This window comes from Falco peregrinus, chromosome 5, assembly GCF_023634155.1.
Source record: "Falco peregrinus isolate bFalPer1 chromosome 5, bFalPer1.pri, whole genome shotgun sequence".
NCBI lineage: Eukaryota > Metazoa > Chordata > Aves > Falconiformes > Falconidae > Falco > Falco peregrinus.
Genome location: NC_073725.1, coordinates 112,747,181 through 112,891,359, shown reverse-complemented (window position 1 = coordinate 112,891,359; position 144,179 = coordinate 112,747,181). Strand labels below are relative to the sequence as shown.

Below are 144,179 nucleotides of genomic sequence, written 5' to 3'. Positions count from 1 at the left end.
GATATTGCACAAAAAGGGACTGAAACCCCTCAAATTAAATTACAGGGGACAAGGAGGATACGTCTCCTCCAAGTGTCATGGAACTTAACACTGTGTGGCTCCTCTGAGCAGCGAGTGCTGGTGCAGGCAAGGAGTAGGGCAGGAATGAGCTGTTTGTGCTGCAGGCAAGCTGCCTTAGGAAAGCTCCTTGCTCTGCTCCATTGTTCATTGAAAATCTTCCTTCTTTTTTGATCTGTGCCTAAGCTTTTTTTGCAGCTCATGCTGCAAAACACACCTCTCCATATGTATGTGGCTTTCATAGTGCTCTGAGACAGGTAGCCAGAAGTGCTTTAGGAGCGCAGACTCAGCTGCTTGAATACCTTTTCCGTTCTTGAGTCATCATGTCATTGAAAATTAGCCCATTCTAGACTGTTGCATACTTCAGTGCTTTTAAAATCTTCATTACGCACACTTTTTAAAAAGCGTGTTGCTGTAGGTCTTAGCTGTGCCTGTGAGGAGAATGAGACAAAAGAAAACGGACCCATGAGTCTCCAGCCTTCAATAAGAAACTCATCAAGGACAGAAACAGTCTTTTGTGCTGTATGATCTCATGTGGGTACCATATGCACTTCAGCTAACACATGCTTCTCACAGCCACTGACACAAAGCAATGTTTCATTAACCTGCACAACTATAGTTAAGCAGTAAATCTATAAACATCTTTGAAAAGAATCCTTCAATTATGATAATTTAGTCTAGCATTTTGTGTTCTGTGCATGCCTCAAACACCAGTGCCCTTTTAAAGAAATGGCTACACTATCTTTTTAACGTATTAAATGCTTTTGCAACAAGACTGAAACCTTCTTGCAGTCAGTGGAGCTTTAGGTTAGACCTAGCTTTTGACCTCATGTGGAGAAGGCAGGAAGAGGTTTATTCTGCTGTGGTAATAAAAGCAAAAGCAGGAAAGAGGAAAATAGTGTTGCTCTTGCTCAAGGCATCCAGCAAAAGTCCAGTGCAGATCATGCAGCAGTTTGTTGCTGAGGTCTCCGACATCTCCTGAAGCGACACTTGACAGAAAGCAATGCCTGGGTTCTGCTCTTGTTCTGCGCACTAACATCCATTTCTAATAATTGCCCGTAACAAGGTGATATATATACAAATTAAGGGAACTAATTTGCAGCTACAGGCTGCTGTGTCAGGAAGAAAAGGTAAAGGTATAAAACCGAATGCAGATGCACAAAGCTACTACTCAGTGAAATGCTGGGCTACAAGGAAGCAGGCTTTCTGGAAGGATTTTAAAGTTTAAAACACTCCCAGATTTCTTGAGGGTGAGAGTATGGGAGAGACACAAGAGCTTCTGCCAAGAAGTGATTTGCTGAAGATTGGATTACGAGGAGCTGAGCAGCTAGCAGTTGTAGGGACAGTGGAGAGGCTTTGTTTTCAGAGAGGCATGGGGTCCAAAAGGTCTGGTGACACAGGCCCATTTTGCTAGCAAGATGGTTAATTCATAAATCCTACTGTCTTGAGGATTTTAATTTACAAGCTGAATTAATTTCAGTCCTTAAGCAGATAATGAGCTGAGACACTGATATGGCTTATTTTAAAGCTATTGCTTGTAGATGCTGTTGAAAAACTATGGGGACATGAAAGGTCTTCAACATAGCATTTGTCATTTTTGTCACCATATGTTGCCATGTTTGTTATTAAGACTGAAACTATAGAATAAACTTCTTCAGTCCAATAATCACTGTGGAATACCCTGTGGAAGTACATGGTGGGGTTTCACTGAACTCTGCTAGCAGCAGCAGAAATGCACCAACGATGAATCATATGACGCTGCTTCCTCATGCAATATTTTGGCTCTAATGGCATCTAATGGAAACATGAGGGACTGTTAGCAAGCAGGTCTTCAAGTTCTTACACTCTTGCCCTCACTGTTCAAGGTCTACTTAGGTTTTGTGGCTTAATCTGATTCTCACTGCACGTACTTTACCAGCTTGAGCTAAGAAGTGAGTTAAAAATGAGGCTTGTTTGCCCATGGAAGTCAAGACGAAACTCATGCTATTAATGTAGCCAACAACAGCTAACAAGAAGGGCGATGATGGTGAAAGATATGGTTTGGCTTCCATGCGAGAACAAGTCATAAACTAGGATTGGGAAAGTCTTGGAAAAAAAGGGAAAAAAGAAGTGTGACATATCAGTAAAATTACAGGTGGTGTGGAGATCAAGTGAGACAAAAAATAAGCATTCCCATAACGTAATCAGGGGGCAACCAAGGCAAATAGCAGAAAGCAGATTTAAAAGCTACCAGAAAGAATACCTTTTTGTTACAGTCCGTAATTAGACGTTGAAACGCCTTGTTAGTGCAAGTTCAAAAAACATAGATAGTTTAAAAAACCAGTAGGACACCTACTTCCTTCTCTGTTCCTAGAGGGTGCTTGTAGCCGGGGTAGGAAAGCAAGGCTTGAAGCGGCTGTGTCTCCCAGGAACCGCTACTTCCCTCTTGGCTGGCTGGGCAACCCGTGCCTCTAGGCTAGGTATAGCACCTGGGTCCTCCTAGCCAACTGCCAGCCCCCTCCTGTCCCCTCTGTCCTCCACCCCATTTCAGGCACAGCTGTTCAGGGGTAGAAAGAGCACTATACCCTGTTAAGAATCAATGGATGGACACATTATTATTCTGTGAAAGTGTTAACTTTCCATTTTCATTTACATATTTTGGAGGTCACATTGGCTTGCAGTCTTACCACTTACACAGTAAAGGAAGCTTCAGTTGCATCTATAAAGAAACCAGCCACCAGGATTCTGTTTTTAAGGTCATATAAGCTTCATTCCTATGGTGGACTTGGATAAATTTGCAATCCAAATGAAAATGAGTCTTACTTAACTTTTAGGCCCTTCTGAAACACACTTAAAAGAGTTGAACATAGCATTACGTAAACAGTTAGCATTATATCTACTCTTCATAGTTCAGCAACAGTTAATGCTATTTATATTTAAGCACATGATACATTTTAAGTAGCTGTTTGCAATATTCTTCCTGTCTTGCTGCAATATTCTTCCAATTCTCTAGACAGTTTCACATCATCTCCTGTAATAATAATGGAAAGAAACGAAAGCAGGTAGATGAGGGGACTTGTTGAATACTCCAGTGACAAGTCAATGTCAGTGCCCTGCTTGGTTCATTTTTAGGAGGGAAAGTCTTCCGCTTCAAACAGAGACAGTGAGCTGGACAAGAAATGCAGGTCCTAGGTACAAAATAAATCAATGGACATCCAGTGTCCACGTAAAGTTGTGAACAGGATTTTACCGACCCTGCATACAGAAATGTTTACCTGTAAGTAACAATTTCTCAGACAGTTTCTGATTAAACAGAGTAGAGAGCTCATCTTGCTGTAACTTGACACAGTTTCCTTAAAATCAGTGGATTTAACTAGGGGAGAATCTAAATCACAGTAGTACGTACTGCTTTGATATTCACAAATTATGCTCTTGAAATAGATATAAAAATCACAGTTATCCCTCAGGAGAATAAACAAGGGCTCTCAAAACTCAGCAGGCATTATGCAGTGCGTTGAGTGGTTTCAAGCACACTGTTGAACCTAGCAGTAAACTGACTCCGAGTCATTCTTCACAGGAGCTCTAGAAAAAAATTACAGCAGAGGTTTGCCTCAGAGATGACTGGGGCAGGCTGTTCAGCATGTTGTTTTGCACCGGTATAGCAACCTGACACTGTTAGTGGAGCTGACTCTAGAAGACGGTCATATTAATCCCCCCTTAACCAGAATTAATACTTTGTAGCACACCTTACATCTTAAAGCACTCCTGGAAATGGAAGAATCCGCTAACTTCCCTGTAAGGCACATGAACAAGTATTAAATCTCAGTTTCACAGCCCTGAAAACTGGGTCACAAACCATCCTGACTGGTTTGTCGAAGCCTCTCAGTTGACGAATGGCAGAACCCGTGCAGAACTGAGAGCGGTTGCCGGCCACTGGTCCCACATGCAACACATGGCCATGAATCCTCACCCGTGGGAACTGTATTCCTCACTCCTTTGAGCTCCGTAGTGGGAATGAACCTTCCATTAGTACCCAAGCATACAGCCTCTATCATCCCAATTTTATTTATTCTTTACTAAAACATTATCCTGCAGACAGAAAGGGTATATTCTGTTCATTTATTTATCTACAAATTAGACATTTTATAGGAAGCCTAAAGATAAGACTTTGCCTTAATAGTCAATGTGGGAAAGACTTGGCCCTAGGGAGTTCTCTGTCCTCATAAAGACAATACAGCTGTGTCCTTCACCAGCTGCTGTGTGGGAAACAGCATCAGGGGGAGTAAGGACAAAGGTAAAATAAGAAAAAGATATAAACAATCATTTGAGACAGCCTTAAACTAGTGAAAAACACACTCAGGAGCTGGAAGTCTGACACCCTTCACTAGTCCTGGGATTAAGGAAGGCGTGCATGTAAATCGCTGTCTCTTTTTAGGGACAATCATGTATGAGGCTGTAGGTCTGGTCTCGGGTTCTCAGATGTGGGCTCTTACCTTTCCTTGGCAAATTATTAACTCCGCTGAAATTATTCTCATCAGTAACTGTTGCAGCAACACTAAGGAGAGCCTGGCAGTCACACAGACCTTCAAAAATTTCCAAGTATGATGAAAACATGTATGTAAGATACCTAAATGAAGGTACAGCCATGTCAAAAACATGCTATTAAGAATATCACTTTTATATCTATATATATAATGCTGACTGATCGTGTGATGCTAATGGTAAAATCTTAGTTATTAAGCCAATTAAAAATTTACATTTCAAAAGCTAAAAGAATTGGCCCTGAAGAACTTTGCAGGTTTATAATTTAATGTAGATACAATATTTCTAACAGAGGTGTTTGAGCTGATATTTATTAATTTTTACTTTTCTGTACAAAATATGACAATATAAAAAGCAACACCTTGGACACTGTGCAAGTATCTCCCACAGTAAATCTGAAATGTAAACACACTACCAAGTCCAACCTAATTAAAACAAATCACAAATCAGGTATTAGAACCACCTTTTTTATGCTAAGTGCTAGTGGATTTTGGAGTTCTGCTAGCGGATAATCCTAAATGGGTTTTAGTCCACTATGCTTACTGTTTGCTAGTTCAATATAGAAACATCTGGCTAAGCCAGACATTAGCAAGACGTGCTCTGTGCATGAATCTCACTGTGCATGTGTGCATGTTAAATACAGTGTACTGTTTTGGTTTTTTTTTCCAGTCAGTCAGTCCTGATGGCAGCATATAGCTTAGGGAATGCTGCCAGTGTTATGAAAAAAAAAAAACAACAAACCCATAACCTAGAAGGAAGAGTCTGAACCTACTGTGTTACCAAAAGAAAAGTACTGCACATAAGAAATACAATTTTGATATATAAATAAGTGTTTAAAAGTTTGAAATCTACAGAAACAAAGCCCTGGGTACTAGTACTAATAATGAGAGGCTGTCAGATGATAATACTTTGAATCACTGTATCTATAAATGCTTTGCATTTCCATTAAAAATGGTATTTTTAGGGGTTTTTGCATGTTACCATTGGTATAATCCAGAATCACTCAGCAGTTGATGTGTTGAGTATTTGTTTATGATTTCCATGAAGCCATTTGGAGCTCATACATATGTCAATATACATGTTGATTAGATTAGCATAGAGGATAATGGATTTATGAGAAAAGTTACCAGGATCTGTGTTATTTTAAAGTGTGTCTAAATTGCTTACAGTAAAGGAAAAAGGAATAGTAAGTCATGGAATTTCAGGGACTGCAGGAACGAGAATGTGATATCAGTATCAGGGCTGATAGCTTTCAGGAAACAGCCATTAAGCAGTGTGCTTTGCAGCTTTCTGTAATAATATTGTCTAAAAGCCCCAAGCAATGAGCACCCTGTGAGGGTATGTAATTGCTACCTTCTGTGGTCCCTGAGGTTTTGGTATCAGTTGAGCAATCATGTGTGCTCCTCAAGCCTATTGCCAGGGACTCAAAATTACATTACAGGCTCAGAAATGTGCAACACTGAGTAAATCCACACCCAAACCCTGGAAGACTATTTGAGTGTAAAGGCATTCCAGATGGGAATTTAAATGCTAAATTTCATGTCATATTATTTAGCAGGTTAGTTTATCCCTCATTTGCTTGCCATCTGTCATTATTTCAGAAAAAAATGCTTGTAACTCACCAGCCTACAAAACCAGAAAAGATTGCTACCTCAAACCAAGGTGATAGCCACAAGATGCAATTTCAGAATAATTACAAATTATAATGACACAATTAGGGAAAATGTGCTTTGCAGTTGTTGTTTTAGTTAGAAAGCCAGGACCACTACTCCAGCCTTGGGGTTTTTTTTTATTTTGTTAGGGATTTTCTGTTTGTTTCTGCACACACAACTGATTAGATGTGAGAGTGGGTACATCTGTCTGGCAAGTCTGTGTTACGATCATAACCAACAGGCACCAAAATAGACCAAGACTACAATATATTCACTCCGTTGGCAAAGAGTGCTTTCAGCTGCATTTATGGTTTAGTTTCTGTTACTACCAATTTGGGAGTGAAATTCTGTAATAAAACCTTACCATATTTGAAAAAAAGGGCAGCTATTTATCTGCCAAAGAGTAATTAACTGCTCTTTGCTCACCTGAATTTCATTAGGGAGGGAAAATATGGTGACTATTGCAAACAGAAAAAGAATGGCAAAAGCCCCAAACCCAGTATAAAATAAATGCAATGAAATCTAATACAGTTTCTATTTATGGGTATTCCTCTATTAACAAAATCAAAATATGTTAAACCTCAAAAGTTATTACCTATTTTGAAAATTTAGTTAAATAAAATCATCATGCTTTTATTTCCCCTGTTTTCCTATGGAATAGGCATGGAGGAGCATAGTTTCTTAGACACTGAGGTCTTTTTACATCTTTCATTCCACCAATCTTATGTTCTTGTGATTGGTCAGAAAATTCTATTAAATTTATAGGACCAGAGGGACTATTATGATAAACTCATATGCAATTTTAAATTGCATGAGTTAATTTTTATTTCCTAGTCTGCTAGATTAAAAATAATTCTTCTCAAATAGGCTATGGTCAAACAGCCAGCATCACTGTTGCAGTTGCATGGTAACACTTATGCTTCCTGACACAATACATGAAAATGGTTTTGGGGTTTTGGGTTTTGTTTTTTTCTTGACTCACCTCTGCCTGTTCACAGTGAGTCAATATCAAAGCCACCAGGAGTATTATTTGATAGCAGTATAGGAAAGGATGAATTTACCATAAAATGAAGCTGCCTCATTTTATGTGAGACCTTTGCAGTACACGTGCTTTAGTTAAGCATGTGACACCATTTCCTGCAGCATTCTCCTGGAGAAATTGGCTGTTCAGGCCTTGGACAGGCATATGCTTCACTGGGTAAAAGCTGGCTGGCTGTCCAGGCCCAAAGCGTGGTGGTGAATGGTGATAAAGCCAGTTGGTGGCTGGTCACAAGCGGTGTTCCCCAGGGCTCAGGGCTGGGGCCAGTCCTGGTTAGTATCGTTATCAGTGACCTGGATGAGGGGATCGAGTGCACCCTCAGTCAGTTTGCAGGGACACCAAGTTGGGTGGGAGTGTTGATCTGCTTGGGGGTAAGAAGGCTCTGCAGAGGGATCTGGACAGGCTGGATTGATGGGCCAAAGCCAATTGTATGAGCTTCAATATAGCTCAGTGCCAGGCCCTGCACTTGGGTCTCAAAACTACCCCAGCAGTGCTACAGCCCCGGGGCAGAGCGGCTGGGAACTGCCTGGGGGGAAAGGGCCTGGGGGGTTGGTCAACAGCCACCTGAACATGAGCCAGCAGTGTGCCGGGTGGCCAGGGAGGCCAACAGCATCCTGGCGGGTATCTGAAACAGTGTGGCCAGCAGGACCAGGGCAGTGACCGTCCCCCTGCGCTCGGCGCTGGTGCGGCCGCCCCTCGAATCCTGTGCTCGGTTTTGGGCCCCTCACTGCAAGACAGACACTGAGGGGCTGGAGCGTGTCCAGAGACGGGCAGCGGAGCTGGGGAAGGGGCTAAGGAACAAGTCTTATGAGAGCAGCTGAGGGAACTAGGGGGATTTGGCCTGAGGAAAAGGAGGCTGTGGGGAGACTTTATCGCTCTCTACAACTGCCTGACAGGGGCTGTAGGCAGGCGGGGGTCTGTCTCTTCTCCCAGGTAACAAGCCATAGGACAAGTGCAAATGGCCTCAAGTTGTGACGGGGGAGGTTTAGACTGGATATGAGGAAACATTTCTTCACCAAAAGTGTTTTCAATCATTGGAACAGGCTGCCTGGGGGAGTGGTTGAGTTACCATCCCTGGGGGAATTTAAACAACCTGTAGGCGTGGCGCTTAGGGACATGGTTTTGAGGTGAAGTTGGTAGTGTTAGGTTTAAGGGTCTTTCCAATCTAAATGATTGTGTTATTCTAATTGGGAGAACATATTGCAAGTAGCAAAAATGAATTCAGAACTATTCACAAAATGCAGCTGTAGGGGAAAAAAAGAAACAGAAGAAGAAAGAAACAGTGAGGTTTCATTAGCTGTATTTGTGGGAGAACATAAGTAGTGGTTTATCCTTTAAAGAGATCTGTGTCTTCAGTGCTACTTGCTAGATACAAGAGATACGTGCTGAGTGCATTACTCTGAGGTACACTTGATCTTTGCTCTCATCTGCCCTGGATCACTCTGACTGACTGTCTCCAGTTCCAACCTGGGAGAACTATGTTGTCTAACCTCCACATTTCTGACCTGTATTTAGAATAGATGTAATTTACCTTGGGTTGTAAAGCCTGTGTGCATTCACCAGTCCCACAGAGCTCCTGCTGTTAAAATTGAGGGAAGTCAAAATGCTGGATATATAATTAAAATCTGAATCTGACCTAGCTGACTTAGTGTTAGCTATCTACAAGGGATGAAGACGTCATGCACCAGTTTATGCCAATGTCAAGGGTGACAGAGGCTTATTGCTTCCAGGGAAATTAATGGGTAGGACTAATTCAGGCCCTTCAAACTAATGGCCAAATCCTTCTCTGTATCATGTCGTTTCAGGGAAGATGAGAACACAACCCCAAGAACCAGAATTTCACATTTCTTCATCTGACAAAGTGGCTTTACTCTATTTCTTCTTTGAATCATCTATTTTGACACACTGAGAGTCCAAAAGGGAATGAAGACTTCTGTTTAATGCATGAAATCAGTCTTTTTCTGAGGCTTTGGATATCAGATCCACAGATATGCGTGGGGCTATGTGTTCAAGCAGAGCACGCGTACACCCAGGGGATCTGGCCTTCCTGGCCACTATGGCACACACAGTAGTCCCTGCACTGTACCATCCTGGCAGCCACTGGCTGTTGTCATTTCCTTCACAGCTTGGCAGCCAGCAGGGTTAATGGAGAGCTGACCCTGTATAGAATATGCTACATAGCATGGCCTTGTGCTTGGTGACAGACAGCTCCTTCTCCTGCCTTCCTAGCTGTGCCCAAAACACAGCTTCTCCTCCATGAAAATGCCTGAACTTCTACAAGTCTGACCTCCTCAGCAAATTTCTTTCCAGGATCCTGGTCTTTAGGTTTACAATGACTTAACTAGTTTACCCTATGCAAATTCATAGGTTGCTGACTCCTTAAGCCTAATTTTTGTGCTAATTAAAAATCCCAAGTCATAGATCTAAAATTCAGAGCTTATTTTAAAACAGTAAGTCAAAGTTATTAGAGTTTTATATTATTTAAAAATTATTTTAAAAAAACATAACAAGAAATCGTTGATATTACATTTGCTGGAGAACTCATGTAAGGATATGCTGATTCTGCCATTCCTATCAAAGCAGAACTCAAATGTGACCAGATGTCCCTGGGAAAGGAAAACTGGCTGTAAGGACAAGAATCTGAACAAGAACTAAGGGACAGGGACTCTGCTGTACACTTTTCCACGTCTTCCTAATACCTCAGTGCCTCAGTTTCCCAAACTGTACAACACAGGGATACCAAATTTAGCTGGATCAGGTCCAAGGAATGGGACATGACTGCACCAAAATGGGCAAAATAGAAATCTCTTTCTTGGGGGTTCCATCTATCCTGTCATATACATTACAGTATTTTCTAAATTCAGTTCTTGAAAAGACAGAAGCTGGCTGAAAGTAAGGCATTGTCAATCCATTATGCAAATGGAAAAATAAATTAAAGGACCAGAGGACTGGGGAGAACATAAAGTGATTGTGGTTTCACACGACTAAGCTATTGCACAGAGGGATGCAGAATTAGGGTGTTGTATTATTGTGCAAATAAAAAGGCAAAGAGGGGGGTCTAAGTTGTAATGGAAACAGTGCTTCAGGGCCAAGGACTGCTGTGACTCCAGATGTCAGTAGTTTGTTAAACATAATACAAAACAACATAAAATGTAAAAAATGCAACTGGAACAAAAGGTTAGGCTGTCTCTCTCCATGTGTCAGTGAAAAGAATGAGAAGAACAACAAAGTCACTTGGCAGCTGGGATTCCTCAAATCTTGCCAGTGCTTCTCAAACCTTGTCGGCACTCTGCAATCTCCTCCATTGCCAAAGCAGTTGTATCACTACACAAACAGCACCCTACCATTAAGCAAATAGGGTGTTTCTCATCCCACCACTGCACAAACAGTCCCCTACCACAGCAAAAGCATCCTTTCATTACAGTGCTGCAACTCGCTATTTCAAACACAGCATCCCACTACTGCATTACAACTCCATTATACAACAACATGTCAGCAAACTCTCATTAAGCGGCAAGTTTAAGAAAGCATTACTGAATTAAACAAACAAGCCTGCTAGGTGTTCTTTTTCTAAAGCTTCTCCAGCTTTCTTTCATCTTAATACTCTCCATAAAAGGGTGAGACTGACTTTGTATAGCACCACTGATAGGAGAACATTATGGATGAACTTGGGTCACTATGTTCAAAGGTCTTACCTGGTGCCTTAGGAGAAAACAGACTGCATGGCCTAACTGCCCACTATGCATTTCCTGACACTCATCTGGTGTCGCTCTGATCAACCTGAGTAAGAACATTCCTTCCAGGAGATTGAGCGTTATCCCATCTCCATGCTGTTGGACTCTGCACTTCTAACAGAGCTAACACCATTATCTATAGCCTGGACCATTAGCGTGGACCTAGTTTCCAGTAAAGATACATCAAAGACAGTATTAGAGATTCTTCCACTATGAAATCAGGTAATGAGGTGAAAGGAGCAGGACTTAAGATCTGCTTTGAAGGATAACAAGATTTCAAAACTTCAGCTATATTTCTAAATGGAACAAAATTGTCAAATTTTGAAAATCATATTCTGAATTTTTTAAATGCCTATTGTCTCCTAATTCAACTAAAAAAACAGGAAAAATTCAAAGCAGCAAGCCTTTGCAAACTATGAAATAAAAATCCATGCAAGCTTTGGAGGAAATGTCAATATTTTTTATTATACCAGCTGCTATTATTGGTAAACAAGTCAGGTTTTGGAATGTGCAGCTCCTGCTTCAGGTCTGAAACAGAAACAATCTTTGACTCCTTTCCAGATGCATCATCTGGTCTAATAAAAGAAGATATTAAGTCTCCCAGCATGCCTTGCCTTATTCATATGTTTAGGCCTATTCTGCCATAATAAATAGTAATAGTAGGATATTTCTGTAAGAAAATGACATTTCAACAGTGTTAGTACTTCTTTCATCAAAACATCATTCAAGAAAAGTGGGCTGGATTTGCCAAACTATCTTTTTCAGCAGGCACAGACTTTCATATTCTGTATAACAATTCAATTTAGTAAAAATTATCAGTGTTCCAAAATAATACGTAAACATTGGTAAAATGTAATGATAACTTTCATTTGGGAAAAGCTTAAACAGGCTGGAAATGGATCAGAAAGGAGAATAAAAACAGATACATCAGAGGCTATGCATAGAGCCTAAGATCCTGTAGTAGTCACAGCCACAGGACATGGCTGAGACAAATGGTTTTATAAGTCAACTGGCAATTTTTAATTTGTCAACAATGGAACGATCTATAGCTGAGTTAAAACAGTCACATATCTTTGAGCAGAGTCAAGTCACCAGGTGTAATCAGAGGATGATTGTGCTGCCATATATTACAAAATCTTTTCAGTTTTCCTTAGAAGTATCCTGCACGAGTGACTTGGTACTTCTAGTACAAGGCTATTTTATTGGGATATGTTGCTATGTACTCCATGCAAATAGACATTGGCTTTCCTCACCCACCATTTGTGTGGTCCTAAAGGTGAATGGCATCCTTTTTGAACCGTTCTTCTAGTATTTAAGATTTTGTGACTAAACGTTAAAAATATATATATATATGTGGGGCACTTCCCAGTTTCTGTTGGGGCCCTCTATACTTTGACAAGGTCTACGTTCATTTTTCCTGGGATTGCACATAGACGTGGCAGGGGATCTCTGTTAAGATCTGTTTGTTTTTCCTGACTGTTTTTTACTCCTGTGCTAGCAGCAGTCACCTCTCATGCCCAGACATCAAACCCTTCCACACTGCTGCTCTCCACCCCAGCTAGAGACAAGCCTCTTTGGTGAAACTGAGTCCTACATGAAATGTTGCAGGACTGGATCAAAGCTAAGTATTCTGTTAAATTTTAATACTGCTTATAACCAAATTCCAAGGAGCTGCTGTACTTAGTTGTCCTGGTAGCTACAGCCTGTTGTGAGAGGCAGAGCTGCCCAGAAGCAGCTAAAGAGACTCCCAGCTAAGAGTAGATACTAGTTGCACAGAATAAATCATCATATCCCTGCCTATATTATATATATTCCTCTTTTCTCCAAGCCACCTGGTCTGGGTGAGCAGGGAGAGCTATAATCCAACTGTCTTCTTGCTATTACCCCACTCAACTCGCCATAATATAAGGTGGAAGGAGAGCCGGAGCTGACAGCAGCCGTGTGACTCACCCAGACAGCCAGAGGTTGTGTGGAAATATTAAATGCAAAGCAGCCTGGACTGCTCAAAGAAGGGACCTCACAGCCAGGCTCATGCTCTCACTGAAGTTTTTGGTCATAAGTTTTGTTCTGTTTCCCTCTGTGGACCCTCAGTTAGGGTGTCTTAGGCATTCCAAAGAAGTCATCAGAGACAATATCAACAGATAAGTAACTCTAGTTCAGTCACCTCCTCCTGCTCATTCCATACAGCATCAAATAATTCTAATATTAACCTTATGTAGGCAGCAAGTTATTCATCATCTGTGAATGCTGACAGTCTAAGGAAATTGCAAGATAATCAGGTTTTTTCATATAAAAATATGAGTGTACGTTTTCCTGAAGAACCACAGGACAATACTGACAACAAGAGGCTAGATTTGGAAAAGAAAATGTTGAAAAATGCTGTTGAAAAAGCATCACTAATCTACTACTAGTAACAGAGTTTTCTTTCATATAAAGGGCCACAGACTAGTTCTTTTTCACCTGATAGTGGGTATTAAAACCATGTCTATGTCCCAAAACATTTCATAGTAAAACTATCTCCTAGTAAAACTGTGAGTCCTGTGACTGGAGTGTCGGGATGGAAGGATACAGGCTCTTTAGGAAGGACAGGCAGGGGAGGTGAGGAGGGGGTGTCACCCACTGTGTCAATGGCCAGCTGGAACGCTTGGAGCTCTGCCTGGGGATGCATGAGGAGCGACCCAGAGCTTACGGGGCAGGATTAAAGGGAGGACAGGGAGAGGTGACGTTATACTGGGGGTGTGCTGCAGGCCACCCAGCTGGGAAGACCAAGCAGATGAGCCCCTCTACAGACAGACAGGAGCAGCCTCGTGTTCACAAGCCCTGGTCCTCATGGGGGGTTTCAACCACCCCAGTATCCGTTGGAGGGACAACACAGCAGGGCACAGGTAATCCAGGACGTTCCTGGAATGCGTTGACAATAACTGCCTTCTCCAAGTGATAGAGGAGCCAACGAGGAGAGGTGCTATGCTGGACCTTGTTCTCACCAGTGAGGGGCTGGTGGGGACGTGAAGGTCAAGGGCAGCCTTGGATGCAGTGACCATGAAGTGGCGGAGTTCAGGACCCTTAGGGCAGTGAGGAGGGTGCACATTACCCTGGAACTGAGGAGAGTAGACTTCAGCCTCTTCAGGGATCTGCTTGGTAGAGTACCAAGGGATAAAGCCCTGGAGGGAAGAGGGGCCCAAGAGAGCTGAGGAATATTAAAGGATCGCCTCCTCCAGTCTCAGGAACCACCCATCCCAACAAAGAGGAAGTCAAGCAAAACCACCAGGAGGCCTGCATGGATAAACAAGGAGCTCCTGGACCATCTCAAACACAAAAAGGAAGCCTACAGAGGGTGGAAGCAAGGACAGGTGGCCTGGGAGCAACACAGAGAAACAGACCAAGCAGCCAGGGACTAGGCTAGGAAAGCTAAAGCCCTGATGGAATTACATCTGGCCAAGGACATCAAGGGCAACAAGAAAAGCTTCTATAGGTATGTTGGTGATTAAAGGAAAACTAGCCAAAACATAGGCCCTCTCTGGAAGGAAATGGGAGACCTGGTCGCCCAGGACATGGAGAAGGCTGAGGTACTCGATGAGTCCCTCAGTTTTTTGCCTAGGTCTCCACCAGCAAGTGCTCCTGTAACACTGCCCGTATCACAGAAGCCAAAGGCTAGGAGAATGAAGAACTGCCCGCTGTAGGAGAAGATCAGGTTCAAGACCATCTAAGAAGGTGTGCAAGTCCACAGGACCTGATGAAATACATCTGTGGGTCCTGAGGGAACTGGTGGATGAAGTGGCTAAGACACTAGCCATCATATTTGAGAAGTCATGGCAGTCTGGGGAAGTTCCCACTCACTGAAAAAAGGGAACCATAATCCCCGTGTTTAAAAAAGGGAAATAAGGAAGACCCAGGGAAATACAGGCCAGTCAGTCTCACCTCTGCCTGGCAAGATCATAGAGCAGATCCTCCTGCAAACTATGCTAAGGCACATGGAAAATAAGGTGATTGGTGACAGCCAACATGACTTCATTAAGGGCAAATCATACCTGACAAATCTGGTGGCCTTCTATGACACAGTTACAGCGCTGATGGATGAGGGAAGAGCAACTGACATCATCTACCTGGACTGTGCATGTCATCTACCTGGACTATGCATGTCATCTACCTGGAGTGCAAATTATTTGACACTGGCTCACATGACATCCTTGCCTCTTAATTGGAGAGATGTGGATCTAATGGATGGACCACTTGGTGGATAAGGAATTGGCTGGATGGCTGCACTCAAAAAGTTGCAGTCAACTGCTCAATGTCCAAGTGGAGACCAATGACAAACAGCACTCCTCAGGGGTCGGTACTGGGGCTGGCGCTGTTTAACATCTTCATCAGCGACATGGACAGTGGGTTTGAGTGCACCCTCAGCAAGTGTGCTGACAACATCAAGCTGTATGGTGCAGTAGACACGCTGGAGGGAACGGATGCTACCCAGAGACACCTTGACAGGTAGGCCCATGCTAACATCATGAGGTTCGACAAGGCCAAGTGCAAGGTCCTGCATGTCTGTTGGGGCACCCCCAAGCAGAAATACAGGCTGGGTGGGGAATGGATTGCAAGCAGCCCTGATGAGAAGGACTTGGGGGTGCTGGTGGACAAAAAGCTCAGCATGGCCTGACTGTGTGCTCGCAGCCCAGAAAGCCAACCATATCCTGGGCTGCACTGAAAGAAGTGCAGCCAGCAAGTTGAGGGAGGTGATTCTCCCCTTCTGCTCCACTCTCATGGGACCCCATCTGGAGCAGTGCTTCCAGCTCTGGGGCCCCCAACATAAGAAGAACGTGGAACTGTTGGAGCGAATCCAGAAGAGGGCCATGAAGATGATGACAGGGCTGGAGCACCTCCAAGAAAGCTGGGGAAGGACTTTTTACAGGGGCATGTAGTTATAGGACAAGGGGGAATGGTTTTAAGCTGAAAGAGGATAGATTTAGATTAGATATGAGGAAGAAATTCCTCACAATGAGGATGGTGAGGCACTGGCACAGGTTGCTCAGAGAAGCTGTGGATGCCCCATCCCTGGCAGTGTTCAAGGCCAGTCTGGATGGGGCTTGGAGCAACCTGGTCTAGTAGATGGTGTCCATTCGCACGGCAAGGGGTTGGAACTAGATGTTCTTTAAGATCCCTTCCAGCCTAAACCATTCTATGAGTATGCTTGGCTGCTTCGATGTTGGAAAATTGGGGTGGAGCGGTATCTTGTGTATCTGACTAAAGAAAATGCTATTATGTATGTTAGAAGGACACAGACTCAGAACCAATCTTCCTGCAGGAAAATTAGTTCCATCTCTAAGCAAATTTCTGCCAAATTTCTGCATCCATTTCCACTGGCAGAGGACCTCTGTTCTGCTTTTGTATATTCACATATATTCTGCATATATTTTGTATATTCACAAGAATAACATGAAAGTACCTTTTTCTTCTCTCTCTGATTAACATGCATCACCCTATGTCTGATAGGCTGTGAGGAATTCCACCTGCTTTTCCTTCAGATTGCAGAGCTTAAATTGTTTTAGCCCTCAAATTTGCTCCTGATTATTTCAGTTGCAAGTGAGCATGGAGACGGGTTAACCACTGCAGTTTTCTTAGTGACTGTATCAGCTGTCTGTTCAATGGTACCGTGGGATTTCTGTTTAATGATTAACCATAAGATTTCTAATATCTCACTCCCTACAGCTTAGAACTACATTTCCATTCATAGTAATGTACAGACAACCAATCCTCCTACTGTAAGTCTTATATTAAAGGGCTCCAGTCAGTACCTAGAGTGAAAGGTACCCTTTCATCAGTAATAACCTTGAGAGAATTTTTTCAGTAAACTTCCCTTTCTTTGAAACATCAAAAACAATGGTGATGAACACCCAATCAGAGCAGGTGGGGTTTTGACTAGTTCTGTATTATTCTATCTGCTGTTACTTGTTCTTTAATCTTACATCTTGGTCTAAGCCCCGTATAGATTCACACTCAGTACCCTCAGTGCCCATGATGAACCTTGACACCTTGCTGGTGTGTACAAAATCCACATTTTGCTTGCATGGACCTCTTGAGGCCAGAAAGAAACAGTTATTTAGATTGACAGCTCAAAAACAGTGTGCTTAGGGAGCGTGTCCTTTTGAAATCTAAATATTCCCAAACTTGCCTGGCTTGAAATAAAGCATAGATATTCGCCTTTTTCAAAGGGATTCAGCCCACATATTGAGGAGTACCTTGCTATTTAAATGTAAAATGGGATTTTGTAATGGGTTTGAAATGACAGGCAGACTATTAAGACTATTAAGATTGCACATTTAAAGAGATGGGTAGAAGCACCGCTAACTTTTTCTGTGTGATCTTTTCTAGTGAAAACTTCCAAGAGAGAAAGCTACATAATCTGCTTTAAATAATTCCATTAATTTGAATAGTAGATAGCTATCTGGCCTTCTAAGATAGCTTTGAAAAACTCCAATTTTGATTTCAGTATTTAGCATTTATTTTAGTGAAAAATGATTTCATGTATCTCACCAAATCTAAATCAGAATGTCTTCACCAGTTCTAAAAGATGCCACTGTTAGAAACTGTATTTCCCTAGCCTGTTTGTGTTATCTAATTGCATTGCTCTACGTTTTCCCAGGAGATGCTAACTAGGGAATGATCTCTTCAGTGAGGCCATGCCATGCTGAAGGATCGGAACAAGAAGCATCATTTCCAATACTCAGTGCAATCAGAAGTTTACCATCCTCCTGAATAGGTAAGTGCTTGCATGCTCTTCTCTTTTGCCTCAGGAATATTGTTGAAGTGCCATGGTCAGGACAGCTTCCAAAGCATCTTTACAAATGTGATACACAATGTATTTGTGTACCAATGTGACCTTTACATTAATAAAACATCTTCAGTTGTAAAGCTTATTTATGATTGGTAATGTCTCAAATGACAGTGCCTGTCAGGACTCTATAATTGCTCTTTACTATTATGTCTTGTGATTTTGCATCTCCTCCTCCATATGATATTTTCTTACTACATTAATGCTAAGTACTTTAATACTCCTGTACTTTTGCTTACAGCCCTCAGGTAAGCATTTCCTACTTGTTTTTTACTGGTACTGTCCTTGCAGTGTGCTGTTCCAGCCATTTATTTTATTTAAACCATTTCTTACCTGCCAGCTTATTTATATCATGACTCCAAGTGCCAAGACACCTGGAGAGGAATTCACAAACTTCTGACATCCAGTAAAAACACTATCAACCTTGACAATGTTTTTTTAAAACTACCACCTTCTCACATTTGTTTTTCCATCACACATGCATGTATGAGTGCATTTGTGTGTGCAGCTGCTGAGGTCAGAGAAGGGGAAATAGAGATTTTTTTAACAACTAAATATCTGCAGTTCCAAATTCCTGAAGTCAGACAATCTATATGATGGAAAAATAAAGGAAGATAAAGCAGTATCAACATTGCAACTGCACTGCTTAGTGGTAATGGAAGCAGCAGGACAATGTGAATTCCCCAGCTGACTTTGTAGGGACCACCATTCTGTATCACAGACAGAGGTCTTGGATGGACCCAGCCTCAGGACAGTTTTCCTAGGGAAGGGCATTCAGCAGCCTTAGCTAAAAGCGAGTGACTTCTTTCATCAAATGGTTTCTTTAATGAAACTTAGGGTTTCAGTCATCCAAAATGACTCCTTAATCCAGGGTGAACTCGGGATTTCTTTTATATATATATATATATATATATATGTGTGTGTGTGAGTGTGTAAAACTAAATTAAAACAGTACTTTGATTTTCCTATCATAAATCCTGTCTGACACTTGAAACAGTCTAGCACCAAGAAAAAGTCTAAACCACGAGCAGAAATACGGACTGCCTACCAGTATTCGCTGATATTTGCAAAGGTTTGCAAAGGTTTCCAGGGCACCTACATCTCTCACCTTCCTCACCTCCAGGTCCAGAGCTCACAGTTAGTGATATAAAAAACACTAACAGTTTAAGAGCTCCCTCCCTGACACCTCTTACAAATGAGATGATGACCTGCTACTACATCTGTTTAAGAAACTGCCATCACTTATGTCTTGACAGGCATTTTCCAGAGAATAATGCTGGCAGGTAGGAAGGTGTGCCCTTCTGTACAGAAGCTGGTATGTTATCTTAAATGACATCTTAGTAAGTCTAAGCCCAGAAGCAAAATTAAGACAGCTGCTAGCTACAGTTCATAAGAGTGACAAACCCACCTCAGGACCCTGAATTGTGTCTCTGAGCAGAACATGCACTCCCAACAGGGCTACAGGGCAGGAGCACCATAGCCACTCATGCACTCTGAACAGTATTTGTCTAATGCTGCCACCTCTGAAGTCAATGAACACTAAAGTGGAAATCTAGTTAGCACTTGTGCTCTGTGAAGAATCCATGTCCAAAGCATAAAGAAGTACAGTACGTCTTTAGTCTCCTTCTGATCCTAATTCCTACCAAAGTTAGGTTCCCAGGTTAGCCTCAGGAAAAGGGGAGGCTTGTTCACTTATTTGATTTTAGAGGAGGGCGAATATTATTTGTCATAATTATACTATGGGACTAGACTTCTTGACAGCTGGCGTTAGACATCATCCATCAGAAACACACTGAACAGTCTTTTTAGAAAGCAGTAATAAACTCCAGCAAAAAATAACCAAGTGGAGCAGGTCCTTAACAATATTTAATCTTATCAGAGATCACATACATTTGCCAAGTCTTACTTTTATGACTGATGAGGATCGCAACAAGTGGGAGAATGGAAGAAAGTCACTAAAAAATTAAGTTAACATCAAAACAAGATTTTTGAAGAGCCAAAATTATTCTGAACTCTAAATGTTACTAGATAGCAGAAGCTAGACACATAATGTGTAACATAATTTATGTCCACTTTGAATCTGTTCTATGCTCCACATGAAGCAAGAAGGCATTAGCAGAAAGAGTTATGTTGCCTTCATTCCCTTCACTCATCCTTCCAAAGAAGTAATTGCAGTTACAAGACCTTTTGGAGTTACAAGTTTGGGTTTACAAGACTTTTGTGTATTCCCGCCCACTGGTAAGGGTACAAAACAATTACAGTATAATATATAACATGTTTATATATATATGAGGGATAGGATCAACCCCAAACTATTTGACTTTCAAAACCAGAACCATATTGTTTATTTTTATTTTAGTTACCAATCTTCAAATAAACCAGTCTCATGAGAATTTTATGCCATCTCGACAAAACTTGAAAACGGTTTGCAATCTCAAACATATTTTCGTGTTCAAGTTCTGTGTTCTTTTTCTTTACATGGTTAGGTAACTAATGTTATCAGCTTGGGTTTCAAATTATCTCTTACCTACAGGACATTTATTTTAAATATTCTTATCAGAGCAAACCAGAAATGATCTTTACACTGGTGATCTCTTTAGTATGGCTGAAAACACTTCTATTTTTCTACTACAATTAACTTTTAATAAGGTGTGCTCTGGCTTCCTCATATTATTCCTAACAACTGCCTTAAATCTGAACTTTTGAAGGTCATCAAACAAATGTCCTTCTTCAAGAAAGACATAAAGGGATACTCTTTAGCTATGTGTCACAAAGACTGCAAGCCTTTTTTTCTCTTTTTCAAACAACACAGGAAACCTTTTCAAAAGAACATAGTAATTTTGGGTGCTCAACTTGAGAGACTGAATAGATTTTCGAAGCAATGCTGCTCAACATTTACCAGAAAGCAATCCTTTTCTGATTTGTTGCGGACAGACACTTGGAATCACAAATCCCTTTTAATAATCTTAACTTGGTTTATATCTTACTCATAAACCCAATTTGTATTACAGCTAGTGTCTCTCTGATGCTTCTCTAGCAAGAATTAGAATAAATGCCCATAACTGTTTGAAATTGGTTAGTGGTTTATAAAGAGGAGTAAGTATAGAGTTTTAAGGTAAAATTAGATTAAATGCAATGTAACCGAGTGGCCAAGCTGCCAAGCAGGACAGCAGTCCCAGTGTCCCATGTCACAGGGATTTCAAATGATCAGCAGCAGGGCTGCTGGCTGATCTGGCTGTTGGAGAAGTCGGCTAACACGGCATTGACTGGATTGCCTGAGACCCAGCCAGAGTCATGTGGTAACGGTGAAACTACTGGAAAACAATGCCACCTTTCACCTGTGACAACGCCCTGGAGTTTCCTTCCACATGATTCTTAAGGTATCAGGTATGCTGTGTGTGGCTGCTGCCCGTTTAAAGACTGTGCTGGATAACTCACGGGACCAGGAAAGCTGGCCAGCCTGCAGCATGGTAATTAATAAATATTCAGCCATTTCCTTGGTATTCCAGGAACATAGTTTGGAGTTATCAAACGAATGCAAGATTGTTAATAACAACAGAAGAGAATGTCAACCAGCACTGCCTCAGTAAAATAATAACCCACAGCATGACTGCTAGTACTAGATGATGTGTGTGTGATGAGAAAAAGATTAAATGGGTCTGGGAAAAGCTGGCTCTTCTTACGTTGTTTATGGTGACAGTCATGATTCAGTGTTTTAACCACCCTAGCTATCTTCATGGCTTGTTTATTCCTTAAGACAATTGGTTTCCCAATGCATTCCGCTGCTGTGATACCTGCATGAAATACGGAGTATTAGTGGTGTACAGTCTGGACTCTAACACAGGTGGCTTGGCCATTGTGGGTGAGGCTGATGTAGTTGCACTATGGGCATATAATCCAGGTCAGAGGATATCCTCAAAATGCTTATGGATAAGTTTGGAAGCATTTTAAGACTGCTTAAACAAGGTGGGGTTTACATCTTTATTTCCTTCCAAAAGCCTACTGGATTAAGGTGATGAGGCTTCTCAGTGGCTGCTGGGTGGCACTGACTGTCCTGGCAAAGGCAAGACAACTGAAGATTTGGTACACCTGCCTCCATGAAGGAGGGATTAAGAAAGGGAAGCCACTGTTTGTTTGTGAGGAAGCAGGTTAGAGACCCTTCTCCAGATCATGAGACTATACCTCTCCCCTAGGCAGTCTGCAGAAGAAACACAAAGGCTAGTGAGTGCTAAAGAAATACTTTCACTCACTAAAGGAAGGGCAAGAGGAAATGCATTAAGCTTTACTGCATCATTTTCCTCATAGACTGGCAAAGCCTGCAAAGTTCAGCGATGAGCACTGTACCAAAACAGACTGACAAATACTGGAGGCCCCTGGGTATGTTTGTCTGTTCTGCTCAAATAAGCTGCCTCGTCTGGGATTTGAGAACTCTCCCTTTTTGAAAGAGATTTCTGAATTATTGGAGAAAGTTGGTAAAATTCCCTTCACCCTGAGCTCCTCACACATCTGGAGGGTATGCAGAGATCCATGTGGGCATAGTCTGTTTCCTAGCACTAGCTATGTGTGTCAGAATTGCACTGCACCACTGCTACGTGTGCTCGGAAAACAACTGGTGCTTTCCAGAAGCACTGGACGGAATTACTATGTATGTGTAAGCCAGTTACACGGCTGTCAGAACAGTCCCTTTTCCACACAATTTGTTACAGGCACAGACCCACACATTTCTGTCTGCAAATTTCGTTCAAAAGTACCCTTGCCTGAGAATAGGTAAGAATTATTTACACTTCTGACTGGACACTTGCTTGCTCTTTTTCTTGAGTTAGGATGACAAAGTAGCAGAGGGATGAGAGATTTCCTTCAAATTGCTGCTGCTGCTGCTGCTTTTCCGGCCACTGCTATAGGACTGAAGTGTGTGGCAACCAGGAAACTATAGGATAAGGATTGAAGAGGCTTTAAAAATTTTATTTTCTTAGCACACTTAGAAAAGCAGAGCTGGTTTCCGATGTGCTTTTAACATTAACTCTCAGTGGGATATGTGTGTCTGAGTGTGTGCACATATGGTGTTTGTTTTGGTTTGGTGTTTTTTGACATAGGAAATTTTTTTTAATAACTTTATATAGACATTAATAAGCTAGCAAAATGTAAGACACTGTGCTAATAGGATCATACAACCAACACCACTAGTAGAAACCAAGTCAAAACAGGAATACATAATACCTGCTTATTCTCGCAGTGAAAATCAATTCTCTTATAGCTGCTTAATTGCTTCCCCCCCCCCCCTTCCTGTTCTGCCAGCTAAAATTGATTTTAGAACTGCTTTTGCAAGGGGTCTCCCATTTATCAGGCACCCATGGCCAACTGAAAAACAACATCAGTAGAACAGTCAGGCAGTTCATAAAATGTTTTGTTGGTGGGCTACAAATATCACAATTGGGGTTAGAGTTCGGTCCCCCCCCAAAAAACCTGACACTGAATTAATCATGGAGGACTTCAATGTCTTTGCAAGGATACAGCTTTGAAAACTTCAGAAGAGCACAAAAAATACTTTAGCACATTTTTGCAAAATGATAGTGTCTAACCCTCTCCCCAGGAAATTAATCAGAGTGTAATCAAAATATATTTCCAGCTGCTGAAGTTCACTTCCTCCCTTGTAGATTTTTTTCTCACATAAATCAAACCTCAAACTCAAAGTCATGTTAAGCTGGACAGCTGTTCTTGTAAACTGCATGAAGTGGCAGTACTTGCTCTTATCTCTGTGGTGCTTTCTGTAGCCCTGCTTGATGGGACTTCCTTATACAGAGATCACCCATATGGGAGAGAAAAAAAAACCCACGAACCCGAGATAAGAACCCCTGTAGCTAATATTTACTACAAATCAAGCAGAAACTTCATAAGTGACAGTGGAATACATACAGTCCTTACTTATTCAGAATTTTGGCTTTTACTGTGATATTCCCACCCCGCAAACTGCAATCAATGGAGCTTACCAATCTAAAGTGAGAAAATTTATGGATTGAGATAAAGACAGTTTCACAGGTAAAGCAACAGCTGTGTGCACAAGCAAAGTAAAATAAAGAATTAATTTATTATATCCCATTGGTAGGCAGATGTTTAGACATTTCCAGGGAAGCGGGTCTTCATCATGCAATAATAGTTACTTTGGAAGACAAATGCTGTAACTCCAATTTTTTTTTCCACGCCTCCTCCTCCTTTCCTCCAGCTTTTATTCCTGAGCATGATGTCATATAGTATGGAATATCCCTTTGGTCAGTTGAGGTCAGCTGTCCTGGCTTGTCCCCTCCCAACTTCTTCTGCAACCCCAGGCTGCTCGCTGGCAGGATAAGAAACAGAAAAGTGTGAGAAACAGAAAAGGCCTTGATGCTGTATAAGTGCTTTCACCAATAACTAAAACATCCCTACATTATCAAAACTGTTCTGGTCAAAAATCCAAAAAACAGCACCATGTCATGTCCTATGAAGAAAATTAACTCTACCTCAGCCAAAACCAGTACAGCAGGAAAAGAAGAACAATTACAGCTGCAAGGAAAATATAGGGCAGGCAGAATGTATTCCCAGGTTGGAATATGACCAGAACAGTGGGGCTTAATGTTCTGACTGTTGTGTAAGGAACAGCAAAAAATACTTGCACCGCAGCAGCCAGGGTCTCTAGTTTTGCTTTATCTGAACCACGGCATCTCCCATGGCACTGTTCCCAGCACTGTAGTAGCCATAGGCTGGTATTGCTCCTAAGGAACTGGTCCTCATTCTTTTGATGTTTATTGCCTTAGGTATGCAGACCGAGGAAAGAGCCAAATCAATTCAGAGACAAAAACCAAAACCATCTATGTAATTTAAAATGACATGCTGTCAAACTGCAAAGCACAGCACCATTGAAACAGGTGGCTGCTGGGAATCCAGATTCTTCAGGTGATTTTAAAAGTTATTTGAACATCCTACTGGATGAAAATGCACACTAGAGAAAGAGAAATAAAAATCAGCATCAAAATATTAAAAAATATTGCACTGTTGAGCTAGAACTAATTAATTTGCCTAACTATCCTGAACAGGCATTACTGAATATAGTAACAGTGCCAGGAGAAAATGCAAAATGCTGGTAGGCTCCTAAAATGGCACTAAGCTGATTAAATTGTGCTGCATACTAAAATCACAGTTAAGATATTAATATTGTATTTTTTGAGCTGATGTTGATGCCTGATACATGGATGAGGGTATCTCAACTCCAGAAATAGTATACCAAATTGCCAGAAGAAGATGGCAGAACTTCCACTGTGGAAGATTTTGTCCTGATAGTTCAAATTTAAAGCCTGAATTAAATCACTGCCAGTTTTTAATCTCTTTCAAAACAGATATATTTGTATGTTTGTTTTGTAACTGTGAATATTTATATCATTAATATTAATGTGTAGTATAGCTTAGAATGTTAGTTCTTCACCTCAACAAGTTCACACAGTGTGTTCTTCAGTGAAAAAAAGATTGCCCTTTCAAAGATCTGAGGACTACCTTTTCGAAGTTCTTTTTAAAACTCTCTGATACGAGTTATTAATTTAAGTTGGTAGCTTGTTAGGAGGTAGGTGGGAGATGGCATTATCTTGAAGCAGTCTTTCTTTGTAGAGGATTGAAGTTTTGTTTTCTGAATAACACAGATCTCAACAGAGACTCCATTTCTTGTTCTGCTTTGAGCTATCTTGTACTTTCTAGGATGTCCTCTTTGAGTGGGTAACAGAAATACTCTTTCTCACTTCTCTTATTCACACAGCTCCATCAAACAGTGCCATAGTAGTACATTCCCTTGAATGTAGTCCCAAGAAAATCCCCTTGGCTCAGAAAATCAGGTCCAGTGCACACACATGTACTTGGCGATGCTATCCTTCTTTCAGCAAACCAGTTTGAAACAGAAACTCTTACCTTTAGCTGCAAAGATTATAAGATTATAAGCTTTGGCATCACTTGCCTTACTGTATCTTAAAAGAAAAAAAGATGATGCATTGAGAGAACTTGATTTCTTTTCTGTAGTGATGTCTAACTTCTTGAGGTGTGAAATCTGGAGGCAGGTTTGTCAGGTAGCAGTCATACATTGGACAAACACTACGTTTGTCTTCAAAATGCACTATAAACTGCAAGCTTGGATATACAGAGGTGTTACAAGAATGAGAGAAGGTTTATTTTCTTCTCACAGGGAAGAACATACTTCTTGACAAAGGGAAGTATAATGTTGTTACCTGCACCCTTTAAACCTGTTCAAAAGCATGTGAAGGATGGATCTTGTGCTTATACAACCATCCTTCCAGTGTTTAATTCCCCTCTGTATAAACAAGAAACCAAACCTCATTCACATCAAGCAACAGACGTGTATATATGTATATATATATATCTATCTACACACACAAAGCTTAATATTCTGCTCAGCACGTCACACTGCCTCAACACAGCAAGGCATCAGTTGCACAAACAGGAGAAACATGCTGTTGAGATTCAATTAGAGCGGTATAAAAGAACTCACTCAATTGACCTAGTGCATTTCTAAGCACATTTCCGTAACCCCCAAGAGTGTGATGATCAATGAATTGAGTACAAAGTCCTTTGTATTTTTCAGGTTCTGAAAATCTGAAAGAATCAATTCCGAATTTTTTTTGGAAAAGAGAAAAATGTATTTGTTATAGACTAGAATGGTATGCACAAGCCCAATTCCTGGCACATGTGCCCTGCAATCAGAATGATATATTTCAGGCAATGTGTTTTGTGTGCACCTACAGAGAAGAAAGGTATAAGGTCTCACTAATTCCTTTGTGCTGTTCACTGATAACTTAAGAAGCAGTTTAAAGGTGAAAACAACCCTATGAGGCACTGCTTCCTTCTTCCCACGGCATACAGAAGTTCACCCTGTGCTCCATCCGTACAGCCTGTGAACTAGCTTCTCTCCCTAGGGTTTGTATTGTGGCAGCACAGTGGTACTGGGGCCATGGGAAATAGCGCTGTGTAGCAAGGCTATGTGAGTTAACATATTTCTGTGGGAGAAGTTGTCTTCCTAGACAGCAAGGTGCTGTTCTTTCCAGAAAAGCACCCAACACGCTGTTCTGGTAGAAGAAAAACTGTGGCTAATGCCAGATCAATTTGGCATGGTTTGCAGTACAAAAAGAATGTTAATCGCAATTTAAAAATAATCTCTTTAGTTAATATCCATAAATTGTAAAGATCAGTGTTAATGCTAGGATCCCTGTTGGTTTGAAGCACAGTATGTTGAAGAAGGAAATTTTGAAAACTTTTTTGGATGACAGGAAATGTTGGCACTGCCACCATCTTCACAGCTATTGTCCCTGATGAAACTGGCTTTTGCTACTTCCTCAGCCATACAAGGCCCTCTATAGCCTCATTTCTCCTTTAGTTGAATGCTCTGATGAGAAGCTTAAATCTTTTGTCCCTGCTATACTTAGTATTTGTAATAGTTTTCTTTCCCTTCCAGATGTTATTGAAGTCCAACAACTGCTCTTGAGAGCCAAGCCAGATGTAAGCTATTTTTTAAAATACAATTCAAGCCAACTTTCTTTCTTTGAGATGTAAAAATATAACGAAACATTATGAATGCCTTTTAATGCCACAGAAATGCAAAAAATGAGTGCTATAATAACCATTAGATTATTTATCATCATCTGTCAAGGCCAAATCCTAGTTCTAATAGCAATCACCATGGCTAGGCTCCAATGCAATTATTATCAGGGACCTGCTCCAAAGACCATTGTCAAAGTCAATGAGAAACTTTTTCCCACTGAGTTCAGGGTACTTTGAATCAGGCTGAAAACTGTCTAAGCTTGCAGAAGCTGCCTTTGGTCCTCCCTGAGCCAACACTCACAACACAGAGGTTGCTGTTGGTGGAGGTACTTCAGGATACTGATCTCCACAGCACTGCCTAGGGCAGTGTGGCCAACCAGCTTTAAAAAATAGCTAAGTCCTTCCCTTGTTACCTCTGGTTGCTGTATCACTTAAAGTTGAGGTGATGCTGATCAGTCTTAATATTGTCATTCATGCTTGAGGATCCTTCAGATTGACAGTGGCTAGTAATTGGCCTATATTGACTTGGCAGGTCAGAAACCCATTGCAGCTTGCACAGAAACTTACTGAAAAACGGCAGCAAGACCTTTTAGTTTCCCAGCTTCTGCACTTCATGCTTGAATAAGATAAGCACAAGGAGCGCAAGTTAAATTTTAACAGCTAAACACTTCCAAATCAAAACCAGGTTTGCCAAAGCAATATAAAGTTTTCATTGCTGCTGACCCTGTAAAAAGGGAGATATGGGTAGCTTTAGTAGTGACACACATTCCTGCTGGTTTTAATCAAAAGATAATTAATAGCAAATCATAACCATAATAGCGTATTTCATCCCAAAGGCTCCGAGAGCTCTTGATAAAATGTTGGCCAAATGCTGTGCTTAATTATACTCATGCAATTGAGTTCAAACGAGGGTGGATGCTCTTTAACCTCTGCAATGTGGCCACTTCCAAGAAGGAACAGCACCTGCTCATTAGAACACACTGCTCCATGCAATGGGAAAGGGCAAGAAATACAGATTCTGAAAAAGTCAACTGAAACACTGGGGAATACTTTGCAATTATTACACAGATAGGCACTGGGTGAGGCAAATGTTAGTTTTACTTTAGCTAGCACAGAGAGAATGCTACAGCATCTGGCATGAAAAATGCTAGTCAGAGTCTTAAGATTCAGCTGATCCATTTCCAACACTCCATAAAGCACCTTTCTGCTCAGTAAGTAATGTCACACTGTGCAGCACCTGTGTGATTACATTTCTTATCCAAGTCCTGGCTAGCCGTAACCTTGCTGAGCTCTTGAGGTCTGGTGACTTATAACCAAAAGGGTAATGACCACAAGCACTGACAATCTAGCAAATTATTGGCAACAAAGGCTAATTGCTACTGCACGATATGGTGCTTGAATACGGTACATTACTCAGTGCATGACCTTTATTTTCTGTAATTTAATTCCTATCTGGTATCTAACCATCAAAAGATGCAATATCAAAAGAACAAAAAGCAAAAAACAAAAATCAACCAACACTGACCATGGGGATATATTTTCATTTTGTCAAAAAGCAGTTACCTTTTGGAAAGATTACACTCTGGAATTGTTTAAGTGGTTGACAAATAGAATGATCAGAACAACAGTCAGTTTATTGTGTCATCTAGAACAGCATTAAAGATACAGCACTGTAGCTTGTAGTTTTTAAACCTGCCAAAACAAGTACTGAGTTGCTTTGTACTTACAAAGGCAGCTGTCTTCTTCCTTCACGCCCGCAGATAACCGCTTCCAGTTTACACACATTTTCAGTTTCCTCAGCTGAACTACCAGTTTCAGCCTTCAAACCCCTAGTATCACTCTTAATCTGTTAAAACCGTGCCTCAGTAACGTTTCTTGCCAAATGCACACTGCTAGACTCTCCAGATTAGCCAGGTTACACTAAATTCCTGGAAGTTACAGTTCAGTCCTATTGGCAAGTTTATCCCACGTGGAAATCTTAGTTCTCTTCACAGAACCAACTAGACAGTGGGACACTCCAGACTTACATCCTTCTTTCTCCCAGGGATGCCTGCATTAGCACATGCAGCTGAGCCCATGACCACGCAGTATGTCTTATATTTAGGGGTGTCAGCGCACAGTCACGCCCCTAGGGAGACAGGTCTGTGCATCCAGGAACCATACATTCAACAGATTCCCCTAGATACGTGCTTCTGAGTCATCATCTTGCCAATACAGCAGGCGAAGCCTAGCACATTTATAAATAATCTGTGGGAAACTTGTGGAAAACCGTAGTTTTCTTCCTTCACAGGAACTTCGTTAAACAGGAGCTCCCTTTTCTTAGTTGTTTTTAAGGAACTCTGCAGCATAAAACAGCACTACAAATTAGATACTCAGTAAGTTCAATGGACAGACATGGATCTTCATGTGTAGGTACCAAGAGCGGTAGAACTGTCAAGAGCACCACAAGCTTGGGCAGCCTGTGCTGAAATCCCTGCTGTATTCTCATGGCTTTTAGTTGAAAGTTAGCTTGGACGTGTCTGCATGCCTTGTAAGTCAATATAACCGCAGCCCCCCAAAATCTCTGAGTTATGATGGAACAGTAGAAGATCTTTTTCAAGTTAATGAACGATATGTAACATAACATCCAATTTTAAACAGGACTCTCCAGTGGACTATGTCACACCTCTCCTAGCAGTTAAAGCTTAAATAGTTAGAGATTATAACACTGCCTCCAAAACAAGACTTCTTCCTTTCAAGGGATGCAGTGAGGAAAAAGCTGTATGTAGGAAGGCTTGGAAGGCAGGAAGGCAGGGAGGCAGGAAGGAAGGAAGGAAGGGAAGAAGGAAGGAAGGATTAGCATTTTGGCTCTGTGATACTATAGCACCAATTCCCAAGCATATACAATCATAGAATCACTTAAGTTGGAAAAAACCCTTAAGATCATAGAGTCCAGCCATAAAACTAACACTGCCAAGTCCACCAATAAACTATATCCCTAAGTACCACATCTACACATCTTTTAAACACCTCCAGGGATGGTGACTCCACCACTTTCCTGGGCAGCCCGTTCCAATGCTTGATAACACTTTTGGTGAAGAATTTTTTCCTAAATCCAAGCTAAGCATCCCCTGTCACAACTTGAGGCCATTTGCTCTTCTCCTATTGCTTGTTACTTGGGAGAAGAGACAGACTCCCACCTTGTTACGACCTCCTTTCAGGTAGCTGCAGAAAGCCATAAGGTCTCCCCTCAGCCTCCTTTTTCATCAGACTAAATCACCCCAGTTCCCTCAGCTGCTCATTGTAGAACTTGTTCTCTAATATTGGACCAGTAGGGTAATTTTAAAGTTCCAAGTCTCTTGTGGATCATAATCAGACCAAATTGAATTGAGGTGATCTTGAAATCTAGTGTCTTAAAACAGGTGCACTGCTGAAATGCAGATCACACACACTGGCCAGCAGCTCATGAGCAGCAATTTGGGAACCACTGTGCTGGGGTTTTGTTCTGTATATTGCTGGCTGTTAATGTAATCTGCCACAGAATTTATTCCCTTAACATCAAGCTATTCTGCAAAATTGGAGCTTTCAAGTAAAAAAGAAACACATCTAGGCTAAAGCACCACAATTGACAGTGTGAGAAGTGGTACAAAATCTACCCAGAGCTGCAGATGGCTGTTTTACGTAGCTATGTTTTAGGTGGTAGTTTTGACCTTACCAATGCAAACTGCCACAGAGGCAAAAGGCAGCCAGCCCCACTGGGCTGTAACCAGTGCGGAGGAAATCCAGACAGTCACATGGCTACAACATGGCAGGTAACCCACAGATGTCTTACCAGACTATGCCAACAGCATGGGGAGGGCTGTGGTCTCTTCTGTACTATTGGTACATCCAAGCCCAGAGAAAGGCACCTCTCCTGTTTTAACATCCAACCTCAAGTGAACTGAATAGTCACTTGGTACTACTCAGGGAGCAGGTCTAAACAACTGAATATATGCTATATTTTAAAAAAGCTAAGCAATCAGAACCAAAATACTTAGACAAAACACAAGGACAATGGGACTATGATGAAGACAAGTGCTAATCAATAGCAAAATCTATAACCCTGAAGTAATAGTAGAGACACTAGTTATTTGTTGCCACTTGTATAAATCAGACAGCTAGAATATCATTAGCTATCACCTTTTCAAACCACACGGGCAAACAAAATTCCTGATTATTATGGTGGATTACAGGACAATCCAATTATTAGTCTCTGCATAAATACTTGTAATTAATGGACAGCAGTGTTAAACTGCTAACATTTTCTACATTAAAACTCACAAGCAACTCACTGAAGATTTTGAGCAATCTGGCAATCCCTGCACAAATAGTAGGGTTTCAAATTGGTAATTAGCCAATTTCATGAGATGTATCCTCTCTATCTGCATGTCCTAGCGATAACCATCAGTGTTTATACTTCCATTGCTGTATGACTATCATGTATTAAACGTTAGTTTACACATCATCCTTAAATTCACATAGAGCAATGTAGACATTAAGAAGATAGACAAACATTTAGGGTGGGTTCATAATCCACTGATGGGGTAAATTATAAGCAAACACACTTCCAGACTTGCTCAGGAGGAAAAGGAGGAGGCGAGGTCTTCCTGACTCAACAAGTGTGTCACAGTGCAATGTATGTTGCTGGTTTTGTTATCAGTTTTGTGTATTGTAAGACGGTTAGTAGAGATTGTAAATGTTACTTCATCTTCTAAACAACAGAGGCTGTTTAGCGCAGCGAAACATACAGGACAAGACATGGGATTGACTCTTATAGAACAGCCATGGCTACTTTAATCCTATCGCAAGAGAAACCAGTTTACCTCAAAAAACTCCCTAGGTGGTGTTCTTTTGGTTCAATCCTCTGCCCAATTGTCACCGCCATTCACTGCTTATAGAGAGTCATCTGGGAGTCAAAAGTACCCATGTTTTTGCTTCTAGCTGTTAACGTCCGTCAGGTACCTGGGGTGCAGCTGCCCTTGGTGGAACACCGTGTGACACCGAGGAGCGCCTGCTCTGCGGTCCCTGGGACAAGGCAGCCTTGCTCCTACATGCAGCCACAGAAGTAGTGTGACCACCTGCTGTGGCGAGCTCACCTGCTTTTGTCCCTGCTCGGAAGATGCCCAAGAGAGACGGCCAGGGGTTTCTGACTGGAAATCTTACACTGGGAAAACATCAGACTGGAAAAGATCCCAGGGCCGGGGCAATTCCACTTGTTTCTTTTCCTACACGTGGACATTTTTGAGGAAGTTTGAAAATGTATCAATGTTTCAGCACTTTCAAAACAGAGCTCTAAGCTTTCCTGTTGGAAATAACTTTCCACTTGGAAACACCCATCACCCAAACTCTGTCAGAGAACCACTGGTTTTCCTGGCAGCTCACCAGACGTGCCGTTCCTAAGTCCTTTGTTCAGCTTTTGTGAACTCGGGCCAAGGGGAGCCCAGCAATCCCCCAGCTGCCCAAGGGAACCTCTCTCGGGCCCGGCTCAGCACAGTACGGCCCTGGAGCCTCGCTGGAGCCGGTCGAGGTGAGGTGGTGACGGGTGTTGCCCCAGGCAGGGGATGGGGTCTGGGCCTGCGGCCGGGCGGGGCGGGCCGGGGGCTGCCGCGGGGCCGGGGCCGGGGTCGGGGCCGCATGGCCGGTGCCTCTCCTGAGGGGCGGGATGGGGCCGGGGCTGAGGCTGGGGCCGGGGCCGCACGGCTGGCACCTCTCCTCAGGGCCGAGCCGTGGCCGTGGCCGCACGGCCGGTCCCGCTCCTCAGGGGGTGGCCGGGGCCGGGGCCGCACGGCTGGTCTGTCCTCGGGGCCGGGGTCGGGGCCGATCCCGATCCCGATCCCGATGCCGAAGCCGAAGCCGATCCCGATCCCCGTCCCCCTCCTCAGGGGCGGGGCGGGGGCGGGGCGGGGCGGGGCGCGCCCGGCCCCGCTACTGCGCGGCCGCTGCTGCGTGGGGAGGGCGCGGCGGAGCGGCGGGCGCCGAGCTTTAAATGAACATTACTATCGCTCGGGGAGGGCAGCGCCGGTGGCTCGGGCCGATTGGCGGCGGCGGCGGCGGCGGCAACGGCAGCTCTTCCTCCGCCGCGGCGGCAGGTAGGGTGTGCGCGTTTGAACGCGAACTTCGGTCCTTCGCAGCTCCCGGTTCGCGGCCGCCGCGGCGCTCTGAGGCGAGGCGGGGCGGGTGGCGCTCCCCTGCCCTGCGGCCGGCACCGCAACGCCCCGCGCTCTTCCCCGGGCGGACGGCGGCTGCCGGCGGCGGGGGATGCGGCCGCCCTCGGGGGAAGGAGGCTGAGGCGGCGGCGTGCCCTCACAGGCGGCGGAGCGCTGCGGGCGGAGGAGCGTCCCCACCGAGGAGCCGCGGGCGCCGCTGAGGTAAATCGCCCGGGAGGCGGCGGCGGGCGGTCGCCTGTTGCCGCCGCGCCGGTGGCGGTGGCCGGGGACGGTGGCGGTGGCGCCGGCGCCGGGTTTCCCCCGAAGGCGCTGCCGAGCCTCGGCGTGAGGAGCGGGGCGGCGGGCCGGCCGGCCTGCCTGGCTGCCGCGGCGGGAATCCGAACTGGCCTCGTCCCAGCCACAGTGGCTCCCGGGAGGTGCAGGGGTTTGTTTCCTCTCGTTTAATGCTGAGCGGGTTCCAACTCCGTTAGTCGGTAGCAGAGCATGGGTTTGGAAATACGAGGTGTCAGTCCAGTGCTCCGTTTCGAGCGTGGTGATAACGGGTTTAAAGGTTTAGTTATAATCTCGGTCCATGCATTTTTTTTCTCCGTTGCTTTAGAACTCGTTTAAACTGTATTTTCAGCAGAGATGAGTGAACTTTAAAGAAAATCAGGTCAGGCATAGATTCCGGGCATCAAACCCTTTTCAGGTCCCAGAAATAGCCACAGAAGTAGCGTGACCAATTCTTCTTTCATGCACAGAGCTTCTTATTTCCGTTGGAATTTCTGACGGATACTGGAGCTCATCAACTGGATATTTTCGGCTTAGTTTATTGAAACCTACGCGCTTTCTGGGCTTGCGTTCCTATGCAATTGCATTCATCTCCCTTGACTGTACAAGGTTTGAGTTTCTGATCGGGTTGTTGAGCACAAGCTCTTTTCCTTTTTGCATTTTTAGGGTTTAGATCTGTGAGAAGATGAAAAGAACTGTGAGGAAACATGCGTATTAGCTATTACAGGGTTAAAAAAATAATTATTTGGATAATGATAAAAGAGGTTCAGAGAGAATGTTTTATTTCTAATACTCAGTACTTGAAACAACGGGGTTGTTAAGTTATTGCATGTCTTATGAAGTTTTGAAACACGAATCGACAAATACTTATCTTGCAGTAAATGGGTCAGATGATAACATCTTCCACTGAATCTCTTACTTCTGTATTGGACAGTTTTGGTTGCTAAGTAGCTATGAATTTCTAATCCCAAAGTAAATGATGTCATAATGACATCATCATGTCCTTTCACTTGATTGATTCTCATAAGAGAACAGTAATGAGATTTGATATACATGTCCCATCTCTTTAATATTCTTCCTCTGCTTCAGGGGATTTCCTGACCTGCCTGGCAAATTCCAGTGAATCACACTGAGCTCTAGTAAAAAGACATTGCTTTTGGAGACAAGGTGGAACATTAAAGGGACAGGGGCTGATCCTGGCCTCTTCAAAATCTGAGGAACTTGGCAGCTTATGTTTTAAGTGTGGAGATCTAGATATGAAGGGCAGTGACTTAAAACTTGGCGTTACTAAATTTGCATGCAGGTGTAAAAGCGTCTTGAATTTCAGAGCCGCTTCATCACTGTTGAGGATCAAGTCAATGTGTGTAAATCTAATGCTTTAGGTGAGGCAGGGGGAACAGAAAAACCATAAACTGGTGTCTTCCTTCAGCTGCCAAAAAAAATATTCGGTCCTAATTGTAAGTGGATGAAATCTGTCAGAAATTCCCATGTTAATAGTGTGTTAAGAATTGACAGCTCAATTTCTTTCTCCTTTTTACCACTGATTTTAGTATCAACACTGGCATCATAGGGGGCTTCCTGTAAGAGAGTTCTAAGTCTTTAGAGTTTGCAGAATTGTAAGAAATTGATGGTTTTTTGTTTCTTCTGAGGTTAAAGGTATAAGTGATGTCATTTGCTGATGATCAGTGTGGACTGCTAGTTTTTATCATGTGTGTGTTCGTATGAGCATGGGTTGACATAGATTTTAGGCAATTGTTTTCATGATAAACTGTTGGTTTGCAATCATGAATTTCTTCATACCCAGTGAGTTCGAGATACTCAGGACAGAGCCATGTGTATTTTGTGTGTGCAAATCCTACTATGTCATATGATGTGGAAAAGGGAGAAATGAAGCAATTTTCATGTCCGCTTTAATGGAACATGTAGTTTGGTAAAGTTAAAAGCTGTGTCTGTCTCATAAAATTCAGAGGCTGCTTACACCAATCTCACTTGATTCATGAATATCGCAGCTTGCTAAAATGCATTTCAAAAGTAAACAATGATTTGTTAGCACGAACGAGTTAGTGGTTAATGTATTTACTGAAGATACTGCCTGCTGATGTGATGCTTCTATTATCGCTAAAGTACTGCAGTGCTGATGGCACTATTAAGTATAACAGAGTAGTAATTGAACATGAGGACTGGGAACAAGTAGGGAGGTGGTGGGGGAAGATGGCTTTTGACTGCATATTTGAATCTATTCACCATGTAAGTGCAATGTAAGCTACAGAAGCAAAAAGGAAATTTCTAAATAATCTGTAAGAATTCTGCACTCATCATCCTATATGCAGTGACAAATTTCCGCAAGCTTTAGATGCTTTTTGGGATGACTCAACTACAAACAAATGATTCGTGAAAAAAAGGGGAAAAAAAATATCTCTGAAGAGAATCCTTGGTGACAATTTCTTTTCAAGTTATCTTAGGATTTTCTACTTACCATGATTTTTTCTAACTCATGCCTGCCTTTAATGTTGGAAACAAAAAATGAATTTGGACTTGGGGATATATCTGTGCCTTTCAACTGCATGTTAGATGGTCATCTGTGACATTTGCATGGTTGTGCTTTTAATATGGTGACACATTTGGTTACATAAAATGCAGAAAGCAGTGCACCTCAAAGCCTTTCTGAATGCTTGTAATGGAAGGTTGATGCTGCAGTCCTGACCCCTTTGAACAGGCGATGACAGCACAGACGTGGCCAAATAGAGAAAGACAGTGAATGCTTTCACAGTTGTGACAGATCTCACTTAAAAGACAAGGTCAGTTCTTGCAGTGGCTTAGTAAAACAACGGAGAAGGCAACAAAGTCTTTTGTTGTATGAATAGTAATAAGAAATGCTGTCTTTAGTTTTTTGTTATCTACTGTAAGTCTAACCTGCATGCAGATCACGGGTGAATTATCTGTTATCTGGCTTAAAAAACCCCACAAATGATATGCTTCAGAACTTCTAGCGATTGAGGTGCTTTGCTCCCCTGCTTCCGGAAGCATGCCCTTTGACTGTCAGTGTGAGGGTAGGCAGCGATTCAGTCCCAGTTTCTGCTTTTGTCATAAGCTCTGCATGAGAATAGAATAAAATGCCAGGTGGATTACTAGATTTACTTTTTTTTTCTTCCTTTAGTTTTAGATTTTTAAGGGGAAAATAGTGTCTATAAAATCTGAGACTTTCTCAGGCCACTTGTGTGAGCCTTTTATAAGGGCAACACTGGCAGTTGGTATTTGAAATGAGTTCCGTTCAGTCAGATTGCAAGGTAACCTGGCAAGTAAATTAATCTACACCTGGATCTTCTTTACTGATGGAAAAACAATCTGCCAGCTCCATAAAAAGCACTATTTACAGAATGCAGAAAGGATTTAGTCCCTTATATACAGGCAAATAAAATAATTTTAAAATATATTTTTGTATATGTACTCTATCCTCCTTTCTGTTAGAAGGAGTTTGAAGAAGGAATGTCATGCAGTGTAACATGAACAACAAATTGTTACTCTCCAAGAAACCCCTTGGCTGCTTTTTTTTTTTTTTTTCTTTTTCAAATGTATTTTGCAATAATTGTAATTGTTCAAGATCTGGCCAACATGCAAGCTTGTGAACGTAGAAGATGCTGACCACGTCCACAGTAGGGCTGATGTCATCTGCAAACCAAGGACTAAACGCTGCTGTCAGTTGCACTAGTGTAGCTGGAACATTAGCTTGAGAGGTCATGCTTTGGCTTTGCCCCAAGGAAATAGACCCAAACCGTTTACATTAACATTCTGATATTTCCATGCTGCTACTCTGATCAGACTCAAATGTGCAGAAAATGCCACTCTTTGAACAGTAATTGTGCTTTGTACTGGGTTAACGACAGCTCTGTTACAAAAGAACCCTGTGGGTTACAGAAAACCCACAAGGTATAACAACTACGAGTCCTCTGACTTCAATGGTAATTGATAGTGTTCTGTATCAATCAAAGTAATCACTTTGGTGTCTCAGAAGTCCCATGTTTGTCTTACTCTGCAGGAATTCTGATGTGCCACTGTTGTCTGTTTAAAAGAAGAATAAATATCACCAAACAACAACAAAACACAACCACAAAAAAAACCAACCCAACAACAACCAAAAAACCCTAAAAGAAATAAAATAAAATACAGGTGTGGGCCTTACATGCTGGTGGCTACCATTAGCTATTAGATATGAAAAGGCTTTCTGTTTAAGACTTAAATTAAACATATTTAGGTATCAATTGTTCCAAAATCACCTTTCCACTCAAAATAAGTTCCAAAAGAATTAATCATTTGGAAATGGAAGTTATTTCGGAAAACCAGAGAGATTTGTTAAGCTGGAAAATTTTGATTTTATTCCAGCTTTGATCCTTATATTTTAAAAGATGTGATATGTTGTTAGCAAACTTAATGCTGATTTTAGTTTCGAGCGCTGTCTTAGAATAATCTTTTTGTAAACTGAATCTTTACTGTGTAAGGTAACACTTATTTATTGTTTACTTATAATCATGTTATAATGAAATGCATACAATGAAAAATCAGTACTTTTGATAGCAATTGTATTCCTATGTGTATCAAGCAATACCTACACAGCTGAGGATCACACTGTAACTTTATAAAATCATTTAACAAGACTAAGCTACAGGGCAGAAGAAAGGAAGAAAAAAGTTATGTCAGTGGTGAATAAATACATCACAAAATCTTCAAAGATACATGCTTTCAGTTACCAAGTGATGTATTCCTTTCAATACAAACTAAAAATTCTTAAGTCACAGTCTGATCTTGAATTCTGCTTGTGCGAGAAATTCTGATGATTTTTTTTTTTCCTCCCTCTGAATTAAAATGGATAAAACTAAGCTCAAGGTGCAGACTGTTTTCCCAGAGAAGTTTCCTCAGTGTTTTCATCACTTCTGAGTCGTGGGTGTTGGAGGGGAGGGGGAGAGTTTGCACAGTCTGTGCAATCACATTTCTTCCAAGATGTGACTTGCAGCATGCCCTTGAAGGGAAAGGGCACGCACCACCAACTCTTCGCCAATCTGAACCCTAGAATTAGTTAATTTGGGGGTTCTGGGATATAGCTCAGGGGAGTCAATTTGCTTGTTGGTTAGTTTTTGTTTGGGTGTTTATTCTGGCTGGAATGTAGTGGAGACTCAGTCTGACAACTGACACAGTGCTCAAAGAGAAAATACTTTATCAAGGTGATGCTGCTGTTTAACATCTCTCTTTGTTTCAGGCGACGACAACTGTTTCCCCACTGTATGACTGTTTCCTCAGTGAAGCTGCGATGAAATGAGGCAGCTGTTTTAAAAACAAGTATCACAGGAATAAAACATGGCTTCCAGTTGTGGATAGAACAAGGAGGGCACTGTTTAGTATTCTTCTCTTCCTCAGTTGTTTTTAAAGGCTAATGAAAGCCTAAGGAGACACTCAGACAGTCACACTAGCACAAATCCCTATTATTGCTCTGATGATGAGCCTTGGTACTGGAAATTTTGCATGCTGCATCTTTGTTGCCTTCTGTAGATGCTACAGATAGCAGGAAGGGATTGATAAAATGACACAGATGCTTTAATTATGATTTGATTACAGAGCAGCCAGAGGAGTCTATTCTGAGGAATATGCAATTAGGAAAAATTATGAGGACTATCTAACCTTCCAAAATTAAAATTAACTGGGATTATTTGAACAGGGTCTTAATATTTCTGAAATAATATAATTCCTGAAGGATCTTGCTGATCTTATGTGTTAGATCCTCTCTAGTTTAGCAGGTGGGTTTCAGGGTAACACAATGTCATCTTACTCAGCTGCATCTACTGGTTTGCTTCACCGAGCAGTCCCATCCCTTGCTGGTCACGCACAGCAGGGTGACGCAGAGCCTGCGTTTCAACTGGAAGTAAGCAGCCATCCCTGGGTTGAAGCACAAAAAAAGGAAGAGCAGTTTAAGCATTCCTGGATCATCTCTCAGTGTGAAAACAGGGTTTCTTCCATCTCGGGAGCAAGAAAACTAGAGTTGTGCAACCTTGCCATGTGGGTTCCAAAGGGAAGGTGCAGCTGGAAAATTCCATGCCTTTTCCACTTGCAAACTATTTGATAGCAGAAAGCTATATGATTAAGTATGTTAAGCTTCTTTGTGGGTTTAAGTGGTACAAATGACTTGAATTTAATTCCATTGATTTCACTAGGTGTCAAACATGAGCAGAATTCAAAATCTGGCCCAGAGTTGAATAGCAGCGTACCTTCAGCCTCAATTATAAAGACACTTAAATCTTATGGAAGGTACATTCTCAGACAGTAATCGTGCATTCTTCGCTTTTCTGAAGTGAGTTCCTCTATGTGGACACGCAGCATCAGCCTGGAGACTGATGTCAGGCACCGAGCTGATAAAACGCCGGGTTGCCCCAGCTAGCTGCATGAACTAGCAGGTGAGGGCACAGGCAGGGCAGGAGGCTTTCAGGGTGCAAACAGCACCACATCCACAGCTGCTGTCATCACTATGCATACAAATAATGTTTTACTTACTTTTCCTCAACACTTAGCATGTTCATTTACCAGTAGTAGAAGTTGGGGTGTTTTTCTTATTTTCTGTAGAACCAAATATTTAAATATTAATGCTTGAAAATCATACCTCAAGTATAATGTCGGTTAGTCTCCCTGAACTACCGCTCTCCAGCCAGAAACAGCAGGACCTGCCGGGGCCCTCCGGGGCTCTGGTGTGGGCTGCTGGGTTTGCTCCAGGGCTGCAGGGTGGCAGCAGTGGAAGGGAGAAAGACCCCTGCCTCGGAAAGCTCCGGGAGACCCGCTCTTCCAGCGGCTCATCGAGGCCACGTGAACCCGGGCGTTGCTGACCTTGGTGCCTGGATGCCCCATGAATGGATATGGGGGTTGTGAGAAGCACCAGCTGGTTTCATTCACCTCCCTAGGGGGCTTGTGCTGAAGACTGACCTTGCTTTTGACCTTGCTTACCTTCAACAGCAACAGATACCCCTGAGCTGACAGCGAATGTGGCCTGCGCAGCTGAGGATAGATGGTGTTCAGGACACTTAAAGAACCACTGTTCTTCCTGAACAGGTGCTGAGCACGTTTAAGCTTAAGTGTAGCTAAAGATCAGCAGCTGCCAGTTTCCTTTGTCAATTATAAGGGCATTTTCTAGTGTAGTGCCTTCCTTATTTATTTTAACATTTCTTTTTAAAAGCCTTCAAACCCTCCAACTTCAAAGCATTTCTGTTCCTACTGACCCATGTGTATTTCACATGGATAAAACCTCTAGCTAGCAACTTGAGGATGATTTCTCAAGGGTCGCTTTAATAAATTAGGTTATTTATTTTCTGCCTGAAATTCCCTGGTTGGTGACTAAGAGAAACTTTGTATTAAGCTGTGCAAAGCATAATGGGGTTGTTGTAATGCTTTGATGTGGAAATGCTTAAATGTCAAAAAAAAAAAAAAAGTGGTGTTATTGATAGAGAAAGCTTACTTCAGGTATCTAGGGACAATTTATATAAACCAAATATAGATTATACTAGGAAGATTATAGATTTTGGCAATAGCCCTTTTGAACTTCTATATTGGACATCATAAAAAGGTCAAAATCAAATTGTTTTCTTCAAGTGTTCTGCAGATAGTTGCAAATTCAGTCCTTTTTAAAAAATAAAGATATATTTTATCTCAGTGATAGGGTAATTAATATTGCAGTAAATGTAAGTAAGATTTTCATTTTCTCATACCTATTACAAAGCCATTCTTGATCAACAGACTTACTGAGATGACTGTACTTAATTTTTCTGGAATTAAAAGGCTATAGTGAATTTGCACTATGTTCATCTTGCTTAGTGAAGGCAGTTATATAAGAGTTGCTTCCCCTTCACTGATTGAATTGTATTTCCCATGCCATTTCTTGCTTTCCATGTTGCTTATAGATTAGCAAAAGAGTTTGCTTATTTTCTTCTTTTCTTCTTGTCTCTATTTTTGAGGCTTATTAGCACAAAGTAGCTCTGAGCCATAGCTTGGACACCAGAGATTCTGAAAACCTCAAATAGCCATAATAATGGAGTTGGATGAAGGATGCTGGTTGCCATGGGAACAGTGCATGTGCCACACAAGATAATGTAACTGCTGTAGTGCAGAGATCTGTGCTGCATATTGATTGCAAGATTTCTTGGAATTCCTTATAAATCTTATGCTGTGTGTTCCACCTAGCAAGTGAGAGAAGCTTATCAGCTGGACTAAATTCAGAGAGATTTTGTTAATTTGAAAAAAGTTGACTTTTACATGTGAGGAGAGAAGGAACGGGTCAGAACCACTCGAGAGTATTGTTGGGTTCACAGCCTTTCCTTGTTGAGTTGACAGTGTCCTAACTGTTGTGTTAAATCAGAGTTAATGAAGTATTGGAACTAAGGCACTACGGGTGAGTGCCCTGAGTTAAAGGGGCAATAGAAGGCCGTAGGAAACTGAACTTTCCCCTAGATGTTTCATATGGTGGCTTGTCACCTGGACACCTGCACAGTATTACAGTTCCCCAGTGTACCTCTATGCTTTTGTTGGTATGCTGCTGAAAAGTTCATTTTTGTTCCAGTTTGTCAGGGATGAATATAATTAGTAGCATAGCTGTGCAAAATACTGTGATTAAGAAATATCACACTCATTGACAGCCAAGAGGATGAGTGCAGTATTGGTCATTTCAGCAAGCTGCGGGAAGACGAAACATGCAGGTTTTAATATGGAGGACTTCTGTGTGAGCAGGACCACACTTGGGTTTGTTTCTCAGTAAGGCTGGGCTTTGCTTGTCTTTAAATGTATGAAAATCACACCTTTCAGAGTGGCAGCATCTACCAGGTTAGTGTAGTACTAGTAGGCTGCTAAAGTTGTCCGCAATATTGCATAAACCCAAATGAAACAGGACTGGTTTCGCTATAATTCTGCAGCCTACGTTTTCTGTGTCCTGGAATAACAACATAGAAACTCTAGTTATTGTTTATTATTTGTTATCAGTAGCCCAGTTCCTCACTGGCATAAACCAGCAGAGGTCTATAAGTGGTCGTCTTGGTGAAGTGCTCCTTCACTGCAGGTAAGCCCTGGCGTGTGACCTCCCCAGGGGCTCGTATCCTGCTTCAGCATCCTGCTTCCTGGACTCGGATGGGATCTCTAGGCCACGTTCACTCCTCGGTGAAAGGCAGTCAGGTCCACTAGTGCTCAAGATGATTGTGCAGATGAGATAATGCAAATGAAAACTGTCCTTCTAATGTTACCCCTCTGGGAAGGGTGATGCCAGAAGCTTTTGCTTGCCTTCAGCAGGACTGCTGGCAATTGGCCACTTGTCCTCTCTCTAAAGGTAAACATTGTAACTGTCCCAGTGCCAGTGTTACTGAATCAAACCTGCCACTCCCCTCCTCCCAAGTTACATGTGGGGATACATAACCTTTACATTTTTCCTTAGATCTGCTTTCCCAATCTTTTTTTCCCTATGAGGAGTTTGTGTCAGTACATGAACTTCTGGCAACTATTAATAAAACCCAACAAGGCTGGTAACTGAGATTTATTGGAAGGTCTCTGCTTTTTTTATTTTGTCTCTTAATTCCTGGAAAACCTGCAGTTAGAGAAGATACTGTGTAATCATTGATCTTACAAGGTTTTTGGAGATGATGTAGATAGTTTCATACTTCACTGGTGCTATTTGAATCTCTGGGTGTTGTCTGACTCTACCTCAAAAGTATCAGACCTTGAAGAACTGCGTTAGTGAGGTTTTCTGTGTCTGCTCTAATAAGATACTTATCTTGAAGGAGAGATGGGTAACTTAAAATCTATCTGAGGTATTATTTGTCAGAAATGTGTCTAAGAGGACATTTTTAGAAATGTTAGGCTGTTGTGCCCTTGGGGCGTTATTTGCAGGATTGTGTGACTTTGTTCATCAGTACGGGTCATCTCAAATGTGGTGCTCAGATATCCATTCAGTTTATTCTTGACTACTATTTCTGCTTTTTCTTTACTACTATCCCTAGTTTTAGATGCTACCACCGCAGCCCATCAGAGTACCTAGTTTTATTGCCAGTTCAAAAAACTGATTATACAGGATCAGCTTCTCGGAGGAGTTCTGAGATTTTTTTTGTACAGCCAAACCAAACTGAGATATCATCCAAGATGTCTGTTTATAATAGAGGTGACTGCTTTGTAACGTATAGACAGCTAACGTTTTAGGCCACTTAAACATGGTAAGGGACTAGTGGCACTGCACTCTATGTTTAAAGCCATTGGATTTTCATTTCTTTTGTAACCCTTTGACACTTTCTGGGATTGTGTAATAATTCATGTGTAAAATCCTTAGCCTTTTTTTGAAACGAAGTGTATGTTCAATTTAGTAAATGAACCCATTGGTGAACTTGGATGTTCAACGTCACCTTGGATAGGAGCAAGGCTCTTGCCTGAGTGGTGTGAGGTGCCCACCTGCTTGGCTGAGCCCTCCTGCCACACCTGGTCTGAGCAGTGCCATTCGTGCCCTGAGGGCCTTTGTGTGCAGCTCTCACAGAAATGGAGCCTGGGACCTTCTGCCAGGTGTCCAGGGATTAGCCGGTTAGGTTTCTATACGTGTGTGTAAATATACACATAAATACACGCCCATTAACCGTGTGTTTTTCTGTATATCTCCCCCTCTCTCTGTATATACTCTGCAGTTCTTATCTTTTCCTGCTCTCAGCGATGCTCCTGCTGTCACTTAATGGTGTTTAAGATGATTGCTTGGATTAGAAAGCTCTTCAGTTAGGATAAAAGTGAACAGGCAGGAACTGAATGTCACCTGTAACTTTTGTTTTGGCCCAAGCTGTGCACCAGCTGGAAGTGGCTTGTCACCACAACAGGGCGGTCATATGGTTCTGAATGAACATGTAGCTGAGGCACAGTTATCGATAGTCACTCGTCTGTCCTTGGACTCTCTGGTACTGTCCTGGTACTATCGTGATTTTAAATAAATACTCAGCTCTCTTAAGTGTGGGAACAGGTATGAATGCCTGTAAATGCCTACAGCAGCCTGGCTCAAGGTGGCCATGAAGAATGCCAGGGAATGTGTGTCCTTTCTGTGGTGTTTCATGGTGTTGATGTCTATAAGTCTGTTGCTTTGTCCCCAGGAATTTTTAATGTCAAAATGGTGCTAAATTTGATAAAGGCAGGGACTGAGTTTATAGCAGGATATCTCTTCAACTGACACTTTTTTTACAACAAAGCAGAGTTTTAGGGGCTCGATAAAAAACCCATGTGAAAGACAGGGCATCTACTGCTGTCATTCGATGGAAAACTATGTAGGTTACCAAATGTGTCAACTTCCATGTTATCCCTTAAGTCACTTTCCTTGGTTGAACTCCACGGAGTCTGAAGCTGCTGCTGATTGTTAAGGTCTTGCATAGCACCTAGTGTACAACATTCTATAAATCTTCCCTGTTTACTGTACTAAAGCTGTAGGAATTGAGTGATTATAAAGTAATGATTAACACCTTATAGCTCAATAGATTTTAGGAGTGCAGGTCTGGTAAGAAATGCAGCTGCCGCCCCCTCCCCTATCCTGCCAAAAGCTCCAAAACCCACAAAAACTCTGGCATGTAAGATGGTTGCTGGATTGAATATAATAATGTTCCAATCATTGGCATGTGTAGTTGAGAAGACAATGAGTATTTCTGAAGAAAACAGTAGGGAAGTGAGCCAAATGCTTACCTTGGAAAGGTCAGTGACTTTAACGTATCAGCAGTAATTTGTACTAATTGTGAATCTGGCCCTGGCATCTAGGCCCCCTAAGGAGTAGAGCAAGGGTTATTCTGGTTTTGTGAATGCAAGCAAATCAAGACTGTCTATGGTTTATCACTCAGAACTCCCTTTCCAAGTGCTTAAAGCCACATTTAAGTCTTCAAGAAGAAGCAGCGATACCTGATGGTGCATAGTTACAAGTGGTAGAATTTTATCTTCGTGGCTCCTGGAAAAGGAGATTGATGGTTCTGCTTCACAGAGACGCTCAGAGGACTGTGAGGAAGATTGTTTTCTCAAATTTGCATTCAGCTATTCTAAGTTTATCCATTTCCACTGAGCACAAGGATGATTTTGATTTTACACAACAAGAATTTCTAAGGAGGCACTAGATTTACAAAAGCGGTTGCCAAGGGTCTCCTAGGGACTTGACAGATTTACAGACTGATGACATACTACTACTGTACTCCCAATGGAAATTGGGTTTGATATAAATAATAAAGAATTGGAGATGCTCAAGGACAATGTTCAAAAGCAATTTAGAGAGGCCATGGAACATTTTGATTTGTCTCAGTATAATTCCTCCCACAAAAGGGAGTTGAACTGTGGTGGAATTTATTTATTATAGCTTTACACTTTTTATATTGAAAATTGAGCTTCAGCATTATATTCCACTTCTGCCTTTCCTTTTGCAGATTACATAAAGATAAATGAGTATCTTACATAGGAAAAATCTTTGGGCTGGGGAAGGTTTAAATGAAAATTTTCAAAGATTTTTTTTTTTTTTTATTTCAAAAGAGTATGTATGTCTTAGCCAAAGTGGTTTAGTAATGGTCAAATATGGGCTTGGGAAATGCTTAGATGGACCTTTGAAAAATGTCGTAAACTTCCTAGCTAATATTTTCTAAGTATTAAAAAAAAAAGACACGCTATTATTTGCAGATCACGTCTGTGCCAACACTGACAGTCTTAGAAAGGCAACCCTATTTAGTTTGCTCTATTGTTCTTTATATGAGAACTTGCTGCCTTTTCTTCTGAGTAACACAAAAGCTATTTTATTTCTGAGGAACAAATGCTTTCTGAGTGAATCCTGTAAGATGCTGGGTTTCTTTCATGAGACCACTATATTTTCCTTTTGCTGCTATTTTTGAAGTTGTAGGAAATTGCAACAGAATTGCATTACAAGGGCAGAGCTGCTTATGTTGTGTTTTGCTTCAAGTAGTTAAAGAAAAGAATTGCTGAGAGGTGCCTAAGATACGGCAGCTAAATAGGCGAATGCCCATGTACCTGCTAGTTAAGACATGTGTATTGCAGCTAGAGATGAATTCTTTTCATTTATAGATGTACTGATGTTAGAGGTGAGATGGAGGGGCAGGGGAATAATGTTCCTTCTTTAAAGGTCATATAGATGTTGTCTTGAAATGCATTGTATTCAGGCTCTCTCTAAAGATATTGCAGCTTACTTTTTGCTACAGCATATTGGGGGAATTAATCACCTCCAGGTATTTACAGTCAAGATCAGCTTCTTCCTCGCTCCTTGCAGACAATCTAAAAATCACATTGATGATGGGTAACACTGATGAGTATATAGTAAATCAAACAAAAAAACTGTGCAGATTTATGGGCAGTTTTCTTCCTAAGGGGTGACAAAGGTGTACAGATTGAGGACAGCTTAGCTGTCCTCAAAGGTACTCCTATTGTTGAAGCACAGAATGAGGAAAACTAGCTGTAATTGCTCAAAGATGTATCAGTTGTACTTCCCCTGTGGATAGAAAGACATGGAAATAATTAACACTACAAAGGAATGGCCACAATGGAAAGAGTCTAGCATTATCCTCTGGTGTCCTTTTTGGAAGGCAGATGAAACCTGTCGGGGCCCAGCTCCCTGCCTGCCTTACTGCAGGTAGGAGACTTTTGGCAGCAGTGGCAGAAGCAGTGTTGAAATGATTGCTGCCTGGTACTGCGAGAGTTGTTGCTTCTGCTTGGACCCTTGGGGTTTAAGAATGGCCAAGGAACACAACTGTAGGCAGTTCTTGTCCTTCCATTTTATTCCACGTGGTCTGCTAGTTTTTTGAGCTGGATGTTAACAAGTGGGTCTGCTCTTAAGTAACCCAGCTTTCTGCAGCAGGTGTGGGATTTGGCACTGGGCCCCTTGAAGAAGTTAGGTCTGAGAGAAGAGCTTGCAGCTGAAGAGCTTTGAATAGCAGCAGGTAACATCCTCAAACTGCAGTATCTCAGACTTGTCACTGTTTCTTGCTTGCTTCTGGATTAGGAGCATAAACAAGCAAAAAATTCTGAGGAGTGCTGTATCCATTAAAAAACAACAACAGCAAAAGCCCCCAAACCAACAACAAAAGCCCAAAGAATTTTTGTTTAAGAACTAACATTGGGTCAGAATGGGGAACATAAGTGATTATTACACTTAGCATCTGGCATGTGTGTCAGCCTAAGTTGTGTCTGAAAGCAAAATGTATGGCTGTCTCCAGAAAGTTTTATTCATCAATGCTGCATTCAGGCACTTCAGGGAACAGCTGGTGTAGGGAGATTTACATGGGTACCATACGTTCTGCTATATTTATACTATCAATTATTATGCTGACATGGTTTCTGCGTGAAACATAGTGAACCTCTCTGTAGATTTATTCACTTTTTGGCTGGGCTAGTTAAGATCACACTACTTTGTTTATAATTCTTTTCTAAAGGCATTTGCAGTGTTTGTGTGTGAAGTAATTGTGTAGTTGTTTACCTTCTGCAAGTGTTTGTAACAAGATTTGTTCTGTAGTCTTGGCTATGAATATTAGTTGTACAGCAGTTTTTCTCCATGATGCTCCTACCTTCAAGACAGAGGATTTACAGGCAGCTGCTAGAAATGAGTGTTGCTTTTCCAGCAGGAGGCTCTTGTAGTGGAAATTAGGGAGCTGGAAGAGAGGTTGAAAGTGTAAATGGGAAAGCCCAGGGGCCTTTGCAGAAAGCCATCTCCACTGACCTTGATACGTTCACAGTAGTGGACAACGTGGTTCTCTGCATTTAGACATGGTTATGGGAAGTATAAAATGTTGACTGGATGACAGCTGGACTGCTGTGACATTTTGCAGGGGAGGGAAGGGATCACCAGGAAAGCTGGATCGGTTACTTTTCCGTCTGGAGGATGGGTATTGTAAAAGAATGCTGCTTCCGTTCATATATATATATTTATTTTTTTTTAATATAGGATTAATTCAGTGCCAGCTACCTAATGTCACTGTTGCTTCCACAAAATATTTAAAAGTTCTATAACAGCAAACTGAAATAATCTCCATTCAATTTAAAACAAAGCTCTATATTTTATTTGAATAATGATGACCTCCTCCTTAAAATCAGAGGTGAAATTCCATCACTGGTTGGATGTGCAGAGGAGTCTGAAATACATAGTATACCATTGAATGAGTTGTATTGGAGGATGTCTAAATTGTCTTGCAAATAAATGTCTCCAACATCATGGTTTATTTCTAGGGAACTTTATTTAGCAGGAGCATGAGTTATCTCTGCCATGTAGCAGTCAGGATTCACAGTTTTCATGAAATATCTCCTACTACAGGAATAAAGACTTCCTTTGTTTACTGGGGGGGAGGGGAAGCACCCTTCAGGCTGTTGTCTATAGCTGCTGACGTGATAGAACATGAATATGCCTTTGCTTGTGGAATCTCAGATTGGCATTTTAGTAGGGAGGGGGGTATGTTCAAGGGTAGCTTAAAGCTGACACTTTGTCATCTTGCAGTGATAAGCCCTAAAAAGAGCTGTTGTATGCACTGGAGAATATTATGCATAATAAAAATAGGAATACTGGAAGAGTTAGAAACCGTAGTTTGTATTCAATAGCTGAATTGTGCAAGGTATGGAGTGCTGTCTTGTGTGGAACGTTCTCAGTTAATGGGAATTTCTTTGCTAATAAAAGGCTTCAAGATTTGGTCCAATGGATCTTAAAAATGGTAGTGCTATTTGTGGATATGATTGGCAGATGTAATCCCTTTCCTGCTCTCATCTACATATTTCCTTTCCTGGTCTGTGCCTGCCATTAGACCAAAACATAATTAAATCTAGTATTTGAGAACCAAAGTAGACATTAATCATTCAGGGTGGTACTTTCTTTTTCTTCCTTTTTTTGGAAGTCTAAGAAAGATAGACACCTTAATCCCACTGAAATACACACATATGTATTTTTGGATCTTTGGAAAAATTCAGCCACATTGTTTAATATAATCCAGTGGTGATCTTTTATTCACGCCCTCTTACACATAAATCTTTGACATTCCTGTTGAAAATATTGTAAATGAATTGGAAATGTCATATTTTTTTAAAAAAATAACACTACCATAGTTTTTTTCTTATCTATTAGTTGTAAGAAATATGCAAGTTTTACTCTTTTCTGTCTTTAATTGCACCACTTGAATCCCACAAATGCTTCCATAGCATAACAGAAACAAACTTTCCTCAGTTTCCCCTTGTCTTCATTGAGGTAAGCGGTGACTTGCTGATAGCCATTGCACAAGCACTCTTTTTCTGATCAAACCTGAAAAAAACATAAACAGGCTATCACAATGTGCCAAGTAGCATTGGCCCCTCTAAAGCGTGACAAGCAAGTGAAAATTGTGCTGCCTTAAAAAATGTGCCCAGCTTGCCCTGAATGTAGTTATCCTGTGGGGTTATTACGGGGGTTTGATACGCAGTCGGTACGTCCCTTTTAACAGCTAGCCATGTGAAAGGTCATAAGGTTTCAAGGTAGGAATGATGGAAATCTAAAACTGGTGGTATCTTCACATAGCCTATCCTCCGTGGGTTGGAGGCACTTCAGTGAATGTTTGCACAAGTAGGAAACAATATTTGGAGTTTATTTGCTCTCCTGCATAGAACAAAAAGGGAAGTGGGGCAGGAGAATTTATTCTGCCTTCCTTGATGGAAAGCCTTATTCACAGCAGCTGTCTTGGTATAAACAATTAAGCAAATGAAGCTGCAGTCCGTGGGCCTGACATGCTTCTCCCATGATTTGCAAGCAGCGTGCCACCTTTAGGGATGTGGTGGGCGCTGTGAAAACTCATGGTACACAACTGTAAAAAATTTAAACTGGGAAGAACCTCTGGAAGTCATCACGTCCATGCATGTACGCTATGTGAGCTGACTTTGTTATTTGTCCACATTTGAACAGCTTATAGAAAAATGTTAACAAAACAAGAAATTATACGTACGTCACTCAGGTTCTCGTTTTCTCTGCTTCTTCCAAGTTGATCATTGAAAGGAAAATTTCATAGCTATAGGGGGATGAATATTTCTCTCCTTTCTGCAATAAATTTATAGCATGGTATGCTATTTGTTTGTTTAGGCTTGTTAAAATTTTCTCCTTTTAGCCAAATGCCCTTTTCCCTCAAAGTAACATGAGCTCCCAGTGGAAGATGAGGATATTCACTGCTTAACAGAACGAAACCCTCCGGTTCCACAATCCTTGCAGTCTGGCAGTATGTTTGGAGTAAGGCCATTATGACAGCCTTAGATTGGCTTAAAGCTAAATCACGGGAGAGAACGCTCAGTCTGTGCTATGCAGATAAGAACTAATATTTGTCTGTAAAGCAATCTGACTTTTTTGCCACTTGTTTTTTTATTATGCCCAAAGGGGTATACAATTAACTTCTGTGCATTATTCTTAGGAGTCCCCATTTTCTGGTTAATACCTGGAAGATGAGTCTTCAGAGGAGCCAGGATATGTTGCTCATATTCAGTATCGTGCAATACAGAAGATTTCTTTTTTTGTGGAGAGAAGATCCAAGGAATTGCTTCTTGTCTAATAGGCAGAAATGGATTATTTTTTTTCTCCTTAGGAAAATGAATGCATTTTAAGAGGGAGGTGATTAGTAAAGAATGACAAAATGTGTAGGAATATAAACATAGCTTTATTTCAATCTAAGTTTTATGGTATTGGGGTCTGGAAAAGAACTTGACTGTGTGTGTGTTGGTATGAGCAAGCAGGTGCAGCAATTGCTTTTGAAATGAGTCCAAGCAAGTAACATTAAGTCCTCATTTTACACCTCACTGAATGCTGTGCAAAGAGCAGAACTTCCCAGCAGCATAAGCAGATACAATTCCATTGATAGCTTTGGCGCTGAGCCTATTCACTTAAATCAGTGAAGTAGTATCTGCTAATGCCTCAGTAAACAAAACCTATTACATTATATAGGTCAGTATTTATTTTGGGACAGTTCTCTGTCTTTTGAATGCCTTCCCTTCCAAGGTTGACACTGTATTCCCAAAAAGAACTGTATTGTGACCAATACCGTCTTCCTTTGGTTTGGACTTTTGAGGCCAGTATAATGGGAGCAGTATTTTACTTCCAAACTTTGGGAGTTTCAGTCAAGCTCTTGGTATGAGGAGAAGGGCTCACAAGATGGATGGATGAATGCACTTGCATTGAAGCCCGAGGGACGGTTTTAGTTCCTTTAGAAATACTGCCGCTCTGTAGGACCACAGTGTTCCCAGCATGAAATCTGGAAACAAAGTGGTTACGGAACCTTCCTGAAGACAAATGCCACTACGGTGAAATGCAGACAGCTTTGTCTCTAAGCAGGTGAACAGGAGCCACTGGAAAATCGTCCATGTAGTTACCTTTTAATCAGTAAATAGAAAAGCAATTTAAAAAAAACACATCAATACTGAATTCTACAAAATCATTGTTCATGAGGTAGAGTGGTGGTTTCATCAGAAAGTTGTAACAGTCACTTGTGGATGACGAGCTGCCTTGGGATCCTCGGTGGCAGGTGAGGAGATGTCCCGCCTGTTGTCTGCTTCTCCCTGTCCTCCTCTGGCCGTCCAGGTACCAGGGATGGTGGAGGGATTTCTCTGCTCTATTCCCAGTGCCTGTAGCTATTATCTAGGAGCCCTGCAATGAGGGTGTGTTGCTGGTCTTGCATTAGGCTCTGTTTTAAAATTAACTGAAGTAAGATAATCTTTTGAGTATTTCTGTTAGTGTTTTAGTCACAGAAACCAGAACAGTTAAGTGCTTACTAGAGTTCTCTCACTTAATTGCTGTGAAGCCTTGAACCAGTGGTTAAGATCTGTGTTGTTTGTTTGCTGTTTTTTAATTGAAGTAGTTGTAGTGAGGCAAAAAAAGGACGTCTAGCCCTCCCCAACAAATGGAGACATCTCCTCCCTTGCCGATCTCTCTTGGAATCATGCCTCTTTGCTTTCGTGAACACTTTCCTTCTGGTATTGCCTCAGCATAGATAGACATTTGAGGGAAGAAGCGGAGCTATTTTTGGCTTGCCCATGAACAACAGAATGGTTAAGCAATTTGTCTGCAGACCCAAGTAAAACAAACAATACAGAACAGCCCCCAGCTAATATTATTTTCAGCTATATCATGTAAGTAAGATAGCTGTGAAGAGTAAAACTGTGGAGGAGGGTGAAGGCATGCTCACCTTTGTGTTTTTTGTGGTTTTTTTTTTTTTTTTCCCAGTGGGGTCTTGCTCAAGTACACAGCTGTTTGATTGCTGCGGCAAGACAGCAAATAACAAAACTGAAAAACTGAAGGGCATTTTGTCATCTCTAACCACAGCACACAGCAGAGATGACATCCAGCCCACATCTCCTGACACTCAGTCTTACTGGCCAGAGCAGCTTTGTCTCATATATGGCCCCAATTCAGCTACGTTAAACTTCTTGGGTCTCACCTGAATTTCAAGCATGTGTTTAAATCTTACTAGTTTAAAGCAAAATCTTATCCATTTTAGTAAGGAAAAAAACCCAAAAAACTGCAGAACAAGATTTAAAGAGGGAAAATATGCATTTCTCATGAAATACTGATTTAAGTTATGGAAAAATACTATATTCTGCTTGTGCCATCACTGCTGTATATGTTTAATAAAAGGAAAAGTAATGTTCTACTACAGAAAGCTGCATTCTCTTAGAGCTTGAGGAGGCAGCAGTTATTTGCTTCACATCTGGAAGGTGACATTCCCAGCTAGATGGTCTAGAAAATTGTTTTCAAAAAGTAAGAAAAATTAGCTCAGGAGGGCTATTGAACACCCAGCATTCTCCTTTGTAACAAATTGCTGACTACCTGGCAATACGTGACACTGTACCAAGTGTCCAGCCTGGGGGTGACAAGTGATGAGCTATCCAGAGCACCTCTTTCCTTTCCGATCTGCGGTGAGCTTGCAGAGCTGCCACTACAAAATTCGTGTTTGGGGCTTTTTTGGAAATTTATAATCTGAGTAGGGGTGTTCCATTGGTATACAAAAAGCATGGTACCTCATAATACTGCTGTCTTTGTTTTTCTGTTTTTAAAGACGTCCTTTTCATAGCATGTTGTGCTTCTTCCCAAATTGTTTGAAGTTAATGGACCCTGAGACATAACCCAAGGATAGAAAAATGTTTATGTCATTTGGGAGGCTTTTTGTAGCACTTCCATGTGTGTTGGGGTTTTTTTTCTTTTTCTTTTTCTTTTTTTTTCCTTCAAAGGAAGCTGTTCTGTAATTGGTTTTTGCAATTTTTTTATTTGTTTTACTTTTGCTCTTAAATATGACAATGGGCCTTATAGAAACAGTGCAAAGGGAAATCATGCCAAGTTCATTATTCCAAAATACTTAGGAGTTCTGCTTCCCTTTAGATTTGTTTGTCAGAAGATAGTATTTGGCATTATTACCCATGTGGCCGTGGGACTTTCTTCTCAGCTAAGGGGTTGAAACTTTCAAATGGGATGTAACTAAGCGCTACCAAGTTGCTGCTGTAGGCTGAAGAAACTGAGCTTTAATGTGTCATTGGTGTTCAATCTGGGTTTCTGACCATCATTTCAAAGAGAAAGTGTCCTCAGAGATTTACTCCTCTGATTTCTGTTGGGTCCAGCTATTGTGATGGGATTCTGGGAGCTGAAAAAGAGCAAAAAAAATACCTGTAGAGCAGATACATGAGAAATAAGGATTATAATTATGTTGCTCATTATTAATTTGTTCTTTGATTTAACAGCTTTCTGGAACCTCGGATACGGTACCAGTCACATCTGGGTTACACATCAGCTGTTTGTTAGAAAAGAGCAACAGACAGACAGAATGCAATTACCAAAGCTGAAGTTTTGCCAAGACTCTGGGTTTACTTTTTGAAAAGTGCCAAGGCATCTTTCACAGTCAAATTGTGACACTTACCTTTGGATGGGACAAGGATAGGCTTATTGTGAAGAAATGGTTGCAGAAATAATTTGCCTAGCATATAAATAGCATCTGCACCCAGTAGTATTCCTCAAGAGAAGAGAGAGAGACAGCTGAGCTGCCAAGCAGTACAGATAAACTGTATCTGAAAAGAAAAAGTATTGGTTAAAGGAGGATGTAGGTAATTGGTACCATATGTTGTTCCAAGTTTCTTTCTTCAACTGAGCAGTCATGTACTACAGCACAAATAACCGAAACTGCTTCAGACTAATCAGTAAGTTTATTTTGCATGCTCAGTGATAGCCTTGAGTTCTTTGGGACTGTGAAGGCCTTTGTCCAAAAATCTTGGTGGTTCACTTTCTCGGATAGAACCAGTGGCATTGACTAAGAGAAACGATAGACGAACTCCCCTTGTGAGGCTGTCGAGCATCATGAAGCAAGCAATACTTTGTATGTTGATATCAAATACCTATATATTATTTAGTAGGTGGTAACTTAGAGAAGATTGTGATGGAAAAAGCAGCTTCCTTCAGTTCTATAGGATATATGCTACTCCAAGGCCTCTGTAAAGAAAAAAGTATGAAATGGAACGAGAGGCAGAAAGGAGGAATGCTAGAAGCAGCACACAAGTGTGTGTAGTGCATAAGAGGTGAACTGTTGAGCTGTGCTGCAAAGAACAGATCTTTGCCAGCAAGTGTAGTAAGAATAAAGTGCTTTTTACCGGTAAGTAGGGATTACTCAAATATGAATGAGAATTCAGATTTTTGTATGTAAATTTGACCTCTGGCTTTCTGAAGGCCAATGGAACAGGACTTTGCAAACCCCAGAAGGCACATTAGCACTGAACAGTATCCAAATGACATTTCAAACACTACATACAGTAACTCACTCCTCTCTTGTATCCCATCTGTCATTGTCCTGTCTGTCTAGCTAATTTGCTGGAGTCTTGTCATATGACAGTGTATTTATCCTCATCACAGACTTATTTTGCTTATCTAAGATTTCTGCTTTGGATGAGCGAAGGAATATTGCTGCAGTGGGATGGATTCTTTTATTTTTATTTTTTTTTAATCTACTAAGAGAGGAGCTTTGAGAATCTCAATGTGCTCCACTAGAGCAGTTAGGGTAGTATCCACGACCTCACTTATAAATGAGTTCTTGACTCTGTGCCTTATCCTTAAAAGTCAAAAATCATCTGTCTTTAGGATTTGAAAACTGATAGTCTATGCTTATAGTAGAGGATCAATCTTGCTAATTCTGGCACCTGTATGCCTTTAATCCTGTTAAAGTATCATTCTTCTTTAATTGTTGTTGCACATAAACTCCTAAGTAACTTTTGTTGGCTTTCCATAATTTGTTGTTGTCTCATCACTGATTCTTGGTAACTTTTCCCACTTGGCATGGTACCATAAAATGAGCATGTTCTTGAGCATCATGGTGGCTGACATGATCCTTCCAGCCTGGGGAGAGCACAGCCAGTGTAAGCAGTCTGGAGATAGGTAGTTGTGTCTGTTGCGTTATTTACTACCACGCTCAGATGCTGCTCCTTTTGTCTGGAGATCTTCACAAATCCAACAAGAAACAGGGACAAGCTAGCACCTTTTGAACAGAATCAATAGGTGAATAGTGCAGGTGCTAGAAATTCAGAAAGTAAGGGATTTCCTACACCTCAAAATGCCAACTCTTATTGCAGCATATAGACATCTCTGGCTGCTGCCATGGTTGTCCTATCCAAACATGGAGAAGATGCCTGTATAGATAATATTCTGCCTCTTCGTATTGCTCTTGCTCGCTTTTTTCCATCACTTCAGGATTCTTGGATGGCAAGGGGGCTGAAGAATTGCAATCCCAGATATCCCAAGAAGCAATTGATCATCCCTTACTGTGATGCGCTTCAGAAGCGTGAAGAGGAAGGAGGGAGGAATAGCAGCTGAGCTGAGTTTCAGAAATGCTTGTTCTTTAGACTTTGATCAACAATGTAGGGGTTTTCTGTTGCGGTTTATTGGGGGTTTCCTTTGCCCCCTTTTCCTCTCCTAGTGCTGCAGGCTGTTGAAACATGACTGCCTGTGGGAGTGTTTTCATGCTTGGTACTGATGCTGGTCTCTGTGAACTGCTTTATGTTGTTACAATTACCATGATTTGTATGGGGCTGTAATCTCACAGATGGGTCAAGCTTGTAAATGGAAACTTTGCCTAGGAGTGATCAAAGTATGTCTGGCAGTAGCCTTTCCATCATAAATAATGAACATTGGCTACAGTAAACTTTAAAGAAAGTAGGTGGTGGTGAGTTTTTGGATTGAGGGGAGGAGGTGTCTGTGTTTGGTTTTTTCCTTTGCTGCTGCTACAGAGAGCTGTGCTCCCTAGCTGGAAGATATAATAGCTGTATGAATTGCTATTTAATCAGGGATGCTAATTAAGTCTTAGGTCTTTAATGCTTTCATGGGAGAGCTGTATATGATTTGCAGTGGCTGGAATTGCAATTGCAGGCAATTAAGCTGCTCTTGGCTTGGTGCAGGTTTTTGAGGGGTTTATGGGACTTGGTGAGATCCTGCCACCTTCAACATTTTCCTTGGTTTGAAGACAGTTGTCGTTTTTAAAAGGATATAATCTAAAGCAATGAGGCAGCAAGGAGATGCATTCATTTCAAATTTTAAGTAGCCTTTTCCTGTGTGCATAATTACAGTAGTACATCCACTTTTATGACACAGCTAATATAACTGTTGGTTAAATACAAAGCCCATTCTTAACAGAAATCTTACTCGGCTTTACAGCATTGCTTGTTTAATTTTATAATGCAATCGAAAAACTAAGGTTGTTAGCCATGGCTAGGTGCTATCTTGTCAGATGCCAACACAGGGTTCCTGCTTATGGGTCTTGGTAGAACTTTCCAATCAAGTGGGTCAGACTTAATACAGTGGGTGGTCTTAAATGAGAAATTTTGCAATGTCTGGCTTAAAGAACTGTAAGATCTATGACCTACAGTGAGAAAAATTGTGTGGCATACATGTCAGGGTTATGTAGTACTGACAAAACCAAACCAAGAACTAAGTACTGCAACAAAAATCATGCAGATCTGCTCAATGATTAAGAATAGGCTGGATTTTGGGTTTAGGTTTTTTTAAACCCCCCCAAACATTATATCTTAGTAGTTGATACCAGTGATACTTTGTGGTGGTCACTGTAATCTTTGGTCCTCTAGGAGCTGGCTCAGTAATCATGTCATAGCCTTGCATCCAGTAATATGGCATAAGGGATAGAAGGGAGAAGAAAATACTCTTTTTTTTTTTTTTAATTTTTTTTTTATTTTTTTTTACCTGAATACAGGGACTTTAGATAAAAAGCATGGTATGTAATCATAGCCTGTCAGACTACAGGAGGTTTTTTACTTTGTTTTCAGCAGTCAACCCTTCCCTGCCCCCTTTTTCCCTCACAACTGTGGCAGTCACTTCTCAGTAGGGCAGGAGCTAGTCAAAATGGAAATGCAGAAGTGATGAAATAAACTGGTAGTCAGGAATGTGTGAATGGGCACAATAATGTCATAATGCACAAGGTCAGAACTCTCTGAGCCAAGGTCAAATGCTGGGTCTTTACCTACTCCATGACTACAGGTTGGTAAGTTTACTTTTCCTCTAGCTCAGTGCATTAATGTAGTGCTCTGCACTGTTTTCAGCTGCTTACCACTCAATTGTGTTGCTAAAGTATGCTAAATTGTGGCACTGTGATGATAAACTGACAAATATTAATTGAGGTCAACAGAAGCCACATACTGCAGTGATGCAAATAGTGTTGAAATTACATGCCAACATAGTCAGGCAAAGAAACCTAACTCAGCAAATTAGCTTGGGTACTAGAAATGCTACAGTGGGTAAGTTGATGAGCTTATTCAACTGGGCTGCATGCAGTAGCTGAGCTAGCTTTTTCAGAGCCATTTTAACTATCTTGGTGCTGGGCTGCATTGCTTAGTGTAGATAAACACTTTCTGTAGCTTGTGCTGGTTTGTTATGTGATACGTGGAATCTTTATCACTAGCGCTCTGAATTTTCGTTGTCTGTGCTTAACGACAGTGGAGTAGCCTGGAGTGGTACCATCCTGACGTCGGTCTACTCTGAACTACTTTCAGTTAGCTACATTAAATAAATGTTAGAAAATGAGAAATAACGAGTAAATGGAGGCTCTTTCTGCTTTGCATTTGGAACCCATTCTGGAGCTGGGATAGGCTGACTTTGTCCTTCAGGATTCTTTCACATTTATTCTATGCAATGGTTTTACTATATGTAGTGTTTTGAGTTTTGGCTTTCTACTATCCTGCCCCTCTTGCAATCAAGCTCCACAAATGAAGAGGGAAGTCGTTTACAGCAGAGACAGTCAAACTTCAGATGCTAAAAGCTCCCCAAGGATCTGGATACCCAACTACTACTAAAGTGCCCATTCAAATATGTGGCTATTTGTGAGACAAGTCTTTTGGATACTGTAAATTGCACTCTGATTTTGAGAGAGAAAAGGGCAGGCGTTATGTAAGCTATGCTTTTTGAGTTCACAGTCAACAAAATTAGTGACCTTTGAAAACTTGAACGTTATCCATCATTGAATGCCATACTGACCTCTGTGTGGGAAGAGGTTGCACTTCGAAATGTTTACAGCCACTCAGCCATCCGATCCTCTGGTTCTAGAGAACGTGTGTTTTGAATGATGTGGGAATCCTTGTGCTATGGAGTGAGATGGCCTGCATGAAGAGGACTAGGTTCTAACTCCAGGTTAATCAGTTCCTGTTAAATGGTTGTGCCCATTTCACCCTTCTGGGTCTCAGTTTATTTTTGCTGTAAAATAGACAAGTTATCTTATATTGATTTTTAATGTCTAAAATCTGTTACACGTAATGTTCTAACAGCAAGGAATTATTGCTGATGAGAGAGCTCATAGGCATTGTGCAAAATCAATATTTCCCTAATTTATTCCATGTGAAAATACATATTTTTCTAAGATCCATTCTGTGTGTTTACCTAGAATTCTGCTCCTGCTTTGAAGGGTTCTCTGGGAAGTACTAAGATACTAATTGAAGTACAGTGTATTGATCCTGAAGAGCCCCTGCAGTAGGATTAAGTGAAATCTTTGAAGGGAAAAGCATGGAGTAAAACATATACTATGGTGTGGCAGCAGAGGAATAGATGCTAATCCAGCCTAAATAACACTGGGAGGCTGGAAGCCTGCTGATGAATAACATTGCTCATCTATTATCCATAAGCAGCTGAGAATACAGATTTTCTTGATTGGCAAGAAAATATGACTGTCCCAATTTCCAGGCTGTTTTCTCAAATAAATTAGGAGAGAGTATTATTGCATCTGTGATTGCCTGCAGACACTTTTCTCAGATCTCCACTTGAGAAATTCTGGCACAATAATCTAATTTGGACATGCTGAAAATAGGGGTCATTTGTTAATACTTGAATGCCAGAAATACACTCTGTAGTGTATGTATGTGTGACCTTTTCCAGTGAAGATCCTCTCTGCCAGCTAAGAACAGAGCCTGGTGACCAGACGTGTTTTACAGGTGGTTAGGAGCAGGATTTCCAGATGTTTTTAAGGATCACACTGGAAACTGAATTTTTGCTGATTTTGGAGGGTTATTGGCTTAAATATCAATTACAGAGCTGACCCAAAGCAATGTTAAAACACAGAACTGAATACTACAGAATGTTGGGTCGTATTGGGATTTTTTGATTATTTCCCTTACAAACACATGTCTTATCCACATATGTGCTTTTATCTCTGTTGGAATTCAGAGGGCTTGAGTAATTTTAAAGAGCACACTAAAAAATGTGGTTTCTTGTGTGAATGTGAAGCAGACTCACTGACTGAGAAGCAGATGGCTTGTTACTCCTCCTGTTGTAAAGTGGGGGGGGCTTGAGTCATTGCTGCCTTCAACCAAAAATGAGTCTTCAGCTAGAGTTCTTGGAGCAGTCCAGCTGGGGGCGAAGGGGTGAGCTGTGTTTTTATCACTGTTAATTTCATTAGTAATAGAGGTGTTGTCCAGGAAGAAACTAAATTTTCAAACCAGAAATATGCACAGGCTTTAAGTGCTTCATCTGAAAGGTGCTTTTATTTACTTTGAGAATGTATTCATCAACATAGCTTGCGTTTCAGATATTTTAATGTCGTTTTTATACATGCTTACAGTCATTAGTTTGCAAATGATGATTGAATTAGCAAATTGGATTCCTTCACCCTTGGCAAGTGCCATAAACCTTGCAATTGAAAGGCTGTAAAAGTCTGAGGGGGAGAAAAAGCAGTTTCCAAAGAGGGGAAAAAAACCATACCAAGTTATTTGCTGCAGCAAGTAAGGTTTAGTCTGATATAACTAAATACACATAACCCGGGTTTTTTTTTTTCTAGGCAGTCAAACCGGATTAAAGTGGTACTGGTATGAATGCTCAAATCCTAAAGTGTGGATCTGGAAAAATGTTTTCTGATGTGCTATTGTTTAGGTCAGTCAGATGGAAACAAAGCTGTCAGTCTTGCAGATTGGTGCAGGCTCATCCGTTTTGAAAGCGAGGTAAGCTACATGTGTGCTCTTACCTGATACAAACCCACATTTCTCCTTTCTAAACTTGTTGATGAATTGTGTACCTGTAGAAAATGGCAAGCTTGACTTGATCTTCTTTTAGGGAAAAAATCAGCAAAATAATATCTCCTATGTATGATACTTTTGCTTAGGTGGCTTGCTATTCAAACAAATTGGGGGGGGAAAAGATAACCTTCTCCTTTGCCTCCTTGAGAGAGGTGTTTGCCTTCTAGGACTTCAGCGTGGACTTTATGCTGAAAAATATGTCCCTTAAGATCAAGGAAGACAGTGTCTTATAGTGACTGATACTAAATCAGTTTCTATCAACAGCTGTTGTCCTAGAACATAGATGGCCAGTGGGTTGAAACTGAAGATGTAACACTCTCTTTTGACGAAGCCTGACGTACTACTAACGAGGTTTCTCAAGCACCTCCACTGTCTCTCTAAAGAGTCTGTTTGCCTGGCCCTTGTGAACAAGAAACCTGGCACTTAACTTACCCAGACGGCATTATTTTTTCTGGAACTTGCAGGTTTTCTCCTGCTTGTTGGTCTGGACTCCTGATCAACTTAATTATCCCAGTTAAGTACTAGGCCCATGTGGCATTAGCGTCACTGCTGGAGGTCTTCCAGAACTGGCAAGCACTAGTTCTGGGGCGTAGACTTTGAGGGGAAAATTGTCCCATATATTGACCGTGGTTTTCAGGTTGCAGCATGGACTTTGGTTCCATGTTGTCTTGTGTTCTCCTTGATGAGTTGATGTTCACCAGATGGTGTCTTATCTTTCTGTTTGATAAAACTAGGCAGGCTTTGACTCATGACAGAGACCAACATTTGATGTTGTCTGGCTTCATGGCCCTAGCAGCTGGCTTTCAGCTATGAGTAATCCAGTGTTGGTACATTGGTACATGGATATCTTCTGGTAAGTTTATTGTAAATAATAATAAAAAACCCCCAAAACACCAAAACCACCAAACAAAAAAAAAAAAAAAAAAAAAACAAACCAAAAAAACCCCCCAAAACAGAAATAAAATCCTTCATGAGGTAGAAAATTCTTAGTCTGTTTATACCGCAGTAAGTAAAGTGGATATTTTGTCTTATATTTAAAATTAATGATTTTGTGAGAGCTATCCATTCTTGATGGTCCCAAACAAAAAAAGTTATTAATGGGTGTACAGGGAATGCCTAAGGAAACTTTTAAATCTGTTTCTTTTAACCAAAGCAGCAAAGCTTTGAAGGTTCTTAGTAGCAAGAAAGCTAGAGACATGTGAAACCAAAATTAGGGTGATTGGTTTACAATATACATCCTCCATACTGGAAAACTTTGTACTATGTTTCAATCTATTCAAAATAATCCTAGTCTAAAAGCTGTCTAGAATCATCACTGTAGTCAAAAGGTAAAAAATGCCCAGGTACACTACTACCTTTATAAATAAACCACCACACCACGCAGATATGACTGCCCTAGACCAAGGGATCTCAGGTTCTCTCAGCTCAGGCCTGCAGCTGACATGCCAGCCAGATGCAGAAAAAGCATATATGAGTAAGGGCTGCACCCAGAGCCCATGGTCATGTGTAGGAGACTTGCTTGTAGAAAAGAATATAAGAGAAGATTTTCATGTCTTGAAGGATATTTAGTTACAGAAAGTTGAGTCTGAGGTGCTGCTGAATTGTTGTTAAGGGAACTAGGGCTTGGATACCTAGCTGCAAAATACACAAAGTGCACTTGTGTTTTGTTCAGAGCGTTGCCAACCTTCTATAGCAGAATCTGTCCCCAGTGCCTGTCTTGAGACAGGCTTTCAATGTAGGCTTAAAATAATGCTGGAGAGGAACAAAACCTTGCCCTGTTGGTATTGTAATGCAATTGAGCCACCAGTTAAAACTAACAATGACTGGTTTTCAGGCAGTGACCACTTGCAAAATTCTCAAATTTATCTTAAGCTTTTTTAAAAAAAGTGAAATGAAAGCAAATTGTTCTATTTATCTCCTACCTTCAGAGTGAGTTTCCTGATTGTTTGTCCTTATCGCTTCAAGCCAGAAAGTGTTATAGATTTGCCAGGCATCTCAATATTGTAGCTTCAAATTCATGATTTGGCAGGAGGGGAGAGGGTTGAGAATTTCTTGTTTCCATTTAAACTGCTTTTAGTTCAGAATGAAATCCCATTTAAACTTAAAGGTTTGGATTGAAGTTTGAGGATCAAAGAAAACAGAACAGAAAGAAAATATGGTTTTAGCTTGGAGCTGTATCTGAAAAGGGTAACCTCCAGATTCAGAGCTTTTCCTTCTCTCTCTTCTGCACCCCCCTCCAAAAGGATATGCTTCTTCTAGTTTCTCCTGCAACAATCTTAACTGCTTTAACACGTGCATGTGCCTGCAGCCTCTTTCTGTTTGGTTTGGTTTGCAGTATATGATAACTGCATAGAAGAGTCACAAATGTAAAGTGTTCTCTTATTCAGAAAATATGGCTATTTAAAATAAGCCATGATCTAAAATGTAGAGGCAGCACCAAAATTAGAATTGTTTGGAATTAGCAGTGTTGGCAGCTGCTATTGTCAGTCAATAGGCTTGTAAACTAGGAAACGGAGCATCTGCCATAGCTACCTCCTCTCCACCAGGCGTGGGGAATTTCAGGCCTGTTATGTATGGTTGTTTGTTTTTTTTTTTAAAAACAACCCTGTATTACCTGTTGGGTAAGGGGTCTTGTGGAAGTCGTGAGGCAGAAGAAATGAATTGCAATAAACTGATACAAACTGAAGGAAGCTTGACTTGCATGAGGACTGTATACCCAGCCTCTAAAAACGTGCACCATTAGCTCTCTGCTTGTCAAAACCTGTTTCTAGCCCTGAATCTGATGCAGGGAGCTTTTTGGATCCTGTCTGTTGGGTGGGTCTCTAAGCTTTAGACAACATTCCACCGTGGAAGACATCCAAAGCGACTTGCCCAGTCACACAGAGAAAATATCATCTCAGATATGCCAAGATATCATCCTGTGAAGAATAACTTGGCCATGGCACTTTTAGACAGTGTTTTCAGATTTAAGACAAACCCAAATATCCCCAAATTTAGAAGCTGGAGGTGGGAGAAGGAATACATTAAACCAAGGGAAACATCCAGCACAAACATGCTGAATTTTTGTTGCCCAAACTCTGTTGGTTTTATTAAACTACAGCTTTTGAAGCTTTTCTTCATCATCATTTTACAGAAATTGTCTTTGTGGTCCTTTTGGCTTCATAATGAAGCATGAAATTAAAACTTTTGCATTTTTATGGCTAATAAAAAAAAATATTGTAAACACTAGGGTTGGTTGTTTTTTTTTCCTCTCTCTTCCCTGCTCCCCCCACCAATGGTGAAGATATGTCTTTTCAACTGGTAAGAGTTAACAGCAGCCTTTGCAGAATAGAGATCTGCTTTAAGACAGTTTCTGGTCTAAATTTGGCCTGATTGGGTACTGGGTTACATGGGAAATTACAGGCTGAGGAACGCTGTGCATTTAATGAAATTTTGGGTGTTTGGATCAGATTCTGTGGTTGTTGGCTTTGAAGGCTTGGTTGGGGCATACAGCTCGCAGTGGATGGCTATGCCATTGCTGCACTTCCCCCTTCAACAGTGGGCTTCTTGTAGCAGCACTACACTGAGCATTGACATAAACCAGGAGATGTTCACAGGCTGGTGATCAATAGTCAGTGCCCGCGTTAAATCTGGGAAACTTCAAACTAGAATGATGCTCTTTCCGATGTGTCCTGGCATGTGGAGCGACATGTTTCTAACTACTCTTGCTCAAAACAATGACACCTCAAAAAACCCCCAAAAAAACCCCAAACAAAAAAAAAAAAAAAACCCAAACCAACCAAACAACGAAAACCTAAGATCTTTTACACAGGGACAGATGGCAGATGCTCAAACAAAGCAAAATCACAGGAGACCTGATCAGCACATACTGAGGGGTGGCAGAGTGTTTTATATCATGTTTTCACATCATGTTTTCAGCAAAGGAAATATGTAGGTCGTTGGGGACATCGCAGCTTCCAATGAATTAGGCAGTGTTTTCATAGGCTTCTAACAACATTAGTAACCCCAGTGTGACGGCGGCCCCAGGAATGGCTATGGCAGACTTGGCCTGAGCTAAGGGGCACGGGCCTGGCAGACCTGTTTCCTACAGGTAGTTCTTCTCTCCTGTGTCTACCAGTCTGTGCAAACTGCAGACCCTTAGTCATCTTTAAAGGAGCAGTTTGAGCAGCTCTCTAGCCTCACTAGGAGGGGTGCTGCCCTGTTCCACTGCAGCTCGCACAGTGACACCCTTCCAGCAACGCTGCAGGACCACCTCCCCATCTCTTTTTCCCTAGTGGAAAGCTACCTGCCGGCAAATGTGGCTATAGCATATCAGCACATCTTCTTTGGGAAGAGAAATAACCTGCAACTTACCAGATTGGTAAAAGTTAAATAAAAAATACCACTACCTCCAGTTGCTTACACTGAGACCTTTTTTTTTTATATTTTTTGTGTGCAGAGGGAGACTGATCTTTGCTGGAGCCTTTATGTGCCTTATTTTGCCTTCATAAGGCACACAGTCTTTCATACCTAATTGTTTGTATGTGCTGGAAATAAAAAGAGGCTATTAGAAAAGTGTAGCAATATTATTATTGAAGGTTAGGGGATTGCACTGGCACTCAAAGAAACTCTGCTCTAAATTCTGTGCCAGCCTACTGCTTGGGCAAATTGCTTTGCCTTTCTGTTGTACTTGCTGCTCCCTTTTTCTGTCCTGGCTTCCTGCATTGGTGTGTCTCCAAGGTCTCGCCTTTGTGCGCTCCCTGAGCCAGCTCAATGCCTTTAAGGCAGGAAGGCAGAACTGCCCAGCTCCTGCCTGCGGCTGCTCCTGGGGCTGCGCTGGCCAGGGCACAAACTGTGCGGGCAGCTGCATCACAAGGACCAAGTAAGGGTGCAAAATGGGGGCCAGTGGAGAAAAAACAGATGGGCAGGTAGTTTACCACCTTCCTGGCCTCCCAGGCAAAGGGGAGAGAGGTGGATGGGGGAAAGGTGTATGTAGGGAAGCAAACCAGGGGATTGCCAGTACCTGTAAGACAGAACTTTCTTTGATTTCTGAAGTTCAGAGCAGAAAGTAAATCCACTGCTCCGCTAAACTTGTATTTGGCTTGCTTCTGTGGCCAAGGAGGATCTGGTGTGTTGGGTTGATTCCTGGGTGTCGGCAAGGGGATACTGGAACTTGTCTTAGCATCAACTAGGATGCTGACTGTCACCAGTCATGACCTTTTTTCAACCTCTCCATGTTCCCTAGCAGTTGCATTTTCTACACTGTCAACCAGCGTGTGCTCTGAGGGAAGGCTTTTGGGTCTGCACAACACAGATGCTTATTAATACCAATTAGGGTTAAAGAATGATACCAAACTAACGGGAACAGCAACGAGCAAAACTGTTTTTATACAGCAGTAACTTAGATTATTACCCTGCTCTATAAAACTTCAGATGGTTGGGGGTACAACCAGAAGATAAGAGTCCAAGTAAGTATGGGAATGCTGTCTGTAGCTAGACAGCTTCTCTAGAGCAAGTCTTATTGAATAGTTGACTGTGGTGAAGCTAGAAGTGAACGTGTGGTTGCAGTAGATGGTAATTATTGTATTTTGTTGCAGTAGTCAGTCTAGAAGCTAATAAATTGTGATAAAGACTTTATTGCAAAGAAATACAACAACGAAACCACAAAGAAAACACCATTCAGTAAGGCAGGAAATAACCAAAGTCTGTAGGCAAGGAGGTACCCCACACTGTCAGAGCCATTTGCTTCTGTTGTAAATTGCTAGAATTCTATTTAAAGTTTAGCCCAGAATGTTTTTTGATGTGTAAATATAGAGTACTAGGGGCAGATTGCACTAATGTGAGCTGAGCAATAATATACTCAAATAATGTATAACTGCCCACAGCCTTGCTATAATTACCAGGATTGATTGGGAAATAATGTTAGTCAATATTAAAATCTTGTAAAAGACTGATTATCAGTTACTTGGTTCTGGTATAATTCTGTGATGAGTGGAAAAATCTTCTGTTTCCTTGCATATCCCTCCGTGATAAATTGTGTATTTTAAATAAAAATTATACAAGGTCCAGGTGGGAAAATCATTACTGGCTTATGAAAAAATATTGCAATTTTGTAACAGGGTTCAGACTGACTCCCAAGTTTGTCAGGATAATTTTGCACTTGTGGTGCAAGTGTGTTTTGCTGCATCTCTACTCTGAAGTTAACCAGAAGGACAAAATTCATTGCCTTTCAAAAATAACCTTGCTATGGGCTATATGGCCAGCACTTAGCACTTTTCATGACCTGGATCTTGCGCTTCTTGTTTGTTTCTCTTTTTTTGTATTTTACTGTGGATTTTTCTGGAATTACAGAATCCCTTATAATTGCAAAGCTATACCATTGCTAGTAAGATCTTTAAAAAGAAATATAAAATGTTATTGTGGAGGGTTAAGTGATAAGTATTTATTTAAGGGTCTGACCATAGTATGTCCTGAGAGCAATACTTTTTGCAGGAGAAGCTCTTTCTGCAGGTTAGACCTGCATTTCTTGTACTTCAACAGTGACTCTCACTCCTGGAGAGCTGTGCGTACTACAGAAGATGTATGTAAGCCTCATTGCTGAGCTGAAGCTGGGCTTCGGGAGTAAACGCTTGTGATTTGGGCTTAACGTCATGCAGGTATCTCAGCAGGAATCTGTGCCTCAGAAATGTGAGCAGTTCTGGTGATACTGTTTGGCTTTTGTTTTCCCTATTTCTTTCTAGAGTGCTGAATTAATTCTGCTTGTGAAGGTTGGAAAATTGAAAAGTTGGTGGTTTTCCTTCTTGGTGGTGGTGTGACTGTCTTCAAGCCATCCGTATCACTGCTTTGGATTCTTGTGACAACTTGTGCATTCCATCAGAGACAGATAAGTGCTATAGAAATGCTAGCACAACTTACAGAGAGGCAAGACAGAATTTTTTTAGGAGACTCTTTTATTTCTTTCCTTCACATGCAGGCTCTCCTGTGTAGCTAGAGAGAAAATGTGTTCCTTTAATGCTAGCTAGAACTGGGAGCAAGCAAATGAGTTTTCATGTCATATCTTAGAGCCTGAAAGAAAGCTGCCTGGTGGAAAGGAACCTGGGGGTTTTGGTCAACAGCCACCTGAACATGAGCCAGCAGTGTGCCGGGTGGCCAGGGAGGCCAACAGCATCCTGGCGGGTATCTGAAACAGTGTGGCCAGCAGGACCAGGGCAGTGACCGTCCCCCTGCGCTCGGCGCTGGTGCGGCCGCCCCTCGAATCCTGTGTTCGGTTTTGGGCCCCTCACTGCAAGACAGACACTGAGGGGCTGGAGCGTGTCCAGAGACGGGCAGCGGAGCTGGGGAAGGGGCTGGGGCACAAGTCCTGTGAGGAGCAGCTGAGGGAACGGGGGGTGTTCAGCCGGGAGAGGAGGGGGCTCAGGGGGGACCTTATCGCTCCCTGCAACGACCTGACAGGGGCTGTGGGCAGGGGGGGTCGGTCTCTTCTCCCAGGTGACAAGTGACAGGACAAGAGGAAATGGCCTCAGGTTGCGCCAGGGGAGGTTTAGATGGGATATTAGGAAGCATTTCTTCACTGAAGGGGTTGTCAAACATTGGAACAGGCTGCCCAGGGGAGTGGTTGAGTCACCATCCCTGGAGGTGTTTGATGTGGTACTAAGGGACATGGTTACTGGTGGACTTGGCAGTGCTAGGTTAACAGTTGGCCTTGATCTTAAAGGCTTTTTTCTAACCTAAACGATTCTATGATTGCCCAATGCAAATGTAATTGTAAGTGTAAATAACCTGTGGCCACAGTGGGCTCAAATGGAGTCCCACTCAGGTTAGAGGAATAATACCGTCAAAGTTTTATGAAGCCAACGTGGCATCCTATCTAACAGCATTTCTCCAGCATTTCTTGAATGGAGCTGCTATAGTCTTGCCTTGTGTAGAGCCCTTGGAGCTCCTGCAGTCTGGGGAGGGAGGAACACAGTGGATTGGAGGGGAGAGAGTAATGAACTTTGAACGTAACAGGTTTACCATTTAAAGGAGCTGGGGTTTCCTGCTGATTTTGCGTGCTTCTGAACTTTCTTTATTGCCTTTTGATATCACTTGTGAAAGATTATAGTAATATTGCTGTTCACTTTCATTTTATGCCGCCAGTTCTAAACTCTGCAAATCCACTTTTATGCAGACCAGGAGAGAGAAAAATGCTTTTATTAATGAAGTGGCACTCTTTTTGTTCCAGTTGCCCTGGTTGTGCTTATTACCTTGGCTGCTATGTGTGCTTGGCGCTCTCAGGTCATTCTTCTCTAATGTGGTGGTGATGCGGGACAACCAGATGGTATCCAAAACCCTGTTTTAGAGGGCTTTCTCCTCTTGGCTGAGCAACCCTAGTAACTGAAGTCAAGGAAGCTCTATTGTGCACTGAGGAATGTGGTGGGAAGCTGCTGTGCCCTTCCTAGCACACTCAGTGTTGGCATGAAGGAACCGGGGGAGCAAAGACCAGCTTATTTAAAAGATCTCTCCATCTTCTTCCCACAAAGCATAGCACTGCATAGTGAGTGTCGTACCTGCTCTTGCTGGCTGACAACTAAAATTTGTATTTCATTTTGCCCAAGCCAACCCACAGAGCTTACATAAGTGTCTTTGTGTCCCATCCCGTGTCAGACCAATTTTAAATTTAAATCCCAGTGCTGTGGGATATTGCCTAATCAGATTAGAGTGCATGTACCAAGTATCTTTACTGCTGTATCGCCAGTTCTTCTAGACTGTTGTACCTAAAACATAGTTTTTGAAGTATTACTGTATATGAGGAGTGTGGATTGGAGGTTAGTTACGCCTATTGTTATAATTTATTATTATTATTAGGCTTGGGGAAAAATTTTTTTTGTAGCATGGAAAAAAAACTCATTTCAAGCCTATGGAATGAAAGCATTTTTTCATTGTCTGATGCTCATGTGCTGTATCACCATATACGCACAAACGTGCATGCACTGAGACCGCTGTTGGTGAAATCTCCAGCGTGGTATCCAAATGGAGTAATGGCATCGGCGGTGGGAGGGCAGGACAGATGCAGACTGGCCAGTTCACACCTCCACCGTCTCAAAACAAGCTTCTGCTGAGTCCTTTGGGCTTGCCACTGCCTGAGGTTGCTGGGTACTTGAAGTGCGTGCAATGGGGTGTTTGCCAAAGGTTGTGCTGTACGACAGAGTTAAACACACCTCCATGTGTGATTGAGACTACTGCTTTCAGTCTCTTTTAGTATTAAAAAGCACCAGGCTGCCTGCCAAAATAGATGTGCACACTTGCTGGGGAGTCTTGTGAAGTTTCAGCCTTACATGCAGTATTACAGTAGTATTGAAACGGGTTTGGGCGCCTTCCTCCCGGAGAACTCACAAAGTCCCAGGTTCTTTGCTTTGTTCGTGAGGATTTTCTAACTAACCCTCTGGTTTGTCTTTGTTGTGGACTCTTACACTAGACTAAATTACTCACTTTATTCAACAGAGGCTTTAATTGTAGAATCATAGACTGGTTTGGGCTGGAAGGGACCTTAAAGATCACCCAGTTCCACCCCTCTGACATGGGCAGGGCCACCTCCCCCCTGCCCAGGCTGCTCCCAGCCCCGTCCAGCCTGGCCTTGGGCACTGCCAGGGATGGGGCACCCACAGCTGCTCTGGGCAGCCCGTGCTGGTGTCTCGCCGCCCTCACAGGGAAGAAATAAATGCGTACCCCAAACTCTGCGGGGTCAGGTAGGGCTGGAACAGCGAGGGCAGACTATGCCCTGCACTGGCCGGCACAGCCTGTCTGTGGATGTGAGGGGGTGAACCCATGGTCCTGTTGGCTTGGTGGTTCGGTTCTGAGATTCAGCATGGATCCTTTCCCGGAGTGCTGCCTGAGGATGAGTTTCTCCCTCATTATGAGCCAAACGAGAGATAGGCATACATGTATCTCTCCATGCAGTGTTGGTTTATTTGGTTTTTTTAATGTTGTTTTGGGTTGCCTTTTCCACTCGTTCTCAACACACTCAGCCTCTTTCAGTACGAGGATGCTCCTGCTGGTGATAAAGCACAGCCCAAATGTAAATTGCAACAACAAAAATCTAGTCTAGTACAGGACCCGTTTGTAAAAGTAGTGGAACAGTCTGATGATCCTGTACTTCGTACAGCCTGTGTTGGCTAAAAAAGAAACATTTCCAGTTCTGTATCTTCATCAGCAGGTGGTGCTGGCAAACTGCACATTTGTCAGTGCACTGGTGGAGCCTCTGCACCACGGAGTAACAGAGGTGCAGCTGCGGAGGGCAGGACTTCACCCCGAGCCCAGCCTCAGAGCAGGAGCTCCGCTTGGCCAGCAGTGCTCCGTATTTCCTCGTCCCTAAGGAGATGCCTTACCCGAGCTGCTCACGCCTCTGCCTACAGCCAGGAATGGTGCGCACTGGCGCACAAAGTTGGACAGGCTTGCACTGAAATACGGAAAACTAAGTGCACGGTTTTATGAAGGGGAGATGTCTGCACACGGAAGGACTCGTGGGGATGTGAAAGTGCGTAGGTGGTGTCCCCCTTTGAGTCCCACCTTGAATTAGGACTGAGAGGAAGATGACAGGCTTGGTCTTTGTTTCTCTCCTCACCCCAGCATATGTACAGCTGGTTTTTCTTCAGCTTCCAACTGGAAAACTTTTCTTTTTAAAATTGTTAGATGTGGCCTTATTGTAAACATTACAATCACACAGTGATCTGAAATTGGGAGAAAAGTACTGTTTGCAACAGAGTCTTTACATGATTTTTATGTTTCTTAACATAACTTACAATCGGAAGTGAATGACTAGTAATACCAATCTTCCTTTACACAAATCTGTAAATAAAATTATTGCTGATCATTGCATGACCTCGTGGCCAGTGTTGCCAACGTCGCCACAAGTTGTGGCTTCACATGGGCAGGTGTTCGTTTGTTGCAATCTCTGGTTTTGAGGAGTGGTGATGGCATGGGGTACTTAGTAAGAGGAACTAGACAATGTATAGATCATGAATATACATACAGTAGGCATGCCAAGGACACTAGCTCACTGTCCAGCTGAAGTGGAGCTGTGGAGCTGTTTGCAGGAGTCATGTGCGCTTCAGAGTTGACTGAAATATCCCAGGTCGCTTTTCATCACACATATTTGCTTTCTTGATTTTTCCTTTCTTTATTTAGATTTTTAAAATTGATACAGTACCAGTAATGGGTTTTGAAAAGGTGCAAGAATGTCACCCACGGTAGGAAGCAGAAACTGAGGAGTGATTATTGCAGCCTGTTGTTTAACAGTGCTAATAATTTAAGCTTAGTGAAATGTTTGTCTTATATTAGCAGCTAATTATAACAACATGCAAAACTTAACATCGTTACCCAGGATTAAGCCCTGTTGTTTGTTCTGGTTTATTGTTTAATTCCTTTGGGAGTATTTTAGAGAAAGGTGTTTTGGGTAAATGTGCGCTGTTCATAACTTTTAAAATTCACTGTTAAAGGTGGAAAGTGCTACTTCTTGATAACCACAACATCTTGTGAGTAAAGGAGCTTTGCAATCATGGGAATTCCTCTTTACTTTTTAAAACACGGAATGGTTAAATGGAATAGTAGCCCCAAGCCGGGCTGTTATATCTATACTGTGTACTGGACTATTCCATAGAAACCTCATTACTGACTCGTCTTACATGTACATATATGCCATCTGGGCTGTACGCTATGTACCATACAGTGCTGCGCTTTAGAATTGTTGTTTGCTGTATACTCCTAAGGGATCTATAGGGGGGAAAAAACAGATAACTGTGACTCGGAGTTTGTTTGGGGGGGACTGTGTTAGCTCTGCCCTGCCTTCTGCTGAGTCAATAAGAAACAATCCAACGGGCAGAGCCGAGCCCTTCGGTGGGACGCCCGCGTCACAGAGCTTTCTCTGGTGACTGCCCTCGCCATGGTGCCTGGCATGCTGCTGGAGCAGATCTGACTCCTGTGCTCTTGTCTGTTACAGAGGGATCCAGCAGCTGGTGCCGGGTCGTGGCCCACCCAGGGGGCTCCCGGCGGGGGCTGGGGGTGCTGCGCCTGTCCCGCCGCCGCGCCCGGGGGTGACCACCAGCCGCAAAGCTGCTGTCCACGTGGACCGGAGCCGAAATCGCCCGCCCGGCTGCTGCCAGAGCCTCGTCAGCCAAGGCCCGAGACATGGCAACGAACGGAACCAAAGTGGCGGATGGGCAGATCTCCACGGAGGTGGATGCTTCGATCACCAATGACAAGCCTAAAACCTTGGTAGTAAAAGTGCAGAAGAAGAAGACGGATCTTCCGGACAGAGATACATGGAAAGGAAAATTTGACTTTCTTATGTCCTGTGTAGGTTATGCCATTGGCTTAGGGAATGTGTGGCGATTTCCATACCTTTGTGGCAAGAATGGTGGAGGTACGTTTGCTGTTTCATTCTTACAACCTCTGATATATTCGTATATTAGAATTCACCATAAAAAATTATTACTGAAGTAGAACTTGCTTTTAATAGCTTTTTCATCTGTATTTCGGGTTTGTTGGCTTGTTTGTTTGTTTGCTTGGTTTTATGCTTTGCATATGGAAGGTCGGAGCCATTTTGCAGTGTGATGCTCTGCTGTCCGCTCTGGAGTTTATTCGAACTTCTGGTTGGCAGGTGCTCTTGAAAGCCCTTGAGGCATTAGAGCAGAACTAAAGCACATTGCCCTCCAACCCTTCGGAGCACTCTGTCTTTTGGACTGAGTTTTTGAGAGGATTGCATACAGCTTGTAATACTGTCTCCGAGCTTCCCACAAAAGGCTAACTCCAGCTGGAAAGCAGCCAGTTCTGGTTAAAGCCTTTATGCTCTCTGTGTGCTCCTGTGATAGATGAAAGCAACAAAATACACAGTCCTTCTGGATTTTAGCTTTTTACTTAAACAAAGTATTTAAATGATTAGTAGGTATATTTTTCCCCTTATTTGCACTTCTTGAGATACTAGTTCAGAAGTGTACTTTCCACTAACTTTTCAAAAAAGTTACACTTAGGAGGAAAAAAATGTGGGTTTGTTTTCATATACAATAGGGACGGAAACAGTGGAAACTCACCTCTGTTCCTCACCACTGTAACAAACTTTTTTTTTTATTCTTATTAGGTGCATTCCTGATTCCCTATTTCCTTACTTTAATTTTTGCTGGAGTGCCACTGTTTCTTTTGGAGTGTTCCCTTGGTCAGTATACATCTATAGGAGGCCTCGGAGTGTGGAAGCTTGCTCCAATGTTCAAAGGTACAGTACAAAATGAGATTACTTTCCATTTGTTTCCAAGTTGTAGAAGTTGCACAAAGTGACAGGGCAAGGGTGTTTCTTTATGCCTTCATATTTTTACTTAAACCATAATTTTCTACAAAACCCCCTCTTTTTCTGAGGTGTAACTGACAATTTCGAAACACGCTAGGGTATTATTCATTCCCCATTAAAAGTAGCGAGACTTGAGCATTAAAATCTCAACAAACTTATTTCTGAACTTAAAAAACTTTTATGTTTTGTTAGGAACATGTAAAGACAGTTCAAAATAGCATATTAAATCTAGCAATATTTGTCTGAGCAAGTATGGAACTCTGTTCACAGCAATTTGCTAAACATTGTTTCTAGTTGAGGGCACAGACGTTTGTATCTCCTGTTGTTCTTTATTGAAAATCAAAAGCCAGACACTTCAAATATGGCCATTTCATGCTGAATTCCTTAGGACAGGCTCATTCCACACTTAAATTTTTAGCTAGTGTGAAGTTTCTCGTTGCTAGAACCTAAAGGTTTTAATTTAGGTTCTGTGTAGACCTACAAACCTTACAAATGGTGCTTTTCACCCTCTAGTCCCAAATTCTGTGACACTTAAGAGCTCCTGAGCTGACTTCTGGAATAGCAGAGGACCAAGTTACGCACTGAGTTATAAATTACTTCACACAGTGGAACTGACAGCATAGGGTGAGCTAGAAGTGTGTTTAGAGTAATTTTGTTCTAGAAAATTTTGTGTGGGAAAACCCAGAGAGACAATAATATTTCTCACAAGTAAGTATTTTCACTTTGCTTGGGTCACTGCTGTTGGTAGGGGGCACAATGTGAAGTATAGGCTTTGCTTTGCATTATACTTATTATTTTGAGCACTTCCTCCCGTTTAACGTCATGTGGCAACTGCCACCAGCTTGAATATTTTAAAATACCCCTGACATCTCCATGTGGGGTAAAAGACAAGGCATCCTCATTGTGGAACCCCTGACATTCCTTTAGTCTGAGGTGATGTAATAGCATTATACTAAGCATCCAGCATTTTGATCAGTGTACTAAACAGCTAGCCGGTCTTAACGACCCATACTCAATTTGCATGCATCTGCCAGAAGTTTCTGTGGGACTCCTGTTTCAGAGAATAAGCTGATACAGCTCTTTTCTCTAGGAGTAAAAAATGCCTGTAAAATCTCAGCAGCGGCAAATGTCACTCCTTATTGCAACACACAGAGAACGGGACACTGAGATTAAATTTATGGATGACTGAACTATCACCCAAATTAATGACCTCTTTATAATGGTACTTCTAAAATTTTCACTTAGCTTCTACAAAATTTAGTAAATGGTATCTGCCCCCTATGTTGTATTTGTCCTTCTGAACTGCAGCTCTTCATTTGACACTTGTACAAATGTTACTAAAGGTTACCTTCTTTTGATTCTTTTTATTTTTTTTTTTTTACAGGTGTGGGACTAGCTGCTGCAGTCCTTTCCTTTTGGCTAAATATTTACTACATTGTGATTATTTCATGGGCCATATACTACCTGTATAATTCCTTTACCACTGTAAGTGTGTGTGTTGGGGGGGGGGTGGGGCAGGTTGGAATTGTTTGTTGGATGTAAAGCAAAGTGACATATAGATGGTTGATTAATCTGTCTCACTGTAAAGATGTGAGTTTGACACAAAATGCATAGAAATTAGTAGGGTAAGCCATTCCTTACTAAAGGAAAACTATTTGGTAAAAACGTGTTTTTAAAATTTTTTTCTCCACAAGAAATTTCTCTACATTCCTTAATGTACAATAGAAAACTGTGAGGAAAATATTCCGTTCCAGGAATGCCAGTGGCAAAATGGTCATAGGTTATTTTGCAGCCACAGGCTTCTCTTTGTTAACGATTTGTTTAAATTTCCTCATCTTAATCTTTAAAGCCACAGCTCTTTCATCTGCACCCTTTTAGTTTCACTTATTAATTGTCTCTGCCCTTTAATTGCAAGCATGCCTGCTTGCTTCTTTGCTTAGCAAGTCATGCTCAGGCTTCAGACTCCTCGCCCTGGCAATGCTAACAACAGTACTAGTACCCCTTTGCCTTTGAGCCTGCAGTCCCCTGAGAAAAATTCTAGTGTATAACTGATTATTTTTTTTCTTCTACAGCAGCCACACAAATGTTAGTTCTTGGGGAAATAGTATCATTGCAATATGTTTCAATAGTGGAGGGGTTTATTAAATAAATCTCCATGGAATGGAAGGTCCGTGACTTGATTAGCTCTGAACTTCCATTCATTGTTGCTATTTTTGTTTGTTTTCTTTCCTTCTAACTTTATTTTTAGCTGCATTTTCCCCCCCTCAAGGGTGATTCATCGGCTGAGTACGTCTGATGTCTGATTTGTGGGTTTTGGCCATCTGAGGAAGCATTCTTACATAAGTCTCAGTAATTAATGCATTATTGTTCAATTCTCTCTTCTAAAAATTTTGTTTATGCTTGCTTTTTCTGGGCTTTCAAGAATTGCCCCTTGAACAGCTTTGCATTAATTAATATCTGGGAGTGACATGACCATTTCTTTTTTTGTTATCGTGAGGTATGTTATTGATGTGAAAGGTCAGTCAGCCTGGAAGTGGTGCACTGGCCCATATTAGATGAATATTGACTTCCCTTGAAGCCTCTTATCCTTGTATGTAAAATATGCAGTATCCTGATCCAACATTTTCTGTGAGAGGATTTTCCAAGATTGGCCATCAGAAGAATATTTGAGTTGTATCTAAATGAGATTTGTTCTAATGGATATCATGTTGAAACAACCTCTGCTTCTCAGAACTTCTTGAAAGATAACTTAATGTAATGAACACATGTAGAAAACTCATGTAGAAAATAGAAGGTTTACACTTTTCTAATTGTCCCCTGATGTGAGGGGAAAATGGAAATCTCTGATCAATAACCATCACACCTTTATTACCTCTAGTGCAACAAGAAGTAACAAGACCTCCAGGAGGTCCTTTCTGCTGCCCTTGTTTCTTGTAGCGCTCAATATATTCTCACATGCTGAGAGGCGTATCAGATTCCAAAGCATTTGGGCTGATATATTAAAGAAAGGAAGAAATATTTTCACATCTGATTCACACAGTTGATATGAAGTTAAATAACTTATGTGGCAGACATGCACCCCAGGGATATCAGTGCAGTGCAGAACTCAAAGTCTATTAGTTCTCCACTCAACTGTCATTTCTAGTAGAGAGAGATATATCTAAGGTAATGCTTACTTTTAAAGTATTTTACTGTATAGGTTTCTCTCTCTTTCTTAAATAGACTCTTCCTTGGAAACACTGTGAGAACCCATGGAACACTGACCACTGCTTCTCCAATTATACCTTAGCAAACACCACCAACATGACAAGTGCTGTGGTCGAATTCTGGGAGTAAGCTGATAATTTTTCTCTATATCATTCCTATGAATATGCAAGGATCAACTTGTTATCATTCATATGCTATCTTCTGAATTAGTTGCCAAATACACCATTCTCTTGGCTTATTCTAGACGCAACATGCACCAGATGACTGATGGATTGGAAAAACCAGGGCAAATCCGATGGCCGCTAGCAATTACTCTAGCAATTGCCTGGATTCTGGTGTATTTTTGTATCTGGAAGGGGGTAGGCTGGACTGGAAAGGTAAGATTAAAAAGTACTGTGAATACTTTTCAATTAAAAATTCCCATTTTACTCAAATATTCTGAAAATTCTTGAGGTAAGAAGCATTGGGGATAGTTTTGCTGGAAAAGCTCTGTGAAGTACTTAATTTCTATCTTTCTTGAATTGATACAGCGCCGTGTTTTTCAAAGGGCTGACTGCTGTGTAGCTAGATCTGACCACAGTCTTAGATGATATGTTCACTTAATAGACTTCTTGGCTTTGCCAGGTATAAAGTGACCTAAAAATATGTCTGCTTGTCCCTGGGATGAATATTCTAGCTAGTCTGGATAGCGACAGAGAGAGGATGCAGTGTTTTGGCTTCGGTGAGAAGCATGCATTTATTGCACAGCTCTTGCTGGGCTCGGATATGTAAGTGTTGAAGCTGTACTTCATGGAAGAGCTACCCCCTCCTTTCCTTGTACTGAATGAAAGCCGCAGGTGGTTCTTTCCACAGTCACACTTGCATGCTGTACTTCTTGGAGTCTGGCTGGTTTCTGAGTGCAAAATGGAATTTACTAACAAACTAGCAGAAATTATATTATTGACAGACCTTTCTCCAGGAATGAGAGCAGCAGCATCCGACATTGGCATATACCTTTTCCTGCCACATTGGAGAGAGGGAGAAATCTTAGGGAAGCGAAAAGCTGCAGCCATCAGGCTTGGTGGCAACTGAAGGCTTGGGTTGTAAGACCTCAGGTCTGCTGTAGAGGACTAGGGTTTTTTTCACACTGAAAGAATGAATTGTTAACTTTTGACAAGAGGGTTGTAACTGTGACCCCCACTTCAAGCTGCATGTTGAACACAACCTAGCTGAGCTCAGACCAAACCATTTCAGTTCTCCTGTCTGCAGAGAAGGTGGCAAAAGGAGGGCTGGCTTTGTTTCTTTGGAATCTGACTTGATAGTGTCTTTTTTTCGAGGGCTTTTGAAAAGGCAAGAGAGTAGGACCCTGTATATCATTACACAGATGAGGAGAGAGTGTGAAAAATACATGACCAGGTGTCTGAGAGATGGAGAAATAAACTAACAGATGTTGTTCTACAAGCAGGGTACTGGTGCCATGAACCTTGTGCTTTTGGGAGCTCCCCTTGTTGAATACAAAAAAAGAAAAGCATGAGCCCCTTGTGCAAAAATATCCTAGTCCACTATATTCCACCTTCAGGAAAATCCCCAACAGCCACCTGCCTTGTAGACATGGTGTTTAGGGAACTCTGCAGTGGGCACTCCCGTTTCCACACCAAGCTTTTCCATTGATAACTGCTTCAGTTTTAAAAGTCAGCCTCAATTGCTGCTACAGGATTTTTAGGGAGCAAATATTTTCTGAAGTGTTAATAAGCACAGATCATTCTTCCTTCGACACTTACAATGTCTTGTTTCTTCACATCAGGTGGTATATTTCTCTGCTACTTATCCCTATGTTATGCTGCTTATCTTGTTCTTCCGTGGTGTAACACTGCCTGGAGCAAAGGAAGGCATTTTATTCTATATAACTCCCAACTTCAGTAAGCTTTCAGACTCTGAGGTAAATATTCCACCATTGTAAACAAAAGTTTCACTACTAACTGTTCACCTTTCAGACATATGACCTGCTCTTCAAGTGCAGAAACAGATTTTAAAAAAAATTATTTCCTGCAATCAGGTTTGGCTGGATGCTGCTACACAGATTTTCTTCTCCTATGGTTTGGGTCTTGGTTCACTGATTGCCCTTGGGAGTTACAACCCTTTCCACAATAATGTTTACAGGTAAGCAGATGACTGCACATATTACAATGGCACTTTCCTGTCTCAGCTGGAGCTGGATTCTTTCTGTCTACTGTATCATTGAAATAAAAGTGTAGTCTCTTATCTGAATATTGTTAAATCTAACTAGGAATGAGATGTATAACTGCATTTACACTAATAGGAGAGACAGTGTGACTTGTCCAGAGTGAAATGGAACCCAAACTGTGGAATCCTAACTCATGAAATCTTTTCACAGGAAAAAAGGTTAATATGCTGATGGATAGTAGCATTGCTTTACCTACTGCTTAAAGCACCTTACCTTTATTTCAGGGACTCCATCATAGTGTGCTGCATAAACTCATGCACAAGCATGTTTGCTGGCTTTGTCATCTTCTCCATTGTTGGATTCATGGCTAATGTCACAAAGAGGCCTATTGCAGATGTTGCAGCATCAGGTATCCAATATATTTTTCTCTGAGTTGTTCAGTGGCATCAGTTATTTTTCATTTGTACGTTGTATCCAGCTGCGTCATGTAATTGTACAAAATCCCTCCCTCAAAACATTCCTCACCTCCCTGTTACTGATTGCGAAAGGGCAAGCATTGTTTCCAACCTGTCAAGGCAGCAGCAGCGAAATCATTTCCTGTCGAGCAGAAGGTCTGCCTGCCTGCCTCGTGCTCTCAGACCTCTGGTGTGCGGAGTGGTCAGCCAGAGACTCACCTCAGGCTGACGCAGTGACTACTGATGAGCACAGCTTCCAGGGGATGCCTTTACAAGAGGTGGCAGCACAGTGTGGTGCTTCAGTGCTTAGCTGTGACATCAGATTATGAGCCTCTTGCTACTGAAATTCTTAAAAACAAACTGAAAGGAGCAATGGTGGTTATTATGGTTTTGGCACCACCATTTTCAAATTCAGTTAGGTTTTAAAATTCCCTTTACTGTTTCTTGAGGTTAAACCCTTTGAGGCAGCTCCATTTCTCACCTGTTCAGACCTACGGCTATCAGCCAGATTTAGGGGACCCTTTATTATCAAAGTCATTTTACTTAGGGCAGTAAGATGTCCATGGAAGAATTCTGCTATTGTTTGCAGTTGCTTGTCTTTCTTCCAGATGAAAAAGCTTAAAGTAGCAGAGCAGATGGTTTCCCTAACCCAGCTGGTGTACCAGACACTCATTTAGCAGTTCTGGCCACAGGGAGGGATCTGATAACTGAAGGCTTGGTTGGAAGTCACTGGTGGACAAAATACATCTTACTATACTAGTAAACATATCCCATTGATGAAATATTTCCTTCATTAGAGAAGTACAGAATTTAAGCCCTAAAAATAACCTTCAATAAACTACACATAGAAAGAAATTAAGAAAAAAATTATGATGGCATGCACGGTTATCCAAAAATGCTCTGGAAAGTCAGTGGTGTGTGAAATAAGCTCCTTGGATTTATGTCTTTGACATAGATATAACTATATAAAGATGACATCTGCAAACAGAACAATGTTTTTATATCGTAAGCTCCTAAATACGTTTTAAGGCACCTAAGATAATGGACTTCTGAAAGATGCACATGATCTCCTGTGGCCACTAATTGCAAAGGCTATTTGGAAATTTGACCTTTTAATTAAGGGCTTCCATTTCTCCTAGCAAGCTCAGAACCTGATGCTTTATTTTAGTACCATGGGACATGTTGTTTTGTGATCTTTTATGCAGCTTTAGAAAACAAACAATATTAAAAGTTGTAGCTGCATTTTGGTGGAATGTATAACAGAGTGAAATTAAAAACATGTTTATCTTAAGTTTATTTTGCTTTTACTGCTGCCATTTGGAAGGCATTCTGATCATATCTGGTATTGCTAGCAAGTAATTGTTTGAAAAGCTGCATTGCATTTACTTTGACGATTCAGGGGTCTAATGTTAAAACTTCACTGGTTTGAAAACTATGTATGTCCAACCAGTTGTCACAGACACACTTACTTTTAATGAAAACTGAAAATTCAGATACCCACCCACCCCCACCCCCTCTTAGGTTGGGCATACTCATTTTATTTCTGTGAGTACTTAGTTTGCTACAAGTTTCCCTCTTAACCTGACATCAGCTGACTTCCAGATATGCCATGACAACAAAATGAGCTCCTCTTCTTTTAGTAAAAATTTATAGTCTCCTTCTAGCACTCTGCCCCCATCAGCAGTTAGTAGGAGCACAGATGAAAAGGTTTCGCTGTTCACAACTACATAGTTTATTAAAATGTGTATTTTAAGATAATTAATGGAATGGAATAGCAAATAGGAATACTATAAATGCTGGGAAGTGCCTTCTCCATTTCTGAGCTGTCTTTGTTTCTCTTCTGAATGACTTGGTGCACAGCAGATTACAGCTATCGGTAACTACTTGAGAGGGAGAGAAAGCTGATGGGTACCTGGAGATGTAACCCTGGCCGAGGATAACGTTCCTTCTCTTTGCTACATAAAGGGGTCTCTCAGGAGCAGCTTCTGAACTGCATCTAGTATTTTGCTTGCTTGCTTGGTTTTGTTTGGGGGTTTTTTTGTCATCGTTTTGGTTGGTTCGTTTTAAAAGCAAGATAAATGCACTGAGCTCTTGGTCAGTGAACACCGATTAGGCTGAAATCCCTGGTCAGATGCTGCACCCATGGTTGAGTCATTCAAGTGAACCTAAAGCCTACACAGCAACAGGAGCAGATAACTACAACACCCAATCAATCACATTGACATTTTCTCTCCTGTTTCTCCTACCAGGCCCTGGACTGGCATTTCTAGCTTACCCAGAAGCAGTGACACAATTACCAATTTCTCCTTTGTGGGCAATACTGTTCTTCTCCATGTTGCTTATGCTCGGAATTGACAGTCAGGTAAAACGTGTAAAAATTAACGATGAAGGTAAATTTTCTGCAACTGCATGATACAAGGTTGGCCTCTCTCTGTGCATTCTGCACTGCCAGCTGTTAGTGGAGCGGAATGGTTTCTGGAATAATCAAATAAATAATAGGAGGTACTAAGGAGAGGAAAAAACAAGCAGTCTGGAATAGTAAAAAACTGATACTAAGACACTTTTGCTTTTTTACAAACTGTTGGAAGCATATACAAAATGTGCAGAAAATTTATTCTGCAGACAAAAGGAACTTTCTTTGAAATCTTAACTGATCACAATATTAAAAATACCTCTGCAATGTTCATCAATGTAGGAGACACTGGGATATGTTTTACAATATTTAGATGCCACAAATATTTTTGAAAGGCAACTTCAGAATACACCACATGGAGTAAAAAGTTGCAGCACACTTTCCATTCTAAACATACAAACGTCAGGAGCAAATTCAGGAGGCAGTAGGCTTGTTCATGAGGACATTCAGCATCTTACTGTGTTCTGAAATCACTCCCTAATGGTAAGGATCAAATCTTTATTAGTTCAGGCCTTAGTTAAGAGTTATAGATGGTATCTGGCAACTGGAAATTAATGGGAAGGCACAACCTAGAGGTTCTGCAAATCCAAGAAAGGTATTCTCCGGAGTTACCGTCTAGATTAAATAATTAAATAATCACATCATGCAATCACTTAAAAACTGTCTATTTCAAAATGAACAAGAAAACACACAGAACAAGAAAAAGCACTTTAGATGCTAGAAAGGACTGTATCCAACAAAAGCATTCATTGATCAATAATAATTTTAATACAGATAGCAACTATATTGTAAGCACTAAAGAAAGCACTCTGTCTTATTTTGCAAAGCATACCTTGAGGACTTCTTCAGGGACGTCCCTTCTGCCTGCTGAAATGTTTGGTCATTCATGTTTGACCAGTCATAGGCAGATGTGTTAATCTGCTTGCAAATAGTTACAGCTGTCAAGCCAGCACCTTACAGTTATTTGCACAGTCTTCATAGCACATAAAAAAATGTAAGAATTGCTAGCTTAATACTGTACTAGTCTTTCAGTAGCAAAGATCCATCATTTTTTACAAATACGAGTTGACTTCAGCTTGTGAACCAAAATACAAAAAGACCAAGAGGGCATTTTATCCTGCAACATGCAAGGAAGCTGGAAATGCATGTTTTCCATTTCTTTGGTTTCCAATAAGCTTCAGGCTTGACATTAAAACCTATTGCTTAGTCTGGGGGGAAACTACTGTGAAATTAATTGGGTCAAAAATATTCTTGAAAGAACTTGTCTCTAGGCAACTAACAGCTGAGGAAGGTAGTCTAATATTATTAAAAAGAATATACATCTACAGGCTGTCATGCTTTCTTAGTTTTCTGTCTATCAGTGAAACATTTCATACACTAGAATTTATAGGAACTGTAACTATTGGTTAAATTCTGATTGCACTGCTAGAAATTAGTACTTTACATACCTTCTGTTTTTCATTATTTCAGCCATCGTAACGATAAAATTTAATTTGAATATATAAATACAGAAAAAATCTGAAGTATAGCCATGCTTTCCATTTGGAGGACCACATAATCAGCAACAAACTTTTCTGGGGATACAAAAATTATTTGATTATTACATATGAGAATCTATCTTGTGTCTTTAACCTTCACCCCAAAGCATCAATCTGATTAGACTTCTGTGTCTATTGGCTTTCACGTACGTGAGTACATCACAGAAAGGAGAAGTGTAAGGTTTTGAAGGATCTAGGGGTCAGAGCCTTCAGCTGTATGTGTATCTTTTTCTATCACAAGAACGAGCACTTTATGTTCATAAAGCCCATGCTATAGTTCATAGTTTTGAATCTTGAGAGTTTTTCTAGCTGGAAGCCTTCATGCACAGATCTTTTTAGACAGAAACAAGTATATTCAGAAGCACTGCTTCCACTGAAGCCATGCGAATTTTCATTTATCATTTAACGGATGCAGTGTAGGCCAGTGATGGGTGCTACTGAAAACTCCTCCTCTAAATGTAATCCTGCTGTTGTATTGCATTGCGTTGTATTTTATTTCTAACTTGACTTGCAGTTCTGCACTGTGGAAGGATTCATAACAGCTTTGGTGGATGAATTTCCGAAGTTATTGCGCAATCGAAGAGAACTCTTCATTGCTGCTGTATGCATTGTTTCCTATCTGATAGGGCTGTCCAACATTACTCAGGTATGTTCTGTAGAGGAACGGCTGACATACAGCATCCGTTTTATTTCTCCCTTCCCCTGCTCCAACCAGGAATCACTGCCAGCCATTGAAGTGGCAGGGATCTGTTGTCAACACTATCTGCAGACTTCAGGAAGCAGACTTTAACTTACAAGAGTAAAATGCCTGTTCGCCGTGTGTGCAGTTTGTCCTGCTTCATGGTTCGGGTGGCAGTAACCTACGCATGGCTACAGTCTGTCTTACAGGCCAAGAAGTGGTGTCCAGGGGTGTTCTCCAGGGCTTCCTGTGGTCTCCTAGCTGGGGAACGATTTTAGGGAAATGGTTAAAGTATTGAACAAAAAGGAATAAAGTGAAATTAAACTGGTTAATTGAAATCTAGCAGTAATCTAATTTTTGTCAGTATTGACCTCAAGCGTTGTAAGACTACTTAACTTTAATTGATTTACATTAATATGTCCCTAACCTATTCACCACTGTTACTTTCTAGCTTGGATTTTAATCTGTCTTGAAATTCGAGTCCTTACTATTTATTTTAACACTTCTTTTATGTTTTAGGGTGGAATCTATGTGTTTAAGCTTTTTGACTACTACTCTGCCAGTGGAATGAGTCTTTTGTTCCTTGTATTCTTTGAGTGCATCTCAATATCCTGGTGCTACGGTAAACAATATGTTTCTATTTTTCCTGTAAGTTTTGCACATCGTAAGGATACTTCATTTACTGATTTTTTTTTCTTTTGTGTTTGCACACACTGAGGGTGAAACTGAGCTTGGCCTTGGTTTATATGCATACTATTTCCACCGAGGGCTCAAAGTTGGCTTCTGGAAGGTGCTTCTGCCTCTTTAAACCACCCCCTGTATAACACTGGAAGTCATTAGGTGCTAAGCGTTTCAGGAACACTAAATAGGTGACATCTCCCTCTTTTTTTTTTTTTCCCGTCCCATTCCTTGGAAAGGCCTGGATCTTCAGAGGTGGTAGGTACTGCTGTTCTCAGCATCATGACTTGGGTCTTTTGGACTTTGGAATGTTTCGTTTCCAGAAATTACTCTGTCACTCTAGGATCTTGCAGTCATAGCCAGTGAGAGCCAGGCTTCTTGCTCAGTTTTATCTAACATAATTGGCCTAAAATATCCAGAAGTCTGGACTGGCAAGCTCTGGGTATAAAGATTAATGAATACGTATCATATTCTTGCAGAGTATTTGTACATTTGAGCTTAGTTCTCCGTTAGCTAGTCCAAAAACCTACTCCCATGATTACTGAGGTACTTCAGCTCTTAACAAAATTAAGTCCAAGCTAGATAACTGGAGTCTTTCTGCTGTCTTTGAATGGGCTTAAGAGTCTGGAACAGTATTTTATAGAGGAGAGATACTGAATATGAATCCAGCAAATGCAAATGGAAAAATACACCAGCTAAATAACAAAGAAATCAAAGGTCTAAATAGTAAGATAGATGTATCTTTTAGAAGATGATGGAGTGCTAGGAGGTAAGAGCAGCAGCAGAAGGGCTACTCTTTGATTTCGTATGCAATTCTGCATGTATATGGTGTGCACATACACACGCAGAGTCAAGCTAGTTAACTCTAGGATGTTTTGTGTGGTTTTTTCATTTAATATGTAAACTATTATTCTAAATCTCTCATACTAATAAGACTTGGAGTTGAAATTAACCAAGGGCATTTGTCACATCTGACCTTCAGATGGTACAGACTTACTGTCGTGGTTTAACCCGGAAGGCAGTTATCACCACACAGCCGCTTGCTCACTCCCCACACCACCCCAGTGGGATGCAGGAGGGAATTGGGGGGACAAAAAAAGTAAAATTTGTGGGTTGAGGTAAATACAGTTTAACGGGACAGAAAAGGAAGGTTAATAATAATAATAATAGAATATACGAAACAAGTGATGCACAACACAATTGCTCGCTACTGGCCGACCGATGCCCAGCCAGTTCCCAAGCGGTGGCCTCAGGCAGCTTTCCCTCCAGTTTACATGCTGACCATGATGTCCTGTGGTATGGAGCAGCTCTTGAGTCAGGTGGGGTCAGCTGTCCCGGCTGTGCCCCCTCCCAGCTTCTTGTTCCCCCCAGCCTGCTCACTGGTGATGTGGGATGAGAAGCTGAAAAGTCCTTGACTCAGTGTAAATGCTGCCTCGCAACAACTGAAACTTGTGTGTTATCATCATTATTGTCATCATCAATCCAAAACACAGCACAGTACCAGCTACTAGGAAGAAAATTAACTCTATCAAAACTGAAACCAGGACACTTCCTTAGCCTTTGCATGGGAATAAGTTTGCTGTCACTAATTAATTAATTATGATGCGGAGGAATGAGAAAAATGCTTCTTGGTGCTTCTGAGTTTGCACATTTCTTTCCTATGCAGATAAGTGAAAAGTTATGTCGGGGTCTGTATAGAGCTTCCAAATACACCTCCTCATTTATGACAGTGTCTCTCAAAACCACTGAGCTTTCATTTGAATCAGTTATCTAATATATTCTATGCTTTTTCTTATTTCAATATTTAGGTGTTAATAGATTTTATGACAACATCCAAGAGATGGTGGGATACAGACCCTGCATCTGGTGGAAACTCTGCTGGTCGTTTTTCACTCCTATCATTGTGGCAGTAAGGAACAAACTTTTATTATATGATTTAAAGGAGGTGAATGAGGTGGCCTATGTGCGACAGCATTGTCATTTCCACCCCCGCAGGTTCATGTTAACTCTGACCCCATTCCTTTTTTAAGGATTTGAGCAATTCCATTGAAGGCAATAGGCAAAACCCAGTGTCGTTAGAGGAAGCCTGTGACCAAAAGAAAGAAGCCTTGCACAATTTCAAGATTTGTTTTAGTCCTCAGGAAATGGTAACTAGTCAAGAGTTTCATTAGCAGACACAGGAAACTGTAAGAAGCAAATTTTGACCATTTCTTGTATTCTCCATTTCTTGTATTCTTATATAAAATTTGGCAATCCCTCCAAAGTTTTCCATATACACAAGAACACATTCATTTTGTAAACTGTCACAGGCACTACTCCAGTAACAGACTAGGTTTATAAGATGATGTTCTTCTTTCATGGGATTCTGCGGCATATATTACCCAGTTTATACTATGTTGCTCCTGTTTTTTCCTGGCAAACCTTGCAAGGATTTTGTACACCAGAAACCATAGTACAGTCTTTTCCTCATTCTAGACTTTATCCAGTTAAGCTCATGCAGTACATTTTGCAATAATAAGCAAAGAAATGTAAATTTACTACACATAAAACCTGTGATCAAGTAGACACTGTTTACACATGACACAATACTTCTCGCTCACTGATATTCCCATATAGGCGGCCATAGAAAAGCAAAAAGGGGCACTAAAGAGAGGCACAGATATGTGCTTATATTGAGGGTTCCTTGATTCATCTCTACCCAGGTGAAGAGGTCTTTTCATTTTTCTGAAAACAAGTGTTCAAGAAGGCATAAAAGAGTGCATTTTGTTTATTTTAATGGTATAGTAGGAAGATGACCAACACTGTATGTAAAATTTACCAGATTTCTTCTGTCTTGTAAAGTCTTCAGCAGAATTTCTTGTCCAGTGCAAGTTCAGAGGTGGTGTTGATGTGCTAATAAAATCTGCCTCTCTGCATTCTCCTCTCTGGGAACATGTTCTGCACAAGGCCCAAACCTGGGATCACAATGAGCTGCTTGCTTTGCTGGCCAGTTTAGCAGGTCTCCCTGGTACAGTTCGTTTTAGACATTTGAAACAGGCCAGGATAGGAGTCTCCCTTGGGAACTCAAAGGAAAAAATACCATGTCTGCAGGTCATCTGTCTGAAACCAACACAAAAGCAACCCAAGTGCTGCAGATCAATGGTACAGTATACATGCATATGCAGGTATTTTTTTCCCCAGGACCCCCATCTTTCCCAATAGCCCCTTCCCTCTGATTTTGTGCAGGTTATCTGAGGACTCTGCTAGTACCAGTGGATTCCCCGTACCAGCATACCTGGATAATCTGAGATGCAGGTTATGTATGTGAAAATACAGTGTTAACTCGAAACATGATGATTAGTTTTGGTAAGAAGCTTCTTGGGAAGCTGTCTCCTCATCTCTTGTTATTGAAAAATTCAAAGTGGTTTTTGAATGTCATAGGATACGGTCTGTTATACACGTAGATCTGTAGCCGCTTACTGAACCACCGATTCCATTCTGACTGGCCTCATTTTCCATTACGAGTTTGTTCAGAGGATCTCAAAAATATCAAAGCCTCTGCACCAAGCACTTTTAGGTGATGATATTCGAGGGGTCAGTGCACAGTGTGGCTTTAAAGAACACTTCATTGCTTATTCAGAGCCTCTAAGAGTCTGTTGCTGACCAGTAGAGTAAAGCTGTACTGGTACTATTATTCCAGTAAGAAAGCTAGTGGAAACAAGCAAACAAATGACTTCACAGTTTCAAAATTACTGTTCCATTATTTCCACATTCCCACACTAGAGATAAGCTCGTGGGGAACCGGTCAGTGCAGTGGGCTGACGTTTGCCTATTTTCTGCAACCTCCATCCAGAAGACTGACTGCAGGCCCGATCTACAAGCCAGTGCCTGGTGGCCACCACCAAGGACCAAAGGAACCCATTTCTCCTTGCCTGGATGTAAATGCAGGCTTGAGGTTCAAGTCAATCCAGAAAAACTCTTGAATACAGATCACTCTGGAAATCTCATCCAAATCTCCTTTTCCGCTGTATTTTGCAGGGAGTATTTATCTTCAGTGCTGTCCAAATGACTCCACTCACAATGGGAAGTTACGTTTTCCCAAAATGGGGCCAAGGGGTTGGCTGGTTCATGGCTCTGTCTTCTATGGTGCTGATACCAGGCTATATGGCATATATGTTTCTAACTCTGAAAGGCTCCTTAAAACAGGTAAGTCTCTCTTTAGCCTGACAGCATGATTTCATCTTGCAAGACCTGTGCAGTGATAAAAGATTGTTGGGCCATTACTCCCTACTATATATTTTCTGTGACCTCACTTGCTTAGCCCAGCTGTTTTTATGTTTTTCAGCTCAATGCAAAATAAGTACCAACCAGACAAAAGACAAGACAGTGTTTGTACCATCTGTTGTTAAACATAATTCACTGCGTTAAATGTGGTCCTTATCTCTGGGCTTTGACAGTTCCAGACACTTTGCATCCCAGTTCCTTACACCTAGAAAACAAAGTAGCAGTTTACAAAATATGTAAATTTGTCCTTATTAACACAGGACATGCTGTCATGTATCAAGACAGGTGATGCTGTAAGGAATCGGGATCAAACTGTTAGGACTAAACCCACATAACTCCTGCTTTGAGTCTGCTCGCGCTGACCCTATTTAGCATCTCCTTGCAATGTGATCAAAGATCCGAGTCCCTGTTCTGCTTTACACCTAAGTTACACCGTCTGCCTTGTTCCACTGAAGCTGAGAGCAAGTGCATCTAACATCTTTGGAACGCATTTTATGATTATGCTGCACTTCCCTTTAGTCTTTATTTGAGGGATTTCTGTCAACAGTTACTTCATGAAGAACATTAGACGCCTTTTTCTCATTGCAGTGTGCTCCGAGCCTCTCCCCAATTCCTTATTCTGTTTGTTAAAAGGAGGTGACACCTCCCACGAGAGAGGTGTTGCATGGCTTAAATCTGGTTTAAGGTCCTCAGGGAAATGCTGCTACAGGAGTGTGAGATGTTAATAAGGTTGTTGACCCATACACTGCTTAATCCCATACCATTGCCATACCTGATTTTATTTAAATCTCGGTACATCCTCAGTTTTCCCTCTCCAGCCGGTAGTATTGCGTGCATAACAGACACTTCTTCAGTGCAAGTATTGAAACATGCATCTCTGTCCTCTGTGCTTCTGGGAACCAAAGACTGTCAAAATGAATTTGTCAGAACTTCTGGAATATTCTAAAATTTGCTGACAGAGCCATCTTTGCAAAGGGACAGATGATCTTAGGCAGAACTGATGAATTGCTCAGATTTTGATCCAAATATTTGTCTTCAACAAATTTTAAAAGACTCTGTTATCCTCCAAAGACATCTACAAAAAGATGTAGGGGGGGGGGGGGGGTTCCGCTGCTTCTTCTTAGCTCCTATGATTTGAATATCTTTCCCTTAATCTTATGGAAACATTTACAGGGAAATGGAGAATTGTTGCTCTAAAATACAGCTCCTCCTTGGGCAGAGTTGTATAAGACCACAGTAAAAGTGCCTCAGCTCAGTCTTGCTGTGGATTAAGGTCTTTTTTTAAAGCATTGACAAGTGATCATTTGATGCTAGGAGGAGCCTACACCACTCCCAGGCTTCGATGATCACAACCAGGCTCTCCTTGATACGGATGGGAGCCAGGCAGATAAGCTTCCTTAACGGGGAACACAAAAGGACTAGGAAAGATGGATTAGAAATAAAACAATGCTAAATACAAGTCTACTTTACCTGTTGTATCCTTGGACGTAGTAACTCCCAGAAGCTGCAGCCAGTACCCTCTAATCCCGTCTTCTCCCTGGGGACGTCGCGGTCACTTCTAAGGTCCAGCCTTGAGTCCCTGCTGCCCACCGCAAACTTGCAGCCCCTGGGCTTGACCTGTGGGCTGGCAGCGTCTCTCCGGGCCTGTCCCAGCGGCAGGCTCTCCTCGGTTCTTGCCTCTAGGCATGCTCAGTTCTTACTGTAAAATGGCACCTACCATCTCGCATGTGTCCTTTCGACCCTTGGTGTCAAGTTCAGAACACAGCTGAAACTGGGTTTTACTACACGTGACTTACTGCCTTTTTGGTCCTGCAGGAGACTGACAGAATTTTTCATCTTAGCTCTAACAATTAGACAGAAGATTTTAGGATTGCATTTTAAAAAAAGAATGGTTAGAAATTTTTTTTTTTTTTCCTGTCTCACATTTGTTGCTGTTCTTTAAACAGCGCATCCAAGTAATGATTCAGCCGAGTGAAGACATCACTCATCCTGAAAATGGGCCAGACCAGGCCCAACAGAGCAACTCAGCAAACAAAGAAGCCTACATCTAAACTTCTGTATTGTAAAAGTACCAACACTACTCCAGAAAAACAAAAAAAAATGGTTGAATATGACCACAAATTTATGTCTGAGAATATAATTACCTACCTCTAGTGGCAAAAAAAAAAAAAAGAAAAAAAAAAGAAAAAAAGAAAAAAGGTCATCTCCACTATAAGGGAATCGCCATGGGTATGATCCAACCATCGTGCGAGCTCAGATGTTGACAGTGTTTTGTGTTCTCTGGCAATCCACAGACTGTTAATGTTTTTATCCTTTCACAATAATAGTTGCATATCTTGGAATTTGTAAATTGATGTGCCAAGACCTTTTTAATCTACCTTTTAGCACGACTATTTGAGGTTTTGTGCTGCTGATTTTTAGTAGTTTATCAATATTTCTTACCGCTGAATCCCAAGACTGTTATTTCTGACTTTGCAGGAGTAAAATTAAGTTTGGAATTGTTTTGTACAAAAGAATGAAGTATTTTGTAAACAAGTGATTTCCAGTGAAAAAGTCTGCCCTTAAACCTTGTTCCAGTTGTGGCTATTTGAGGGGGAGGAGACTTCCTTCAATTAACAGTAGACACAGCCTTTATAAACATTCCGAGTGCAAATTAAGTCACGTGGCTATTTGTGGCGGTACAGCGTAGCACAGCTGCAAACACTGGCTGTACTTAGCCTTTCAGGATAACTTTCAAATAGCATCAAAAATGTCTTTAAAAATACATATACCGTTTCTTAGAAAAAGAACGTATCTTTGGGAACCAATACAACATGAATCGCAGACGTTAGAGGCAAAAATATTACTTCTACCTTTTTTAGCAAAATGAGAAGTAATATCCAAGAGCTTTTAAAGATTCCCAGGAGTAAAAGAAATACAAATTATTTGCAATTCAAGCTCAGAGAGCGTGAGCTTTTACTATGCTGTTATTATTTTACTGTTATTGCGTTGCCACCAAAATAGAAACCAAACCGATGGCTTAAAGATTGATGTTTGTCCTTGGAGTTCTAAAGTAGGGTTTAAGTCACAACCGTTATTTTTAATCTGTTAAAGGACTTTAACAGTTTCTAATAAGTGAATTAAAAAAATATGGATCGTTAGCACTTTGAAAACAGTTTTGGTTTTATTTACATATTATTTGTGGTGATGAAGGCATGAGAGAAAGCTATTTCAATAATGCAAAAGTCTCCACTTTGGGCTCAGCCTGCATTTGCCACACAGCTCGAAAGCCCCCACCGCAGGTGGCGAGCACAGCGGTTGGCCCTGCACGGTATTTCTCGTTTGGCAGCTATATGACAGGCACAAAGGAGTATGGAAAATGCAGTAGTTGATATTTGATTGTAAATGACTGTGACAGAACTGTGCAATGAAACATGCTTTTCAGCAATTTTTTGTGCAACGTACAATGTTAGATAGCACAATTTATGTAGAACTACTACGTGAAAAACATGTTAACTGTGAATGTTGGGTTTTTTGTTGTTTTTGTCTGAAGGTGACAAACATGTTCTTGCAATAAGGTATTATTCTCAGAATGTCAAGCACATTATTGTAGAAATAATATATATATAATACACATGTATTTCAAACTACATCATAAAATCTCAGAGTATGTTTGGTAGATTCTAAACTGTTTCATACATAGATCAATTGTAAAATATTATGAGATCTAAGCTACATCCTAAACGGCTATAGCTGAAATGCAAAAGTCCTGTAAGTCTTTGGGATTTAGAGGAAACCTGTACATCCTACACAAACATTATACATGACGCATACGCATTATAATTGTGAATTTCATTAGACTAAGGATAAAAGTTCCAACTTTCTCTTTATTGTTTAATGTAATCAAGTCCCATGTTGTTCTAAGAAAAATGCAGTATTTAATGTTTGATTGTAAACAATTATGACAGATGTTTGACAGACCTGCTCTTTAGAAAAAAGCTGTACAAACGTTATCATATAGCACAAAATAGTGTTGTAGAACTACTGTGTGTAAACTGTGAATAGCTGTATCTTTTTTGTAGTACTTGCCCTGAAAAGAAGATTATTGTATGATCATATATGCTTTTTGCAATAAGGAAATATCTGAACACCAAGCAAATCTATCTCTATATAAAAATATATATGTAATATATACATATTCAAAAATATATACAGAGCCTGTTTAAAAGAGTACAGTATTATTTAGTAAATTGCAACCTGTTCTATGGACCAAATGTAAAATATTTATAAATTAAGATGCATTTTAAATGTCTATAAACGGTGTCATAATTAAAGCACGATTGTTATGTAAGTTTCCAAGAGTTTAGAGGAAAAAAAATAAAGGTTATATTATACATTAAATTCAGAATTTCGCAGTCTTTCATTGGACAAAACCAATGTGCGTTATTTTCTATGAGGCAAGTTCTAAATCTTTCAGATATAGAGATATATATATATAAAAAATATGTCCTTCAAATATCAAAATGCTGTGTCACACTTGTGATGCGTATAATTAATATGTGCTGCTCTATCTGTAATTTTAGCTAGTATGTGCATACATTATACAGAAAGCGTGAAAGGTTCCTGCTGCTCTGATGCTCCTGGGGGAAGCTGGCAGACCAGGCCCTCCGAGCAGCTCTAGTAACAAGCCTGGATTTTAAAATAAATGTCCCTTCGGTGCGTTCTGTGATTGCTGCCGATACGCTGGGGTGAGAACCGCAGCCCCCGGAGTCACCAATTCCGAAGCCCTTAGCGAGGCACCGACCATCCCGGGCTGGAGCCGATGGGCTGGTGGGACGGTAGCCCTACGCTGACCGGGCAGATAATGTATTTCCACCAAAACCATCCTTGTTCTCTGTATCAGCTGCCATTCAAGTGTGAGAAGCTGGCAAGTAGGGTGCACAGCACTGCCTTACACTGCACCTATGCGATACTGCTGAGGAGCTGAGCACTGCTACGCTCTTGAGTGTGATTATCTACCTATCAAACTGGAACAGGACACCACCCTGGGAAAGGGTCTAAACAATGTAGAGAACATGACTAGAATTGAAAATGCTCCTGTAAAAGTAGCTAAAATTCTTCGATTTCAAATTCAAACCGCTGGCCTTAGAAAGGAGCATCCGTGCGAGTCCAAGGCGGGGGCAGCGCCTGCTTTTGGAAAAGGCAGGAGCGCGCAGGGAAGGTCACGGATGGTTCTGGAGAGGAGGGAAGGAGCCACTGCGATGCTTTTGAAATGAGGGAAATGTACGGCACCTTCAGTGCTCGCTTCACGGGCGTTGTGTGCTGCGTTCACGGCCCGCCGCTCTCACACCGCGCTGCAAGAGCAAGGCTGAGCGCGGGGGCTGAGGGAGTGGGCACCGCTCAGTGCTGGGGGGCTGGCCAGGCGGCAGTGCCGGAGCGAGGGGGGGCTGAGGAAAAGGAACCTACTTGAAGGATATTGCGTTAGTGCTGTGATATTTCCATGTTCTGCTGGAGGAATTTTCTCTTGCCATGCTGCAGAAATCCCAGCAGCAATTCAACAAGAAAAATGCAAATAAGGTCACTTATTCCCTGCAGGAACGCAGGATGCCCTGAGAGAAATCCATGTCCTTGCTCGTCAGGAGTGTTAGTTCAGCTACATGTGCTTTTATTCTAAAATAACACAATGTTGCTTTTGGGGTTTTTTTTGTTTGTTTTAAGCCTGATTATTTCTGGTTTGCTCTGCTCAGGCCACAATAGCATTACAATTAACTATTAAAATTACTCAGCTCCCGCTGTTGGCTGGTTCACAGGGGGCTGGGTTATAACCCAAAGGCATGGCTATGCATTCAGGTGCAGAGGCACTCATGCCTACCGCAGCCTGGGAGTAAGTACCAGATAGCATCTCCTGCCCGCCAGCATCCCTTCGTAGTCACGACCACATCTGGCAGCTGCTGCTGAACCCAGCAGGGAGCAGCAAAAATCGGTCGTGTAAAGCGTTCGGACAGTCCCCTCTTGGTCCTTTCCACCTCTAGTTGGATTCCCAATGAAGAGGAGTCAGAAATCCATTGTATGGCAACCTCCAAACACACACAGCCAGGCATGATGAGGAAAGCACCAACACAAAAGCCTGATTGCCCAGGAACCCGACGTGATCAACTCAAAGCTAAGCGTGAGCTGCAGCAGCTGCCTACTAGCTGTAGTTGCTGCTCCTACCTTTGTGTACGTAAATCTGCCAAACTACAACAAATTAACAAGTTTTACTGCTCACTCATCAGAGTAAGGAGGCAGGCATCAGGCTTTATATTCTAAAGGTTCTTTTTATTCCCTTCTTTCTTTCCAAGTTTCATACAGTGCTCAGGATCATAAATTGGAGGGATGAGAAAAAAAACCACCAAAAACCTGTGCCAAAAAAACCCAAAACAAACAAACAAAAAAAAAGAAACAAAGCCCCCCCTACATGCTGTATAAATAAATATACGGCCAGTTATTCCTAGTGTCTAGAGATGGCCCTGAAGATGCTGCGGCAACTTCTGCTCTACCTTCTGCTCATTGCCCTTATCTTCACTACTTCTTCCCACCCAGCCCTGGCAGGCGCCACGGCTGTGCAGATAGGGGCAGGTGTAAGTCACTCCTCCTCCGGGCAGCCTGGGCAGCTGTTCAGCACATGGATACGAGGCAATGACAAGGAAGAACAACAGCAGTCAATTATCTTCATGACAAATGCTGACTGATTAGGAAGGTATTTAAAAATAAAACAAGTAAGAATGAAGTGGGAGGAAGGGGTTTACCCACCTACATTTTTTCCTGGTTTTTTTTTCTGGTCTGAATCTGCCTTATTTCCTCTCTTCTTCCTATAAAAAAAAATAATAAAAAACAGAGCACAAGGGGAATCAAATGCAGTAAAATGAAACATATCAGTCCCTCCACAAAGCTGAGCCTTATGAAGCTGAGGTAGGTGTTGCCACTTCTCACTCCTGCCTCTACAAGTTGAGGCCAGTCAATAATCCTGCCACTCTTACCTGCTAACAATTGCTAGACAGTGAGCAATTTTCCTCTATTTCCACAGAAATCCAATTAATATTTAGGGCTACAGAGCTGTATTGTTCTATTCTTCTGAGCAAACGTGTAAGCCATTGACTCCGTCAGCTCAGGAGCTCACGGCGCTGTCCTGCAGCAGGCAGGTTACAGCCCAGGGGACAGTGACCCCCAACTGCCAGACCCTGCGCACGTGGGCAGACACGGCTGCACACGTGCACACACACACACGCTCACATTTTACCAGTGCACTCACTCAAGACTTGCCTCTAAATTAAAATTTACAAATTGGTGGGGGGAAACTTACTTATGCCATTTTGCAACTTAACATCTGATTCTTTATTTCTCCAGGATGGTAAAAGGTCTCACATATAAACCAGTTGCAAATAGTCAGTTATTATTTTTGAATACCAAACAGGCTGAAGCAATCCTGTGAGTTATTTCTGAGTCATAAGTACATGATGGTGCTAAATGTGTCCAGTGCTGCCTAAGAGAAGGACAGGATGGATCAGGCATTCTCACAAGGACAAGAATTAATGTGTTTTGCCAGCGATGGTGCTTTAGTCATATAGGAATAGCTGCCTTACACGTGGGGGGTGTAAGTTGGATATAAGTAGTTGAGAGGGTTTTATAAACATTTTAAAGTAACAGTGGGTAGAAAATAGCCAAAATGTACAACGTTAAATTTGTGTCTGTAGTCTCTTCTACACGTTACTGAAGTGGATACCCACTTAGTGCTGGAAGGGGAATAAAATGGAATGGAACAAGTCACTGCCTTATTACATTACATCAATGCAATTTCTGTTCATTATAATTATTCTAAAGCAACCTGGGAACATCTAAACAAGTTTAACGTAAAAAAAGTTTAAAAGGCTAGGTTTAGTCTACAAAAAAATTTTCCAGGCATCGCTGGCACTATCGTTTACCACATGCAAACATACAACCGCTTTTCCATCCCAGTCCTCCCTGCAGATGAACAGCTATCCCTGCACGCAATCAATTAAAATTACAATTACAGCCAGCACAGTCTGGCCTTTGCGCCCCTGCTCAGCCCCCTGGCCTGGCATGGCGACAGCAGCAGGAACACCAGGGCTCATTCCTGGAAAAACAGCTGCAATTCCCATGGCTGGGGCTGTACCAGGGGCAGTGTCCTGTGGGTCTCCTCTGGAGCACCACGAGCAACATTTCTGCCCCAACACACCCAACTCCTGAAGCAGAAGCCCCTAAATATCACCTTGTGGATATAAAGCTCTTTGGTATCGCAGGAATGGAAACAGCTACCCTGGAATGACTGAGGAGCATTTTGATGAAGATCTTCTGTGAGTAAAACAATAAATTTCTCTCTGAATATAAGCCAGAGCGTCAGGTTGTGTTAGGGAATTATTTCTAGGTCATTTCAGTTCACTGCACTGCACTGCAAATACTTCACTGAATGGATGACCAAAATAATTAATCAAAGCACTGGAGAGAAACACCAGCTCACACTGTAGGCATCTGACTTTGCCCTAGATGGGACAGGGCTCGGCCGTTTTTAACCTGCTCTTTACCACCTGTCCTACAGCAGCTGCACACAACCTTTACCGCTGCCCTGTCCCCGGTCTGGGGGCACAACGGTGACCCCCTCCAACCCAGGGGGGTAAGGATGACTTCCCCCAGCCCGTGGAGGGTAAGGGTGACCTCCCTCAGCGCACTTGCTCCTGCTGTTAGTAAGCTGCATCGTGACAGAACGTCTCCATCAGTAATTTTGACTGCTTCAGAATTACAAAATTAGATGGGAGTTTGGTTAAAACCCACTCTACCTCAATCCTCCCCTGCTACTTAGAGTCCTTCGTTCCATTCCACTGGCCACGAAGGACATCGGGCTTCCAGCAGCTGACCCCAGTGGTGGGTCAGCTCCAACTTCCCATCTGAAACACAAAAGCACAAGCTGGGAACGAGCCAGAGAGGAAAGATCTGCTGAACACTCACTGTTACAGCTGACCTGTGGGTGAGGTCTGCGGGGGGTCACCGAAGAGTCGGTGCACACAGAGAAACAGCTGAATTGGGGCTCAGCGGGGCATTCCTGCGCTACAGATGTTGAATTGTTTCACTTCTATTACTCACTTACAGAATAACTGCCCGAGGTACGGCTTTAACAGTAAATACTATATTGCACGGTGGGCACAGTAAGGTAAGAAAGATTGCCCGTGATTAAGATGTGCCAACAACACGCATGAGATTTTAATTCTTCCAGCGTCTCAAGCTTGCCAGGTGCTCTCGGGACGGCACCGAGCTCAGCAGCTGCTGCAGCAAACGTAAATACACTGACCCACCACAACCAGCCTGAAACACTGATGCTCTAACACTCCGCGGTGTTAACTTGATGCTTTATCTGATCAAATGAGCTCTATTCAGTCCTGAACAATTTTTCATTTCAAGAATGATGTATTAGAAAAGAGAATTCACAGTTTCCAACACCAGTCAAATAAAAGAGTGAACAACATGCTGGAAAACGCAGGCAGTAAGGGAAATGCCAGCAAATGGTCCTTTTAAAATGAGAAAGTAAAGGGGAAAGGTGTCAATCAGCTAAAAAATGAGTTAAAGTTTTATTACAAATCTGCAGCATCTATATTAATCTACTATACTTGTCTTTTCTTTCTTCCTTTTTTGGACTGGTCAAGGTAAGGCAAAGAAAACTGGAGTGCACTGTGACACGGATTGGGGCCCTAAAGCACTATTCTGTGGGACTGTTGGTTGGGAATTTGGGGAGAAAAAAGACATAGATTGAATGTCTATGATTAAATAATAAAATGCAAGCTTATAAGCAAATGGTATAATAAAGTTCAGGGAACATTAAGGTACCAATCTACCAGCTATTGCTGTTGGAGGGTGGTAACTGCTCAGTTCCATCATTCCAAGTTGATTCCACTGCCAGCATGAAATGTTGTGCCTGTACTCAACACAACCACATTCTGTGATTCTGTTGCTTTTAAGCTTCTCACTTTTCCAAAAAGCTTCCACAAATATGCTCAGAAAAGTTTTTTTTTTCTTAGTTCTTTACATACATATTTATTATTGAATATTCAATATTTTATATGTTATGCTTTCAGCTCATCCTTTTCCCTTGTAAATCACAGGCTTCTCCAAGGGTTTCTGGCATGCTTGTTTTGTATTTCCACATTCTGCTTTGATTTTCTTTCTTTTATGAAATAAAAGTCTCCAATATTATGAAAAGAGAACTAGTGGATGGGGTTTATTTTTATTTACTGCTGGCTTTTCAGGAAACATTTAATTTAAAAATTATTTATTTATTTATTGCTATAGGATAAGCCTCATGATCAGCTTATGTGAACATGAAAATGCAAATCAAAAGAATGCTACGGCACCGTCACAATGCTGTCGAAATGTTATCCCTTTGAGGGGACCTTTTTTGCACCAAGAGCACACATGCACGTGGCCTGCCCCGTCTGGCTTTGTATTGTCCCTCTCTTTCAGCATCGCTCGGTAGCGTCATTTGTGCAAAAGCTGCTGCTTCTTCTCTAACCCTGTGTGCTGCCACATGCCCATTTTCCCCTGGCGAAGCGGAGCCAGAAATAGCCAAAGCCCTGTGCTGCGCTGCTGCCGCGGGCGGCATTGGGCCGGGTGCTGGGGTGCTGGGGTGCCGGGGTGCCGGGGTGCTGGGGTGCCGGGGTGCCAGGATGCCGGGGTGCCAGGGTGCTGGGGTGCTGGGGTGCTGGGGTGCCGGGGTGCCGGGGTGCTGGGGTGCTGGGGTGCCGGGGTGCCGGGGTGCTGGGGTGCCGGGGTGCCGGGATGCCGGGGTGCTGGGGTGCCGGGGTGCCGGGCTGCTGGGGTGCCGGGGTGCCGGGGTGCTGCCGCCTGCCAGGAGCCGTCCCTGGGTACATGTGCCGGCAGCCAGCGGCTCCGAGGGCCCTGGCGTCAGCGCAGGGAGTGGAGAGGAGGGGAGAGCAGCCCGCAGCCCATGGTACATTAACCAGGAAAGTTTGGAGATGTAAAACTCAATGGGCTGTCAGAACGATGTTCCTCCGATGCTCTGCACAGACCAGCATTTTGTCAGTGTAAGTACAAATGCCAAAACTGGCTAAGTCTTCAAACCAGCCATGTACATTTTTTTAGTGACTGATGTAAGTAGGGGGAGACAAAAGAGGAGGAAAATTCATTTGCCTTAAAATCACTAATAAACACAGAACGGGGAGGTGGGGTGGCCCGCAGCCCGTAGCTCACACCTGGGGCCAGCTCGCCTCTGCGGTGAGGGGGGTCAGTGTCCCAGCTCCGCTCTGGTGGATGCTGTTTCCCACCCAACCCCCACCCCCAACCCTTGGGGCTGTGCTGCCCTCGCAGCCACAGCAGCAGGCTCTGCATTTCAAAGAGGGGGAAATTTTAGCTTGTGAGATTGTATTCAAGCTCCATCCGTTGTGCCTATTTTAACTTTGCAACCATTTCTTGTACCTGCCCGATGCAGTTTATCAGCATTTCTCACTGGTGCTTCGCAGCCCCGAGGGTCTTAGCCAGCCAAAACCTCATTAGTATGAACACCGCACAAACCCAAAGCCAAAAGCAGCACTGTTGGTATTAGCTTAGCTTTCGAGGCAGGGCAAAAGGTTCATTCCCCAATCTCTATTTATTTCCTTGCTGCTGCTGTGGATAACCAATCCAAACCCCAAGTACGGCAGCGAGCACTGGATGCTGATGGCAGCGTGGCACCCCTGTCCGTGGCAGGAGAGGTTAAAGTGACATTTAACTGTATGAGCCTCTCTGCAGGTTGCTCCTTACCAGCTTCCAGTAATTCCTCACACGCCTCTAACCTACAGCCCCTCAAACCAGCCTCAGTGCTGGGAGACGCCCCTGTTACTCAGTGGCTGCTGTAACTCAGGGGACCTGTCCCAAAGCTGTGATGCAAACCAGATGAGAACTCACCTCACCACCTACAGCTCCTCTACAGCACTGGCGGGGATTGAGCAATGTCCTTGCAACAGCCAAGGCAACAGCCACTGACCGGGCACAGCCACCCTTTCCCAGCTCACGAGGTGCTGGTGGACTGCTCGAGCAGCTCATTGATAAATCCGATCTAAAGTTTTTAATGCATCCTGCCATGTTTTGCTGAAGGCATGTCAGGAAGCACTCCAACCAGCAGCTCGGCTGGCAAAGGAGAGGGACTGAAGAGCCCAGCTGTGGGGTGCACAGCTGCAGCCAGGACCCCAGGCGGCAGCTCACCCCCCAGCTCCGTCATCTGTCTGCAAACTGCGGCGCTGACGTGGTTCCCATCTCAGACCCAGCAGGCAGCGCAGCCCCTTACCGAGCACGAGGGATGCACCGTCTTCCCCAAGAAAATGCACCTTGAAACCAAACCCACGCTTGAAATAAACATTCTGTGTAGGCCAGTAATTAAATCACTATCTACTATCACCTACCTCCTGAGATTTGACTCCAGGACGACCTTCTCCAAACTGCAGACGTGGCAAGGAGAGCAGAGGTGGGAACCAGGCCCTGGACTCACCTCCCAGGATGCTGCATCCTAACTGGAAAAGCAAAGGATATCCTTACCACCGGAGGTGCTCAGCATCCATTCGAAGGGGCCCCACCAGGTCCAGCTTCCAGTTCTGTTGTTACAGGAAATTTCCCCATAACTTTGCATCTTGCAATTAGCAGACAAGGAATCATCTTCAGGCCCACACCCCTGATAGGTCTTGTAAAACCCGTAGGCTTTATGCCAGCCGTATGCGGTAAACACTCGGTATCACCGCACACCTCCAACATTCAAGGCCACACGTCCTTTCTGCGGACATCTCTGAAGTACACCCGTGACAACTTAACTTGAATCAGCTCCTTTTTCCTTCCTACAACCATTCTGAAAGGAGCACCAGCTTCTTCTGCAAAAGCAGCTATTTATCCGCTAAGGCTGCCTAGCAGAATTTACCAAAAAGGTACCAACATCTGGTCCCTAAACTCAGCAATTAATAGGGACTCTACAGCCCTATTATTTTACACACAACATGCAAAAAAAAACCCCCCAAAAACCCCAAAAACCCCAAACAAACAAACAAACAAAAAAAGAATTTGCTTTAGAAACTGCAATAGGCATTCTGCTAAAGGAAATGGCATGTCTGTTTGAATAATGTTAGTCTCCTCCAGCAAAGACGATTTGTAAGTGGTCTTATTGATTCGATAACGGCTAAAATACTTCTCTCAACATCAAAGCCTAGTGTAATCATTCTTTCCATCTCTGAAAAATACAACATGAAGAGGTTTGGTAGCACCCAAAGACATCTTAATTTTTAAGACCGAGCTTTGTTTATGGGGAAGCTGAGAAACAGGGAAAGAAAGAATCCATACCAGAAATCATCAACAAACCTACGATAAGTAATTTAGGAGCACACTGTTCTCCCATCAAACACCCAACTAAAACTCACTAAGTATTATTACATGCTAAAAACACTACTAAGAATTTTAGTATGTTTTGCCCTGTCTCCCATCTGCCACATGCCAGGTACACCTGATTAGGCCATGATTTTAACATGTTAAATCTACTTTGCTGCTGAACATTAAGCACGATTGCCTTGGGACACAAGAGAGATTATGTTTAAAGAAGCGTTAGGTGGTCACCTCAAAAGTTAACGGGCTGAGGACAGCCCTTCTAGAGCTGGGCTCCCTTCTCAGAGCCCAAGATCATTTGCATTTGGAGAGGAACTCTGCTTAACAGTAAAAGTACATTAGAAATAATCTATTCAGATTACATTTGTTGGTTTTTTTTTTCAAAAGCAAAGTTACTATGAAGTATTTTCCTATGTAAAAATATGAGGAAAACAAGGAATTCAGCCTGGATGCTCTGTGCGCCCTGCGAGAGCGCTGGGAGCCCCAGCCATTAACCAGTGCCTCACTGGGCCACGCTCGGTGGTACCTGAGGCAGACGGGCCCTTAAACTGTTTTTGTCCGTAGCCCACAGGCTGATGAGACAACCACCTACTGATTCACACTGAAAAACCACCACAACTGCAATGCAGAAGGCACGTGAGGATTTTTGTCTTGCGAGACTCTCATGGCAGTAAGTTGTGCGGGCGCTTCCCCAGCAGACACCTGCACCGCTGAGCTGCGACGCACCCAACGGGAGCTGAAGTGGCTGTAGCCACGAGCGATGCCACCATGCACGAGCGGTTGCCCACTTGACATGATTCTGATTCAAGAAAAAGCTGATTCAGGGCTGCGAGACAGCATGGAATCGAACGGCATAAAGCAAAAGCTCAGCTCTGTCGAGACCGGTAAGTGCGTGTCTCCGCACTGCTGGAGGGGTTTTCCCTTCAACGGGAGCTGTACCTGAGCGAACAGTGCGTCCTTCCTCAGGAGCTGTGTCTTCCCTGGAGAGTTGCCCTTCGTTTCTGTAGCACAGCTCCTAGTTTGGGAATTAGAGCTCCTCCATTGCTTTTCTCTTGTCCGTCAGTGCCAGATTTGCCATGATACTTTTAATTTTATTTTTTTTTTTAAATAAGTGCTTGGCCAGCTTTTAAGCAACAAGTGTGAGGCACAAAATTCAGCTGGTATAAACTTCCATATGAAGCTAACAGTAAAGGCACATGAGACATGGGACTTTAGATCTGTATTAGCTAAGACACATATGTACAAGAAGCTCTTGAAAGAGCAGTCAGTGAAGAAAGGCAGACATCACATAGTATATCTCCAAACATCAGTTATGCTCCCTAACATTTGTGAGCCTCTAGAGAGGTATAAGACTCAAATGTAAAATGCCTACATGAACAGAAAATGGCTCAGTGTAGAAAGGTTATTAAGTCACAACAAAATACATATTTTTAATTGTGCTGGCTGAGGCTTCCAGTTCTGTCTTTTACTGTCTCTACCCCAATATCTCTCTGTATCACCACAACTGGTCATAACTGGATGAACAATTTCCTAAGGACACAGAACACTTGCAAACCCTGGAGCAAAGTACGGAACAGCCTTTAAAAAGAACATGGGACTGATGAAAGGACATACTTTTTAAACAGCAGGTAAGGTTTGGAGCAGGTCTGGAAGGGAGTATTTTTATAGAAATGGACTCTGTGCAGCTCACAACCTGAAAAAAGTTAAAAATTGTAAGGTACAGATTTCCTGTTTATCTGCAACTTATAGGCACCAAGCTCTCTTCAGATAAGATCTTATCTGAAAACACTAAAGCTGGAAAAAGTGAAGCCTCACAAGGACTAATTCACCCAGCCAAATAGTAGCTCCCACATCTATGATGTGCAGAACCATCACCTCTCACAGGGTGTTAATAGCACGTTAAAAGTTAAAGAAAAAAAAGTAAAAAAAAAAAAAATTATAATTGTGTTACAAGCTCAGGTGCCCTTTCCAGGAAAAGCGTATGCACCGTTAACATGATGGTTTACATTTGCAGCTAAAAGTAATTAAGGTGAACTTGGAACGCTTGTTTCCTTCACATTTTCCTTTTTGCCTCATGCCTCAGTAAGTGCTCACGAGCAGAACAGGGTGGAACGGGTTTGGGTGTCATGGATAAGAAACGATCACAAGCAGATAAACTTATTCTGGCAGACACGTATTCTCTAGCGTGTGGTCACCAGCAGATGGGTGTTGTCAGCAATAGCTGCAGATCAACTGTGGAGATGTCCAACCGGTACGCACCTCCTGAACACACGATAACGTAACGAGCTCGTGCATCTTTAAGAGTAATAAGCATTTACTGTTTGTGTAGCTAACAATACAGACTTACAGCACATGTTCCTGTTGCCTAAGGAATAATGTTCACCTGAAGAACTGAACACACCAGGGACAACTTCTGGACTTTGAAGTATGTGGCCTTTCATACTCAGGGCAAGAGGAAAACGGCCAACCCCTGTCTTTTTTCCATCTTGTTAGCCATACTTACCTCTTAGTTCTAAAACCTAGTGCTACTAAAACTGGTAACAATTTGATGATTAAGATCAACTTCCGAGTAACCGCTGGTGCTCCTTCCTCACTAGACTGAGCGGAATAGTGATGCTGAACTACACTGCTACTTCACCCGCCTTGAAAATCTTGCAAGGCAAATACCGCGGAAGTCATTGCATGCGTTTCTGGCTCCTGCCCACATGCTGTTTGACTTCTTTATTTGCCTGCATGCCCTGCATGCCAGTGGTCTGGCAAGGAGGCTGAAAAATCCCCTTCATTTCTTCTGTTAATGAGCACCCCATAATACTTGCCCACAGCTTTCATTTGCCACAGAAGGGTGCAAAGCAGCAGTGCCAAAGACATAGGAAGAAGCACTGCTGCATTTTTGTGATGAGGTTCTCAACACCTTTCCTGCTATGGGTGCAAAAGTTTTGGTCTGGCCTTTGAAAAGAAAACAAAGTAGTGGTCTGTTTTCCTTCTCCCAAGGCTGAGTACATCCCCTAGACAGCTTGATGTAAACTGCAATTATTCAAGTGCTAGGAATGGCAGCATTTATGATTAAAAATGAAAGCCAATTTGATACAGAAGAACGGGTATTAGATCACTTTGTACTTCTTACTAATTATTACATCATGAATGAGTGATTTTATTTTTAAGGAGATCAAATCTACAAAGATTTTCTTACGCAAATATTTCCTAACACTTTAGAACTCATTTAGAATGAAAATATTGTGAATAAATTATTGTACATGACATACTTAAAATGTATTCATGTTTAAAAAAGTTTATTTTCTTTTCTCTTGAAGAACCCAAGTAAAACATGCTCTTGATCCACTGGAACTCATTGCAAAGTTAAAAACGACCTCAGGTACAAGGCAGCCTGACCGCTCAACGCACAAGTGTGAAATGGCCTGCGACCAGGCTTTGCTGTTTCCCTTCTTTGAGAGGTGTGTGAGAGGAGCAAAGACTGTGCTCTCAGGCGACTGTAGGTGTTAATGTTAAGCCACTTTTCCTTTAATAAAATAAAACCATTAAGGCCTTTATGCATTTTTTTAAAATTTTTTTGAGAACCTGCTAACGCTTTGCAAGGATCTCTGCTCTGCACAGCGTGAACCACTCGCACATCAGATCTAGTGATGGATGTTTTTGTTTACAGCTTTTAAAGAAATTAAAGCCCATCATCAACAAGACACAGCCTGTTCTTGTCACGACCTCCATGGCCCTGATGGGCACAGCCGTTCCTGCCAGGGGAGCGGACACAACCACCGTGGCCAGCAGCCCAGCAGAGCCTCCCACCACACTCGCCTCCAAGGAGCTGATGGAGCGTAGTCTTCCAGCGCTCAGTCGTGAGCTGAGCCAAAGCGCTTGGCTCTTCCATGTCAGCCAGCTGCAGTCAGCGGCATTTGCAGTGTGGAGTGCACACACACACATGCACATGCACACACACACACGGACACACACAGACACACAGACACACACAGACACACAGACACACACAGACACACAGACAGACAGACACACCCACACCCACACACCCCACCACACCCCACCACACCCCCACACCCCCCATAGGCTCACAGGCTGGTCTGGGTGGGAAGGGTCCTTCAGGGTCACCCAGTTGCACCCCCCTGCCATGGGCTGGGACACCTCCCACCAGCCCAGGCTGCTCAAAGTCACATCTGTATTCCACAGGCTCAGCATTAGATCAAAACTGAGCCTTAGACAAAGTATGTAAATATCTATTATTAAAAACAAGAAATTTGAAAACCAGAGGATGTTACAGCTGGTTAACAAGGCGTGGCCTTTGAGATGGAATAGACACCGTAAATATCTCAGGCTGGGGCTTTACAAGATAAACTGAGGAGAGCAAAATGGTTAATGAGACCGAACAGAAATTTACTTGGATTATGTATGAACTATCCTAATCAGCATAATAAAAGGTCTACCCTCAAGCAAAGAAAGCCCCCTACTAACAAAATGCCCTCCCCACAGAAGATGCCAGGTGAAAAAAAAAGGATACTGAACCTTTAAATGGAGATAAGGCTCATAAGAACCCATGGGAATTACCCATGTGTGTGTGAGAAAACACAATTGTAAACAATTATTCCAAGTGTATAATATGTTCTAGTAGGTGTTGGGTTTACTACCACCCCCTGGCGCAGACCTAGATGGTACCTTGGCTCCCAGCTGGGGCTGTGGGGCAGCACATCAGCCCGGCCTGAGCACCCCAGGGACGGGGCACCCACCGCTGCCCTGCGCAGCCCGCACAGGGAAGGATTTCTTCCCAATAGCTCACCTAATTCTGCCCTCTTCCAGTTTAACACCATTAGCCTTACCCTATCGCCACCTGCCCTTGTAAAAAGCCCCTCTCCAGCCTTCTTGTTGGCCCCTTTAGGTCTCCCCAGAGCCTCCTCTTCTCCAGCCTGGACAACCCCAACTCTCTCAGGCTGTCTTCATAGGAGGGGTACTCCAGCCCTCTGGTCACCTCTGTGGCCTCCTCTGGACTCACTGAGTCACTCCAACAGGTCCATGCCCTTCTCATGCTGGGGCCCCCGAGCTGGATGCGGTGCTCCAGGTGGGGTCTCATCACCCCAGAGCAGAGAGGCAGGTTCCCCTCCCCCACCCTGCTGGCCACGCTGCTTCTGGTGCCACTCAGGGCACATTGGTGGGTCATGTTGAGCTTCTCATCCACCAACACCCCCCAGCCCTCCTCAGGGCTGCTTCCAATCCATTCTCTACCCAGCCTATACCTGTGCTTGGGATTGCCCTGGCCCACATGCAGGACCTTGTGCTTGGCCTTGTTGAACACCATGAGGCTCTCCAGCCTGCCAGGGTCCCTCTGGGTGTCACCCCTTCCCTCCAGTGCATCAGTGCTGATTGCAAGAGTATTTTTATCTCTATTGGACTGTGAATGTGTGTTGGGGTCAAAAAAGGTCTGGTGGTCTTCAGATGTGATAGAGTGGTGGGATTTTCCTCTCCACTTAGAAATTAGGAGCGTTATGAAACTGTTAATTAAAAAGCACATTCTTAACTCCATGCACTACCTAATAGAACGTTGTATCCCTCTGAGGGTACAAAACGTGGTGTTCAAAGAAAAGAGGTTATAGGAACAATGCAGTTTTGGAGTGGAGAGGAAGAGACAGGGCTTAGTTTAGAAATTTTTAGCTACTTTTCTCTTGACAAAGCTGAAATGTGGAAATTTTCACCTGTGCTATACAGAGCTTCTGAGGGTAGAGCAAGGAGAAGCAATTCAAATGGGCCCTCATCCAAAAATTACCCCGTTTGGGGTAAGAGTTTTTTCTCTGCTAGGGGAAAAAATCCGTCGTGTGGGCAGGTGATGACAGCTAAACACAAACACAGGGGAGCATCATATCTTAAAAAGCCACTTGGAAAACAAGAAAGCGATGAAGTAGGTGGAAAATCTATTCAAGGATTCTCCTGTCTAGCAATAACACTGAAGAAATGTTATTCATTCATTTAAACAATCTTGTACCTAGAGACCATAAATACTGTTACAGGTTTCTTTAGGTTGCATTGCATCTAATTACAGAAAATGGCTTTGAATTTTTGTCCTTGATCCATCTTTTCTCTAAATTTTGAAAGAAACAGTTTTGTTTATGTTTGGTTTCAGTTCACACCAGAAGCAGTGTTGACCGACTACATCTTTGAAGTCCCTCGCTCCTCTGGGCGTATGGCAGGATGGTGCTTGCTCAGATACGTAGGCAGTAGCCATGTCCCGATTTTGATCATTAATGGTGAGACCACACATGTGACATCACTGAGCTCTGGTTGAACTGAGTCCTAAATGGGCACCTTGGCAAGGGCTCATCTGGTCAAACATATTTTAATGTTTGAGAAAGTGGAACGTAGTGCTGCAAGGTATCAGTGTGTCCTGCCGGTCGTCAGGGCAAGGGTGCACGGTTTTTGTGTAGGGCTTGACTAAGATGCTCCTAGTGATCCCAAGTCAGGCATCTTTAGGAGCCAGGGATTTCCCATTAGGAAAACTGTCCCGTTTGCTGCGTCTTGTTCAAGCTGAACAACCCTAAAACATATGTTCAGCTGCAATGTGCATACGAGGAATATGAGGAATGTGTGCATGCAGACTGCATATGTACAAAAAGCCTCTTCTAGACCCGATTTAAAAGGAACTTGTGAAAACGCACTGGCAGTTTTGCCTGGGTAAATTGTCGGCTTCACCAGAAGGAAGAGGGCTTAAGAACGGGGGTTTTGGGGTAGTTAGCTGTGCTAGTAACTTTTGTACTAGTAAGTTTTTGGGGTAGTTAGCTGTGCTAGTAACAGGCCATACATTTTGTACAGTGTTTGCAAGACCTCAGAGCTGCAGTCTGGCAGGGCTGCTCCGTCTGAGCTTCTCCTGACCTACTCACAGCTCTGTTTTACTTGGTTTAGCTGTGACAGCAATTTCTTTAAATGACCCGTTATCTATGGATAATGTTTTACTTTTGTTATCTTTGTATGCTATAACTATAGTTTTATAGAGGCAGCAGTAGCATGCAGTAATTCTACATAAAATGGGATTTTTAATGACTGAAACGTGATGATATAATGTAGAGAAATACAGGCTTGGTACAACAGTGGAGGCCTTGAAAACTGGAGACATAGGACAAGGCATGCAGGAATACAAACATGGGATGGTGATATTTGGGGCGCAAGAGACCCCAAGGCTATAAACAGCTCATCTATTGCAAGTTAAAGAAATGCAGACCTAGAGATGAACAAAATTGGTTTTAAGGGAAACCAAGAACAAAGAATACAATTCAAAATATGTGAAAGGCACCATACATAGTAAATTCAGATGTAATGGGGAACTGCAGACCAGTAAAGAAAGAAAGAAAACAGAAACATAAAAGCATATCAGCAAACATATAAAAAATGACCAGAAATGAATCCTAGAATGAGGAAGAAATCATCAAGATCAATCAACTCTGTCTAGACTACTAGTGAATCTTGAATTAGATCATTAAGATTTCAATTATCTTAACAGCACATTTGTGGCCTTGTATAGAAGGTATGTGTCCTGTTTGCCCGTAAGCAAGATTGACAGTGCCACAGTTGCCTCTCACCACTGCAAAACTGCGAAACAAGGCCAGTATTTCAGAGGCGCTGACTTCCCTGAGCTTCACATGATGCTTTGTGACCCCTTCTCAGTTCACGCTAAAGCATGGTCACCACCACAACACCGCCTGAAGGACACGGATGAAAAATTCCTTTCCTCAAACTGCAGTGAGCAGACAAAGGAACAAGATATTCTTTTTCATGTTCACCCTTCCTCATGAAAAATGCAGGGTGCCTGGATTTTGTTATTTCAAAATGTATCAGAGGTTTCAATAGGGTTAAAGTCCCAAATGACTGGTGGGAGTTGAGGAGTAGGAATTTAAGGGAAGTATAGAGCTTTTCATGTCACAGTCCTCTCCAGATGCTGAGTGAATCCATTTCCCACAAAGTATGTTAAACTAGCCCCTGCAACATCATAATTTACTTCATTAATCTGTCTTAGAGTCATCTTGTTTTGCCTACCAATCAAGCTAATAACCATGTCATATGAGCTTTGCAGCTGGAACAAATTTGAGGTCTTGGGAACCAGCTGGAGTTGAAAACCAAACACTACAAAGGTTTCTTAGAGGATGTGCCTCCATCAATTTTGTCCTGGGGTTTAAAAAAAGTCCAAAGGGTGAAGAATTTCCATGTCCTCATAATTTCTCCCAGCCTGCTGCAGATGGTTCCTATACGCAGTTGCATTCATCCCATGTTCCTGAGGGGAACAGAGAATTGTGCTTTGACCGTCAGATATTTTCTGGAATCCCAGTCAGTCATGTAACGGTTCCCCCCAGTCCTTTCTGCCTTGGATCAAAGGTGAGAGGCAGGAGTTAAGATACCTGCCGAGTAAGGTATTATAATCGCTTCCAGCAGCACAGCTGGACTTCAGAATTTGAGAGATATGAAGGTATTTTCCACAATAACATTTTGTGGCAATCTTTCTCAGATGCAGAAGATAAAAGTCATAATCTATTTAAAGAGCAGAGTGGGAGTCCTGTTGTAGATGACACTGAGCACTTTTTCCTATGCATCTGTTCAACAGTATTTTAGTAGTAGCAACTAATTCACGTTAAGCGATGGAATTGTTTTACAGATTTCTACAACAGAAGCTTGCTCAGTGTTCAAACAAGATGCTGTAGTACCTCTAATACATCTACTCATTGACTACCTTGGTTCTATCTTCCTCCCTATCAAAAGCTGTCGTATGTTTTTCATCTAAATTAGGTAGTCTTTTTTCCTAGTGCTGCTGCAGTTTTCCAGATAGATAACAGTGCTTTGCTGTGTTGCATTGCATTTTATATTTATAAAGCTGAGCAATAAGCAATACAAATACGAAACATGGAACAAATTTTCTGAGAAAGGTCAAAACCACAGAGATGCTTGAAGATCAACTTTTAAATCTAGATGTACAAGCAAGATTTCCATCGGTGTGAATGGGTGTTTTGTATGAGGTTCTGAAAGCAAATACAAAATGAGGCCATCAGTAAAGCTAAGCAGCGGCAATTAATTTTGCTTTAGAGAAATATTTTCTTTACTGCTTGTTTAAAGCACCTCCCTCTTCTCACTACAGCGTGGTCACGAGGACCTGGGATGCCACTTCTCTTGGAAATTCTTTTTGCTTCTCTTCAGTGATTTTTACTTGCTAGGCTTGACACTGAGGAAGCAGAAACAACCACTTGGCATTATGTTTTATGCTGAATCCATAAAACTTCATTAATTTCACTCCATTGGAAATAAAATTCAGGTTTGAAATTAGCATTCATATACAGGAAAGCACAGATTACTTTGAAAAGGTCATGAACCCTATTAAAATCTGAAAATTTTAAACTCTTAACAAAACACAAAACAAGCAAGTCTAAAAGGGAAATCTAAGATCTCCCTGGCTCCCTCATGCTATTTCACATAGCAGGTAGCATATTTTTATGCAACTCAGCTTATGGTGGCCTGATACAAGGGTACTGCAGCTACCTGACTCTTCAGACATTGTCCAAATTCTACTAATGTTTTGAGATACTTGTTAACATTCACTTATTTCAACAATATTTTCCTATGTCTTTTAAAACATTAACTCAATACTTTCAGAAAAGATGACTAAGATCACAATAATTACCCACTGTGTTATCCTATAGAGAAATGCTTGCAGTGCACCAATACAGGAATAAAGTGAACGGACACATAATTCAGAACATGGAAGACCCATCACCTTTCTAAGGTCCACTAGGGATAATGGCACACCACTGCCTACTCAGAAAACTCACAGCATCACAGAAAAATTTAAGCTGGAGAGGACCTCTAAAGGACAGTTTGTCCAACCTTCTCAAGGCAGGGCTGACTAGTTAGATCGTTACCTGGAGTCTTAGCCAGTTTCAAAAATGTCCCAGGATGGAGATGTCACACCAGCGGATGGCCAGCTCCAGTGCTGGTTACCACTCGCAGTGTGAAGACTGATGAGCTCTCAAGCATGTACCAGGACAGGTTTTATCTTATGTTTCATTATTCATTTAAAGCTTTTGGACTTTGGTCTGGTGTTCCTAATTACACAGTCCTCACCAAAGCTATTTTGCAGCACAGACTGAGGCACTATCTTACCAGAATATGGTCCATTTACACGATACATTTAAAACCGGTTTTCCCCATTACAAAGTGCATTGCCATTGCAGTCAGCGGAAACTAGACTTTAGAATTAATTTCATGGAAAATAACTTCACAAAGCATCATCTGGCACCCACACCTCAGGTCCCAGGGCCTCAGTTTGAGAGGCCCCTTCCCTTCCTCCCCGTGCTGTATGGGTTTCTGCTTCAGCTGCAACTCTCACAGCAAACACACCGAACTGGGGGGATCTGCATCGCATCATTGCTCTGCACGTGAGCAGCATGTTCAAGCAATATATAATAAAGATGACTTTAAATCATACATGCTCTGAGTTTCTCTGTAAATACGCACACTGTGCCCCGAGTATCCCTTCTTTTTGCAACTGCCCTGAAATTACACCAATTAAACAGACCGTATTTGCTTACGCTGGTATCCAGGGCAGAAAAAGTGCATGTTGTAAAAAAACTTGTTTTCTGTTCAGTTTGCTGGTCTTGCCAGCTCTGCAAAATTCCAACACAAGAACTGTTTCTCACTGTCATTTGTGGTCTTGCTCATGAAGAGGTAACTCCGCACAGTTCATCACAAATTAAGGTTTTCACAGTGTCAGAACCTGGATGTTGAAAGGAAAGCAATTTGGTTCTTTAGTAGAAGCTCAGCAGAACTGATACTGTGGAGTCAAGCGTTAATAAGCCCAACCTTCAGCTAAACTACAATGAAATGTCCTAAAAAAAATCCTAGAAAGTGTTAAGGGCAAGAAGGATACTGCCCATATAATTGATCTCTAAGGGATAGTAAATTGCACCTGAGTGTAGACCACAGGCAGCCTTCTTGTGGAATTTATAAAACCTACTGACTTACGGCTTATGTTCATGCTTTTGATTTTAAACCAAATTATTTTATCTTTCCTGACAACCCTTTTGTTTTAGGTAGAAACATTAATATGACACACATTTAAATAAATGACAAATTTAATTAATCCAAGATAGGTTTATGAACAGAGCAGATCACACTTTTTAGCTCTCATCATTTGATCAGTCAACTTAATCTCAAATAATAACGCTGGCAGCTTCTTACTGCATCTCTTTTCATCTTTGTTTTATTTTTAATCACAAGCTTTTTGTGTTTTATACCCTCTTCTGCTAAGAAAATCATAAACACATTGAAGAGTAATTTCAAATCCTTCCTCACCAATCTTTTCTCTCACTGTTCCCGTTTTGCCACTGATTTCCTCCTTCCTCTCTAAAAAAAACCTCAAAAAAATCCAAAACCCAGCCACAGATTTTTTTCTTATCACAAAATGAACATTTTTCAGAAAGTCTTTCAGAGCAAAATACAGTAAGTGTTCTTCACCTTACAAGCCTTCTGGCAGGGCGCTGACATCGTACATACATGGGGTTCTTTGCTGAGACTAGCCTTCCAGCAATTCAACAGCACTGCCAGCAAAGCTGAAGGACACACCAAGGTCAAAAGAAAGAAAAAACCCTGACAAAATAGTACCAGTGAGATGCGCTCTGTTAAAAACATGTGACTGTAGACAAACAATTCTAAAACCTGAAGAAAAAGAAAATATATCTGGATATTATCAGATGCAGTATTCCCTCTGAGAAAAAAAATTTTGATACCTAATTATTTAAAATTAAAAAAGCAGATCAGTTAAAGCACAGCATGACATCATTCATCTACATCTTTTAATAACATCGGCTTCAACCTTAAAAAAAAACCCTATCTTTTTAAACAGAACTTACTGGGGATTAAGCTGGTATGTTGAAAGTATTTCTGAAAATACACCGGTTGAAGTTAAATCTAAATTGTTTAAATGTAAATCTGGAAAAATTATCTTGGCAACAAACATTTGCAACATTAGATGTTAATGAAATTTGATATCACGTCACAGCTTTTCGATAGCCCAGAGTTAATGACTCTGTGCTTTTATGCATGGGCTGCTTTGTGGTCTTGTGTCGAGATAACAGGATTTTAAAAAAACCCAAACAAATCCCACAAACGACAAAGCTAAATATTCAGGTAATCTCTCGAGAAATGGTAGTCAGGTACAAACAGCCGTTCTTGCACTCGGTGGTTAAACTGCTTACAGCTTTTCAAAGCTCTAACGCTGCCTCAGCCGGGAGCTCCAAGGCAGACAGTGACTCAAAGGTGCAAATCAAATGGCTGGTGCCCACGGGTCCCCTTCCGCCCCTCGCACCTCCGCCATCCCTCACGCGCAAACGTGCAAGCACGGCAGTCTCCTTTGAAGTCCTGAAATTATACAGAAATGCCTTAAATCCTACAACAAAAAATAAATACCGTGGTCTTTGAATTTTCCCTCTAACAAATCAAACTGTTCCCACCAGCGAGAAATTTCCTGGTGCCAACAGGGTTTCAAAAATCGGTCTGTAGGAAAAAACAGAGAGAGGGGGAGAGAGAGGGGGAGAGAGGGGGAGGGGAAGAGGGCAAACGGGCTCGGTACGGACATGGGGCTGAGCGGCCGTTCCAGCGCTCCGCCACAGCTCTCCCAGGATGGAAGCTTTACAAGTGGAAGGAGCATCTTTTATCCCACCGTTTTCCTGTCCAGCCTTCCAGCACCAAAGCAGAGGTAGCTGCCTCAATAAAGCCTAGATTTAGCGTTTAGCACAGTATCATCCACATCTTCCCTTCCCTATAGTTGTTACACTTTATTTACAATGTCTGGAATTCCTCTCCCCTCCCTCCCCTGCAAAAAAGTATAATGCAAACAGCTCCAGTAGTTGTCTTCTCAGGGCATGGATCTTAGTACAAAATTATATTCTTTGAAATATTTTGGTGTGGATTTTGCCTCATTTTGGGGTCATCCACCAGAACACAGGCAGTAGCCTCTCTGTGCAGAAACCTTTCTAAGCTTCTCATGAAAGCTAGCACAAAAGTTTCCACACACAAAGATGACTTTAAAATAATATGCAGCTCATCTTCATAACTGCAGGACTATTCCTCCAAAATAAATAAGGAGAATTCAGTATTTCTGCCTAGCATTGGACACGGCTTTGTTACACCTAGACTCATACAGTATTTATACACATAGCTTGCCACCAGCCATCATTAGCTCACGCGCACCCAGGTGCTGCTACGCTGCCCCACTGGTGACTAACACTTCCGAGAGTGAGAGAGAATTAGAAACTCACTGGCTTCTAGAGTCCCTCAGGAACTGTAGTTCTGGCCATTCCCCTCCGAGTCAGCGGCCGCAGACACAGATGACACTGTATATTGTAACGATGCAGGGTGAAAGGCACTCTCAGCTCTTCCTGAATGGCAGAGCCTGTTCAACCACAGTCACCGGCAGCCGTACAACACACACGCTGAGCACGGTTTAGAAGGAACTGTGAGACTATCTACTGGGCATTGAAAGTACCAAAAGTCCCCAAATTCCCCCAACGACAAATAACAAAGGCAAGGTTTCCACGTGCCCTTTGCAGAGCTGGCAGCAGAAGGTTCTTTGGCTCAGGTCACCAGAATTAGGTCTAGGTGCCCAATCTCTACTGGAGTCAAGGAGAATCGGGAATCTACCTGTTTTTGTGGATCTAGATCTTAGGAATCCAGTGGGAGAAAAATTCATCTGGCTGCTTACTTGGCAGTGATCCCTGGATAAAATAAAATTCCTGGCACTAGCAAATTACAACTGTGCTCTGTATCTGATATAATGTTTTGGTGGCAGTTCACCTCAAAACTGATTTACAAAGCCACCATAGGAATCTACTTTAGGAACCAGCAGCTCCCCAGATCCCACCTGAGCTTGTGGAGTTCAGCAAGGACTTTGGGGAGCCAAGGCTGGAATACCTCAGCTCAGGAGCATGCACACCTGACATCTCATATTGCTCAAACTTGTTACATCTTCCAGACTCACTAGAAGCAGGCAAGCATTTATTCTGATATTTTCTAGCAGGCAAGAAAGTAATGGGACTAATGCCATGGGCTGGTTAAGTATTTTGATCTCGGTATTAGGTCATCTTGCTTTACATCCACGATACGCACAGCCAGAGCTAATTGTTAATCTGCTCAGTGCTCTATCACGAGCTCTGCCGGCACTAAGTGTTTTGCATACAAATACTATTTGCAGCCTCTTCTTCTATCTCCCATTTCTGTACATCGAGGTAGAGGACCCGTATTTCAGGGTATGCATTTAAAAATGGACATTTGAAGTTTCAAAGAGCACTGCAGGGGCTGTGCTTCAGGGGCTGCAGCGGCCACATAGCCCGTTGGTAGGAATCCGTTTTACAGCTATTTCTGTAGAGTTTGTCATACAGTCAGTGGCATTCTGTGAAATCAGAAGCCAACTTAAATCTAGCATTTCTGCTTGCACCTGTAGAAAAAAAAAATGCAGTTAGGTGGAATCTGCTGGTTTGAGTCTGTTTTGGATGGTCTTAGATGTGATTTTACAGTTAAAGTTACCTGATGATAAAAAGCCTGGAAGAGAGGTCTTCCCTGGCTTTCCTCCTAAAACGTGTAAGGGGTCAGCCAAATCTTTTTCCTCTGCCCAGAGAATCTGGCAGAGTAACACACCATCCCTCTTCTTGGTTCTTAACATAAAAAGGAACAGATTGATAAAGATAATTTCATGAAAACCAGATTCTGAGACCAGACTTTTAGTATGGGACTTCGTTAACAGCTCCATCTTCTCTAACATCTGCCGCCACTAAAAGGACTTGTCCCAAAGTACATCATCCCACTTTGCCATGGGAGGGATCTCCTTCCCCCATCATGAACCCTGCAGAGTTCAGCCCGAGCAACTTAACCTTTTGCATTCCGGCAACCAAAATTTCCTCCAGCGTATTTTTGTATTGTATTCACTCTGGGGATCCTAGATGTTGATGATTCCCAGATGATCAAACTCCTTTACCACAGTAACCCCTCAGCTAGGTGCATCCTGCTTGGTGAGAAAGGCAGAGAAGGCAGTTGTCTGGGGAAAGAAATGCAGAAGAAAAGAGCTTCAGCAAAAGATTTCCTGTCTCATTTCTAAAATGAGCAACCGAAATAAGGGCCATATATATTCATGCTCCCTCCTCTTCCCCTGCTGTTATTTCTCTGCACAGGTTGTTCACCTCCAGTTGCTAAGCAACATGCTTGTCTCACATGCTCTACATCCCAGTGCGCAGGGAAAAAAGGGAAAAAAAAGATCCTGCAGGGGCAAAATTATGCTGACAAGTAGGGAGCATAAACTTTTTCCTCTCCTCCCTCCCTTTTCTCCCATGCTCAACGTCTTTCACACTACATTAAATCTCATCTCACCGTTCTCCACTAAAGCAAGCAGCGCAATCCTGGGTTAACCGGAGCATACTCCCAGGATGGCTATTAAAAGAAAAAAAAGGCAGAAGAAAGGAGATCAGTTCACGAACCATATTCTTTTCTGATGAAAAGTATTGAGATTTCCTCGGAACAAATAGCAAGACTCCCAGAGGACTGTTGCTGTTACAAATGTTTAAATCCTGCACATGCCACAGTAATCTAGGACAGGTTATAGACACAGAACATTATGTATTCTGCAGCAACGTAAAATCCATTTTCTTTACTTTTCTTATTATCAAAGCCTTTAAAATTTGACCATAAAGCATAACTCCTCCAGGCTGCAATTTATTTCTAATGCAAGGTCTCAGTGCTGCCTGAACTCATTTTTTTTCTTCTGTTATCCACCCACACAGACCATGAACATTTTAAAGAAATAATAAAAATAAGGTTCACTTAAGCTATTCAGCAAATTTGAAAAATAATTGAAAAAAATAATAAAAAAAATTTGTATGCTACACTATTCCTATGCAACCCAATTACTTGAGAGGACTCTCAGGACTACATTTTGAAAAAACCGTAAGTTTACAACCTTGTATGTAGAGATATGTTGTTCAGAGCAAAGCCCTTCCCGCTGGCAGGTCAGCTGCGATGTTCTGCTTTCCTTTATCAATACTGATTCCAATCCTTTTTGGGCTACCGCTTACTCAACCCTCAGCATTTCCCGTGAGCCACCATGGTGTCAACCTTTCATTAAATATTCCATAAAATGCAATATAGTGCTGTACTGGAGTTGGTACCTTAGTGTACAGTACTGATCCGTTCTGCAGAACACTTTTCCTTCCCTTGTAGACCAACAGTGGTAAACTAATCCCAGTTTGGAAATAGATTGGAACATGGGTCTGGTTCTGAGCCGCAGTTTACCATCAGTAAAACAGATGAAGTCCTTTGCTTCCCTGCTTTATTTATTTAAATACACAGTGTTCACCACAGAGGACGAATTTTGCTACTACGACTGCTACATTTCTGACAGATAATACAGATTTGCCATCCAAACTATCTATCAAACAGATCAAACCAAGATCCAAAAGACCCCAACATTTTAGACTGAAACCAACTAAGCATACTTCTGAAACAGAGCATCAAAACCAGATTTATCTAATCCAATCTGTAATTTTCTGATTAAACTAAAAGATTTTCAGATCTTCTGACAATTCAAGGCTGAGGCTTTCATGGCTGAACGAAACGTTTTGTTTGGCTGTAAATTACTTTCTGAAGGAGTAGAAGAGGGTACAGCACAGCAACGGCAGTTGATATACTGATACCGCAGTGGTTTCACCATCTGGATGGGTGTGATACTACCACGATTAGACAAAATTACTAATGCAGAATTCAAAACAAAACACATCCCACACGCTGAGCCCTTCCTTATGGCCTAGCATAACCATGGTACACTTCCTATCACCCTTCTCTCTTCCTGCAACTAGTTGTAAGATGTCTCCATTCCTGAAGTAAGGGAAGACCCTAATAAGATTATGAAGGGAAAGGATGTCTCTCCAGTAGTCATCAGTACACACCTTCTCTGTAAAATGCAAAAAATCATCAGGGACCTGGGACCCACCATAGTGAGATGTGAGTAGGGATCCTACAGCCCTTGTCAGCTGAAGCTGTCCGGAGCTCGCCTCTTCCCAATTCACTCTGCCTCACAGTCTTCTTCAGCCTTCAGTTCCTTGAGCCTTCAGTTCCTCAAAAAGAAGCCCCAAATCCAGGTATCTGATCCCACGCTCTGCATGCACTACCTACTAGACAAATGGATTTACAGTTCACAAGACCTTTAGCTATCACTGTGCTCCAAGAGACTTCAGCTAGTCTGTCCATAACCATTTCTCTATGACAAGACAGGTTCATATCTTGTAACATGGAGGCATCATCACATCAAAACAGAGTAAATATAACCTTGCGTTGATTCACAGTATTTGAAAAAAATATAAAAATCTAAGTAACAGGAAATAATGTGCAGAAAATGCACAAACGAGACTGAATCATAGCAGACACTTGATTTTCTGTGTATTATGAACAATGGGGAAAACAGAAACAGAAAAAAATTCAGGGTTTTTTGCCCACAGTCATAAAAGTAATATATTTTGTTTTCACCTCCAGACAGTGGTCTCAGCCTGCAGGCCCAGGGAAACATTTAGCTATATAATAGTCGTTGTTCTTCAGTACAACACTATTCTGTTTCACCTGCTCGTTCAGTGAGAGACTAACATAAATCTTGCCTAAGAGGGCAGTTCAGTTCTGACAGTCTTCTGGTTAAAATTGATGCTTGTAGGGAAAATGTGTTTTCCCACCCAGTCTTTCAAATAGGAGTGCTTTGTGTACTCTTGTAACAGTGCTCTTTAAAAGCATCAAAAGAGCTTGGTAGAGAAACAAGACCTTTCGAGCTAATTTCAGGTGATTAGAGGATTAGCAGGTTTAGGTTGACGGAACTGTGAAATACAAAATTCAGATTTTGAGGGGGTAAAAGTATATCTTAGAACTATCACCTGTATGAGCATAACAAAAAGTGATAATTTTCTGAAGTATTCTACAAATTCTTTGAGACCTCTTCCTCACACAGACCCCTCACTAGCAATGAAAAAAAAACTTAGAAGGGAAAACAACTTCTCATTGCTCAATTCTTTAGGTAAAGCCACTCCTACAGCACCTGAACTCTACAAGACTTTTGTATAAGGGTACATGTTTTGTAAGAACCATATCAGAAACAAATTATCCAAAAGGAGACAAGCAGGTCTGCTGACATCATCCACATCACAAGACAGTCATTTTACATACCAAAGAAGTCAACCAGAAGGTATCTTCTATCTTGCATGGCATACCAAAAAACATTGAAGGAAGCCACCTTCACTTACCTATGAAATTGCCTTCTTTCTCCTTAATTTTATGGCACAGCCCATTTTAACCATAAAGCATCTATTGTGTTCGAAATCTGTGATATTTCATTGAAGGCAAAAGTCCTTGTTCCCAACAGTCGATAGCTGTTGGGTACAAGCCAGTAAGCCAAAAAATAACAGAAGAAAACTAGTACCAAGCAAGGCTTCCAACCCCCACGCCTGCATTTTCCCTTCTGTAAGCAGCAGCAGAGAACACAACAGCGAGTCTTCAGGGGCGCAGCAGGCACTCCTGCATGCAGGGGTGCAAGGAGGTGTGCTTGCAGCAGCAGCAACTGACCCTCTCATTAGCAAGCGTTTCTGTTGCTACAGCACTTGCAAGCAGCACTAGAAGACCAGAGACAGAGAAGGTATCTAAAAAACCTCCGCTTTCTTAGCAGGGAAGTAAAGCAGCACCAGGTCAAAGCTCACCACGCAGTGTGCAGAGATCTGGGTGCGGTTTGGGTGCCAGCCTCCCAGCCTGTCCTAGCTGTAACCAGTTCTGCTTCCAAAGCCAAGCTCCCATCAGCCATCAGACATGCCAAACACCCTGCCTGGGACGCAGCACGTCTCCGCACCCATACGTAATACGCAGTCAGGCAATGCCCATTACCTAAGAACACTGGGCGTTAAGATCAGAATTGTCAGGACCTGAAGGTTTAAGGCCTTTAATGAGCTAAAATAATTATTATTCTCAGACAGTTTTAGTGCAGCTGTAGTAGGGATGTATTTTATTTCTTTTATATCACCGAGAAACTTGAGGCTAACTCTCTCTAAATATATGTCTATAACCTTATTGGTATTATATAATCAAGAAAATCACGTAAAGGTCTCTGCATTCTGTACTCCCATGCAACTGTTCCATTGACTTGCACAAAACCAAGTGGACATTTCATTTCGGGAGCGTTCTCCTCTGGCTCCTTTAAGCCTTTAATCTTTATCTTATTCTATTATACTGTTGTATCTATTAATGGATTTACTGTACTACACAGGGACAGAGTGAATGGCAGTGTGTGTGTGTATGAAAAAGACATATATAGTCTCCTATGGACTATCAAGCAAGGAATGTAGACAAAGCAAAAATCTCACAAAAAAAGTTGCTAACAGATAATGTCCAGATATAACGTGGAAGATGAAAATTCTTTAAAAATAATCAAGACTTGGAAGTCTGACCAAGAAAATTAGCAGCCAAAATACCCACTGGTCTTTGACATCCTGGCCAGAGTTTTTGAGACTTTTTAGCTCTCACCTTCATACCTTCCCTGTACTCACATTCCAGTGTAAAGAAAATTAAAAAGTAGCGGAGGCTGCCACGCAGCTTTTCAGTATGTGCATGTCAGTCTTGGCCTACAACCAGGCAGGACTGACTGAGGCACAAAGACAATGAAGAAAAACCTTTGGAACAGAATCGGGTAACATTAATGCAAGCTCCAAGCGTTAATATCTTTTCCTCTCAAGACAGTATTTTAAATTAGAGCTTTCATTGTCCGCCTAAGAGATGTCAGAGCCCAGTCAAGGCGATGCTGGTGTAGTACCTAATGGGCAATGGTTGCCCTTTCATTCACTGATGACACTTTATTTAATACCAGCTATTAATACATGATGGCATTTTCTATCAAGGGTGTCATAAAAAGGTCAGATTCCATTACTGCAACTTGTATATATGAGGACAGGCTCAACCCTTAAGCAACACTAATATCCTACTACTTCCAGCCAGCTTGCTCCAAGTGCAGCGTCATTCTGCCAAGTACAGGCAGACTGATGTACCCAGTCTCGCATGTCTGAAATCAACAGCAGCATGGAGGCACCAGGAGCACCCGGCCGCCAGGACTCAGTCACAGATGAGAGTATTCTGACAGCATTTTCTCCTTTCTTTCATTGCTTTTTCTGGTAAATAGGCATTTGCAACTACAGCATATCTTGTATTTCCAGAGCAGGTCCAGATGACCTGTGTATGAAGGTCAGGCTGAGTGTTGCTTGGCACTGCTGGTTACAATGGTTTCTTCTTATGAAAAGTGTTGTCGAATGGCTCCTGATTTTGTTTGCTATATTGATCCAAAAATTGTTTAGATGACTAATTCCCAGACAAAAGGTTGTGTACTCTGTGTTCTTTTCATCTCCTCGTTTATGTGTAGTTCAGCTGGTCATTTAAAACCCCACTGCATTAGTCTTGTTCCCTCGGTGGAATGCTGCCTTTCAAACAACAGCCTGAAATACTAGAAAATGGTTGAAATTACCCTTTAACAAAGCATAATCCATCATGAGTACCAAGTACATCTTAATACGCAAATCAGAGAACTGTAGAACAGAAATACAACTCAACCCTTTCATGCACATAAATATCCACCAAGGGTTTTTTATTTTTAGTTATTTCATTTGTCAGTAAGTATCATGAATACCTCTTTTGATACTTTCCATATTCTTCTGTGAGCTCCACAGCAGTGTTTTTTTCTCAGCTCATCCCCATTCACTGATTAACTAACCTCAGTTTCTCGCTTGGCTTCTCTCTGGTGAGGTCTCCCTAAGAAAAGATGATTTTGTACATCGAATGGATTAAACAATAAAGCCAGTAAGTTGTGTGTGGGGGTTAATATTTACAGAGCAACTGGAAAACTAAGAGCTCCCTAAAGCAAAATAAGGCACCTAAGTGTTGATTGCGCTAATTTGCAGTTTACTTCATAGGTTTCTGTTGGTAAATGTATTGGCACTGCAGGGCTGCTGCCACGGTGATTTATGGCAAAGTTGCCCGTTAGCACAGCTAGCCATATCTACCTCCCAAAGCATCACTACGAAGCTTGCTTTCCACCCCTACCCCAGCCCTCAGCGCAGGCATCCAAAGACGACACAGAAAACAGCAGGGAGTGCAATTGTGACAGGTTTCCCTCCTCAGGGGCAGCAATGAATTGGGGTAGGCTTGCACCACCTCTGGCATTTCAGTGCATAACCAAGAATCCAGACACACTGTCCTGTTCAGAGTGACACCCAGAAATGGTGTCATCTCCATCCCACATGTCCTGCCTGAATCAGCTGCCTTTTTATCACTGCTGAACCCCTTTCAGAAATAGTTAAGGACCACTACCGTTTACAAAACTAAAACAGACACACAGCAAACAAGCATTAAGCTTACTAATTACTTAGAAAGCTTGGCTAACAGGACTGTTCCATACATTGCCAAGTTCATCAAGTAGCAAACACATTTAGAGTTGAAAAAGCAACCCACTGTAAAGGATTGTTTCTTATGACGCAGGTGACCATTTCTGTTCCCATGGAAAATGAAGTAACATACCACTTTATTTTTCTCAGTACCTAGTATTTTGAAAAGTTCTAGAATTTCATGAGTACAATAAAACTTTTCAAAATACTAGGTACTGAGAAAAATAAAGTGGTATGTTACTTCATTTTGTACTAGAGAAACTTCAGCACTAGAGAAACAAAGCAGTGTGCTGAGGCTAAGCGTTCCCTAGGAAAATAAAATTCATAAGCAGATATTTTTTTGGGTCTAAATATGCCCTGGTTTGAACCCGTCAAGGCAGCAAAAGAAGGGCTCTGCAGTTCCACACCAGCTCAACCAGACATAAAGGAAGTGGCATGTGGCACTGTGACGGGAGACTCTGGCAGAAGGGCTGGGAATTCAGCAAACGGCAAGAAGCAGCGCGGCAGCTTCAGGAAAGGGAGACTTGACAGCACTTCATTTCTCCTGACCTCTTTGTTCTGCCCTCCCCTGGCAATGACACTTATCCAGGCACTGAAAGGGAAAAAAACACAAGCAAACAAATGGCCTATTCCGCTCTGGAAAGGCATTCCGTCGGTGAGATGGCAGCTGCACCAACAGGTGAAAACGAGCCCTATCTGCTACATTACAGCGCTAATTTCATTTGGCAGAAAATCACTTGCAAATCAAGTAAATGTGACAGAAGCATTTTCCCTTGTGTTTGGCCACGTCCAGAAACTACAGCCACAGCTGTTTCGTTTGCCGTGCAGTAGGCTAATGCAGTATCAGTGAAAAATAAAGCACATTTTCCATTGCTACGCTAGCTTCCACTAGCTTCCCCTGAAGGCTTAGTTGAATTTTTCTTCCATTCAGGCTCAGTCTTCCCTGGTAACAATAATCCTGATCAGTGTCTTCATTACAAAATAAACTGCTGCACGATCTTCCTGTACAACACAAACTCTGTGTTCTTTACAGTCTCAGTTATTTCATTTGAAGCAGTGCTCATTTACAAAGGCTTCAGTTTGCATGACCCATGAGTACAGTGCATTGCGAAAGGCTGCCACCACCACGGTCCTCAGCTCATGGTTAAGAAATCATTTTTGTTGCAGTTTCTCAGGTTTCAGGAAAATCTTTGGCACCTGACGCAGTCTGATGCTGGTACATACACATGACGTTCAAGCTGACTGATGTCCCCACAATGACATGCCAGTTGCAAGCTGTAGGGAGATGATTTTAAAAGCTAGGACAGATTTACTCATATGTATTGATTTTATATGTATCTATACTTAAAATAAATGTCTTCTAAATATCAATGCTCGTCTGGATTCTTCTGGTTTGTGTGTTACCCCATCTTTGAACTCTCTTCTGCACTGCTCTGGCTCAGCTCAGTGCTAGAAACTGACCGTTTATTGCAATGAGAAACAAGGCTTTGGGCAAGGGAAGTACCAGATAACGGACCGAAGTAAAATTTGATGGGCTGCTCGAGTTTGATAGCTGCTAAAGTCAGCATTACTCCTCACAAATCACTTTACTTCCCTAAGCTTCCTCCATGGAAAAGTAGACTTTACAGGTCAGAGCATTATATTCACTAACAATTAATCCATTCTAAAATACAATTTCAACCTGACTTTTCTAAGGGATGGTTTAATTCTTTCAGAGAAACTATGAAAGTTTAAATTCTTTTCTTCAAATAGATGGTATGACCTCCTTCCTTGACCCTAGAAAAGCAACCTAGAGGTACATGTCACCAACATGTGTGCAGGAGGTTGAGCTACAAAGCAGCCACTTCCAAGTGGTACTGTTGAATGCTGATAACGGAGCAGTTCCTCTCAAAAACAAACAAACAAACAAACAAACAAACAAAACCCACAACAAAACAAACAAAACAAAAACAAACAAAAAACCCACCACAATAAAACAACATCAAGTGATTTTACCAGTGGATTTGTTTCTGAACCAGTGAATAAAAGCCATCCTGGTAGTTAATGTCTATCAACGCTGCCTTCCAGGAGTTACAGGAGTGTTGTGCCAGACAATACGGACCAGAGGGTTCAGGCATTGCTCCATTCTTTCGAGATGTGGTTTCACAAAGCTAGCGGGACAGGTCCCATCTGGCAGGAGGGCAGGTAGAGAAGGCTGCATGGCTACCAAACAGGACATGCAGTTCCTTCATACACTGATCCTGATGCTGTGGGGAGCAGGGGCAGGTCCTGCTGATGCATGTTCTATCAGCCCAGTCATTCTCCACTACAGCAACTCCACCAGCACATGCTGAATGAAGCAGTTAACACAGTCTTCGCTAATTACGTGGAAGCAATAACTTAGGCACCATCTTCTACACTTTGCTAAACGGTGGGAAGGGAGGGCAGGAAGTACATCACCGTTATGCAGAGCATACCAAGTAATTCCCTGCAGGCAATTCAGCAAACTTTAAGAAGGTTTCAAGGGGGGCACCCTACAGAACAGATCCTGAAAGAGCAGTTTTAAGGGGGGGGGGGGGGGGGGGGCATTGCAGGAGTTCTAGGAACAGGAATCTCCAGAAAGTTTAGTTCTCCAGAGGACTCTCTGCTCAATTCCCTTTGCAGGGTTTAACAGAAAGGAATTTCGAGTCCCCTTACAGGACCGCAACAGCTCCTTTTAGATTTTCTCAACTGGGAACCTTTGAGCTTAAGAAGCAGCACTGTAATAGATCCAGCGTTGCAAGACTGGATCTTCTTGATCTCAGGGGAGACACTTCAATAATTAAATCCATTCCTCATATGTAAAAGAATTTAATCATTAGTACCGTTGATTACTGAGTGCTATGCACACTGATAAGGATCGTGCCTCAAATACTTTTGCTATTCGAATGGGCAGCAGCAGTTTTCCTCTAACGTCACATGGACTTTTGCTCTCACAGGCTACACTGTTGTTCTGAATGAACAACTTGGGTTGATTTGTCTTGCTCCCATGATATAAAAATGTTTGGGAGCTGATGTAAGCGGCTACTTGCAATAGGGTTTTTCCTGGCAGCATGGCTATGGGAAAACAGGCAGTGTCCTTCCAGGGCCATTGGAGCTGGCCGCAGTTTGCACAAAACACCAACCCACCACGCAACCGTCGCGCCCTTGTCCTTCTGGAGGGGCCACTGCAGCCCCCGCTGGGTAACATGTATGTCTGCGCTGGAGCAGTACCAGCATCCTAAACCACTCTTGGCTTTACTATACAACAGGCTTCTACAGCCCGATAGCCGTGATAATCACCATTTACGCTCAGGAGCAGGGGAATGATTTATGAACTGTGGAAGGTAATTGCAGCATCATAATTGTTCTTTCTCTAAATTTACTCTGAACAACAAAGGCACTAATGGTCTTATTAACCTAATCTTCTCTTAATGCCTATATTATGTTTTTGGCAGACCACACTTAATTTACATACTCAGTTGACCTCTTTCTATCACGCACAGACAGCTTCTTGCTTACCACCATGTTATCAGCTCTTGGTGTGAATACTAAGAAGAGAAGGGAAACCACTGTTGAACCATAGGGGAAGGCAGTTCTAATTAAGTGGCTGAAAACCCTAGTAAGATGGAGAGTCAGAACAAGATAAAAATTGGACCCAGTTTTTTCCGGGTAACTAGCCAAACTAAGTTCCCTAATTACATATTAATTAGTGTCCCTCTCTCTCCCTCTCTACATATCAAAAGGCATGGATTGAACTGACATATCAAACAAGAAAAAGACACTAAATGGCCTGGAAATCAGTTTTGGGAAATAATTATCTATTTGACTGCTCATGTACAGGTACAGATCGCTAAAGTGTAAAATCTTTAACTTACAGAAACTTGGAAGTATTAGCTGATGCCAGAATTGGTAGTTCAGGTAAAAAACTTTAAAACTCAACTTCATTCTCAGATGATGCTCAGTCAATAAGTTTTCCTTGACGCTGGAAAACCAAAGTGCAAAGCTCCCCAGTAGTTAAATAAATAAAGATTTGGTTTGGCTTAGACACCGCAACTACTCAAAATGAGACTGATAGCACGTGATCTCCTTCTTAGAAAGCCCATAATGCTGATATAATAAAGTTGTTTAACCCATGATGATTTAGCATCTAAGGGAAGCAAGGATTTTAGGGAGAGGTACTAAATATACTTTTTTGTTTGATTTTAGACCAATAGAGTTGGGATAAAGAAAAAATGCTCATTCTGTACATCTAAAGCCTTCTTTAAGACTGGAATAGAAGAAGTCTTCAAAATCAAATACAAATTGAGAATGCTTGCTGAACAGCCAAAACAATTCACTCTTATAAAACACCCCCCTTATTTTCCTACTGAAAAGAAGGTAAGGTGCATGTGATGCAGCTGCTGAAGGAGGGTTGGGGTTATTCGTTGGTCTCTGCTAGATCTTCAAACAAATGATAATCAATTTTTCCAGGATCCACCAAAGAAAGTTTCTCCTCTACTGTTCTTCAGAAAGCTAGGAAGAAAACCAAATCTCATTTATGTGAATTCTTCTGGAACTACTGCACTTCTGGAAGCCTAAAGGGCTGAAGTCTGCACCATGTCACTCTGCTGCTCAGTCCTAGGTACGCTGTACAAGTTCAATGAGTTTTTCTTCTCTTAGTGATATTTAATGGATAGATTCTTTCAATCAACTACTTTTACATGCTCTTCCAACTTCCACATCATTCTAAACATGTCTCAGACTATTTTCATCTTTTTTTCTGGATAGCTTTGGACTCTGACAAGTCCTAGTGTATATAATAAATTTATTTCCTGCAATATTGGAAGTTTTCCTGAAGCAATTACTTCCAAAGGCATTCAGATGTCTGCCTGCTCTTTGGTGAATTCTTAGCTTATTAAGGTAGAAATACATATGAGCTGCTGTCAGGGAACAATAAAGTTGAGCCTGCCCTTAACTTGCAGATTTTCAGTGACCAGATTCTATTTGGCTGCTGAATTGTTTTGGGAATTGCATACATTACTCCTGAGTTTCTGCTTCTGCCAAGCAGAACTCTGTTAATTGATTGTCCTCCCATGCTGTAAAGAACTTTGTAAAGTACTGCTACAGTTGAGGCTTTAGAGCTCTGAACAGATTTTTTTTCCCCCCACAAGTGATTATAATTTCTCAAATGTTAAATAATACTGCTGCTCACTGTATGTTGTTTAAGCTGCGACATTAAGAACTATCTCGTCCTAAAAATCTGTCTCCTAGCAAGCCTCATCTGAGTCGTGTGAAGTATAGACTGGATATACAAAATTAAGGCAATGTCGATGCCAAGAGAGGTGAGAGAATGTATCTGGTGTTTCACACCAATGTCTGTGCTAATATAAATACAGACCGAATATGTGTGTTAACTGTGAAATCTGCCCCTTTATATACAACCCTCATGAAAACCAATTTTGTTGTCACTCGCTATCAGAATGTTCCAGAATTAATGGCAGGGGATATTGTCAAAACTCCTTGATGTCTACAAAGTTAATGAGAAGACTCCTTTTGTCATTCATAAAGGTTTGATTTTGCTTCTGAAAAGGGAAAAATAAAATTAAAAAAAAAAAAGTTCTACAAACACTGTGGACTGAATCCCAGCCTGTTTCGTTCCCTTAGTTTCGCCTGGCTGACTTTTTTTCCCCTCCCCTCCCCACTGAAGGCTTCCCTATCGTCTGCTACCAGCTACCACACTCTGCCAGTTTTCATGGTGTACACAATTCTTTTTTTGACAAATGACAAGACACTACAAAACATCACCTAGTCATAATTACCCAATTAAACACAAAAGCAATACATTTGTTATATTACTTTCAATCACTCAAAGAAGTAAATACATAATAATTTGTAAGACTAAATGATTACCATACAATTAGTAGATCACAGTATATACTTTGCTGCATGAAATTTCCCCTCCCCAAACCATATTATTTATCATTTACCTTCACCTGGTATCATCTTACTTTCTCATACAGATACTTATTTGAGAGGTAGGTTTGCTTATAACACATTTTATATATACTATTCCCAAAGTGACATAAACTTAATTCAAGAATAACTTTTTAATTGCAGATAACAAGCAAACAAAAGATTTCCCTGCAGAGATTATGCAGGTGTTTGGTGTTCAGCATCTCCAACCAACAAATTCCTGAAACAAGACTAAGAAAGTAGGTGAGACATATGATTTCTTGATAACGGTACAAAACCAGAGTTCAGGAAACCTGATGTCTATTTTTACTCCTGCCACAGATCTACATGATCCTCCTATGAGGATCTACAGCTCATAGTTCTCTCTGCTCCATAAACTTCTTCATACTTATGGCTGCACATGTAGTTATCAGAGTTAAAGCAGCAAATGTATACCTACACACTCCTATAGCAACCACAAATCCAATCCACTCTTACTATAAAACAAAAGCATAATATATTTATGTAAAAAACAATCATTATTGAAACACTTCACTAAAACCAAAACCAAATTCTTCTCTGCAAGAGAAGAATTAATTTGACAACTATGCAAAGGATAGAATACATACAGTTTCAAATGGGCAAAATACTCTGGACAAAGTTTGACTATTTTTTTCTAATTATACGCCTCTAATATTTGCTTGATTTGTAATTGCATTACAATGTACCCAACAATCTTTCAACTGGTGATTACCAGTAACTACCTAGGAGGAGGATGTTTTAAGTGAAAAACTGAAAGTGCTTGTAAATTGAAACAGTATACGACAGCTTGTGACATGTGCTCTGACCTTCCCTGTTATTCTTTCTAAGGTACAAGAAACAAGAATACTCTTTCTCTAGTTTCTTTGCCCACTGACTTTTGCATTATGTCTGCGCTACGTTCAGCTTTATTATTTTTCAATTCCCTATTTAAAACAATGACTCTTAATTACACTCCTGCTGTGCCAGAGGAAATCTCTTCATCCTCAAAAGGTTCTAATGGAGAGAATCCCAGGAAACTCTGCCAAGCCCATTCCATGACTAAAAGCAGAATATGTAGACAACCCTTCTTGCACACCAAGAAAACCTCAGGAGTGAGGACATACCTCCTCTGCTAAGACACAAGAGTCAGTTTGAGGTAAGGTCTTGAGGTAGATCTGCCCTGTTAGACTTTAAACAGAAATGACAACATTGCGTAATTACATGTATATGTATTCTTCCCCCAGAAATCTCTGTGCACATTACAACAGTTTTCAGATCTCCAGTAAGAAGACATTCAGATATTTCGCATGGGCAAACCACCACCACATGCAATTTTAGGCTTCCAGAGCTACTGGGTTCCTCAAATTTTTCTCTTCTGTGGTCCTCAGTCCCACTGATGATCACAAGTTCAGCACTCCAGCATCTGAAGGAAAGAACTTTTTTTCTTTACTGTTTTATCTCTTTCTTGGAAGATGGAGGAGAAAAAGAAAACTCAGATTAAATCTTTGAAAACTGCCTTTTCTCTCAAGAAATCCAGCTCGATATGCCTTTCAGGACAAGCATTGTGAACAACTGCCCAGTTAACAGCATGGAGGTAGCCTGTTCCTCATCTAGGGTTTCTGTAAATCATGCTTGAGCTCTGATCAACGTATTTTCTCTGGTAATCTCCTTTTAGTCCTGTATTATTTTCAGATTCTGTTTAGAGAACATTCCCTGTAGCCCAGCCCCAGTCTCTCTTCCAGCGAAAGGCAGACTTTGTTCTCCTTCGGTGTTCCCCCTTGACCTTGCTCCTTTCGTGCGGCCCTTTAAGACATATGTAGCTTTTAAGATGCATCCAATCAAAACTGGTAGGTCTGTTCTCAGCATCCTATTTCAGCTCTTTTTTTCTGCTTTGGAGGCAGACTGAACTCTATGGCCTTCATTTACAAAAAGCCCCCAAGCTCCTAATTAGGCATAGAATATAAGCAGCCAGAAGTTCAAAAAAGCCATGCATACTTGAGTCCTGAGCTTCTGAAAATCTAACCATCAGCTTCACACTAGCAGTTACCAAGTCCTCAGGATTATTTTTTTTTATCTAGCCCTTATTTTAGTAGGAAAAACTCAATACCATTGGACAACAGCTGTACTGCAATCTTTCAGGTCTTTGTGCAAATGGATGCATTAACTTTATGAAACCTAGGTAGTTTTGTTTTGCCTACATCCTCTTTTATATCATTAGCTGTAAAGACTGAACTTAACACTCTGTGAAGCAACAGAATTAAAGCTGTGTGCAGGTCACTCCTGGGATAAGAGGAATGTGTGCTTGTCAACAAAGTATGGAGGCATTTGGAGAGAGAGAGAATGCAATACTTAGACTTTAACTAAAAACGCAGAACATGTGAAAAGAGCAAGACATCTGCTTGAAGCAAAGATGGAATATAATAATAATGAGAAAACTTCTATGAGAAAGGGATAATCAGAAGGCTAAAAGAAAGATGATATTGCCCTCCTAGATTTTAACATCATCTCAGAACCATTCCATGTAACCCAAGAACAAAATACTATGTTCTAGCTGACTGATAAAACCTGATTTGCTTTGATAGGGAAAACTTGTCACTGCCGCATCTGTTTCTTGGAATAAAATTGCTAAATTAATGAAGTTACCAAAGGACGCAGTATTATTTTTCACTAACTAAAGGAGCTATGGAGTGATGCAGTAGTACTGATTCAGTGCCTACTTTTGGGTAACAGAGGAGGAAACCACTTTGAGTATACTTGTACTGCACTTAAATGCATACTTCTTGGTTCCAAATGGGAACAAAAAGCAAATTAGTATCTAAAAGGAATGTTTGTTGTGCACTGTATCAGTACAAAAATGCATGCAGAATGCTCCTTTGCAAAATAAAAAGGTTCACCTACCTTACTGGTGAACCAGCTACCGCACAGCAGGGCTACAGTGTAAGAAGAAAACCAAACCAGTAGTACTTCACGATGGGTAGTTCTCTCAAACAACTGTATTTTGCAGTATTTATACATGAAAAATTCAACTGATGCTGCTCCTGTGGGGCGTAACAAGAGGAGGCTTGAGGCTTGAATGGCTTAGCTGAAGAAGACAGATGAGATCTGGTTAGTGATGACTTCATGCTGATCCTGAGGTATTGTGGAGACACAAAAAATACCCTGGCTGACATCTGACAACACTGATGCATCTTGTCGCAGCACACACTACAGAGCTAATAGTATGCTATTGCTTTCTTAGATTGGATATCTGTGGCGAAGAAATTGTTGCCTGACACGTTTATCAGTGATAGACAACCACCACTGTATGTGCTTGAAATTAACATATCAACGCCGGGCAGATTAATTAGTAATTTGGGGCTTCAGCTGGGAAAGGGAGGTTGCCCTGACTGGAGCTGTTCTGCAGGGTTAACGTGACATGCTCCTGCTCAGGGAGTGCGCGGGCGCTGTGGGAAGCAGATCTCCACCGCTCCTTGACTTGCCAGGGGTGATTCAAAACAAAATAAAAATCAGGACAACTGTATGCTGTTCACTGGTCTCTCATCTACACAGGTTTTACTGCTCCATTCCTACCTTCATGTTCCCTGCCTATCAAACAAGAATAATCCCTACCCACTGGTGACTAGTAAAGTTTAATTAACATTTATAAACTACTGCCTAATATTCATGTAGAATTAAACAGCAGAAGAACTAATATTGAGGAGAACATACAATTCAAAACACAGCTGAATGTAAAATGTAGAGCATATAGACATGAATCTCATTTTCCCCTTATGTGTGGTACAATTTAAAGTACATTTTTAGCCTGCCATTTGTGTAGAAGAGGACAAATACCATGTAGCTTTAGTTAAATAGGAGTTTTTAAAACAGGTATCTGTGAGACCAGCTGGCACGATATCCAAGAGAGAATACAGCTGCCCTCTCTACTCTTTCTTATAACTTTATTTCTCCATCTTCTCTTTCCATACCACTTCATTTTCTGTTTCTTTTCCCCACGGTCTGTCTTGGTGTATCTGCTTGACCCGCTCAGCAAGCTTTGCTCAAGTCCACCATGTTCCAGAGGGCTGGGCCCAACAGGTTCAACTATTTCTGGTGTCCACGTGTGAGAAACAGGCACAACGACTAACCAGCATTCCCAGATTTTGAACATGAACACGTCAGGATAGATATGAAATACAAAATCAAAGGAACTAAATGTGGGATGTAAGTTGCTAACTGTTGCTTAGCAACACTACACTGATGTCACACAAATCGTGACCTTAGCATCAGAGTCAACACCATTCATGCAGAGATCTGCAAACAGATCATCTGGTATGGCAGAAAATTTAAAAAAAAAAAAAAAATCACCACCAAAACAAAACATCACCATTTTATGCCAGCTTGAATATGCACTGTAGATGCTCTAATGCCACTTATGGGCAAAGAGCACGTTTTCCTCCTGACAAGCTCTAAGAATGCATATGGTAATTAAAGGAATAATCTTCTTAAACTAATAAATTATGACCTCAAAGAAAGAAACAGCAGCTGGAGTGAAATAATTAGGCCATGACTCACTCAGATTTGCATGGCAGATATTAGAGTTCTATTGAGAAGGAAGCTTGGACAAGGTAGATAATAAACTGTTTACCTCCTTATGCATCAAGTCTACTTTTCTCTGTTTCTCATGCAACATTTATTTCTCATATGCTATAATTTTACCCTTCAATTATATTTATGAACACAGTAAGTTAGATGCAAACTTTCAAGAGAATTTCATAGCCTGTCTCCTTCATGAAATGCAAGGTCCTCCAGCCAGACATGCAGAGAGGGGATCCATAGCGATGGTACACCCCACTCCTCATCTTCCCTTACACATCAAAGGAGAGGAAAATTTTCATCCATTTCTCCAGGGTACATCTGCAAGATAAACTGGGGAAATGTTAGTTTCTTGAATTCTAAAGGCTAACCAGCTCAAGCCCTGGTGCACCAACAATGCTGAACACACTGGTGTACTGCAAGTGCTATGAACACGCCGAGATCAATGTGTTTAATTTATAACAACAAAACATTTTGTAGAACTTGTGTCCCTACAAAATACCAAAACAAATAATATGAAAAATAAAAAAAATAAACAGAGAAAAATGGAATCGTGAGCAACAAACATAATATAAGACTTGGAAAAAAGCACCCAAAACAAACCAAAGAAAACCTGTTGATGAACAGGACAATTTATACAGCTCAGTTGGTTTTTATACATATATAGAAGAACTTAATAATGAATCCTAAGTTTTTAGTTGAAAAGCTACTTCACGTTGGCTTGAATAAAAGGAAGTTCTGTGCACTGATTCACCATCTGCAGGAAACACCATTCACCACAGCCTGTCCCTTCACACCTTTGAGGGATCAAACTGGAACGCAAAGGTCTCTACAACAGGAATACTTGCTTGTTTTCTCTTTAACAGTGTGCTATTTCACCTTTAAAATAAGTTTATCAGATCGAAGTCACTCCCTGGAACTTTGCCACTCATGACAATGTTTTTAGAAGGTTATACTGCATGAAATAAAAAACACACAGCATAAGAAAACCAAACCTAGTAATTGTGAAATTATTTACAGTAAGCTGCAATGAATGCAAGCTTTGATTTGCAATAACATATCCACTCGGGACTAAAGAACCCTAAATGTCTCTCACCCTTCTAAAGAGCGAAGCAAGGACTATCAGAAAGCCCAATACTTTAACTTTGAACTCTTTGAAAGTCAATGAAAGCCACTATTGTGTTCCAAAGAGAATCTGAGAAAATCAGGAGTTCCTAACAAAGACAAAGTTTTGGTGGCTGCACTCAGATGGCGTTGTTTCAAGTGTTTCCTCTTCTCATGCTCATGGTGAGTTGAACCCAAGAGGCTTATGACCAAGGTTCTTAACACCCATGGGCATAAAGCCTTTAGGATACCTTCAGGAAGAATTAGGACAGGGGTCCTCAAACTACGGCCCGCGGGCCAGATACAGCCCCCCAGGGTCCTCAATACGGCCCCAGTATTTACAGAATACCACCACCACCCCCACCACCCCCACCCCCCCGCCGGGGGTTGGGGGGGGGGGAAACCAAGCAGCCGCAGCTGACTGCCTGCCACTTCATCCGTGCGCTGGCCCCCTGGTTAAAAAGTTTGAGGACCCCTGAATTAGGATGTTAATGCAAATTCCAATCTCATTCATCTCATTTAAAGGCAGCTTCTCGCATCTTTTGGCTTCACATCTGAAATAAATACCACGTTATTGCTGTGTTTCCTTCAGATGTGACTGAATGTCATTCTTGAATGATGTAATTGGAGTACAATGTGTTAGTTTAACTTGCAAAAGTGAAACCTCAAGTTTCTTATACCACTTTAAGTCATCATGATAACACATGACCATCTTCACCAACTTGTCTAACTTCTGTCAAAGAAGTGCCCTTAGTATGAAGTGCGATGCCAACAGAAGACATAAAACTATCATAATGTCATAATATCAAATATGCATCATTTGCATGTTTCACTTTAACCTATTGTAAAAGTACCTGTTTAACAATTTATTTTAAAGCTTAAAAAAAAAAAAAAAATCTGATCTAATACAGGGGATTGCACACCAAAAAAAATGAAGTACGTTTTCAGAGAAAAAACCCCACAACAGGCAATTTGACCGTACATAGCTTATTCTCAGGGGGAACAGATAGTGTTGCCAATACCAACAGTTCTGTGGTGGCTAACGTGGTATCTGCTGGTTTTCAGAACGTTCAGGCTTCTGAACTTAGGATTTTAATGAAGTCAAATCGAACTTGAAACAAAGTTTAGCTTCAAGCCAGCGATGTGGCACAAGCTTGAAAATTTAATCTGAGCGTATCTTGATGGCTTAAACACTGGAATAAGTAAAACAATATTATCATTCTAATAAGAATCTCAGGGTTGGTTCTCAGATCATGTTATTAAAACTTGGAGTTGGAAACTATGAAACTATTTTCTAGATACTATTCATATGAATATAAAGGAATAATTTATATATGTCCTGGTTTCAGCTGGGATAGAGTTAATTTTTTTCTTAGTAGTTAGTACAGTGCTGTGTTTTGGCTCTGGTGTGAGAGCAATGTTGATAACTGCACTGATGGTTTTAGTGGTTGCTGGGTATGTTTATACCAAATCAGGGACTTTTCAGTTCCTTGGGCCTTGCCAGCGAGAGAGCTGGAGGGACATGGGGAATTGGGAGGGGACACAGCCAGGACAGGTGACCCAAACTAGCCAAAGGACTATTCCATTCCATAGGACATCATGACGAGTATATAAACTGGGGGAAGAAGGAGGAAGGAGGGGACATCTGGCATCACGGCGTTTGTCCTCCTGAGTACCCGTTCCGTGATGGAGCCCAGCTGCCCTGGGGATGGCCCAACACCCGCCTGCCCGTGGGATTGGGGAATGAATTCCCAGCTTTGCTTTGCTTGTGTGTGTGGCTTTTGATTTACCTATTAAATTGTTCTTATCTCAACCCCTGAGTTTTACAATCCTTTCCGATCCTGCTCCCCATCCCTCTGGGTGAGGGGCAGTGAGCGAGCGGCTGCGTGGGGCTGGGTTGCCGGCCGGGGTTAAACCACGACAATATATCCCTGGTGTCTAGCTCAAAACATTACAGAAAGGAAACCTGAATGAGCCCCGAAAAGCACCTTTCAAAGACCTAATACTTTTATGGTTAACTACTGTACCTTCGGGCAATTAGCTCATACTAACAGTTCTGGCTCTTCATAAATCTCAGGAAAACGAAGGATGCTGACAGCGTAGATCTTGGGCTTGGCCTCCTGCTGATGGCATCTCCTCGTTCACGACTCCACTGCCTACCTGAGCTGCCTGCTTAACTGCTGATTTACTGCTCTCTGTTCTGTGGCTCTCTCACCAATTCATCTCCATTACCTTCTACATCACTGTGCTTATTGCTGCCGAGACCTGATCTCACCACTGAAGGTCTGGCACACCTTCTCACAGCTTCATGAGTTCTCTGATGCTCCGATTGTTTTCCTCCCCTACCTTTTCCTATTCATTACATCTTGCAGCCTTAGATTTTGCATGTAGACGAAGCAGCCTTACTGCTTTTCCTATCACATCACTGAAAGGTTTTCTGCTCTCACAAGTATCCATCGCATATTGAAACAGGTAGAAGCCAGTATCAGCGCGGAATTTATCCAAAAATACTACTGGCACCGCACACACACTGCTGCTGCAAGACTGAAAATATGGGCAGTCTCTTGCCTCACCAGTCAACTCCTAAATAACATAAGAATAAGAACAAACTCTGGAGGATTCTACAGTCTCTGATCAAATTTAAAATAGATTGCTGTGATAAATACTGGAGGCAGTGATGGGACTTTAAATCATCAAACCATCAAAGCAATCTAAAAATAACCAACTGCAGCTTGCAGCCACTTGATTTCAATTTATAGTTTAAATAATTGTGTGTTCCAATTATTTCCAGGTTGCATGTTTGATTTCCTGCTTTTTACACTATTGTAGCTCTTGTGACATTTTATATGAGAAGAAAGGAACACTACCCATCCTCTTTTACCTAAAGAACCAGCAAAAGGAGCGCTTCAGATGTTTAAAACTACAAAAGGCATGGCTTGTTCTGTGGCAGTCAGAGATTTTGGAAAGGATGTAGGGAAGAGGGACTCTTAGATTCTCTGCTAGCTGCCTTTTTTTTTTTCCTACAATAGTGCAACGGCTCAGCTTTGCAGTGGGAAGTGCTGGGCTTTGAAAACATGACGTTACAGATTTTTGAGTTGGGCTTAAACAGCTCCAGCTGTCTAAGGGGAAGATAAGCAGTGGTCAAAATGCTTGCCTATGACTCAGAACAGATAGGCTGCTGTCCTATACAGCTCTTCTGAGTCCTAAGACACATCTACTTTAACAAGCCACAGAAGCAACTAGGTTAGTAATGAATAATGCATAAACTATGCATGAATAAAATTAATATTATCAGTCCGTAGCCTGTGTCCCTAGTACACGAACCCACCATAACTAATCCTATGAGAAAAAAAAAAAATCTTACCTTATGTACAGAAGTTCCACAACCTGTAAGTCTAAGTCAGTTTGTCCACTACTGGCTTTTTAAGAGAGAAAGAAAATCTTAAAACAGCCTCTCTCTGCAGGTCCTTAGTAAGGTGCTCTATTAATTTTCCCCACAACTAAAGTATTTGTTATAAGAAAGGAGATGCCACACAGACATCGCAGGATGCCAGCAAAGAATTTGGATGCAACAGATGGAACATGATGCATTCCAAAGGCTTTGCACTTTCTATATTGCAAATAACGCATCCTATAGGTATTACTTTTTATTCTTTTTAGCAATGGGGTCTAGTTTTCTGCATCATTTTGCTGATTACCAACAGTGATGTTTTCCACGCTGGCATGTCTCTCATCTGTCATAGTCAGAGAGTAGAACTTGCTCATCCTGGTTGCCTGCCCTTGAACAGGAATGGCAGCCACAACCTCATCAGGAATTCAACTGAAGAAATTAACATTTCTCTTATCAGTACTCCTGACAGCTACTGATAAGCTGTCTTGTTCCCCTTGTTGTCTACAGCCCAGCTCTTAATTTTGGATTATTTTTCCCCTGTACTATCAAGTACAAAAAATAACTTCTTTCTTAGCTTTCAGTTGTGCCTTTTGGCATCATGCTGGCACGCTTATATTTTATCTCTCCAAATATTAGGTGAGTACAATAGAAATTAGAGTTAAAACTTCATACAAAGGAAAACATCTTCCTCCTTCCTTGCAACTGGCTTCTCACGCCAATATTTAGACAGTTAGGGACCTCATTTTGTCCTATTCAGGACTCACAAGGTAATTAAAAACTGCCCTAACTGGCAATAAAGGAATTACATGCAGTGGAATACACAGGTTGGAGAAATCCCCCTGAGATGGCCTCTCTCCCGCAAAGGAAACCGGTTCAAGAGCACAGCACTATTTCATACGGTTCATATGGAGAGGTCCCACCTGACCGGAAGCCATGAAATGTCCCAGTTTTCAAGAAGGGTTAGAAGGAGAACTCTGGTAATGACAGACCTGTCAGTCTCACTTTGGTGCCTGGTAAAATTATGGAGCATATTATTCTGGGAGTTATTGAAAAACACTTGAGAGACATCGCAGTCGTTGGTCATAGCCAGCATGGGTCCAGAAGGAAAAAGTACCACTTAACCAGCTTAATCTCCTTTCATGCCAACGTCAGCCATCTAGTTGACTGAGGGAAGCCAATAGATGTTTTGGGGTTTGTAGTGTTTTGGTTTTTTTTATTTTGTTTTACCAAAGCTCCATCACAGTATCCTTCTGGACAAAACGTCCAGGAATGTCTAGAAAAGTTGATAACATACTGGGGGGGAGCAACCGGCTGGCAGGTCAGGCTCAAAGCGTGGTAGTAAAGGAGGTTACATCAGGCTGGCAGCCAGTCACCAGTGGGGCTCCCCAGGGCTCAGTCTTAGGGCCAGTGGTCTTTAACATTGTTATAAACGATCTGGCCACAGGAATCTAAAGCACATTAGTAAGAATGTACTTAAGTTTGTCAATGATACTAAAATAGAAGGAGCTGTGGGGTCTCGAAGAGGCCTTACAGAGAGATCTGGACAGACTGACGAGCTGGGCAATCACCAGCTGTATGAAATTTAACAAGAGCAAGTGCCAGATTCTGCCCCTGGGATGAGGTCACCCTGGTTACACAGACAAACTTGGCTGTATGCACAAGAGGCTGGAGAGCAGCCCTGCGGAAAGAGACCTGGGGGGCTGGGCTGATGGCAAGCTGGGTACGAGTCACCAGCGTGCCCTGGCAGCCAAAAGGGCCAGCTGTGCCCTGGGGTTCATCCAGCACAGCCAGCTGGCCAAGGGAGGGGACTGACCCACTCCACACCATGCTGGTGTGGCCCTACCTTGGGTTCTGGGCGCCTCAGTACAAGAAGGACATCAGACTGTTAGACTGTGTCCAGAGGAGGGTGACCAAGGTGGTGAAGGGTCTCAAGGACAAGGTGGATGAGGTCCCTTGGTTGTTCACCTTGGGAAAGAGAGGGCTGAGGGGTGACCCCGTTGCAGCCGACACCTCCCTCAAGGGGGGCAGTGGACAGGGAGGTGCTGAGCTCTCTCTGGTGACCAGACACGAGGGAATGGAATGCCAGGGGAAGTGCAGACTGGACATTACGAAAAGATTCTTCACTGGAAGAAGAATCAGACAGAAGTCAGTCGCTGGAACAGGCTCCCCAGGGAAGTGGCCATGGCACCAAGCCTGTCAGAGCTCAAGGAGCGTCTGGACAATGCTCTTAGTCATATGGTTTAGTGTTAGGTGTCCTGCAAGGAGCAGGGCGTTGGACGCAAGGATCCTTATGGCTCCCTTCTAACCTGAAGGATTCTATGATTCATTCCACGCAAAAACTCAAGGCTTGGGTGTATCACCATTAACTGCACTCTGCTGTGCACAGCGTCATGAATGCACCTACCCAGGACGTTCTTGGTGTTGAGCTTTGCCATGATGGCTAAACAGACCACCAATGGATGTTGATGGTTGTCAAGCAAAGACATCAGTTTTGTTTCCAGTATTTCTGAATTTCACATTTAAGACAGACTATCCTATTTAATGCTTCTTGGTGGGATACGGAGCCTTCCTCTCACCCTAGGGTTCACATACTCAGAAAAGAAAGAGCAAGTGGCTGAAGAGGTTACCTAGTACCTTAACAGCTTTAGACTGATCACTGTTGTGCTGGTGACTCTCCTCCTTGCTCCTGCACATTTTCTAAGTAGCTAGATTGAGGCAATCACTTGCTCATCCTACATTTAAAGGAGCTGACTGAAGTCCCAACTAAAATGCTGCTACTCTTTTCTACAAACCATTAAGCCAATACTTTAGTATAGATGCTTTTCCACATTTCAGCAATTCTGCAACAACTTCTACCTCTTCCAATTAAGGCAGTACCAAAGACATGAATTCTCTGGTGGTTTTTTTTCTGAAATACAGCACAGCATATCTGTTGCAACATTCAAGTCAGAACATTTCCCTAGAGTGGTATACCCATCATTGTCCTATACCTTCCCGATTTATTATCATCATTTCACCAGCTCTGCTCTTTCTTTTGCATGCATAGCTCATACTAATGTAATATGTCACATTGCACAGCCATGGTTTTGTACGCTTAGTATCTGCACAAATAAGGAATGTACCAAAAAGGCACTGAATCAGGACACAGCTGCAGGGCCAACATAGATGTGTTTCAAATCCAACATTCTGTCAGAGATTGAAGGAACATCAAGGAGATGGCTCACATTAACAACAATGGACAAGCCATTTTCTAGTGGCTCCTTTAGCCATCCATCATGCGGCTGTTGTGTCATAACTAAATCAAAACTGATCCTATCAAGAGTTTGAGCCCTCTGAATTAGACTTATAATTTCTATCATGTGCAAATCGCACATAGGGTAGCAAGTGCTGGGGCTGGGATTCTTCTGTTTTAAAGGTGGGGCTGAATGAACACAACCCTAGAGCATATTTGTAATATAGGAGACCTCTAAGCCCAGGCAAATATGACTTTGCCTTCAGCTGCACCTGCCTTTATGTATTCCAAAAATACCTTGATTTGATGAGTCATTCCCAAAAGCTTTGCCCTAAGGAAAAACAGTCTTCCAAGAACTTCAAATTCTGACATGAACCCTTAGAAATTACATTTCAGGAACTCTCCTTCTGAGAGTACTGATGCAGGGATGACATTTGCATTAGCTCTGGTCCATAAGCAACAGCAAGACAGGAATAGTGAGGAACTTATTCCTTTCTCTCAATTAAGAAACATGTTGCTCCAGGAAGCAAAAAGACAGAAATATTTGTCATTTTCTTCTTGGTTTTCTGCCTGATTCCACTTCTTAGTCTTTAAAAATTCAAGTCATCATTTATGCAGTGCTTACATCTATGTAAATAACTTTGCTAATTACTTAAGTTATTAGTGTCTAAACAGAGCCCATTAGCTCCACAAAGGGTAGCAGACTGTCAGTGCTGTGTCAGACACTGAGATAAAGCACTTTGGAAGAGGCTGATTAACAGAGAAGGTATACTTGGGTTTGGCGACTGGTAAATCACAGACAGGTTGTTTAGTTTATGCCTCATTCAAGACCCCACAGGACATCCGAACAACTACAATATATGACACAGATGTGCTGGATGATGTCTACATTTCTAGTGCCTGACAATTAGAACACCCCACCAAAGAATGCCCCGTGATTTCTGCATGATGCCGTGGGCTTAGTGCAGAGTCTGCTGGAACAGATTCTCTTCAGAA

At 41.9% G+C, this 144,179-nt stretch overlaps 1 protein-coding gene and 1 long non-coding RNA gene across 4 annotated transcripts; one reads left to right on the top strand and one right to left on the bottom strand.

Annotated features, from left to right (window-relative positions):
• Nucleotides 1-33,336: 33,336 nt before the first annotated feature.
• On the top strand, nt 33,337-94,447 carry SLC6A1 (solute carrier family 6 member 1). Of its 2 annotated transcripts, none has more exons than XM_055806264.1 (15): nt 33,337-33,500; nt 73,330-73,752; nt 74,467-74,598; nt 76,055-76,155; nt 77,893-78,002; nt 78,122-78,254; nt 79,661-79,795; nt 79,913-80,016; nt 80,326-80,450; nt 82,746-82,858; nt 84,962-85,093; nt 85,646-85,748; nt 87,613-87,713; nt 89,822-89,989; nt 92,014-94,447. In XM_055806264.1, the coding sequence occupies exons 2-15, from the start codon at nt 73,518-73,520 to the stop codon at nt 92,116-92,118; spliced, it is 1,797 nt and encodes a 598-aa protein (XP_055662239.1). In that variant the 5' UTR covers nt 33,337-33,500; nt 73,330-73,517; the 3' UTR covers nt 92,119-94,447. The 2 variants fall into 2 exon arrangements, with proteins under 2 accessions (XP_055662239.1, XP_055662240.1); XM_055806265.1 differs by lacking the exon at nt 33,337-33,500 and adding an exon at nt 33,698-33,779.
• A 21,617-nt stretch (nt 94,448-116,064) lies between these two features.
• LOC129784644 (uncharacterized) lies at nt 116,065-125,039 on the bottom strand. Of its 2 annotated transcripts, XR_008747640.1 has the most exons (4): nt 120,471-125,039; nt 118,856-118,915; nt 118,019-118,526; nt 116,065-117,929 (listed from the first exon to the last, which is right to left on the bottom strand). It is a non-coding gene; the product is annotated as an uncharacterized LOC129784644 (long non-coding RNA). The 2 variants fall into 2 exon arrangements; XR_008747641.1 differs by having other exon boundaries at nt 116,065-118,526.
• Between the last annotated feature and the right edge of the window lie 19,140 nt (nt 125,040-144,179).

Bases quoted from the DNA above. Each gene is read 5' to 3' on its own strand.
- SLC6A1 (XM_055806264.1), top strand. From the start codon at position 73,518: ATGGCAACGAACGGAACCAAAGTGGCGGATGGGCAGATCTCCACGGAG. The intron at 80,017-80,325 runs GTAAGCAGATGA...CCTTTATTTCAG, and splicing joins TTCCACAATAATGTTTACAG to GGACTCCATCATAGTGTGCT. The intron at 82,859-84,961 runs GTAAAACGTGTA...CTTGACTTGCAG, and splicing joins TGCTCGGAATTGACAGTCAG to TTCTGCACTGTGGAAGGATT.